General features: G+C 37.2%; 8 protein-coding genes across 16 annotated transcripts in view; 4 read left to right on the top strand and 4 right to left on the bottom strand.

Moving 5' to 3' along the window:
• The window catches only part of mfge8a (milk fat globule EGF and factor V/VIII domain containing a), an 8117-nt gene extending 117 nt beyond the window's left edge, over positions 1 to 8000 (top strand). The window contains exons 1-10 of the mRNA XM_027136899.2: positions 1 to 42; positions 880 to 1005; positions 1094 to 1225; positions 4266 to 4379; positions 4657 to 4838; positions 4966 to 5121; positions 5196 to 5340; positions 5773 to 5975; positions 7226 to 7381; positions 7690 to 8000. The exon at positions 1 to 42 is cut by the window's left edge and continues 117 nt beyond it. Of these exons, the coding sequence (XP_026992700.1) occupies positions 1 to 42; positions 880 to 1005; positions 1094 to 1225; positions 4266 to 4379; positions 4657 to 4838; positions 4966 to 5121; positions 5196 to 5340; positions 5773 to 5975; positions 7226 to 7381; positions 7690 to 7833 (1400 nt within the window). The 3' untranslated portion in view covers positions 7834 to 8000. The remainder of the gene's footprint in view (positions 43 to 879; positions 1006 to 1093; positions 1226 to 4265; positions 4380 to 4656; positions 4839 to 4965; positions 5122 to 5195; positions 5341 to 5772; positions 5976 to 7225; positions 7382 to 7689) is intronic.
• An 822-nt stretch (positions 8001 to 8822) lies between these two features.
• LOC113636668 (hyaluronan and proteoglycan link protein 3) lies at positions 8823 to 13583 on the top strand. Of its 3 annotated transcripts, none has more exons than XM_047807835.1 (5): positions 8823 to 8989; positions 10233 to 10382; positions 10777 to 11145; positions 11358 to 11660; positions 12707 to 13583. In XM_047807835.1, exons 2-5 carry the CDS (start codon positions 10259 to 10261, stop codon positions 12988 to 12990), a joined length of 1080 nt encoding a protein of 359 aa, XP_047663791.1. In that variant the 5' UTR covers positions 8823 to 8989; positions 10233 to 10258; the 3' UTR covers positions 12991 to 13583. The 3 variants fall into 3 exon arrangements, with proteins under 3 accessions (XP_047663791.1, XP_026992704.2, XP_047663822.1); XM_027136903.2 differs by having other exon boundaries at positions 8823 to 9074; XM_047807866.1 differs by lacking the exon at positions 8823 to 8989 and adding an exon at positions 9744 to 9820.
• An 856-nt stretch (positions 13584 to 14439) lies between these two features.
• Positions 14440 to 29552, bottom strand: acana (aggrecan a). Of its 2 annotated transcripts, XM_027136904.2 has the most exons (19): positions 29327 to 29552; positions 25086 to 25171; positions 24497 to 24880; positions 24220 to 24394; positions 23990 to 24117; positions 23614 to 23907; positions 23125 to 23454; positions 22803 to 22977; positions 22544 to 22671; positions 22066 to 22359; positions 21880 to 21978; positions 19957 to 21774; positions 19668 to 19781; positions 18782 to 18895; positions 17154 to 17312; positions 16992 to 17074; positions 16753 to 16897; positions 16469 to 16651; positions 14440 to 15949 (listed from the first exon to the last, which is right to left on the bottom strand). In XM_027136904.2, exons 2-19 carry the CDS (start codon positions 25162 to 25164, stop codon positions 15870 to 15872), a joined length of 4782 nt encoding a protein of 1593 aa, XP_026992705.2. In that variant the 5' UTR covers positions 25165 to 25171; positions 29327 to 29552; the 3' UTR covers positions 14440 to 15869. The 2 variants fall into 2 exon arrangements, with proteins under 2 accessions (XP_026992705.2, XP_047662525.1); XM_047806569.1 differs by lacking the exon at positions 18782 to 18895.
• A 9047-nt stretch (positions 29553 to 38599) lies between these two features.
• traf6 (TNF receptor-associated factor 6) lies at positions 38600 to 45860 on the top strand. 3 transcript variants are annotated; one of them, XM_027136898.2, is made up of 7 exons: positions 38600 to 38756; positions 41065 to 41345; positions 41572 to 41722; positions 41882 to 42040; positions 43738 to 43809; positions 43902 to 43979; positions 44137 to 45860. In XM_027136898.2, exons 2-7 carry the CDS (start codon positions 41065 to 41067, stop codon positions 45010 to 45012), a joined length of 1617 nt encoding a protein of 538 aa, XP_026992699.1. In that variant the 5' UTR covers positions 38600 to 38756; the 3' UTR covers positions 45013 to 45860. The 3 variants fall into 3 exon arrangements, with proteins under 3 accessions (XP_026992699.1, XP_047663567.1, XP_047663585.1); XM_047807611.1 differs by having other exon boundaries at positions 38641 to 38735; XM_047807629.1 differs by lacking the exon at positions 38600 to 38756 and adding an exon at positions 40376 to 40393.
• Positions 45861 to 45907: 47 nt separating this feature from the next.
• LOC113636665 (proline-rich protein 5-like) lies at positions 45908 to 49107 on the bottom strand. The gene is made up of 9 exons (XM_027136901.2): positions 48951 to 49107; positions 47903 to 48035; positions 47714 to 47794; positions 47501 to 47549; positions 47288 to 47345; positions 47118 to 47209; positions 46860 to 47000; positions 46644 to 46743; positions 45908 to 46224 (listed from the first exon to the last, which is right to left on the bottom strand). Exons 2-9 carry the CDS (start codon positions 47998 to 48000, stop codon positions 45908 to 45910), a joined length of 936 nt encoding a protein of 311 aa, XP_026992702.1. The 5' UTR covers positions 48001 to 48035; positions 48951 to 49107.
• A 139-nt stretch (positions 49108 to 49246) lies between these two features.
• trpm5 (transient receptor potential cation channel, subfamily M, member 5) lies at positions 49247 to 71557 on the bottom strand. 3 transcript variants are annotated; one of them, XM_027136878.2, is made up of 26 exons: positions 71483 to 71557; positions 61007 to 61074; positions 60709 to 60859; positions 60009 to 60189; positions 59749 to 59915; positions 59186 to 59363; positions 59005 to 59069; positions 58692 to 58874; positions 58494 to 58593; positions 58212 to 58330; positions 57655 to 57990; positions 56989 to 57132; positions 56199 to 56322; positions 55856 to 56001; positions 55622 to 55734; positions 55405 to 55503; positions 55041 to 55302; positions 52348 to 52466; positions 51941 to 52073; positions 51481 to 51655; positions 51176 to 51344; positions 50669 to 50847; positions 50190 to 50322; positions 50022 to 50094; positions 49840 to 49930; positions 49247 to 49748 (listed from the first exon to the last, which is right to left on the bottom strand). In XM_027136878.2, exons 2-26 carry the CDS (start codon positions 61066 to 61068, stop codon positions 49687 to 49689), a joined length of 3564 nt encoding a protein of 1187 aa, XP_026992679.1. In that variant the 5' UTR covers positions 61069 to 61074; positions 71483 to 71557; the 3' UTR covers positions 49247 to 49686. The 3 variants fall into 3 exon arrangements, with proteins under 3 accessions (XP_026992679.1, XP_026992678.1, XP_026992680.1); XM_027136877.2 differs by lacking the exon at positions 71483 to 71557 and adding an exon at positions 62678 to 63133; XM_027136879.2 differs by lacking the exons at positions 61007 to 61074; positions 71483 to 71557 and having other exon boundaries at positions 60009 to 60194; positions 60709 to 60832.
• cdkn1ca (cyclin-dependent kinase inhibitor 1Ca) lies at positions 65776 to 67559 on the top strand. Its single transcript, XM_027136902.2, has 3 exons — positions 65776 to 66391; positions 66634 to 66793; positions 67016 to 67559. Coding segments are annotated over exons 1-3 (666 nt in total). The 5' UTR covers positions 65776 to 65886; the 3' UTR covers positions 67017 to 67559.
• A 469-nt stretch (positions 71558 to 72026) lies between the features above and the next one.
• Positions 72027 to 107625, bottom strand: kcnq1.1 (potassium voltage-gated channel, KQT-like subfamily, member 1.1). Of its 2 annotated transcripts, XM_047807254.1 has the most exons (18): positions 106765 to 107625; positions 98082 to 98172; positions 92903 to 93029; positions 92680 to 92758; positions 92400 to 92496; positions 92159 to 92299; positions 91969 to 92079; positions 91795 to 91890; positions 91577 to 91693; positions 90632 to 90773; positions 90446 to 90472; positions 90119 to 90172; positions 89578 to 89707; positions 79517 to 79592; positions 77986 to 78080; positions 77669 to 77715; positions 77252 to 77313; positions 72027 to 72881 (listed from the first exon to the last, which is right to left on the bottom strand). In XM_047807254.1, the coding sequence occupies exons 1-18, from the start codon at positions 107049 to 107051 to the stop codon at positions 72687 to 72689; spliced, it is 1974 nt and encodes a 657-aa protein (XP_047663210.1). In that variant the 5' UTR covers positions 107052 to 107625; the 3' UTR covers positions 72027 to 72686. The 2 variants fall into 2 exon arrangements, with proteins under 2 accessions (XP_047663210.1, XP_026992706.1); XM_027136905.2 differs by lacking the exon at positions 90446 to 90472.
• Positions 107626 to 144179: the final 36554 nt, after the last annotated feature.

The raw sequence follows: 144179 nt of genomic DNA, 5'->3' as shown, positions 1-144179 counted from the left end.
TCCTTGCATGTTTTATTATTTGCTTTGTTTCCAGTGTCAGTGGTAAGTCATCAGCTAGTCAGTTTTGGATTGTGTTTTATGTCATGTATGTTATTTTGTTATGCATTTTGTAGTCTAGTTTGTTCTAGTTTTTATTTTCTGTTTTTTTTTTATATTGATTTATTGGCTTATCAGATCATCGCTAAATTAAATGTAGTTTTTAAAGTGATTGAGTGTTTTTACTCCTAATCTTCATTCTGATATGAGTAAATGATGGGATTAACCCAGCCTATATTTGTTTTATATCAGTTCCCATTGTTTGCATATAAATGTACAAAAAAGAAATATATATATATTTCTTTTGCTATATATATGTACATTTTGTGTGTGTGTATAATAATAATAATAATAATAATAATAGTAATAATAATAATAATAATAATAATAATATATTGTGTAAACTGTGTTAAACATCTTATCTCTTTCCTGTATTTTAAACTTGTTATGGCTCAGAAGTTACACTTATCCATCCTAAGCATGTACTGTGTTGTTTTGGGTTTTTTTTATGCATAAAACTCAATCTTGATGATAGCAAAAAACTGAATCCTTTGCGGTATTAAAGCACAAATACAAAATAATAATTAACACACATTTGCCACTTGTGGTTTATGTCAGTGTTTGCAGATACATTAGCCCCATTGGACATGCTGCTCACAGCTTGGAACCCTTTTGTACTGTCCTGGTCTAATTAGCTTGAAAAAACATTCCCCTTCTGGCTGTCTTTTATTTTCCCACAAAACTTAACATTCAGGACCAGCGAATCCCTTCTGAAAACGTGTCAAAAGAGTACTCAGTTCCTGCTTTAACTTGAAAATCAGTTAAATTCTCATGTCTTCCTAGGAGACTACTGTGAGGTGAACTTGTGCCATAATGGCGGGACATGTGTGACTGGCGTAGGAGAGGAAACTTTTGTCTGTATCTGTGCTGAAGGATTTGCAGGAGACACCTGTACTGCCAAAGAGAATGGTAATGGTCACGTCATGTTTATGTGACTATAATCACTGTAGCAGTATATAAATAAAATGTGCAAATATCTACAAATGTGTCTTGTCAGGTCCATGTATCCCTAACCCTTGTAAAAACGATGGCGAGTGCGAGGTGATTGCTAATTCCAGACGGGGAGACGTATTTAATGGCTATGTTTGCAAATGCCAACCTGGCTTTGAGGGCGTCAACTGCCAAATAAGTGAGTATACCATCTTATTATAACAAGCAGGGTGTACTGATGATAGCAGCATTATAGCAACAGCACCATTCAGTGGCACTAATATTTATAATTTATCATGTGCCTTGCATTTGCAAAACCATTTTTATGTAAACTTTACACAGTATGTCAAGACATATGGGCGTTGAAATGCATGTTGCTCAGGTAAAAATGATAACACATAACACTCTATGGCACACAGAACACACACACAAATGTAACAGCTAGCTCTTGCACTAGAACAAGCATTTCCTAGAGTCTGGTACGTTTATAGTCAGTTAACATGGTCAATTAAAGAAACAGACCTTTTTCTAGTAGTCCTCCAGCAAACGTGAGATCTTATTAACTCACAATTTAGTAATTGCTATAAAACATTTAACAAATTTTTCCTTCAGAACTTTATTTCAGTCCTTTGAGTAAATCTTGCTCGAAAAAGCTTATTGTGTTGTAGCGTTCTTTTTTTTTTTGGTGAATGAAAGTGTATAGAAGTTCATCCACATGGCTACATGATGCACGTGTTCATATTAGAGACTTAATTCAAGATTTATCTAACAAATTTCCTGACTCTTTTCCAAACAAGAGCATTTCTGTGGCTTAAATCAGCACAGGATTTTTTTCCAGCATGTGACGTGCAGCTGCTCATCTGGAGCTCCAGTTATTGTAAGACAGACGCACCCAGGATGTAGGATGTAAACTTGTGGTTAGAGAGCACTGTGACTAAGGGCAGTTTTAAATAATAGCTATGATTTTCTGGTCCTAACTTGTCTTGCTCTTTTTTCCCTCCTTTATGTTCACTAAACGAGATTTTAAACACAGATTCATACATATGTCATAGACCTTTTGCAGAAAGTGAAGTACAAAAGACTGAAAATAATTACTCATATCTGTTGTGTAAGCTAAGGGATTGTCTGGAAATGACTCATTTTTATTATAATATCTACAGTATGTAGGTCTGAGTTAATTAATTTTTTTATTTCAGCATGTAAATGTTTAGACATTAATAAAATGGTTACTGACTCTTACAAGCCACAATGTTGCAATGGATCATTCATTGTTCCAAGAATAAGTATAATATTCTATCCATATTTTAATGTTTATTGCTGTTCCCACTACTGGCAATGTATTACACAGGTCAGCTGCTATAGCGTCAGTATAATTCGTCAAGCTCTACTCAACTCTTAAGAGGTTTTATAGTAGAACATCCCAGGCGGGGCTTTTAGCCATCCAGAAGGTTCCAGAACTTGAACATCCAGGACACTCTTTTGAAGCTATTCTTAGTATTTTTAATATTGAAATTTTTTATGTATATCGGTTTCCATTTTCTGACTAGTTTTAGCATTCTTTGAAGCACTTCTCACCCAGATTAAGTGTTTGTGTGTATATGTGTGTGTGTCTCTCTCTCTCTGTGTGTGTGTGTGTGTGTGTGTGTGTGTGTGTGTGTGTGTGTGTGTGTGTGTGTGTGTGTGTGTGTTTGCACATGCGAGAAGGCGATCTGGGCTCGAGGCCGAGATGCTTTCAGGTTGTTTCAATCCTCTTAGGAGTTTTTAGAACAGAACTGGAGCACGAAGGTGGATTAGAGTCTTTTGGTGTTTTGTTTTGGTCTGCAGACTCCTAAGCCTATGATAAATACAGCCTGTTATTATTATTACTTTGGTTATTTCCATCGTATACTGCCACTTAGTGGTGACTTCTGGAAATTACAGAAAAACAACAAAAAAAATGCAACTAGAGCATATTGTAACATTTTAGACTGTGCTAAAATTTAATTCATACATATTTCATAAGCTTCTAAAGAATAATGTATTTTAGCTATCTTAAAAATACAGAATAATGTCAGAAGATCTGTTTTCTTGTCTGGATTTTTGAGTATGAAAATCTAAACAGATAGTGTAGAAATACATCTAATGCTGTCTTAAGATTAAATGAAGATTTTGGTTACTGTCATATTTTCCATAATAGTGTAGCTTGCACTTTAAAATAGACATATTTATTCATTGACAAATAAGTGTCCAGCATAATAAAACTAATCAAAGTAATTCACCACAATAGTATGGCAAAGTAATTTACTTTAGTATTTAATTTTCTCCCATTTTGCTGATCAACTACCTCAAGGCATTTGTGTGTGTGTGTTAGCAAGAACACATGCAAGAACATCTCTTCCTCATAAATCTTCTTAATAAAAATATGAATATATGAATATAATAATGGAGATTATGCTTTTTTAATTTAATTTTAAACATGGACAATTCACTGCTTTAACATTTTAAAATTATACTGCAATTCCAATGACATCTTTCCGATTGTTTAAAATACACCAGAAGGCTTTTTTGTCTATGTAGGGATCTACTGTAGGTATTATAGCTTTTTATAGTTTAGCCTTATCTTGGGCCAGGTAAAGGACAGAATGTTATCCTCTTACTTCCTTTACTCTTAAAGCACACTTTTAATAGGTTTTATCTGGTATCTCTACTCCAATTGTGCCTTCTACATAAGTTGCACTTCCAATGATTGCTCTTGGTTTTATCTGAGGTCATGACCCTGTGTTGTGAATTCCCAGACTATCCTTTTTTCCTCACCACATTCACATTCCTTCAATGGTGCCTGTTTGAAAACAGTCATTAAGTAAATGACTACCGGTTATAAAGAATAAAACGAAAAGCTTTGTGAGCTGAAATTCTCATTACATTCAAGACGCTGGTGAATGTTTGCCTTATGCAAACATCAAGCTCTACAACCCATTGTAAGCTTTCTAGATGTTTTGGGTACAGTAAAGTTTGTCCAACCCACACAGCAGGACACAGAGAGTACACTCTCCCAGGACATCATAAACTCGTTTACAGGAAGATAGAGCACCTGCAAAAGCACACAGTGTTTAGTGCATAGTGTTCTTACTATATAGTCTAAAAATGCAGACAACCACCAATTTCACAACTGTTACAGCGATTCACTGTCCTCAAAATCTTCACCTTACAGTGTTCTGCCTTACAAACTTTTAAACTAAGATGCTGCATATTTATTACAGATGTAAATGACTGTGATAACCAGCCATGTAAGAATGGAGGCGTTTGTCGTGACCTGGACGGAGACTACACGTGCCAGTGCCCTTCTCCCTATGTAGGGAAGCAATGCCATCTAAGTAAGCATAGTAATGATAATAACAAATATCAAATTCCTACCATTAACAAGCATGTTGCTGCACAAAGTTTCTAGAATTTTCTCACACAGTCATCCCTGTTAGATTACTGAACATTAAAAGGTTATTGTTTTAATAAATAAAATGCATTATTATTATTATTATTATTATTATTATTATTATTATTATTATTATTATTATTATTATAGCATTGCTACATAATATATACTTTAAGTCACAGTACAGATTTGGAGCTAATCTTTTTCCATTCCTGTGGCAGGCTGTATCTCTTTGTTAGGAATGGAGGAAGGGGGAATTGTCCAGTCACAGATCTCTGCCTCCTCGGTGGACTTTGGCATTTTGGGATTGCAGCGATGGGGACCTGAACTCGCCCGACTCAACAACCAGGGTTTTGTTAATGCTTGGAGTTCAGACCCCCATGACAGGAACCCTTGGCTTGAGGTTGTTAGAAATATTACTAGGACATCATGTGGTCCTGCATAATAATTTGTGCTGCATACAGTATGTTGATCCAGAAACGTAATGCATTAGATGGGATTTGTTTTCTTAATGCTGACCATTCTTACAGATCAATCTACAAAATAAGATGCGTCTCACTGGCATCATTACACAGGGAGCCAGTCGCATGGGCACAGCTGAGTTCATCAAGTCCTTCAAGTTGGCATACAGTTTTGATGGTAAAATGCCCATTATGTACAGAGCTGCTGGCCAGAGGAAAGACAAGGTGAGTAGCAAAGATAATACATTGCTTATTTCTGTAGATGAGTTTTAATTTATATCTCAATTGCATTCCTGCAGGTGTTTATTGGGAACACCGATAATGATAGCACCAAGACGAACCTATTCGAGCCCCCAATTGTGGCTCAGTACATTCGCATCATCCCTGTGGTGTGCCGCAAAGCATGCACTCTACGCCTGGAGCTTGTTGGCTGTGAACTAAACAGTAATTCAGATTCATGTTTTCTTTGAGCAAATTATAGCAATATACGCCTGTCACTTTTAATAGCATCTAAACATTAAAAACACAATTAAATTTGAGGCTTTTTTTTCTTCATATTATAGCCTTAAAAAAATGTTAGAAATGCACGATGCATAAATCTGGACTTACTTACTTGTTTTCTTTAATATTATATTTATTTCTTTTATTGTCTATTTTCTTTTTGTTTTGTATTTCATAACCTTTGCTAAGTACTTTCTTACGTTATCCATGCTCCTCTTTTCTATTCCCATTTTTATCTCTGTCCATTAGTTCTTACTCCCGGGCTATAGCTGAAATTGATCTTTCCCTTTTATTTGCTCATTCATTAATGTGTTATTCTTTGCATTTGCCAGCATATCTATCATTGTCCCTTCTCTTCCATCTTTCTGTTTACAGTCTACTCCAATGCTGTAGGCTGCTCTGAGTCTCTGGGTATGAAGTCTCGTCTTATCTCAGACAACCAGCTGTCGGCGTCCAGTGCTTTCCGCACCTGGGGCATAGATACGTTTACATGGCTTCCACACTATGCTCGCCTGGACAAGCTTGGCAAAACCAATGCCTGGTCCCCAGCCATCAACAATCGCACTGAGTGGCTGCAGGTGACTTTAAGTTCACATTAAAAAGACATAACAGTTGTACTGCTTTATTGCAAATGTAAAAGCTTTATTCATTTATTTACTGTATTTTTCCAACAATGCTCGATTTTAAACCTTTTAAACTCAACTAGATTAAGCCTTACATTCCTCCCACTCCTTGTCCGCACACTTTCCTTTTAGTTTCACTGTAGTCATTTGAACATTTCAGTGTAGTTATAATGTAGTAATATTCTTTCCATTCAATGAATGAGTGAAAAACCTATTGAGATAAGATGATGTAATGCGAGATGGGTTCCTGTACTAATGAGTACCCCCGCAGGGGAAATTTCAGTTGACGCAACACAAGCAATAGGACAAAATATAAAAAATGGTGTAGTATTATAGATAATAAACAGACATAAAAAAATAATAGAAACAATAAAACAAATCAGTTTGTAAGAACAGACCATGGGGCAGAGTGCTAACACAGCCAAATCCAATATCTGTAGAATGGCAATTAACTGATGAGTGTGTGAGTGTCTGTGTGTGTGTGACAGAGACTGTCAGTGGTGTAAGAGGTACTGGGTACTGTTGCATTGTGGAATCTGATGTCTGATGGTTATTCATTGACCACACTTCATTAATGAACAGTTTTTGGCAGATAGTAAAAATATCCAGCCCAGACTATAAGTAGCTATCAAGTTCCCGCATTATCTAAGCCTATCCATGTAGTTTTACCGTAGTTTTCAGAGTTCATTTTCTCTGCTGCAGTTTCAGTCCAGTCAGTAATCATGTTATCCTAGTCAGGGTCATGATGCATCATAGTGGTGTTTGTCCCAGGAACACTGGGCATCAGGCTGGAATAAACCCTGGTTGGCACAGACAACTGAGCGAAAACACAAGCTCGTAAGATTGTAAGGTGAAAACACTACCTGCTGTGTCACTGTGCTGCCATACATTAGATATATTATATAAAAATATCTATATTTTTTTATTATTGCAGATACATATACAACTGCTATGCTGAATTGAATTGTAAGATCTGTACGTTAAGTTAGTTCACTTGCCTATCCATTATTTTTAGGTGTTATGTGTAGTTGTTGGCTTAAAAGTGTATGTTTTATAGAATTGGTATTGTTTAAAGTGTATTTGTGCACTGTTTATCACAAAATTGTTTAATTCCTTTTTCAGTGGGCATTATTTACAGAGATTATATGATGGGTCCACTGTTGTTTATCAAGGCCTTACTATCTTTCATGTTTTGTCTTCATTAGCTGGACTTGGAGAAGCCTAAAAGAATCACAGGTATCATCACTCAGGGAGCAAAAGACTTTGGCGTTGTGCAGTTTGTGTCTGCTTTTAAGATTGCATACAGTGATGATGGTCAGTCATGGAGCATTGTAAAAGATGCAACCAACAGAGTAGATAAGGTTAGTGAAAGGTTTCTTTGCTTTGTTTAGCCTTTTTTTTAATATTCCACATTTGAAATGTTAAATCTGATTGAGGGGATTTTGATTAATGTTCTGGAACAGCAGCTCTGACAATATTTTAATCACAGCTTTATATTAATTCTAATTCATTTAAATACATTATTTTTCAACAATAAAACTCATACACATGGACTTGTAATGTGGACACTACATGTAATTCATGGCTAAACAGATTAAGCATTTATGGAGTTTTACACGTGTTGGTGTTTCATTTTTTTGTGGTAAAATGATTTCTTTTTCTGCTTCAGATTTTCCAAGGCAACATTGACAACAATACACACAAAAAGAACTTGTTTGAGCCACCTTTCTTTGCCCGATTCGTACGTTTCCTGCCTTGGGAGTGGCATGAACGCATAACTTTAAGGATGGAGTTGCTGGGCTGTGATGCTTAGAAATCATGAAAAGGATCATGGCATGTTTTTCTCTGCACCTGACTGTGTATTTTCATCTTCATAGATATAAGCAATCATGGTGTATTAGTGGTTTGCCTAAGTAATATAGAATAAAGTGTACTGACTGTTTTGTCTGGATGATTTAGAATTAAAAAATCTTGAATTTGTCTTGGTATCATTTTCTAATATGCCTAGATTAATACTTGCCTAGTCCACAGTAATCAGCCTGATGTCCATAGTACAGTTTAAATTATGATTTTGGACAAAGACTGTCTGTAGTCAGGGATTGTGCAATAAGATAACAGAAAGCATAAATACTAACATAAAAAGAATTGCTCTAGACTTTGAAGCAAATCACTAAGTATGTAATTGAAATTGTTGGTAAATATGAACGTGACCCTGTACTAATTTATACTCATACATTTCTACTGTACATGCATTTTTTAGTACAATTTCTAGTCCACATTTTGCTTTGTATATTCCGTACCTACAGTTTCAACAACCAAATTCATACAGTGTAGAAAAGTTTTTTGTTTTTTTTACTTTTTATAAAATGCACTGTATGTTTCTCATTAACTGCCATTCTTAATAAATGATTCAAGGATTGATGCTTGTCTTTGTGCGATTCTATAAATCACTTACAGTACATGGCACAATTAGGAAATTAGTGGTGAAAAGACAGCCTTTATTTTATATAAAGTATGAGTTACTCCAGCTTTGTTCGTTCCATAATCCCCAATTATAGTGTTTCAGTGTCAGATAATTAATCTCGCCTTTTTCAGGCTTCCAAGAATCCCATTTCATTGTTTTCATCACCTCTTTGAAAGATTGTCATACTACAGCTGGCAAATGCTGGAGATTATATCAACATTTACAGCTGAGGCCTTTGCGGTCTAAACTTTATTACACAAATTACAGGCTCCTCCTCAGCTCCCTGCACCCGATCAGCATTCCTACCCTGGAGCAAAGCCTTTCATCTCATCCTGTGAGTGTATACACACCGCCCTCTAAACCCACGTAATGGCTCTCTGTGTGTGAGGACAGATAGGGGGAATCAAGATGTGCTCAGAAACAGACAGCTGACGACACAGCTAAGCCCCTTCTTTTTTCTGCAGTTTCAGATTGGTATCTACCCAGGTGTGTGCAGTCTGCTCTGGTAGGTACTGGTGATGAGATGCAGCTTTTTATGTCTTAAGACCTTGCAGTTTTTGAGTCTTGTAATTACAAAAAGAGAAAAAGAGGTAAGATTCCACTTTATTTGTTTTGTTTGATTGTTGATTGATTTTCTTTCTTTATAATTTTTATTATTTTTTGGTTATTTAGGACCTACACCAGTTACACTATACTGCAATTCTGTAAAACTATTATTATCTTCTTGGAACTCTCACCCTGTTATTAGATTTGTGGACACTTTGTGGCAAGCAAGATGTCTCTCATCTTTCAGTACTGTATGACAGTTGTTTCCTGATGAGCTCATCTGTTATGGTTCAGACTGTACTGATAAATGAGCCATAACAATGAACTCATCATCAGAAAGGAGGGAAAAAAATTGTCAGCAAAATTAAAAGCCTAAAATCCCTAGATTGAGGGAACAAGAAAACAATTCCTCATCAACTGCAACGATATTATTATTATAATAATTTGTTGTGTCTGGGTTAAAGGTTGAAATTAACCCTGCAAGTTTTTCATGAATGATTTTATTTTATGTGTAATATAGTGACAGGGAAATGTTGTAAATCCCCATTATTATTATACATATAAATTATAATTATTAAATTATATATAGATAACAATTTTGTGTCACTGTGTTCTGTCTGTAGTCTGACGTATGTGAATATATTAAAGCCAGAGGACCCTCCTCTAGGAGTGCTTTAAATGACCTTTTGTCCCATGTCTCATCTTTCATTTTAGTGTCATCTTAGCATTAGTAAATCTTTGTTTAAAGCCAGCTACAGGAATTAAGGAAATTTCAATTAAAGACTGCAGCGTGAGTAAACAATCGTGAATCACATGTTATAGATAACTGTGTATATAAATCTGTTACAGCAGTTAAATATTTTAATATGTGTTTTAGTTTAGAATTTTATCGTAAAAGAATGAAGCAATAAATGAGCAATAACATATATATAGCATTTAGTCATGTAATAGCTTAATGAATTATGGAATATTTTATAAATTCACAACTAGTTGCTGTAAAGTTGTCAACTTTTTCCAGTAAGAGACTATGAAGAGCCAGTAAAAATCAAAGCAAAGAGGAGTTTTTTTCTGTTCCTCTGTTTTTATTTTCTTTTTCTTGGCTTTGGTTTGCATGGTATTGTCTATCTGGTTGCCTTGCTGTGATTTCAAAAAGACGGTTCTTTTTTATTGCCTAAATAGTTCTGCTATCATTGTTATTGTAGGAGGATTTCCAAGAAAGCTGATCCAAATGGGAAAATTGCACACTCTACTTGCTTTTACTCTGCAAGTGCTGTACTCTTGCTATGCAGCTCCCAGTGTTTCCAATGGCTTCTTCTACCAAGACATCTTGAACGGAACCGGGAACGGAGAAAGTATGTTTGTGGGATTGCCAGTTGAAAACAGAATTTGTAATAATATTGGTCATTTTACACAATCAGTTATTAAATGTATGATCTTAAAGAAGACTTTTTAAACAAACGTAATAAATAATATAAGTAATATATAATATATATGTGTCTGTATATGTGGCAGCCCTTGGAAGACCTTCACATGGTTACATTAGTTTTATATGTTTTATAATTCTATTTAGAGATTCTATTGTCACTACAAATTTCATGTTATAGACTGAAAGAAATAGCTATTTTGGTCAAATTCAAATTTTAGCCACAATTTAGTGACATCAACATCTAATAGGTTTTCCCAGACTGCTACACATATCTTGTGAGGATGTCCTGTTCAATCTCTAATTATTTTATTTGGGTACAGTTCATTTCAATGGCATAAAGCTTCGAGTTGTGTCTCAGCCGCACTCTGTGTTTGCCGTGAGCGGAAGTAAAGTCACCCTGCCCTGCCGGTACTGGTATGAGCCGCCGTTAATCAGCCCACGAAAGGTGAGGGTCAAATGGTCCTTGTTACCACTCTCTGGGGACCAAGAGTCTGATGTGCTTGTGTCTATTGGTCACCGTCAACGAAGCTTTGGAGTGTTTAAAGATCGAGTGCATCTTCAGAAGGACAATCAAGGAGACATTTCACTCATTATAACCAATGTGAGCCTCAAGGACAGTGGACTGTATCGCTGTGAAGTAATCGATGGGCTGGAGGATGAGAGTGCCACATTGGATTTGGGGCTCAGAGGTGCGAATAAAAGCTTCATCATTAAAAAAAAAACCTTAACACTTAGAAGATTATGTGGCCTATGAAATATGTCCAAGGTTTTCAGTTAAATGAAAGAGATTTTTGATGCATCTAGTAGTAGTAAGTCAAAGACATTTCTCCTATTGTCTAATGTTAGCCTCTGTATATAATCCTGTGGCACGCTGATCATAGATTAGGTCCATCTGTTTCAGGTGTGGTGTTTCCCTACCAGCCTCATCATGGCCGCTACCACCTAACCTTCAAAGAAGCCCAAAAAGCCTGTAATGACCAAGATGCTGCCGTTGCCACATTTGATCAGCTCTTTGCTGCCTGGCAAGGAGGGCTGGACTGGTGTAATGCTGGTTGGCTGGCAGATGGCACAGTGCAATACCCCATTGTCCAGCCCCGACAGCCTTGCGGAGGCCTTGATCTGTCTCCTGGTGTGCGCAGCTATGGAGCCAGGCACAAACATAGAAACCGCTATGATGTGTTCTGCTTTACCTCCACTGTTACAGGCAAGATTAAACTTTACTCATTAGTTTTGTACAGTTGTTATAGTTTTTTTCACTGGAGATTGCTCAATTATTTATAACAACAGAAAATACACACATGAATGGCTACAACAAATTATATAATAACATAATCTGTGCTCGTTTTCAACCTGGAAATTAATTTACTATAAGGCTTCAGTTAGGTATCATATAATACTAAGCTTTAGCTAGCTAGCAAGAAAATTAGCGAACTAGTTAATATTCTAATTATTATATTGCATGATACAGCTTGCTAGAAATCTCGACTACAGGATGATACAACATAATATTAAGTGTAATGTTATCTAGCTTGCTGAATCTGGGTTTTATTTACTGAATACCTAATTGTTTGGCCTAGTATAGCTTGCTAGCAAACTTATCTACCAAAGTCTAATCCTGAAGAGATAACATTATCTAAGCTGCCTATTTGGCTGTACAAAATTAGCACAGAGCTGTGTTGAGCCTGCTGGTTACTGTTGCACATAGGCACTTCTTTTTTCCTTATTTAATATCACAGATAACCAGGGCGCCAATGCTATTTTGACTCTGATGATAAATTCTGGCTTCAGCCACACTCAACACTCTGATAAGAGATACTGACAACAGCCAAAAGCAATAATAGTCTCTCTCAATACAAATCACTCAGTTAATCATGGCTGCATGATATTATATCTACATATTATATACTAATGTTAGCTAGTGCTTGGTATTAATGACATGATGCTTACCTTGCATGTTAGTAAACTTGTTGGACCAAATTTGAGTATCTGCTGTTAAGGAGGTTAGATAAGCTAACTATTTATCTGGGAAGATTACTATAATGCTGTATTTAGTTGTTAGCTTGTAGATAACCATTGGACGCAAAGCTATTTTTAATACTGTGATAATTCTGACACCTCAAAAAAGTAGTAAGTAATTTCTCACAACAATGATCATTTAAAATAACACTTTAAAAGGTTCTGTAAGATATTTATGCAACTATGATAGTCTTAATAAACTTGACATTGGTCTGTTGTTCTGTTCACCTCTAGGACAAGTGTACTACTTGCAGCATCCTCAGAAGCTCAATCTTACCATGGCAGTCCAGGCCTGTATTGAAGACGGTGCTCAAATTGCCAAAGTTGGTCAGCTGTTTGCAGCATGGAAGTTTTTGGAGCTGGATCAATGTGATGCAGGATGGCTAGCAGATGGAAGTCTGCGCTACCCAATCAGCAACCCTCGTCCAAACTGTGGCCCTCAGAAATCAGGGGTCCGTAGCTTTGGCTTTCCTTTGACACACCATAAACATGGTGTATACTGCTATAGATCTAGATAAAGGCTCTTTGAGACTTAGTGCCCGTTAAATGTGAAATAAGAGGTACAACAGCCTCATATCCAACTGCATGTCTGGGCTTTTCTAAGAACTTGGATAAGAATAGATGAAAGGACAAATTTTATTGACAGTTTTATTGACTTTACACATTGTACAAATACAAACCTCCTTCAGATTGATTTGAATAGCTTAAGTCAACAGGAGAAATATTAATTATGTAAATGTATCTAGATCATAATTTCAACGAACAATTATTACAAGAAGTGATTATGGACATTTGGCTCATATTTAGACAAAATTGCCTTTTCAGTTATATTCCATCTGCTAAAACAAATTTTAGCTGTTGAAAGATCAGACATTCTAGTCAATAATCATCTGATGCTAAGGAAACTTTTTTTACACTCTTTATCTAAATCTTTATTTTTGTATCATTCATGAAACATTGAGGAACAATATTTACCATAATAACTACAAGACTAAAAATGTCAAGATACGCTAAGCTAATACAAAGAACAAATTGTTCCCTGAAAATTTTAAATATTTTTACTTTCCAATGTAACAAAAGACAAAGCTGCTTTTGTTTACTGATGCGGTATAATTTAGAGTTAGAGTTAAGAGGCATAATCAGTGTAACAGTTAAGCATTTCCAACGTCATTAGTTTCAGTATTTCTGGCAAGCTCTTATGAATTGCTTATTATTACTTTTTTATTGGAGCTTCGGAAACCTGAAGCACTTCCTGAACAAAAAAGCTGATAATGCGATTATTGTTTTGTAGATATTTATCAGCTATTTTATCATCCTTTCCTTTTATGAACTGCCTATCTAAATTCACAGTCATTTCTAAGAAATAGGAAAGATGTAACTTTTTGTGATTTTAGTATATTATAATCTATACAAATAAAGAAGGTGGTGGTTTATTTTAATGCAAAATATAAACATGCCTGTCAAAATGACCACATAATGCATATTTCTATCAACAGTGTATTTCTGTATAATTAATTACTAAGGAAAACCTGAATGTAGATGATCATATTTCCACTTTTGCTCTGAAACTGAACATGTCCTACCAGTAGGGGTCTCAGTGTGTGAGTCTGCCTTGTGGACATGGAGGAGCTCTAGGTAAGAGAGGAGAAAGGGCCTTGTGCATAAGATTAGCCCTAAAAGAGCTCATTCAGTCAAGGGCCACTATATACTCCACCCTACTACACACACTGCAATGCTTTTACTTTTATAAATTTTGTAACTCCAAGGGTACTTATTGCTCTACGACGCCCAGTTGCATTCTCAGACTTGGCTGATTTTCCATCACCTGTGAACCATGAATAACGTCTCAGCGTAAAAGTCCTAAAACCAGACATGTGATTTTTTTTTTTTTTTTGCTTGTGATTGAAGCTCTGTTTTTTCTCCTCATAGAATTAAATCAAGTGAATTAAATTCTTTCTTTAAAAGTGATCTGTGGAATGTTTTATTTGGAATTTCTCATCTCTTCAGATTGATTTTTAAAAATACATTTATACAAGCAAAACAGGCTGTGTAATATCATCTGTGAATATCTGAAAACATAACAGTCAAATCTGATGGCAACCTCCATCTCTCAGTGTACATTTCTCTTCTTCAGCATGGCTTAGTCTCCGTTCTTTATCTTCTTTTTTTAATAGAAGAATCTGACTCTGATATCAAAGTTTGCATTTGTTTCCTGGAGAACTACTGTGTGTGTTGCACTTATCAGTACAACCTTCAAAATGAGAACAGGGTTAGAGTTTGTAAGGGTTTACCCAGTGCTTAGGGAAGAGAGGGGCACAGCCCCTAAATGATATTAAACAAACCCAAGAACTGGATATTTCATAAGAAAGGCATTCATAAGGCACATGGCATAACTGATAGTAGTTGAAAAGCATTAGAGGAAAATGAGAACATCACTGAGGTCTTATGAGAACTGGGAATAATAGCGATTTATAGAGTGTGTTGCTGGTCTCAAAGAACTGTGCCCTGCACAGCTTACAATCAGACAAAAACTTGGTTTTATATATATATATATATGGCACAAATGATCAATGTTCATGTCCAAAATGACAGTTTGACAGGATCTGGCCATCAAGCACTGCTTTTGGCATTTTTTACTGTGTCATTCAGGCCTAAGGAGATGGGCAAACAACGTCAAATTGCCAGGCATATTATTGTGCGAAATTGATAAATACACTTAATTTCACATTACTGTCATCAGAAATATCAAAAATGACACCTTTGTTGATAAATTGTTTGAAATAAATTAGTTGAATGTAAACCTCTTCTTATTTATGGCTATACATTTTTTAACTCACTATCCATTCTTATAGACTACACATGAAAATAATGCTTCAATAATCTTTTATGTACTATTTTGTGTACAGTAAATGCTATAATTTCTTTGTAACCTGCAACTGCACAACTGTGTCCAAAGCAAAAAATAAACCCCAGGAACCTATTTCATTGTCCCTCTTTGAAGAAAGATTGCACACCGTTCTTAGCTGTTCCCTTTTGCCACAAAATTCCAGACTGTCTGGTTGAATGATCCTCCTCTGGAAGCTTCTTTAAAATTCAGCTGATACTTTGAGACACGCTGATTCAGAAGGTGCAAGTTCAGAGATCCAATTACACTAAGTATGGGAATAAATACTACTTTCATAAATAAAGTGGCTGAGGTGGATGAAAAGAATCACAAAATAGATTACTTCCCTTTCTAATCGAAGCATTACAACTTGTTGGGATTGACACTATATACAGTTTGGAAATGGTATCTTAAAAATGACACTTTTTAATACATAATGCATTCTCAATTCAAGGCCATGAAAAATAAGATTTAAATGATTTTTAAAAAATCTCTTAACTATTTCTTCTCAAGTCATTTGAGGTGCTTCCTCAACAATGTTTTCTTGGCAGATCGACGCCTAATAGATCTCTTCAGTAGTCTTTTTTTGATTTCTAAAAAAAAATGAGATAACAAAAACGATAATGTAAATGAAAAAAATTATCATTCCAACATAATATAAATACTTACAGTATATACATATAATTATCAAGTTAGCCAATCATGTAGCAGCAGCACAGTGCATTAAATCATACATATATACGTAAAGAGCTTCAGTTAATGTTTACATCAAACATCAGAAAGAGGAAATCCAGTCCATCCCGTTGGTGGCTACAAGCTGACAGGGAGTTTACAATTTCCCAAATAATCACAGTTTTACCACTACTGTGAGTGGAAAACAATCTCAATATGCACAACACTTTGAACCTTGATGCAGATGGGCTAAAATGTTTGTTCAATCTTCAACTGCTACATGGCTGAATGGATATTATCATTAATTAGCAGGTTTCTAGTTTAAAGATGTTCCCAATAAAGTAGACAGTGAGCATACAACAGGATGTATGTTACATAATCTAAACATATGGAGCAATAAGGAAAAACTCTTTCCCTACATATGTAAATATATTACTTACGGGGTATGCATTCCACCTGTGGCTTTTGCCAGTGTCCATCTGCCATGCAGCGAACCACTGGTAGATGGCGCTGTCTGAAGCCATCATTGCACTGATATCTGATTATTGAGTTGACCTGATAGCGTTCTTTCTTAGTCCCAAACCATCTGGCATTCTGCAGTTCAGGAGGCTGGCCACATGTGACTTGTGGAAAATGAATTTTAATATCTTTTGAATGACTGAGCAAATGGCAGATTAAACTACAGTAAATATATGGTCTTTTGATTATTTTAATGACTACATACCAGGTCCAGTTTTGCATGTGAATGGTAGATGATAGTTGCAAGGCACGTCATTCCACTGCCCAGATTCGTGCCAGATCATCACCACACAATCCTCGCCAGACATGAAATAGTTATCCGGCTGATTAGGCCTCCAGTTCTCATATTGCTGAAAAGTGTTGTTACCGTTTTAGTGTAATCAAGAATTACTCTATATAAATCTGGGCTGAATAAGCTCAGTAGAATAAGCTGAACACACTTACCATTGGGGTTCCATCTGTCCACTGGAAGTCATTCTGAAAGGTCTTATCATTGAGTCCAATCCACTGGTAATCCTGTGCATGGGCTAAAGAAAAGAAACACTATGTTATAATGGCACTATAAAGTGCATTCTTAAATGATGTCAACTTAAAAACGTCACTCACAGTTAACAAATACTTGTTCCTCTTGGCTGGTGATGCTGACCAGATGAGCTCCAAGGCCTCGACAGTGTTGTTCGGCCTCCTCCCACACTGCTCTCTCAGAGAAGTGCAGGTAACAGTTACCCTGAAACTTAGTCCAGCCCTCCTCACATGTTTCTATGTCTGCAGTGACATACGAGGGGAATCAGGTCACATTTTATTCCAGTGAGTTGAGAACCTGATGCATTAACCTGGTACAACTGGGTTGGACACAAATACTTACATAACATTTCAACTGAGAAGACAAAGGATTATTAGATGGACATGTGGGTTTGTTGGAACATATAATAAATGTAGCATTTCCTACAAATCCTGTATTCATTATGCATCATACTGTAAACGTATTGATAACATACAGCATAAAATTTGCCTAAATTTGCAGCCTGATTCTGCTAATAGCAACTGCAATTATATGAATAACTCTTTTAAAGCATGAACTTTTGATGTCATGATATCATCATACATAATAAATTATAACATCTGTTCATAAAAATAATACACACACCAGTGTTTTAATGGATTAAAACACAGGTTCTTAACTATTTCATTACATTGTCTTATGTGTAAAATAATCCTTATCCTAAAAACTGATATGATATTTATCCCTTGTGGTGAAAGTCTTATAGCATTTGACAGTAAGAACAATATATAAATAAATCTGAATATGACGGTATCAGTATCTTACAGTGACACGTTTAAGGAGCATTACGGTGTTGTTTATACCTTGAAAGGTAGCATATGGTGAATGTAGAATACAAAAAGAGGAACAGCATGATCAAAGTTTAAAAACGTTCTAGTACATTGAATTGTCTATGTGGAAACAGAATAGACACAATTCATTATAATTATAATGATGTCATTATAATTATAATGCATTAGGTAGTGTGATGTCATGAAATCATATACTCATGCTTTGGGCAGTGTTATACATGCTAATGCCAGATATAAGTTATAATGGAAGCAGTCTAACAGCTAATAAATACATTTATAATGCATTATGAGTATACTAGGATAAATAATTATTGAATATTTAGCAGAGGAAGAAAATGTAACTGAAATATCTAACATGAATCAAAGACACACATTAACATAAATGCTGCAAGGGAGTGGTAGTGTGCTTTTTCACAGCTCACACCCTTAGCACAATGTTTATTCACCATTCACTTCTATATGTAGCAAGGAATATATTAGACAAGGAGGCCAAAAAACTACTGGTGTTATTTCCAAAAGGAAAACATTAACAGCACAGGCACATTATTTTTGTTATTACTTATGTGTTATTATTTCCCTACCTGCCTGAGTCACTGAGCGACACTGAGAGACCTTTCCCGAAGGTGCCTTTTTATACTGAACATACTAATGATAAACTTCTTCCTTTACAGCACATTTTCCTTTACTGTTTTCCCCCAACCACTCACCATTTTGCAAAACATGAAATGCTAGTAATATGGCTTACGTAAGCATGGTCCAGCACACTGATTATACCAAAAGTCCAGTCAGTGCTATCAAAACACTTAGACTGTCTTTCATGGAATCAGATTTGGCTGTTTTCCAGAGATTGTTAGTAGAATTAGCTGAAGCCAACCTCATACCGATCTCACAGCGATCCCCTCCATAGCTGGGCAGGCATAAGCATTTGAAAGCATCCTGTACTTCGACACACGTAGCTCCATTGGCACAAGGGTTTGAATGGCACACATCAACCTCTGAAAATAAAGGTTCTGCAGTTAAGACTGGAGACTACAAAGAGACCCATGAGCTGGGTCATGCCTAGATAGAAAACTAGCTCTGATCAAATCAGAAACCATGAACCATGCAACATGCTTATCAAAGCCATTCAAATCAGTCAACCACCAATTAAAATGGTTTGTGAGGAAATTAATATACCCATCATTGTTTGAATGATCTGAATATATTCAGCTATTTCCCTTGTGGTTCAAATGAATGGCCTCAATATATAGTTTGCAAAGTGTTGCATCGTGTCAAGGTCCAGATTCATATAAAGAAGAAGGAAAAGTAGAACCATGTACCAGGAGTTAACAGGCATGTATCAGGATGAAAATAACGTGCTAATTAAGCCATGCATAAGAAAAGGCAGAGTTGAATAAAAACAGCACATGGGATTAATTAATTGAATTGATAACTGGGAAGTCCTGTAAATATATAAGGTAGAATCAGGTACACATGCCAAACAACCTGTGAAATGGATGCCTTTTTGAGGAATACAATCAGGCACAAGCAAATAGACCCGAAGGCACACACTGATAGGGAACAATGACAGAACGAGGGAGGACTGTTCCATTAATGAGAGAAAACGCTACAACAAAAACAGTTAAGGGGAATTAGATCGTTGTGACAAAGATGCACACATCAAATAGAATAGATAGAATATCTCATATCAAATTAAATTAGAGCAAACCACATTATACTGATGAGCAAATTTGACGTTTTTATTACAAATTAAAGCCAGTGACTCACCAACATGGCAATCTTCCACTTTCACCCCAGGTGGGCAGTGACACACACCAACCCCGTCCTGCACAGAACATGCAGCAGCACCACAGGGGTTTGGGTTACATGGGTCCACAGCAGCTAGGATACAGATATAAACATAAGGGAAATATAAACTAAAACTTAAAAATTTAAATGTACAAAACTACAGCAAATCTTTGAGCTTTTCAGATCATGAGTTTAGTATCTTTGGATTCTTATACAATTTTGCTATTATTGCTAATTGACACTAATATTGCTAGTATTGCTAACTTACCATTCACCATGGCTGGGATCTCTATGACAGCCGGGGTCTGAATCAAAAAGGTAGGATTGGTAGTGGTGCCAGATACAGGTGCTGGAGTCACTGAATCAGCAGGATTTGACAACAATTCCTTTAGCCATTCGCTCTTACTAAACAGTCCTGACGGAACTAGAATTGTTGGCTCATCAATTGAAAAAATTGGGTCTTCACTAGCAGATGATGTGACATGGTGATCTTCACTTGAATTATTAGAAAGTTGGTCCCCACTGCTCAGAATTGTTCCATTCTCCCTCCCATTGTGCTCTATTGGTCCTTTTCTAAGCTCCTGGTTTTGATTGGATCTGAAAGAAACTTCCACTAAGCTCTCATCAGCAAGTGATATAATATTCCTACTGGTTGATGCCTCTGATGTGTCTCCAGATGGAACACCAGAGAGTCCAGAAAAGTCACCACTCCCGTCCCCTGATCCATACATTAAAATTCCAGAAGCCTCTTGTTCTGTTATAGATAGGCCTGTGAGATCAGAATCGTGTGATTCAAAAAAGGTGATGGCAGGAAATACTGAACCACTTCCAGTGCTGCTGAAGTCACCACTTCCACTCACACCAGAGCCACTTAAACCAGACCCTTGCTGGTCTCCAGATCCACTGAAATGCATTTGACTTCCACCCAGCTCCTGAGCTGTGAGGGTTGGAACAGTAGACATTTCGACCCACTGGCCTTTCCCCAAGACTATTCCACTGCCACTAAGCCCAGAGACACCACTGTCATCCCCAGAGGAAGTCAAGCCTGATGGAAAACCACTGAATCCAGAGATCTCACTGCTAGAACCAAGGCCTGAAGATATGCCAGAAGGTTCCCCACTTTCTCTGTCTTCCAAGATGTTGAAAAATTCAGATGTAGACCCACTCTCTATTAAACCAAAACAAGAGCCACTTTCTGATCCAGACCCATCGCCACTGAAGAAGCCAGAACCCAGACCTGGAGTGAAAGTGAGAATCTCTGCACTTCCCTCCCCTGCTTCCTGAGGTGTCCATGAAGATGAGGCATCCCCAGAGAATATTGTGCCAGTTCCTGAGAATGTCACACTTATGCTTAAGCCATCACCACTAAGGCCTGAGCCAGACATGTCTCCACTTGGCCCAGATCCTGAAAAGACATCTTCTACACCTGATGACCAACTTTGCAGTCCAGATCCTGAAAGTTCTCCTTTAAAACCCGAAGTCCAACTTGGCACACCAGAACCTGAAAGTTCTGCTGCTAAACCTGAAGAACCACTTGGCAGTCCAGATCCTGAAAGTTCTCCTCCTAAACCTGAAGACCAAATTGGTACATCAGAACCTGAAAGTTCTCCGGCTAAACCTGAAGACCCACTTGGCAGTCCAGATCCGGAAAGTTCTCCTCCTAAACCTGAAGACCAGCTTGGCACACCAGATCCTGAAAGTTCTGCTGCTAAACCTGAAGACCCACTTGGCAGTCCAGATCCTGAAGGTTCTCCTCCTAAACCTGAAGACCAAGTTGGCACACCAGATCCTGAAAGTTCTGCTGCTAAACCTGAAGACCCACTTTGCAGTCCAGATCCGGAAAGTTCTCCTCCTAAACCTGAAGACCAACTTGGCACACCAGATCCTGAAAGTTCTCTGGCTAAACCTGAAGACCCACTAGGCAGTCCCGATCCTGAAATTTCTCCTAAACCTGAAGACCCACTAGGCTGTTCCCCACTTCCACTAACTGATACATCACCAGAATAATTCTTGGACCCAGATGGCAGGTCCGCTGAACCAGAACCAGAGAGGTCCACAGGAATCGGAGGCATAATGGTGGGGTTCACTATAAAAATAATAACAGGGAAATAGAAGATTTAGTATTATTTATTTCCAAATAGCAGAAGCTTAGAGTTTTTTCTAGATTCTACAACCAGAAATGATCTATTACCAGGTATAGAAAGGTCATTTCTTGAGGACAGGTTCACCATTTCCTCTTCAATTAGTGTCAGGTTCGATCCAGTCTCATTAAAATATAATTGGAAATCAACTGTGTAATAAAACAAAATAGGTAATATTTATCTATAAGCTTTGTAACAATAGACAATTCAAAAATTCTAAGTTTAAATGCTAATACCATCCAAGCAGTAAGCATCAAATTTGGAGTGCACATCAGGATATTCAGTCTGGTTGGGAAACTTAAAAACTGTATGGACTCCAGGTTTCCCTCCTCCACACTGAGGCCTGGGGTTATTAATTGGATAGCGGACACTGCGGTCAATGAGCCAGCCAGGACGACACTTATCAAAGCCTTGCTTCCAGGCCACATACAGATCAGCTGTGGAGGCCAAGGAGGCATTCTGGGCCTGGCAATAAGCCGTTGCTTCATCATATGTGAAACCCTCAAATGAACTCACATGAAAGACATTCCCTGGAGGAAAATAATAAGTGTGACTGTTAATTTTGTTAGATTTTTTTTTTGGTTTATATTTTTTATGCTTGAAGTTACTTTCCAGAAAAAACTCAAACAAAAGCTGGTATAGCACTTCTTTCAGTGAAGCAAACCAAATCCTCCCTAAAGCTATTCAAGTACAATGAAGTTTGAACCATCATACCTCTTGGTTTGTCCATGTAGCAGTATGCATCATAGAGCTCATTATCAGGTCGTACACCATAAGACCTCACACCCGGCAAATATTCCAAATCACCAGCACATTTCTCTCGTGCAGATGTGATAGGATACCTTTATTTTGAGCAAGAGAAATAATTTATTCACATCATTACTTTGTTTTCTGTTTCTGTTTAGCTTCATTGTAATACAAATATGTCATAAATTAAAAGCACCATAGTAAGCTAACACCAGAAAAAAATTACCTCACAGTCTGGTCAGTCAGCCAGCCTGCATCACAATGGTGATAACCAGCTTCATAGGCAGCCTGTAACTGCTGAGGACTAGCAATCACTGCACCAATGTCCTGACAGGCTAGCTGAGCCTCACTAAAGGTAAAAGCATAGCGTCTGTGACCTAGTCTGAAGTGGAAGACAACACCTGGATGGAAGAGACAATTAATAAAATGAGATATAGTAGTTTTTCCAAAAATGTAATTGATTATAATATTATTACTCGCTAATGAAATTATAAAGAAATGCCACTACTAGTACACTAGATTATTGGTAAAGTCTTTTTTTTTTTTACCAGTCAGGGATATAACAGGTGCAGTTGCATTTTCATCAGGAATCTCCCCAAGGTCAGGCTGTACAGTCACCACGTTTACAAAGTCGTCAGTGACACTGGGTGGTGAAGACAGAGGCAGCTGTGTGACATTCTGCTCCACATACAGGAAGTCAGAAGTTGTGGTGGGGGGTTTGTGGGTTTCAATCTCCCCAATTAGTTCATTCTCAGTGGAAGTCTGTGTGATAAACACTGGTGGATCAACTGTCACCAAATTCACACTTACTACCTCATTTGATGTAGTCTGTATATCTGGGAAGATGTTGGGGATGGCTGAGCCCTCCTCTTCCTCATCTAAAGAAGACAAAAGCAAAAGCATATTTTATCACTAAATTAAATTGGCTGTGGTTAATCTGACCAATTTCTTATTCACTTCATTGTTAATGGGAAACACATCCATTGAATGTAGTATTATTTGCTATGTTTATTGAAAATGAAACCCAATGTGTTTACCTGTGTAACAGATAGCATCATATCTTGATTCTGGTAGAGGGTAGCCTGTCTGATTAATGAAGCGGTACACAGTGCGCACTCCCAGCAGACCTCCTCCACACTGGGGACGGGCAAAGTTGATAGGATAGCGGACACTACCGTCTGCTAGCCAACCTGCATTACATTCATCCATACCAGCTTTCCAGGCCAGGTAGAGCTGGCCAGTTGTGGCTAATTTAGCACCCAGCTTAGTACATGCAGCCTGAGCTTCAGCAAAGGTGAACTTTGTAGGGCATCTTGTATAGAACACCCTCCCTGTAACATAATATGGTATTAACTTAATATGTGAACAGTCAATTTAAACAACAGAAATTGGCTGCAGTGTGCATTTGTGTACCTGACATCTTCTCAGCAAAGCAATACACATCATAGGTCTCGTTTACATCCCTTACTCCATATGTTCTTACTCCTGGTAATTCATATTTGTCACCATAGCAGGCCTCTCGGGGGTCATGGATAGGATACCTTTCATCAGCAAAAATTTTTTTAACAGTATATACAGAAATGTAGAGGAATGATGAGCAACAAAATACGTGCAACTAATTTTTTTGTTTAGTCTCAACTGACCTTACAGTCTGGTCCGAAAGCCAGCCTGCATCACACTGGTGGTACCCTGAATCATACGCTGCCTGTAGCTGCATTGGTGTGGCAATCACAGCACTATTCTGAATACAAGCTGCTTGTGCCTTCTCAAATGTCAGAGTGTAGCGTGAAGTAATGGCACGGTAATGGAAAACAATGCCTAGACAAAAATATACATTCAAATTTCAGATGTAATTGTTCACACTGGTAATTAACGGTATCACCACCCATGTCACTACAGCCATTGAAAAAACATCATTACCTTGCACCTGGACATTAACAGAATCGAAGCTGTCTACAATTCCATGGATGACTTCACAGCGATACTCTCCAGATTCATTTGAAAGAAGCTGTGTGATTTTAATGGTGGCATCAGTAGTGCTTATGGGGTAACCCACCATTTGAACCCTGTCTATGAAATTCTTATTCACTGACACTATACCCTCAGTGGCCACCAAAATGTCTGTGGTCTTCTCTTGAGTGATAATGCTCCATTTGATACGATGGGACAAAGGGGCTATGGTGGGAGCACCTGGGTCCAGCACTGTGTCATCCGTGAAATAGCAGGGCAGAACCAATGTATCTCCCATTAATGTTTGGATAGAAGAACTAATGGGGATACTAACACTCAGAGTCCTTTCAGGTTCTGGAAAACAAGGCAACAAAACATTAGCAAACTGCAGAGCTATAACACTATACATGCACACACTACTAAAAAAAAGCTTTGCTATAATAACAGTACACATTCAATATTCATTTGTTTGATCGATTACAGAAAGTTAAAAAGGTGAAAGAATCTGTGAGGATTCATGAAAGGATAAGCCTAAAATGCAACACAGACAATTACTCACCTGTATACAAATAGTCTGTTGTGATCCATTTTGCTGAGATTACCCGAAGACAGAAACACAGTAACAGCAGTGATGTCATGGCTCACCTGGAAGTTAGATAAACTATTATGCCAATTTTAACAATATCAGGATATCTACTAGAAATAGAACCAAAATACCTTTTACCTAACTAGGGTTGTGAGTCATTAGAATTTTTATAATGTTGGAATGGTTTCAGTCTCTTAACAGTTACCAGTTTCGATTTCAAAAAAATAGAAGAAAATGGAGGTCAATTTTTTAAGATTAAATATAAACACCTTTGTGTTTGGACATGTGTACAATTGTTAGCATTTCTAAAAGAACTTTACATATATATGTACTGTATGTATGAAAATTATTAACATATCACCCTTTCCTTGGAGAATGAATGATCTTTCAGCTATGATAATAATTTGGACGTTTGTTAGAGGATAGCAGATAAGGCATTTCTCTGGAGCAAGGAGTGTATTTGTGGTTTAACACCTTAGTCATCAAATATAGATTAAACATAACACTGTATACAGTACTGTACAAATTGCCTTTTTATTATTTTTCTCGCGTTCATTTTCAACTTACCTACCAAAACTTACTAAACTACTTTAACATGCCTACCTAAATCTTGGTGACAGTTGATTTGACAACTATAAAGAGATATTGCCCTTTCACATCAAAGGTCATGACTGCTCTGTCACCCCTCCTATTTCGCCCTTGACAGTATTCCCTTCATTGCCACAGACAATGGAAACTCATGACTAGGCAACAGATGTTCTACATATGTGAAAGCACTAGCTAGTGCAGTGTTAGCACTAGTTATTTAGGTGTTAGCACTAGCTAGAAGAAGGATCAGTTGCACAGTGGTTTAGAGCCCACAAAACATAAAACATTCTATTGGTGGTTTATGTCATGCTGACATAAATGTCTTGGCATAGTCGTGGTTTAACCTCCTTTACAACAAATTTATTTTCTGCATTAGTGCATTTGACAGTGTCCTCAGCTTGCTTCAAAAAGTGAAGCCGCACTTTTAACCAATTCGGTTCTTCCATCACCCACTCTCTTACACTACCCTATCAATTCGATATATATATACCAATGTGTTGATGCATGATACACCGATCAGCCATAACATTAAAACCACATGCCTATTTTTATTGTATAGGTCCCCCGATGCCACCAAGACAGCTCTGACCAATTGAGGCATGGACTCCTCAAGACCTCTGAGGGTGTGCTGTGGTATCTAGCAGCAGATACTTTAAGTCCTGTAGGTTGCAAGTTGGGGCCTTCAGTGGTTCATACTTGTTTGTCCAGCACATTTCACACTCCTCCAGTCAACACCCTGCACTGTTTGTCATGTTCTTCCATTCCTGAGCAAGCTTCGCAGTGTTTCAGGGTGCATTATCTTATACTTATACTGTTGCCATGAAGGGGTGTTCTTAGTCTGCAACAATGTTTAGATAGATGATATAGCTCAAAGTAACATCCGCATGATTTTTTTCCCAGTAGGAGATTTCTTAGAACATCACTCTGCCACCACCGGTTTGCCTTCTTCCCATAATGCATCCTGGTGCCATCTCTTACCTTGGATAGCTACACACATGCACTGGGCCATTAACATGATGTAAGGGAATATGTGATTTATTAGACCAGGCCAGGGAGGCACGGTGGCTTAGTGGTTAGCACGTGCCTCGGGGGTTTCCTCCGGGTACTCTGGTTTCCTCCCCTGGTCCAAAGACATGCATGGTAGGTTGATTGGCATCTCTGGAAAATTGTCCGTAGTGTGTGATTGCGTGAGTGAATGACAGTGTGTGTGCCCTGTGATGGGTTGGCACTCCGTCCAGGGTGTATCCTGCCTCAATGCCCAATGACGCCTGAGGCACAGGCTTCCCGTGACCCGAGGTAGTTCGGATAAGCGGTAGAAAATGAGTGAGTGAGTGAGTTGACCAGGACACGTTTTTCCATTGCTCGTTGGTCTAGTTCTAAAGCTTACAAGCCCATTGTAGGCACTTTCAGTGGTTGACACCCACTCGTCTTGCCATTACAATTAGGCCCTTGTCAAAGTTGTTCAGATTCCTGGTCTTGTTCAGTTTTCCTACTTTCAAAAATCAACTCCATAATATATAAAATAAACTCCAACTGCATAATATCCCACTACTTGGATGACATTTATCTGACTTAGTCAATGTTATTCACTTCACATGTAAGTGGTTTTAATGAGAGTTGTAAGAGTACAGATCCTGAGCTGCTGTATGGTACTTTTCTGTGGCCCATCACCAGCATCAGGCAATTTATGACCAGATGCCAGCAATGAATGAATAAAGAAAAAGCCTACTGTTCCTACATTATTCTTCGAATGAGCATTTGGAAAATATGTGACACACAAGGAAAACTTCAGATTTAGGTTTAGTTCAAGTGATGTGTGTCAGTATTGGCCAATATTTAAAAATGTTAGAAGGTTTATGTCCAGTAGTTTTCCCTACACAAAGAATAGTCATAATCATAGAATTCAAGAGTGTCTTCATTGCTGAGAAAGCAAAAAACCAGTTTGATCACATTATTCCTACTCCGCTTTACTCCTGTCTACCTCCCTGCTACTCCTGCCTTACCTCAAACTAAGCAACAACTTAAAATTTATGTTGTTATAGAAATTAATAATAGGATTTCTGTGACTCAACAGGAAGTAATATATTTTTTGTTTTAGTAAAAATATACTCTTTGGCTAGTAGTGTAAAAAAAGCAAAGCAACCTCAGCTGATATGCAGCATATTAAACAATCTGTCATTTTGAAAATACACCAAATGTTTTTTGTGGCACTGTAAAAGAATTCTAGACTATAATTAGAGACTGGGCTTTTGGGAACTGACTGATAAAACGGTATCATTAGCACATTTCTATGGGAAATATTCTTGTAGATAATATATGGCAACATACTTTGTGCCGTGTAAAGCCTTCACTGTATAAGGCATTGTAGTAGAGTAGTTATATTGGAACAACACTTAAAGATGCAAGGAATATTCTGGCACTTGTTTCTATGTATAGCATATTCTTGCAGAAAATAAGGTTACTTTCTCACTCACAGTATGACATGACCTTTCAAATCTCATCACCGTGTAACATTCCGAATGCTTTTCAAAAAGAAAAAGTGTCCTTCAAAGAAGATGAAGATTATTCAGATAGTCGTATGACAGATGGTAATGTTGGTGCAGCTGAAGCATATGAGTATCTGGCTCTTTCAACTCTTTAAAGTCTGAATGTCTCTAAGTGATGGTAGCATGCAGGACCTATAACCTGCCTAATCATTTTGATTGTAAGGGAAATATAGATGTGTAGAAATTGAAATAACATAATTATGTCTCTTATTTCTTCTTTGAATGTGTAATTAATATATGATCAATTCAATACAACACTGTGTGACTTCTGCAAAGAAATTGCCTAATTATGAAAATGAACAAAGCTGCATCATTCTTTTTCTTAAATTCATAAAATTAGTGATTTTTCATTCAGTAAATTGATAAATATGTAAAAGTATGATAAGTAATAAATATAATACATATGATAATTGATAAATAGGTAGAAGTTACATAGTTTATGCAGTTACAGTTATACTTTCTACAGTACACCTGTAAAAAGCTCAAATTTCTTCTTTTTTATCAATCCTGATGGATGTCTTTTAAACTTCATTCTAGTGTTCTTATCATTATCAGCCATATTAATGCCGTTTATGCATATATCTGTAGAAAGTGCATATATCTGTAGAGAGCAAGTGAATAAAAATAATTAAAGAGAATATATCCACTTGTGTGTATATATATATATATATATATATATATATATATATATATATATATATATATATATATATATATATATATATATATATAATTGTAAAATAAATGAAATATATAACATTTTAATTACTTTTAAAAACTTGTTTTCTACACATAAAGTATATCATATTACACTGTGGCATTTAATTCCCAGTGTTACCCAATACCCAAAGTGAAGACAAATGAACACTATAGTGTCATTTTAAGACCGTGAGTCACAGCATATAGTAAATTAACTGCAATATATATTTATATATATATATATTATTGCAGTATAGTATAATAATATAATATATATTGTATATAGTATTGTAGTTAATTTACTATATATAGTATATGCAACCCAGACAGTCCTAAATCTAGAATGTTAAGAAGAAGAAGAAGCTGTAAACTGAAATCTACCTGTTTGTTACGAAGCCTCTCCTGTTGATGCAGCCCCAGAACTATAATCCTCTTTGAATCTCCAGCAGCTTTTTATCTTTCCGCCGGTTCTCGCTGAGCAAACAGACAGCGCTGCGTTTGGAGAGCCGTGTGTCTCCTTAGAGCGCGGAGCAGAAAGAGCCGGCTGAAAGAAGAAACCAGCCAAGTTGTCAGGAGCCTCTAAGGGGAGGGTGCAAAGGCAACTTTACTTTATTTTGGCATAGATTATGTTTTGTATTAAATGATGTAATGGTCCGCGACTAGTGCGCAACGCGCACGCGTGATTGCGCGCATCCATTTATATCCGCGTGACGGCTCTTACGTTTACAACGATGTTTTGCAATTTCTTAATTGACGGTCTATAAATGATCTTATTTACATCGTTTGTGTAATCCTACCAACCTCTGTTAAATTTGGTGCAAGAACTTTAATTAGTTAACATTAACAAACTATTCACATATCATGTGATTCAAATTGTTCACTTTTTAAACTTTTGAAGGTAATTATTAAGTTATTTCTTCTTTTATTAAAATAAAACCAATTAGTACAAGCACATTGTTAATGCTGATTATGGTGTATTAATGTTGAAATAATGTTAACTATTTGTATTTTATATATTGTTTATTAAATGAGCATTGTTGCAATCTCTGGGTAGTCAGAATGACTAATAGATGACTAGAGTATCAAATTTGTTTTTTCTTGGTTGTGTAACAAGTTAATATAGAAGCATTTGACATCGTTGCCTACATTAGAGCAGGGAAACCACTGTAGGAATATAGATATTCTTTTGACAAAAGCAGATTTGCTTGTGCTAAACAAATACATGTGTAAATGGAGACATTAAAAATAAATAAATAAATAGTCATAGCCCTGAATAGAATTAAACATGGCCTTCAGGAGGGGCCTAAACACAGCATTACAGTATTTAATCAGCTTGGGCCATCTGAGCAATTATTCACAAACATTAGACAGAAAAGTACAACTTTAGATGCAATCAAAATGCATGTCATTGTATTTCACGAGGAGTGGAAATGTTGAGGTCCAGTGTCTCATACGTCTAGTCCTGTATCAGGAAATTTATCCAGTTACATTTTAACTGCCCAGAATCTGCCACTTCATTTATAGGCTTGTTGTTAATCACCATATTCTGGCTGCATTTAAAAGAAACAATATAGTGGTTTCTCTCAATAATTTGCTAGGATTCAGAAACATAAAAATAAGACTGTAAGATTACAGCATGACTCTGAAAATCGGTAAACAACGTACAATGTATATACAGCACTATATGTATACAATAATAATGTATGCATATAAGTTTAACACATACACCATAAATGCACAACTCACTAGAATTAAACTGAGTATTTAAATACTGTTTTTATTTTAATATTATAGATTTTGCTGTGAGCAAATATCATATAATAAATATCACAAAACAGAATGGCTCATTCATTGGAATTTTTGTAATCTTATTCTAAATGTTAGCATCTATATCATTCTGAGCCATTTTCCATTTAAATCTATATCAGTACTGTTTTTATTTAAAGTGTTTTGAATGAGGCAGTAGAACCTACAGTGTTACTAAGGGTGTGTCTTCATGACGCCCATACCAAAAGTCTTCCTTGCCTAATGGACACTTCTTTTCCATCACCTCATCAATACATGTCAAGCTCTGGTTGGGGTACTGCAAAATCACAAGTTCCAATTCAAACCCTGGAAAGTTTAAAATGGGAGGGACAGGGTCTCCAATTCTGGCTTGGATCTTGACTGAAAAGTGTAACTGGACTACTTGGAGCAAACTTCAAACGGGTCCCCACTGTGTCGCTGTATGACTGCTTTGTCCAGCCTTTTCTAACTTCAACTGTCTTTCATGGTTAAGCCATGAATTTAAATCCAAAGGAATCTGATCTTTTATATGCTTTTCCCTCATGTTAAATTTGATGCAATTTAAATAGATGGTGGGTTTAAGTCATGCACTAAAGACTAAATTTGTGATTTCCTGAACATTTGTGCCTAAACCACATGCGAAAAACATAATTCCAAGACAATCCTTTTTTGCTGAATGAACAAATACCAGATGCTATCTTGCATCCACCAAGTCCATTTAACAGATTTAAGAGGACAAGTTTTGATAGGGAGAATAAAGATTTATATGTCAAATCCTTTTAAAAAACAGGATTCTTTTTAGTATTATCTGTTATAATACTTCATTATGAAATTGACAACCAAACAGTAGACTTTACCAAGTGATTGACATTGAAGACATGCACGGTTTCAATTTAAACCTCAAGGGACCAGTGGACATTTCAATGTACTCAAGAGCTCTTTTCATTATAAAGGCCAAATTCTTGAAAAGTTCAAGCATCCTCCTCATTGCCAGTCTTGAGGAAGAGAAAGCCCAAACCTCAAAGGAAATACATGAGCTTCTTCACAAATGTGTGCAAGGAGGCTGTGTTCCTTCAGGCAGTTGTCAGTACAAGTACTTTTCTATTATCTCACACACAGGCAACCAAATGTTTGTTGCACTTCCTGAGAGGAACTGTGGATGAGAGGAGGTTAGTGACTAATGTGTAAGCAGTCCTTAACTGTGTGGTCACCCCTTTAAACTTTATCTTACAGGTAGCTATTTGCATTCATCATGAGTTAAACTTAAAACCCACCATGGAATATGAATAAAAAGACTCATTGGTGATAAACTTTTTCAGATTTTCACTACAGCCCTAACCTGCTCATAGCATTTTTTCCACTGAATGCCTCTCACCATCCGGTGATACTGTATTTGGTTTACAGGGTCCTTCTGTTAGTACTTCATGTGGTGTTTTTAGAGAGAGCAGTATATATTTATTTTACTTCCTTATGGAACTGAACAGGGCACTTGTAATTCACGAGTCACTACGGTTCTATGCCGGTCCCAGAGCAGGAGAGAGTGTCTTTTTTTTTCAACACAAGCCCACTGCACGTAGGTGCATTAACCTGTCAAACACAGCAGTACTGTTAGACCTTGTCTAACATTGCGATGCCTTTGGCCCGTTCAAATGGAACAAGAATGGTGCATTATGTGGGTAAAAATGCCAATGAATCCATGCTCTGTTTCAGTTACCTCTGCTGGAATTGCACAAGCTATATATATATATATATATATATATATATATATATATATATATATATATATATATATATATATATATATATATATATATGTGTGTGTGTGTGTGTGTTAAGAAATAAATAAATAATATAGGTGTAAAAGAAAAAAAAACAACATGAGCTAGTAAAATGTGTAACCTAAGGGCCAAGGTATGAAGTGGTGTACAGCACTAATTTAAAATGAAATATTAACAGTATGGCCCCTACATATGTGCATGAAAAGCCAATAAACCAATAATGTCTGTAGTAGTGATGCATAATTTTCAAAAACAATTGTACACTTGTTTGTAATTAATAAACTACAGATGCATGATTGCATGTGTAACTATCAATATAACAATATTACCTATTTTTTGGGGCAATGTAAACATAGATTCCTGAAATTCCTAGAACCAAATCATTCTCTCCCACCACTAACGGTTTTACCCTGCAGAATTACGAGGGTAGTGCGTCATAGGCAAATCTAAAAATGCACGAGATGAATTTCTCCACAGTTCACTCATCCTACAAGAGAGTCAAACCAGTCATGGTACCTGTAAGGGTCTATGTGTTTTCTGAAGTCTGTGAATGTTTGGAGAAGAAGAACACTATATCCTTATGCTAAGGTATAGAGGGGCATTCTTTTCGTCCTGCTTCAACAGCTGATTAAAGACTGTGTCCATTGCAATCAGCATGTTTCACATACTTGTGCGTGTGCTTGCCTACCTGTCACAAGTCACAGTGTTGTACAGAATCTCTGGATACCAACTTTGAAGCTTAATTTTGAATTAATGGCTGGTAGATATTGTGAGCAGATTATAACCTGGCGGTCATTTTAACTACTTAACACATTTGTTACAAAAAAGACTTCAAGTCATTTGAAATTTAGTGTTGTTTTTATTCTGTGTATCAAAACCTAATACACAATTCTCCCCAGTTAATGGTTATTATCCAACTATCCATTTTTATGTTGATTAATTTTCTATAACAGCACCCCTGTGATGACAGTGTTGACTTTAATTCAAATCACACCTCGCTAATGCTCATATGGCTGAATTAGCAAATCTCAACAGCCGTACTGCAAAATTTAGTGGAAAGCCTTCCCAGAAGATTACAGTTACATTTGGAATAAATTGAGATGTTCAACAAGCATATGCGGTTATGCTTTTGGGCTATGTAGCATATTTAGAGATCATATTCTTTTTTCATAACTGAGTAAATAAACATTTTTAAACTTTTTAAATCTTACTGTGAATGATTTTTCTGTCCAAAAATGATATAAAGTTCGGCTGAGGATGAAGCCGTGGATAGGCAGGTATGAAAAGCTCATAGTCTCAATAAAGAAGCCCTACCAAATTTTCCTTAAGGACCATGAGAAGGGGAGAGAAAACAAATTTAGTTAAGTCAACAAGATCAAATTCTACGCTATATATATTTAAAACATGCATAATTACTATAAAAACAGAGCTTTTGAAATGTGGTTTACTAGAAATTGCCCATTAAATAAGGTTTAATATTTTATAATAATAAAGTTCTAATTATAATAAAGAACAAACTATGGTATACAACCATCACAGGGTGTAAGAAATAACTTGGCCTTTGTGGTCATTTTCTGTGATAAACACAGGAAACTTATATTGTTTTAAAGATTACATCATTTTTCTTCCATCACTCCCTAGCATACCTGGCAGCTTGTTCTGCTCAAAGAAGGCTTTAAATCCAGACACAGTTACAGCTGCTGATAAGAATTTTTAAGGCAATACTAAATAAGCAGACTTTTACTATCAGTGTACCTCGAATGCTGGTAAGGTCTAAAAGAATGGACAGATACAGAGGATTTATAATGGTCCTGTTGTACAGACTGACTCAGCGGTATATGTGCAACACCCTTAACCAAATAGAAAACACATGTGAAATGTGGGCTCCTAAGGGCCTGCATACAGAGCTGCTTTTGTACCATAAACCCAGTGGCTGATGGATAACTGTAATAGATTGGCAAAGTTCCTGCTTAGTCTGTTGGTTCTTCTGGCAACATTTTAAATGCTCCTCCACTGCTAGTGTGGATGGACTGATTGGTATATATATTGTTCATCTGTTTCATGCTCTCATCTGTATATTCTTATTGAATACAAGATAAAAGTTTCAATGCCATCAACACAATTGTTATTGTCATCTTGCTAACTAGTCAAGATTTCTCTTCTTATTTGATTTTAGAGCTAAATGTGAAAACAGACCATTATTTATATATTTGGGATGGTGGAATATTTTTCTCCTATTAAATGCTCTTGTATAACTGCACTAGTAATATCCACCTGTGATGTCACCAGGGCAGACAGCTGCTAATTTGTGAAAAATAAAGCAAGGACCAACAAATTAGCATGAATACTGCTAATTTCATTACACTTATTTTATTTTACACATAATTATCTTTCAGGGTGGAGTTTTCCTTTAAGGTGACTGGATATGTGGTATACAAATGATATATTTTCCCATTTTAATTGTTTCATCAGTAGCGCTTATCAGATGTACTGATGAAAGCCCTTTGGTGAATTACAAGAAGAATAATCTTTAAAACGCTCTGTCATTTTGTCGTTCTAACATATCTAATATGTAAATATGGTGTGAAATCGAGCTCTTACCTGTGTTACATGTCAAAAAAAGTTAAAGCAATCTGTGTGGATGACATTAGCTGCATGTGCAGGATTTTTTTAATTTAAAACAGTGACATGGGCTTCGTCAGCATTTATCTGAAGGATTTATAAACTAATCTTACTAAAGCACATAAAGAATGAGAAGCACTGTCTAATAGCCTTGCTGACATGTAAAGAGTCTGTTTACTCTTTGCGAGATATAATATCAGGATTTCTAGCCACAAAATGACACTGGAAGTTCGTTAAAGGAAAAAAGTGGCTGTGTATGTTTATTCGAAAGCATTTATGTATGACCAAGAGGGTGGGCGCCGCATGTTGAGTGCTCAATAAGCAGCCTTGTTAGTGCAAATTGTTGATCTTACTATATATAAAATGCTCTATTCATGAGTGGAATAGAGGCTCACTGTGGCCACACCTATCCAGACTCTGACACTGTGGCCACAGAAGAGGTCCACTGCCATAGCAAGGCTGGAGTATAACAAGCAAAAACAAAGAAGCCTCAAGGGAAAGCTCCAAGAGCTGACATCAGTTACAAACTCTTGGCTCTGATCATGAGCGTACACACAGACTCTATGTTCCACAAGCAGGAAACAGGAATGGTTGTCTATAATGGGCTAAAGTTGTTTCAGTGTGGAAGTGGAGTCATTGTGTGGTGTTATATAACATGTAATTGATGTAGCTTTGGTTATAATTGCTCAGTGATTTTAGATCTTAATGTATGACAGTGTGCATGATTTTTATTGCATTCCATTTTTATATACATATATACAGTGTATATAACATATATACAGTGTATATAACATATATAATATATATAACAAAGACAAAATGTGCACCCAAGTCATTCATTAATGAGCAGCGCATGTATATCATCTGGCAAAAGATAGTTTAGGAAAATTAAATAGATCGACAAAAAGAAAGAACTGAGGATATTGCAAAAAGACAAAAATCATAAAATGATTAAACTATTAATTATCTTATCAAATGATATGTTTGAATACATAGTCTATTCATACTGATTATTAGATATTTACCATTAACAATTATCAATTAATTCATTAAATATGAAACTGGATCATTAAACGTGCACCTCATAAGCTTTTCGTTATAAATGAAAGAAACAGAAAAACGGAAATATGAATTCAAGGTTGGATCTGGCTCTAGTTTTTTTAAGACATAGATGTGTACTGTATGCTGCAACTGTCACGTTCACTATGAACAATATGCACCCTGACCAGGAGAGGGCACAATCGTTCACAGTTTTTTAATTTCTTTCTTTGTTGTCTGCTCCATGGCCATCCTTATTTATGCAGGCTTATTTTGTGTTTCTGTAATTAGTTGTTTGAAAACTGATTAAAACTGTTTAAATTGTGAGATTTTTTCCTTCTTGATGTTGTTTTGTCAAATTTACTGTATATTTGCACTGTTGCTTTTGTTCTCTTCTTTGCGTTTTTTTGTCTAATCATTGTTTTTTCTTCTTCTCTATCTTCTTTTCCTCTGTTTTGTTTGTTTTTGTTGCTTTGTGAGAGTAACATACTCAGGCACAGATGAAAGTCTGACTACTCACCCTAGAGTTAGAAGAACATAGAAGAATCCCAATTTTTGTTTTGCTTGGTTTCTGTATAATCTTCCGAATTATAGTAAAGAAAAAAAAAACCCTAGACATTAGATAAAAATACACAAGAGGTTATAATAGTTTTTTTTTTTTCGTATTCATTTTTTAAAAAGGGAAAAAGCAGTTGAGGGAACAAATGCTTATTTAAGATATAATGTAAATGTTAAGCCATAAAAGTCCCACAAAATTCAAAATAACTCCAAATGATCTCACATCATTTCTCATAGCTGACATCATACAGCCTCTGACACCTATGATCTAAGTGTTCATAAATTTGTATACTGTATAAATATTATGTCAAATGAATAAAAATTTGTATGCACATGCTTATTTAATCAACTTGTGCCAGCCAAATGCGTTAAACGTGGAAGGACTAATGAATCCTAATGAATTTTTTGCATGAATTTTTCCCCCATCATCTTCTTAAATATAGACTACTTGCTTTTTTAACTACAATTTTTCCATTCAGTATAAAAACACTGCACTCTCTGCTTACAGGAGTTTTTTCTGTTAAAAATAGAATTTGTTGTCTTAAAATGTAAGAATTTCATGAGTTTCTGAGACACTCAAATCATCTCATCTGGCAACAACATCCATGTCATCCATCTGGTCTTTAAGCATCCATCCATCCATCCATCCATCCATCCATCCATCCATCCATCCATCTTCTGCCGCTTATCCGGGACCGGGTCACGGGGCAGCAGTCTAAGCAGGGATGCCCAGACTTCCCTCTTCCCAGACACTTCCTCCAGCTCTTCCGGGGGAATACCGAGGCGTTCCCAGGCCAGCCGAGAGACAAAGTCCCTCCAGCGTGTCCTAGGTCTTCCCCGGGCCTCCTCCCGGAACAGATGCCCAAGCCACCTCAGCTGACTCCTCTCGATGTGGAGGAGCAGCGGCTCTACTCTGAGCTCCTCCCGAGTGACCGATCTCCTCACCCTATCTCTAAGGGAGCGCAACTCATTTCGGCCACCTGTATCCGTGATCTTGTCCTTTCAGTCATGATCCAAAGCTCAAGACCATAGGTGAGGGTAGAAACGTAGATCGACTGGTAAATAGAGAGCTTCGCCTTGTTTATATTCAGCATCTCTCATTGTACAAGGAAGTCCTGACAAATAGGTGGTGGAATGAATTTCCCCTAGTTATGTGAACATCTGAGTCATTGGTTTTCAAATGTCAACGAAAGACCTACCCCTTCAAGAAATACTTTAGTTAAAAACTCATTGTGTGTTTTCCATACTGTACCAATCTTCCCAAAAGGGTTTTTTGACCAATGGTACTCTTGAAAATAGCATCTGCCAAATTCCACCAGTAAAAGTAAATGCAGTCAAGTCAAGTTTGAATACTGAGAGATGCTGTGGAAAATGCTGATAATTAAAATGACATATGGTTTTCCACTGTAAACTTATAATATGTATAGGAACACTTGTAAAGCTGTTGTCTTTAGAGCCATATAATCAAAGGGCGTCTGGTAGTGGTTCAGGTGTTGGGCTACCATTTGGAAGGTTGTGAGTTTGATCCCATGTCCACCACACTGACACTGTTGGGCCCCTGAGCAAGGACCTTAATGCTCAATTGCTCAGTTTAATTTAAAAAAATAAATACATAATGTAAGTTGCTCTGGATATAAGGGCGTCTGCCAAATACTGGAAATGTAAAAGTAAGTGTATATTTGATCGACGTGAAGAACCTTTCCACACATTCATACACACAATATTGCCTTCTTAGTTCTGAGTGTTACTGTTTCTGCACTGTAAATTTTATCCTTCCCCTATTATCGTGACATGCTCACCTCATGAGTGTGTTGTGTGAGATCAGTGTAGGGGGATTCCGTGGGGAATAATAACAAGAGGAGGGTGTTCGGTTCGATTAAACGGGATTTTCACGGCAGTGGGGATTTCGGTACTCTGGCAACCCCAAACAATCTCGCGGCACTTGCTCGAGTGACGTTTGGATTCAGGAAGAGGTTGAGTTTCACGAGCTCGGAAGTTGCTTAGCAAATGTTAAGTTAACAGTTCCAAAAGTAAGTAAATTAAATCTTTATTCTTTAAAAAAAATAACAACAGATATCGAATAGCTAACAAAATAGGAATATATTAAATATAACAAATATTAAATAAAAAAATAGATATAGAAAATTTAAAAGTAAGCTAGCTAACAGCTAGCTAAGTTAAGCTAAGTTAGCTAGCGGCACTACATTTAGTCTACTTCAGCCAGCTAGCGTTAGCTTATGTAACTTTAATACTTTATCCTTGTTTTTCTGTCAGTCAGAAATGTTTGCAGAACTTATTAAATGTTAACAGACCTCTGTATCTTTAAACCTTGTGTTATTTTTTTAATAAGAGTTTGAGTTGCTGGATAGAAAATATAAAGCTGTACTAACAAGTGTTTTGAAAGTTTTACCCATTCGGCCCCGCCTAGTTATGCATCTTTGGATCCGTGTAACAATAGGAAGCATCTTGTATGTGTGTGTTTGTTTGTTTGTGTAAATTGTACATTGGCTTTATCTTGTGATGAGGCTGACTATCACATAACATAATAATAACATTTCCCTTTGGTAGTTGTCTGCTTCCATTGGGGTTGCCATGATGCGGTAATATGGGGTTTTCTGTAACGTTATTTTTTCTGAGGAAAGTAGAAAGAACAGGTCGTCTCTTAATCAGTATATGTCCATATAGTACCGTAGCGTAAAACCAAAAAAAAAGCAATTTTCAGTAATTTCTGAAACATGTTTTATGCTTTATGCGTATACAGTGGTGTAAAAAAATGTTGGCTCCCTTCCTGATTTTTTTTTTTTGCATGTTTGTCACACTTGATATTTCAGATCATTAAACAAATGTTAATATTAGTCAAAGATAACACATAAAAAAATGCAGTTTTTATTATTAAGGGAAAAAAAATCCAAACCTACATGGCTGTATGTGAAAACGTGCTTGGGCCACCCTTAGCAGCAAGAACTGCAATCAAATGTTTGCGATAACTTGCAATGAGTCTGTTACAGCGCTGTGGAGGAATTTTGGTCCACTCATCCTTGTAGAATTGTTGTAATTCAGCCACACTGGAGGGTTTTCGAACATGAACTGCCTTTTAAGGTCATGCCACAGCATCTCAATAGGATTCAGGTCAGGACTTTGACTAGGCTACTCCAAAGTGTTCATTTTGTTTTTCTTCAGCCATTCAGAGGTGGGTCATTCAGATGTTTTGGGTCATTGTCCTGCTGCAGAACCCAAGTTTGCTTCAGCTTGTGGTCACGAACAGATGGCTGCACATTGTCCTTCAGGATTTTTTGGTAGACAGCAGAATTCATGGTTCTATTTATCACAGCAAATCTTCCAGCTCGTGAAGCAGCAAAACAGCCCCAGTCCATCACAGTACCACCACCATATTTTACTGTTGGTATGGTGTTCTTTTTCTGAAATGCAGTGTTACTTTTACACCAGATGTAATGGGACACACACTTTCCAAAAGTTCGACTTTAGTCTGGTCAGTCCAAAGAATATTTTTCCGAAAGTCTTAGGGATCATCAAGATGTCGTCTGGCAAACCTGAGATGAGCCATTATGTTCTTTTTGCTCAGTGGTTTTTGTCATGGAACTTTCTGCCCAGTCTCTTTCTTATGGTGGACACTGTGTTTCATGAACACTGATCTTAACTAAAGCAGGTGAGTTCTTAGGATGATGTTGTGGGGTCTTTTGTCACCTCTTGGATGAATTGTCACTGCACTCTTGGGGTAATTTTGGTTGGCCGGCCACTTTTAGGAAGGTTCACCACTGTTCCATGTTTTTGCCATTTGTGTATAATGGCTCTCACTGTGGTTACATGGAGTCCCAAAGCTTTATAAATGACTTTTTATAACCTTTTCCAGACTAATAGATTACTCTCCAGACTATCAATTACTTTCTTTCTCATTTGTTCCTGGATTTCTTTGGATCTCTGCATGATGTGTAGCTTTTGAGGAACGTTTTGTCTACTACACTGTCAGTCGGGTCTTATTTAAGTGATTTCTTGATTGTCAGCACATGTAGCAGTAATCAGGCCCTAGTGTGGCTAGAGAAATTAAACTTAGATGTGATAAACCACAGTTATGTTTTAACAGGGGGCAAACACTTTTTCACACAGGGCCATGTGGGTTTGGATTTTGTTTTCCCTTAATAATAAAAACCTTCATTTAAAAACTGCATGTTGTGTTTACTTGTTATCTTTGACTAATATTTAAATGTGTTGGATGATCTGAAACAGTTAAGTGCAAAAAAATAAAAAAAAATCAGGAAGGGGATAACACTTTTTCACACCAAATATTCGTAATATTCCTCTTCTTGTTCTTCTTCCTAGATGGCATCATGTAGTGACATGCACAAATCCAATCCAGATGAGTATCCATCATCCAGATGTATGGCTGATATGGAGAAGGAGTCGTATCTAAGCCCTACAGATAGCCCATCTACAATTAGTGTCTCATCCAACATCCAGGAACAGCAAGGCTATGATGTTGAATTTGATCCCCCACTGGAGAGCAAGTATGAATGTCCCATCTGCCTGATGGGTCTACGGTCAGCTGTGCAGACACCATGTGGTCATCGCTTCTGTAACAGTTGTATTAAAAAATCCATCAGGTGAGCTGTTTGCCATCTCTTCTTCTGTACATTGAACAGGAAGCTTTAAGCCAACATTTTATATAAGTATATTGTTAGGCTTTGGACAGCAGTGGTGCCAAATTTTGGTATGATTGATGTAAACAAAAACAAAACAACAACCATAATGTACATCTTAAATTTCCATGACAGTTCAAGTTGAACTCGTTAGGCAGAAGATGACTATAACAAGTTATCTTTCTGGTAGGGACACGGGGCAAAAATGTCCAGTTGACAATGAGGTGCTGACAGAGGACCAGCTTTTTCCAGATAACTTTGCCAAGAGGGAAATCCTGTCTCTTACTGTACGCTGCCGCAATGTTGGCTGTAGTGACATAATGGAGCTCAGGCACCTGGAGGTAAGTTTCAGTTATTATGATGAGCATTCTGCCATCTCAGAACTGCTGATGTGTAAATTCCTGACAACACAGAACAATTTGTTTTGTAGAAAAAAACTAATTAAAATAGTATGAATAGTATTTTTTTAATGTTAATTAAGGTGTATATTTCTTCTACAGAATCACTTGAAGCTATGTAAATTTGCTACAGTGCCTTGTCCCCAGTGTCAGAGGCCTGTATGGAAGAATAGTATAGAGGACCATATGAATCAGGACTGTTTACAGCGTCTGATCACATGCCCTGACTGTGCAGAGGGTATCATCTATGCTGACAAACAGGTGAGAAGCTACGTAAAGAACTGTGACTTTAGCAAGGTAAACCATCTCTTTAAGCTTAAATAATGACTGAAGTGTGTGAAAAAGAGCAAAATTGAAACACCTTTAAAGAACTTCCTATAAATTCAGCATTCTCAACCTTTCCCATTAGTTTTGTTTTATTTTCATGGTGAAGATTTGTACTGACCACATGCACATGCTTATGTCTGCCCAGTACTGACAACCAACAGGAATTATGAATTGAAGCCATGTTCTTTTAAAATTCTGAAAGCCATTACAGTGGAAATGTAGCTGGAACTAATGTCTGATTGGTTACAGTGATTTTTACATATGTATGATATTAATAGAGTATAAAGGATTAGGCTAGATGCTAAAAATATCCAGCGACTTGTTGAAACAAGTCTAGCTGCATTGTCTTTCTCAGAATTTTTCAATACGCCATAGGACGAGTTTGAATTCTTGCCTAAAGGCATTATCTTTTATAAGCCCATACTTTCCGTTTGTCTTTACACGTGATTAAGACAAAGAAAGTTAGACTTTAGCCCTATTCGGACGGGACTAGTTTTACAGGGGGCCGTTAGAGAAATTTCAGTTTCACAGACGTACTTTGTCATTTTAATCCCGGTTCAAATATGCCATGTCTGTCTTTTGCTCACACGACCTGTGTAAAAATTCCAGAGCAAATGACCTTTTTCAGCAAAATCGGCGCTCCTCTGAGAAATCTAATCCTGTCTGAATGCGAATGTCTGTGATTGCCGAAAATGATTTTTCCAAAACACGTTTTCCTGTCTGTTTTGGTCAACATGAACTAGCGTATTAACCCTAGCGCACCGGTATTCAAGTTTCTGCTTTCTTCACACCAATAATGGATGTAAATGTGTTTGCTTCTTGTTATGCTTCACACATTCGCAGTAACGTCGTTTCAGATATTCCATGCGGTCTTTGCACTTCACCCAATCGAAGGTATTTTGTATGGATGGACAAACCTCACAAACTTTTTTATAAACTGCTTCCCATACCTTGTGGTTGTGTATACAATTTTCAAACTGAAATTGAAACGTAGGTTCGCTCCAAACAGAAATTAACCCAATGTTTCCTCCCGACTCCAGTGTCGTGCCGCTTTCTTTTTCGCCGCCATTTTACTATTGATCGGTCATATGACCATACGCAATCCACGCATCCTGGACATGTGATCTTATGCAACGCCCACATGTAAAACACAGACACTCCTATCTCCGTAATAAACACAGAGATGTTAGTCCCGTCCGAATCCATACATGAAATGACAGACGTCGGCTGAAAAAATTGTAACTCAAACGTCGTTTGGAAGACTAGTCCTTTCCGAATAGGGCTTTTGTGTATCTCTCTTTGAGCATCAGCATTTATCTGCTTTGACGTTTCTTCTGTACACTCCATTTCAATAAATATATATTGATCTCTTATGGAAACAGTTTGTTCTCATTGTTGTTATGATTATATGAGATGGCAAATAAAATGTTTGGATGCTAATCCTGTAAAATAAATAATTAAATCTCTGGGCAAAATAAATTGATTAATAGTTTCTGAAGGACTCTATTAATGAGTGAAATGCTATGATTCTAAGCAAGGTGTAAGAGAGTTGATTTTATTAGTAGTTGATTTCTCTACGATCAAATGTTGATTTTTGTACATACATTTTAATGTTGTGTTTATGTCTGCAGTTTCATGAGCAGATGTGTCCCTTTGTGAATACAGTGTGTGAGTACTGTGGAATGGATTTAATTCGGGGTCAGGTAAGCAATGCATTTTACACGTGGGCACATTTTCCTCTGCGTTTAATTTAACTCAATGTATTTAATGGACTATAATTATATATTTGTTTTAGTTGTCGTCACACTGTGCCACAGACTGCCTGAAAGCTCCTGTTGCCTGTACGTTCAACATATTTGGCTGTCAAGAAAAGGTAAAGCCATGTCATATACATGACATTTCACATTCTGTTCATTTATTTCACTAATAAATTTAAGTAGTATAGTTACATATTCGAGTCATGACAGGATTTGTAGCTGAAATCATTTTATGTTATTGATAGAATAAATAAGTGACTTCTGTTGTCTTAGATGCCGAGGAACAACCTGGCCCTTCACATGCAGGAGTTTACACAGATGCACATGCGTTTCATGGCTGACTTCCTGAGGAATCAGAGTGTGAATGGCATTCTCCCCGCTCCAAAATGTGGCCCTTCATGTTCACCCCCATCCGAACATGGTGCCAGTTCCAGGGTGGGAGAGCCATGTCAGTGCAGCCAGGACATGCAGCAGTTACGTGAGACTGTTGTGGAACTTGAGGGCCGCCTCGTGCGCCAGGACCACCAGTTACGGGAGCTGAGCATTCGCAATGATACACAGCATACACAGATAACGGAGCTACGCAAGAAGCTGGCATCGCTGGAAGAGAAAATGCACGAGCTGGAAGCTCAGCAGTACCAGGGTGTTTATGTATGGCGATTAGAGGGATTCTCAGCTCACCTGCAACAACAAGAAGCAGGACAACCAGTAGTGCTCCATAGCCCACCATTCTACACAGGAAAGCCAGGGTATAAGCTGTGCCTGCGACTGCACCTTCAGACACCCAGCGCGCCACGTTGCTCTAACTATATCTCATTGTTTGTGCATACTATGCAAGGAGAATTTGACAGCCAGCTACCGTGGCCCCTTCAGGGCAACATCCGATTGTCTGTGCTGGACCAGGCTGAGGGCCAACACCACACTGAGATAATGGAAACCAAACCAGACCTTCAGGCCTTCCAAAGGCCCACTATGCAGCGCAACCCCAAAGGCTTCGGCTATGTCACATTCATGCAGTTGCAGGCATTGCGCCAGCGTGGTTTTGTTAGGGATGATGTGCTGCTAGTGCGCTGTGAGGTCATGCCTCGCTTTGACACAAGCCTTAGAAGAGAGGGCATGCAACCTCGAGGACCTGAACCATCTCTCTGAGCTCATTTTACTCACTTTGTTGTTGCTTTACAAGTTCTCAGAGACACACCCTAATAACACAATGTTTCCTTTTGTTTTAAAGAGACTATTTTTACATTCTATTACATTTATACATTTAAACAGTGCATTGCTTTAGGGTGGCAGACACAATACTCAAATAATGAATTAACAGGGGCATCAGAGATTCGGCCACTGAGAAACCAGAAGTATTAATAGCAGCCCTCGGTTGTGTACTGTGAAAACAAGAACCTGCATTCATTGTTTTTTTTAAATACCATTCCTTTAATAACTGAATAGCTTTTTGGGAAATAATTTTGGGAAAGTCTTTCTAAAGGATGTAGTGGTATGTAGCAAAAATGAATATCTGTAGATACTTTATGCTGAATGCACTGAAGAAAATAAAACAATTAGATAACAACCCCCTCTGTAACTGATAATGAATGTGTTGCCGTTAGTTCATTATCGCACATTCCAATAATAGAAAGAATTGACAAAAAAGACAGACAATTTTGCTTGATAACAACGTAGTGTTTTCTTAGAAGAGCATTATCCAGACCCAGGGTTTAGTGTCCTTGGCTGAACAACAGACCAACGGAGCTATTCAGTCATTAAGAAGCGCACAAGCCACAAGATTAACTATGTCAAGCTATCGCTATTGTGTGTGTGTGTGTGTGTGTCTGTGTGTGTGTGTGTGTGTGAGTGAGGACTAAAGGCATGGCCTAAAATGAATTGTTAATTAATTAATTTTTTGTGATTATATTAAACTTTAGATTGATTAAATATTTGTCTCAGTAACCTACCAATGAATACTTTAATATATGAAAAATAAATTTGTAAGATCCATCTTACTCCTTATTGATCTTTTCCAGAATGGTCAAGATTCTGGGTCAGTATCTCAAAAACTTTTGCTTTCAAATGTGTGACTGACTCGAGAGCGATCCCTCTTATTCTCTTCCCTCACTTCATTAATCGTCAAACATGCCTTTTCTAACCCAGACTGCATCATATTAGTAACAGTGAGAAGCTCCATGTCAGTGATTCCAGATCTGCCATCAGATGAAGAACGACGTCGAAGACTGCTTCCTTTCTCTACATGACCCTCTCCATCCAGCTCCAGTAAAGGAGTCAGAAGAGAGACCTCTGAAATAAACTGTGTGATTTTTATCTCCGGTTGGATGAGGTGTGCACGTTCTTTGATTTTTTCATCGAACCCTGAAAGAGTGAGAAGGAAAGGCACAATAACATGTTAGAAAGGTTTCAAACGAATAAATACTGACTCATGAAGATATGTGACTTTTAAAGGAGGCTCGTTGTTATGTAGGCAATAAGGTTGTGATTTGATTACTTTTTATATTTGACTGCAATGCAGATTACTCTTAATTTCAATAAATATTGTGACTTGGAAATTTGCAGTTAATAGTGGGTCTATCTGCTATCTGACGTGGCATGATGTGGGATTTTTTGTACTATTTTCTTATTTTTATTATATTTCTTATCTCGTTCTTTATACATATGTTTTTCTTAACCATTTAAGAACATAAAACTGGAAATGGTTCCTAGGTTTGAGAATCTTTTGAGAACTGATCATTAATACAGATTATAGATATGAATATATAAGGGACCAGTCTTACTTTTTTGTTTGCAGTTCCACAGATAGGGAGAAACCACCATTTCCAGCATTTTCTCAAGGCGACAGTATTCCATTGATGGGCCTCTAGACTCATGGACTCCCTTGACATAAACAATTGTAAAATGTAGGAACAAGAACACTTGATAAAGCTGTGTGTGTGTGTGTGTGTGTGTGTGTGTGTGTGTGTGTGTGTGTGTGTAGCCTTACCTTACCTTACCTGTAAGATTAGCAGCATCTGTCTGATGGATGTGGGGAGCAGAGAAAGGTTGGTCGGGAGCAGCTCTTCCAGTGGAAGCCTCATCAGGACAAGATCCCTGAAGGCTAGCAGGGCCATCTGCCTAACTGTGAACTCATGACCCTGGGGTTGAGCAAACAATACAGAGATGGGTAGCAGGTAGCAGTAACAATAATTTTAGTGTTATTTTTCTGACTGTTGTGGCCCAATTATGGTGTAATTCATGTGACATTGTTTTACCTGAAGTGGATAAAAAATAGCTTGGAGTGTGGGCAGGATTTCTGAGAAAAATTTAATCCATACATCTGCTAAGAAAAATAGCTGATCTTTTCCTGGAAAGAAAAGTGAAATATTCTCTCATTGATTGTGTAAATATAAGTGATACATCATGTGTTTGTGTTGTTTCTTACCTTCATGTAGTTGAACCTCTTCCAAAATAGACCTAAAACCTTTATTTAGAAGCTGATTCTAAAAAAAAAGAAAAAAAAAATGTTAAAGCTTTGCCTAATATAACACGAACTTATCTAATTGTAACCTCATACAGTATAATCCATGTTTAAATCTATTTAAAATATTTTTTGAAGGTTCTTGTGTACATTTTGGAGCAGATCATGTTTGAATACCTGGAAATACTCTTCAATGAATGACCCCATTTCTGTTTTTAAAAGCCACCTGTCAATCAGAGGGTGAAAAGCATTTTAAATAACCTGCTTTCGGTCTACTCATACATCAACTTTACCAAATATAAAATATTACTTACATCAATATTAATCAAAACGTATTACTTTCTTGCATATTGTTAAATGCTTATGCATGACTTGTTTATATGTGAGTACCTGATGCTCTCATTTAGGGAGTAGAGTTCATTCTTTTGCAGTCCTTCACCTCGAAACACCTTAATGACTGCAGAATAGATACTAAAACAAATTGTGAATGAGGTTTGTACAATTTTTGCTAATTAATAAAAGTCAAAACTGACTTTGTATGTTTAGTGATCCCATTTAGTTTTAGCCTGTGAACTCTACCTGTTCATATCACTGACACTGGATTTAGACTGTGGCTGAGGTAATGCTGGCAGGGTCACATTGCCTGAGCCAGGAACTCGCTGCTGACTTGAGCTCATCTTCGATGCTTTGCTTCAATGCATACGCAAAGGTTCTACACAAAGTTCAAAATAGAAATAACTGAAAATGAAACATACCTACTAAATGTAGAACAGTGACACATTTATCTGGCTTTTTTTTTTAAATCAGGGATAGCTATTTTCACTCACTCACTTTCTACCGCTTTATCCAAACTACTCAGGTCACGGGGAGCCTGTGCCTATCCCAGGCATCGAGGCAGGATACACCCTGGACAGAGTGCCAACCCATCGCAGGGCACACACACACACTACAGACAATTTTCCAGAGATGCCAATCAACCTACCATGCATTTTTTTGGACTGGGGAAGGAAACCGGAGTACCCAGGAGGAAACCCCCGAGGTACGGGGAGAACATGCAAACTCCGCACACACAAGGCGGAGGCGGGAATTGAACCCCGGCCCTGGAGGTGTGCCATCGTGCCCCCACTAGCTATTTTCAGGTGATTGATTTTCAGAGCTTGTGAAAGTGGCCAGGTGGGAAAGCTGCACTTCCTGTGGTGTACTAACTTCCTGTTACCAATACTGTGTAGTGTGCATACATGTGTTTACTGATTAACTAAACACAACACACTACTGAACCCTGAAGGTGTTTCAGATGAGTGACAGGGACATAGAATACATTTCAAGGTGATGTTTCTGAATAGGAGCATATTTCTAATTTATTACAACGGTAAAAGTTAACAAAACTAATTGCTATAAATAATTAAAAAAATATGAACCATCATATTTATGGCTAAGCCCTACTTAACAATCTATTTACAGTTCATTGAGGATTCCATTTTCCAGTTTATTTCATCTTCCTTTTGAAGACATATACAAATATACTTTGCTTCACCTCAAACGTACATATAAGAGCTTTGCTAGCTTATCTACACAACAAAAAAGATTTAAGAAATTCTGACTAAATGATGATCAATAGATTACATACCCAAGTTGTTACTTTACAGGTGAATGTTGTATTCAGTCATTATTCCTTTCTTTCTGGAACAATCTTTGTGTAAAATTTTACATTCAGAGTTGATAGACAGTTTCTTATGACACAGAGAATAATTGTGCCCGTGGTGACTTTCTCCAGCAATGCTTGTGAGCAAACTGCTGAAGTCTATTTTTCTCACTTCCCTAGGTTACTGATTCATTAACTAAGGGATCTCTGTATTGTATTGGCCATTCTGATAATGAGTAATCAGTGCATGAAGGCTTGGATAAACATTGTACGTAAAAAGGTTTCACACAGAATGCAAAAAATTTAATGAAGATAATTCTTGTAAAACATTTACATCATTGTTTAAAAAAGGGAAGCCAGGTAGAGGAAGTGTTAGTTATGGCTGAAAAATTTTAGCCACAGAATTGTTGTACTTCATAAAAATGTCATCAGAATGCAAACACAAGTAGGGAATAAAACTTAAAAATATATATGACTGGTCGTTAGAACATGAATATTTCAAATACAAATTTAACAATTATTCTTCATCAGGTATCAGCAAAATTAGTTTATTTGGTTTTCAATTGATGATGCCGATTCGTAAAAAAAATCCTTAAAAATACAACAGTAAAAATAAATAGGAAAACAAAAACCATAAGGTATTAGCCTTCATTTTGACATTTTAAAAGGGTTGTATTTTATCTCTTGCAAAATCAATTCTGTCATTTGCTTCTGTTCAAGCTTATCCTTCCTTCTCATCTTTCTTTGATGCATTTGCTGCCTCTCCGCTGCTGGATTTAGTGCCTGTGAAACACACAGATGATGTAATGTTAACCTGTAACTAAAGTAAAGGGGTAAGTGGTCTGCATTATTGTTTAGCAAGAGGAAGATCTACGTGGGCTTTTGGGAGCATCTCTGTCACACTTTAGTGTACTTCTTTTGAAGCATTCTGCCATCCAGGACAGCACCTCTCCACAATATTTCACCTGAAGGTCAAAAATAAAACTGTTGGTCAGCATCATCTGGAGGATAGAAGCATCCTTTTTTCATTTGGACATTTGTAGTAATTGATTTTACCTCTGCCTCCATAAATGCCAAACGTTTTTCTTGCTCTTTAAACCGTGCCGCACTCAACAGCAAGCTTTGCACCCTAAAAGGTAAAAGTGATGACATCAGTAAACTTGTAGCCTACTCACACATAGCTCTATATAGTCTAAATGAGAAAAATCCTTGAGGCTAACTCACTTGGAGGATGTGCTCTTCAGTTTCTCCTCGCTGCTTTCCAAGTGACGTTTCTCAAGTTTAGCAAGGTAATTCTCTTTTTGCACAGACTCCCAGATCATCAGCTTCTGATCCAGGCCTGGTGGCAGCTGCCTCTCTGGCCATTAAACACAATATCTCATCAATTCCAGGTAAATTTTTATAGTAAAACAATGGTAGATCATTACTGACTGATATTTTGCAGAGTGACAAGCAGCTCCAGCTCATATACTGATATATGCTCTTAGGTCTTAATTGTTTTGTAGATTTTCCATGTTGGAAGGTGATTATAATGTACCATTATCTACTTAAATATTTGGGTAATATAAAATACCTTAGATAGTATTGTTGTTACTAGGGGATAGAATTGTTCTATATATTTAAGAACTATGTAGGTTGACGGTATCCTGACTATAAAAACATTTGGGGAAGTTTCAAAAGATTTAGTGGTACACATGACCAACCCAAAATCTCAATGTTTTCCTCAGCCTTTCCGAAGATGCTCCACACGAGTTCAGAGATGTGGCTGATAATTATGAAGGGCGGAGCAAGAGCAGGTCGGCTGTGATACTCCACAATCAGATTATACCGCTGAAATTTCCAAAAGATGTCGGCATTCCCCTGCACCAGCTGGAACGTATAGCTGTGACAGAGATACAAGCAGAAATGTGAGGGCTGATGCAGTCTAACAATACATTATTTCACCTTGCGTTTTAAATTAAAGTGTAACTCCTGTTTAGCTGAAGTACATTACTCATTACTTTTAAGGAAAGGGATGTAGCATCCTAGTGGTTAAGGCATTGGACTATTGAGCGGAAGGTCATGAGTTTGAATCCCATGTCCCATTTAACCCTTAACCCTCAATTGTGCAGTTGTGTAAATTATAAATCACTCTGGATAAGGGTGTCTGCTAAATGCTGTAATTCTAGGGAAATGAAACCCAAGTAACTTTCTTTAGAACCCGCTCTAACCTGAACATTGCAATAAGCAGATTGAGCAGAAGTACATTAGTGACCAGTAAATAGATAACCAGCAGCAGGATGACCAGCCAGTTGGCATAGATGTTTGGGCAGGGGGGTAGAGTGCCGGCTATGATCAAATGGAGTTCCATGGTACAGTTATCTTGAGGCATTTTAGCCGCTGTGGATGGAAGTGCAGTAATTAGTATTTGGTTATCTTGCACTTTTTCGCCATCTTGTGGCAATCACGTAGACATAGATGCGCAAGCTATGTCTATCAAATAATGATTTTACGTCGCAACAACTAGATAGCTCACCATCGATCTCCTCTAGGGGAATTTGGCCAAATATGTGCAGGTATGGTCGGTAGAGCACTCTGCGGAACACCCAATCTAGTCGGGGGTCATTTGGATGGAGCAGAGCCTGAGTCGCTACTCCATAAGCAATCAGCCACACGCTCAGGAAGAACAGGAAGAAGAATACATCCTTCATCTGTAAATAATACAAATATGTCCCGAATCAGTAACCAATCCATGTCAAAGAGTGGTGTTACTACTACTGTTTGGTTGAAGAAGAAGAATATATTAGACAGAAATTAGACAAAAGACACAGAATCACAAATATTTATATAATGATAACCAAATAATTATTAAAACAAATTATAAAGGGCACAAAAATTTACTAAACATAATGGCAAAAAAAACTCTTTACACATATACACTACACATTACACCAATATCATCCCTGAGGGTTTCAAAGAATTTATCATGTAGTCACCATTCTTTCCACAATGATGATCTTGGGCCCAAGCTGCTTGTGGATAGCAAATATGTGGATGAGTCTTAAAGTATAAACCATGAAATCCAAAGCCAGGACGGTGCGTCCAGCCTCATATGTTCCCTCTGCCATCCTATACACACACATGATACATTATTGTTTGAAAAAATGTTTGTTTATTTGTAAGACTATTCATTTTTTTAATACAATAGAACAATACAGGTTAGAAATTTAGATTTTTTTAAAAAATAATCATCATGATTACAATAGTATCTGTCTGCCAAGATTCTTTAAACTAATTGATTAAGCAAAATTAGGGTTAAAAGAACAAAAAAAATACAAGTTGTTAAAGACAAGTAACATTTAGTAATGCCTGCTGTCATCTGTGGTTCAATAAAGCACAGTACCTGCAAGACACCCCAATCACGAACAGAGAGATGGCTACCATGTCACACTTGTTCCAGTTATCCTCCACATAGAGCTTAAACTTCTTCAAAATACTGATGTCTTCATCCGAGAAGAAACTCTAGGAAACATGGCAGATTGAATTTAATTTTTCAAGTACATCCATTTTACCATCTTATCCATTTAATTCTACTGTTATAATATTTGTGTTTTGTAACCTTTGTAGTTCATTTTAGTGTACTGACTGTTCAAGGTTTTTAAAACGTCACAAAGGTTTCCATCGTGGAAGGAAACTTTCATATCGTGTTTCATTTAAATGCATGTGACCCACACAAGTTTCAGTAACATTTTATCTACACTTCTCATCCCTCTCACCTTCTTCTCTAACTGCTGATGACTTTGCAACCTTCTTTAAAGAGATTAACAATCTCTGCTAAAAATCACTCCTTATGTATGATCCTGCTCTTAATAATTCTCATCTTTCTGCAATAGAAATCCAAGCTTCTCCTGTCCAGGACTCCCACCACATGTTCATTCAATCCTGTCCCAGCAACAATTCTACAGACTCTCTCAACACCACTAACCTTTATCACTTCAATTGTAAATGGCTCCTTACAGACTGCTTTAAGACAGAGCTATACTCATTTTATAAAAGTCTAGATTAGATAGCATCTCCTGAGCAGTATCACTTCTCTTTTTCTCTTTTGCATTCTTAAATGTGTTGTTTACTATCAGTTGACCTCCTTAATATAGCCAGTCTGGCTACAAAAACCGCATACTTCACAGGAGCTGCCTTTATAACTGTTACATTGAAGCTATCATACAACTTTCAGCAGTCAACCACCAGACAATCCATTCCTATAGGACTTTATGTTAGTGTCCCAACTATGGATTGCTGGAGAGACAGTTCTATCTTCTGATAAGGAGCCCTACATGGCTCAGTGCTTGGTCCCTCTTCGCTGTATATTTAAAAGGTAACATTCTTGCCCTGAATGTACTAAGGCCCTAATGTTTCTGCTCACATATCTGTCTGGCAGGCATCTCATCACCTGAAACTCATCTGTTAACTGACCCAACATAACTGAGCTAGTAAACATCCTGTTTTACATCCTTGGACATACATCCCCACATAATGATCTTATCATTTCTTATCCCTGGAGATATCTTCTTATCAGGTTGTATGTTCATAGCATCATATATCTGGAGAACCAGATATCATTCTCTGCACATTTTGTTATTAATACTTAGTTGCTTGTCCAGTCTATTATCATCTCAAGATTGGACTACTGCATCTTTCTCTGGCAGGTCTTCCTTTGAGAAACTTACAACAAAGCAACAAACCCAGAATGCAGCTGCACTTATGGCAGAGATTGAAAACATTATCTCATTGGATTGTTTCCTAAACTAGCTTCCAGTAGCTGCCCATAATAGATTTAAAACTGTGATGATTGCCTGCAAAGTCAAAAACCGACCAAACACAATGAACTATCTGTAGCGCATTTCCTTCAAGCCACAAGCACAGACTGGCTTCAACTGCTATCCCTTAAGAAGCGAGGAATATGTATTGTATGCATCAAGACTCTACTCTGTATTGGCATTAAAGTTGTAGAATGAGTCATAATTCTTGCCTCTATTAGGGTTTTACTTTGATGGCCTTCTAAAGACTGATGGCTTCCTTTTGATTGATGGGTCCTAGATGATGCCTGTGTTCTAGCATAAGAATGTGATTTAAGTCACTCTGGAATTTGTTTGATTCATTTGGTAAATGAAAGTGAAACTGTATCATAGCATGTTCCAAATGCAGGTCATAATCACTGGAGACTGGACTGGTTAAATATAGAGTTGATGTGGAATTCTTGATGGGCAGGAAAATGCAGTTTTTACTGTGAGGTACAAACTGCAGTTAAGAGGTTGCAGGCTCTTCACAAAGTAAATACTCATTTTAGACTAAATTCCCCAGTAACCTGTAAACACTTACTGAAGTAGTACTCTTAAAGTTGCTAAACCTTTAAAAGTGCAAATCTTGAGACGTTTCTTGAAAACAAGTATGTTTATTGGAACTGTAATAAAATAATCATCTTCATGCCAAGAGGATCTACAGTATATAGAACAGCTTGGTTTCCATTGCATCTACACTATTGGCATACCTATATTAAATATGGGCCAGTCAGTAATCTAGGGGGTTTATAAAAGGCCTGGATGATTTTGAGTGTGCACAGAACCTATCCCATTAAAGCCTGATTCAAGAATTTGTACTGAAAGGTTTTGGAATGTATACTGACAGGGCTGTGCACACATTCAGTTGTTCTTCTTGAATAAGTGAATACTTGGGTCAAAAGCATAAAGGCACCCTGCATCCTCCCCACCCGGTATGAGATGGGGACCTCCATTTCTGGTGGACATGTTCCCACCCACCCATTAAACCCTTTGCTTATTTCACTCAGGAGTAGTCACACAAATGTACTTTGAAAACCACTTTTGACCTATTCATTTGACTGATAAAAGAAAAGTTCGATCTTCAAAGCTGCAAAGTTTGGCTTTTCAATTTTTTTTATATGACTGTGACTACATTTGCAAAGTCACAATTTAAAAAGCACATATGCCCTCTTACCTTGTGTCTGGTGTGTTTAGTTTACAGTTACAAACATGAAAGGCAAGCTCTAAAATGTGAATGAATTCTGTTTTAAATTCACACCTGTCTGAGCTCCTCCAGCACTAGTGTAAAGACCCAGAAATAGAGAATGATCTCAGCTGGAGAGGGGCCTTTTGGAGGTGGAGGCCGGAAGTCCAGAAGTAGCACATAGGTGAAGAGCACTAGGAAAGCAAAGTACATGATGACGTTGCCCAGGAACACAGTGACAGGGGCACTCCAGAAGCGTTTCCATCTACGCAGAATGAACTGGCTCCAGGCTGCCCCGCAACTCTGATCAGCATAATCACCAGCTGCCTCCACATCACTTTAAAACACACAGAAAACAGAGAAGAAACAGACTCTCTATACGTGTATTAAATAATAATTTGGAAATCATTCTAAAGTTTTATTAATAAAAAGGACTAACGCTGGGTCCTCATCAGTTAATAGCAAGGCTTTCTCTGTTTCCAGACTGTCCAGCTCTGCAAACTGCTCTCCTCCAACTCGTTGCTCTAATGCTTCATCGCTGAAAACATACACACATACACTCATTGCGGTTAAATCCCGAGATAATTCAACAATTAGTGATGTTCTGTGCACTAACTGCAGGATATGGAATAGTATTTTTTCTTATGAGGTCCTACCTGAATTTAATCAGATTAGTCCATATTAGAGGTGGTAAGAAGAAGGACACAACCAGTTTAGAGATGGCTGTATCTGTTGTCATAGCTCCCCACCAGATTTTAGTCAGCAATGCCTAATGAAGAGTGATATAGCAGCATTAGTACAAGCCTAGGTAATGTTAGGTATGGCATGGTAGTGTAGCGGGCAGTGTTTTATATATATAATAGGATATACTGTACAATAGGAGCTGTTACCTGAACTCCATCATGAGCAAAAAAGGACTTTGCATCTGCCTCTGTGGCCAAGTTCAGCACAGTGGTTTGGTTCCAGCAGCTGGTCTTTCTCACCAGCAGAGCATATGCTCGATCCTCACTGTTCGAGTAGCACTCACTAAACAAATCTGTAGCCAGCATAAAAGATAAAATAATAGGATTTTAAAAAATAAAACCCATTGCATTTAACTTGTCCAGAGAAGAATCTGTGCAATTACTTTATCAAGTAAGGTATATAGTAATAATGGCAAATTGCTGTTGTATGGGTCCTAGATGTTCTGCATCTGTTCTACATCTGCTACATATTTGCAGCATAAAATCTCACCTAAAGAAAATTGCTCATATTTGGCTTCCTTCATGCTCCGTGCATTCTCGGCCTCTGACTCCAAATGAGTCATCTCCTTAAGGATTTTGCAGCCAGCGAGGGCTGCAGCCACTGCTTCAGGGCCCTGTGACAAACATAGACACAAATTTCAAACATGGGTTTCTAAGCAAAATCTATAGGAACGATAAAATGCGTGCATCATAATTCTTTCCTGAAAGTTTCTGTATTGATCCTATATGTCATATTTAAAATCTTTAGGCTAAAACATGAAAACAATCATAATGTTGAATTATTACTATTACTAATGTTTTTCATAATGCAGGAATGACTAATTGATCACCATGAGGTCTGTTGAAATTCCCACCCCTACAACATACTGTAAATTGGTAACTGTTACTCATCACGTCTATATTAATAAACAGATTGCAATATATATACATATATATATATATATATATATATATATATATATATATATATATATATATATATATATATATATATATATAATAACCTAAATATAGTGTGTGATTTCTATGAAAAGCACAGCATAATATAAAACTATAAAACTCCACCGCGACTGATACTAATATATTTCCAGCTCAGTGGAAAGGCTGCACTGCAACAGGTTGCTGTAATTGCAGTCATAAAGCTGTTAGCAATTACCTACAACCCAATTTGCCTGAGATAAACCACTTCCTTATAAAATGGGCTTTCTAAGGATGACGTGATAGATATGTAAATAGAGTTGGTTCATGAAAATCAGCTCCAAAAGGCTTTGTGACCTCACCAATGCCCAGAAGTAGTTGGCCATTTTTTGTCTGTTTTGCAGGACAGCCCAGAGGAAGAGGTCCCTCAAGGGATGCTCACAAGGCTGGTCCAGGTCGATGAGATCTTTCTGATTGTGAAAGAGCCGACCCTTGCCTACCCTCTCCTGGTGACAAAACAAATAAAACCAAAGCAATTAAAGCACTGACAGGACAGATATAGCAAAGTAGGAAAACAAAAAGACTTACAATTGTCTATAAATCACTATTTGGTTTCTTCTTCTGAATGACTATTAAAAAATAAATACAACCACAAAAGCTTTCCCTTCCAGAGAAAGTTACAAATAGAACTTTAAGCAGCTAACAACCATCAAGTAGAAGTGCATACTCTCTTAGTGATTTTTTTTCTATCTAGCACTGAAGAAACTGAATTAAAGCTCTCTGAAATCTGTCCTTCTGGTGGAAACATCTTGGGAGAAAGTTTAATGGAGAATCATAAATCAGAAAAGTCTTTTACAGAATATGGTTGTCATTGTGCATCTTGTGAAATATCATATAAAGACATAATATGCAAATGAAATCTACTACACCAACGTAAAGAAAACAACCTACTTCCTGTTTTAAAGTACTTCATATTCAGAAATGTTTACAGTATATATGCAACCATAGAGACAGATGTGCTTGCTTACTACTGGAAGTTTCTGGTAGAAACCCTTGCAGGAGTCATGCAGAAAATCCTTAAGGACCTTGGAGACTTCAAGCAGAGTGAATCGAGGCCGTCTATCCCCTACCTCTGTGTGAGCATGTCCAGCTGATCGGGCAGAGAGTAGCACCTGTTTCTCATTGAGTTTCTTCAGTAGAAGTTCATACAGGAGGCTCTTCTCACGCACAGTGCAGTAGAGATCCTGAAGACGGCTGTAAGTCATAAATTCGGCCAGGTTCACCCCATTGTCCACAAACAGGCGAACAAAATCTGGCTTATCACTGACCAAAGCGTCCATCATGACCTCCTCAAGATCTTCTGCCTATATCAGAAAAGAATAACAAATATAATAATAAATAAAAATGAATAGTTCATGCGCCAAAAATAAGCAAACTGAGCTTTTGATAATAATAGATCATGAGTTAGAGATAACAGTTAGAGATAACATAATGCAAGATAATTAGAGAAACTGATGTGCTACAAATTTCTTTGTAACTACATTTTATTTTTAGTGAAACTGATATGAAATCATGAATATCTCACAGTCCATTCTACATCTCCATTGAAAATCTCGCTCTTTGCAATGTCTACTCTGTTCCAGGCCACAGCCAGTTTCAGCTCATCCAGGAAATCCTGTGCCTGCTGACTCTGACTTTTATTGGCTGAGGGAACAGATGACAAAAGCACAGTTAAACAAGTGATCATTGTATTGCATTTTAAAAGTGACAAAAACAATTAAAACTTTATTAAATATTACTGAAGAAAGAAAAGGAATTGACATTTAAGATTTGATGTAGATGGTGATAAAATGCTAGAAACACTAACCTTTCACTAATGCTTTGAGGATAACAGTGTCTAGAGCAGAGGTCTCCTGCTCAGGGTCATGTACCGTCAGCAGGTGGCGATTATCCAAAATTTTCTTAATCTTGTAAAAGAAAACCCACAATTTTGGAAAATTGTTTGGTGAAATGTAATTTTGCAAAAGCAAATACAAAAACTTTTTTTCATGTATATAGCTCCTACCAATTTGATCCAGGATGCCATTGCAGCACTTTGGCAATTGGGAAATGTATCAGTCAGAAGTTCCTGGACAATACCAGTATCCCAACCAGCCTGGTTTATTAATGTAACTAAAATATCTGCTATACCCCCAGAGCCAGCCAGGATCAGCCATGGAGTCGAATTCTGGATTGTCTTGTACATCCTCTACATGTGGAAGTAATAGAGGAAAAAATTTATATGAATGATGCACCAATACTCATTTAAATGCTTACATAAGTGAACCATACATTTAATAGATTTGTGTTTCATTAGAAAATATCATATTATAAGTGACCTGCAATAACTTTGGTTCCCCGTGCACAAGCAGACATAAAACAGGAATTTCAAAGCTTCCAGGCCCTGGGAAATTAAAGATTATGAAAAAAAAAGGATTGAGATTAGTGAGCTGAATATAAAGCTATAGGATAAGATCTCAAATAAGGATCACAGGAAATTAGAGACAAATATGCAAGCACCTCCATGTCCAGTACGTTGTTCAGAGATATGTTTTAGCAGTTTGACACGCATGTTGCTGGTAGCACCAGGCTTCTTCGGATCCTCTTCCACTAGAATGAAATGAGAGTGGTTGCAGTCCAGGGAATACACAGCCCCATGAGGAAGATCCTCTGTGGGGTAAGGAGCTGGCTGATCAGGCTGTAATTTGTAAAAACAAAATTAAGCTTAATGCTACAGGGGCATTTGATAATAGGAACAGAGATCATAGACATGGAGGTCTTTAATAAATTAAAAATCATAATCATTGCCAAATTTTCCTTGACAAACACTTTTGGATGTGCTCTTATGAAAAAATAAACAACTTACAGTTAGTAATAGTCATTTAACTTTACGTTGGGTATTGGGTATTTTGCTATAACTGTACGCCCCCTTGTGTTTATTTCCTTACATAATTGTCAAAAATATTAAATGTTCATAATGACACATTTTCCTACAATTGTAAGATACATATGTATATGTACTGTATGTATAAGTAAGTACAATGAATAAGGATATATTTCCCTATACTACAGGATGTCACAACCTTGGCAGAGAGCAGCATTTCTCTGTTGTGAATCTTGGTCCAGGGAGCAATTCCAATGGCCACCACACGCACCTTTGTAGAAGTACTGGCCAGTGAATGGTCTCTTACTGCCTGGCCCAAATGCTTTGTGATGCCAAACCGCAGGCCGCTGGTCAGGATCCATGCTCCTGGTGAGGGAGACAATCAGAGACAGCCATAAAGGCCAACCATGCATGACATGCCTAATTATTACATCCTTAGTGTTGAATAGGTTTCCTGACCTGTACTCTGTGCAGCTTTCACTAAGCCTTTCCTCACTGTGTCTCTGAGCCAGGGTTTCATCTGGGCCTGTTCATCACCACCCACCAGACCCACCACCAGGTGTGGAGAAGCAAGACCCCACTGCTCAGTCAACAGCTGGTAGATCAACTCTGGCTCTGTGTCACTGCTAACCCTGGCAAACTGGACTGACAAATAGATTGTGTGAGTAATGCACAGGTCTAATAAACATGCAAATTATTATGTGACAAGAAATAGGCAGTAATAAGCTGATTCACTTTGCTTTTTTCAACTTGTAATCAATAATCATGTCATTGTATAATTGTTCACAATAAAAATGTTAAATAATAATTTTAATGACATCCAATGATGCAAAACAGCGGCAGCAGTGTTTTCAAGTATTTAATTATTCTATTTGAAAAATGTTCGTTTTTTACTATGTTCGTTTATACTAGGAGAGTTTTTAGCATTTAGCTTAAAACAAGCAAATGATACATAAAAAATGCCTCCTAATTTTTGTTCTATTTGTAAGTGTACACCAAGTTAAGCAAGTACATTTATATGGATGTGTGGCAGTAATATTCATTGTATAAATAATTGTGGATTTCTGGGTTATGCCAACATTATACCAACACATTATTTGTGTGAAAATGAAATCCTGGAAAATGCTTGTTTTTAATATAGGTATTAGTTCTAGCCTACCTTGCCCCTAGTCTTGTTGGTCCCAGTAAAGTCGATGTCCCCCAAGTGGCCGGCTGTCCAGTGGGTTTTATTCCGCCTGTCTTTAGCTTTATGGCTTGAGGCTTCTTCATTTTCTGTCTCTTCAGAGAAACACTGACAACCCAACACATTTCTGTATATATGGCACACCCACAGACACACATACATTTAAACAGAAATAACCCACAGAAAAATGGAAATTGTATAATTATATAATATTGTCACATAATATATAATAAAACAGGTCATGAACGAAGGAGGCACTTTATCCCACTCTCACCCTTCTTCGTCTGGTTCAAGAACTGGTTCACCACAATTTGCACACTTCTTCCCTGAGGGCATCAACACCTGTGTACACACAGAATAGATAATCAATTTATACAAAAATCATATATACATACTGACATATACTTTCCACTTCATTAGGAAAACACTAAGCATACACTTGCACATTTATGCAGTTGTCCAATCTGCCAATCATGCTGCAGCAGCACAATGTATCAAATCAGGTAGATACGGGTGATTACATGATTACATGATATGATAATGATTACATCAAATAATGTAGAGACTGTTGTGAGGGGAAATCCCAGGAGGTCAACAGTTTCTGAAATACTCAAACCAACCCACCTAGCAAAAAAACATGCGTCATTTTGCTGAAGCTTGTGATCTGTTTCTGTAAAATGTAATGCATTTCTCTGCTGTCTCTTGACTTAATGATTAAATAATATCATGAGCAAGCAGACGTCCAGGTGTTCCTAATAAAGTGAATGGTTAGTTCATAGTATTGTTCAGAAGCCTCTTTATGCAAATAAGGCCCTATTTCCATTTCCATTTCCATTTCCATTCTTTGCACATGCAAACATGCTGAGTTTCTACTGGTGGATTCACAGGTGACTTCAGGAACCTCAAAGTATTTCCCTGCTGAAAGAAAACAAGTCAGAAGAGGAGACTTACAAAAAAAAGCAGTGTCTAGAATTTTGCTCCCTTCAGACAAATCTAAACAGTGAACTGATGAAATTGGTACGAAAATCACTGTATTGAAATAATGGTTTAAATATGCAAATACAAATAAAATACAATGAAATGTCTTTGTGGAGTATTATTCCACTGCGAAGTGAAAGAGAGTCTGAGCAATTATTACTGTACCAGAGAAGGACCAAATATTATTTATTTATTTTTTCCATAAGACATAGTTAGAGAGAATATTTTGCACTTTATGGGGAAAGAGCAACACATTATATTCATAGTATAGCCCACATTGAGATAACATTACACAACTACATAAAAAAACAATGTATTATGCTGTTTACAGCACATTGTGACCAGGTAGGTAAAAAATCTCAAAGCCTGTCTGTTTGTCTTTTCTCGCGCAATGAGTTACGTGAATATGTCATGACACATCTAATCAATACACATTTACACAAAGACAGTTTACAAGTTCAAATGTGAAAGGTAACTCTCAGAAACACCATGTATTATGAAAACTACTACAGGTTTACAAATCGCATGTGTGTTTCCAAGGCAACAAGTGGAAGTCATAATTTGACTAGGGACTATGGCAGGATGTGTGTGTGTGAGATCCTTCATACACGATAAATCATGCAAGAGTAATCATTTGCATCTGAAATCACAGATCATACTTACATTACTCATAATAAATCCCTGCTTTTATGCTTTTCTTAAGAACCGTTGTTAAAATAAACCATATTATTCACAATCTTTGTACACTGCATGTAATGAACACTATTACGTTTAAGATGTGAGATCCAAAAAAATCTGACATGGCTGTTCAAATCCATCTCAGAGAGCTCTGTTTCAAATATATAAACTTAATGTACCAACTGAAATTACAAAATAAGGACCTTATGAAACCTAAAACCTGAAGTGAAAATAAAGTTTACAGTTACTGAATACACATATTATCTAAATAGACAGAAGACCTCCTTACCATAGGAGTGTCCTGAAGCTCAGGCATCTTGCTTTGCCTCTTTGTCTTCGCTTCTGCACCTGCAGTGTTTCAGCTCTTACCTGAACACTGAGCTCTGTACACGTTTCATTCAAACCAGGAAATGAAGTGCAGGTGTGCTGTTACCAAAGATGACCAGCCCCACAGTTTCTGCTGCAGAGCCACACACACTTACCTGTAGGCAGTGCGCAGAACACTTACACCAGCCAGAACTATAATTTTAAGTGTGTCTCAGCATGCACTTTATCATGATCAGAATCACTGTGAATCCAGAATCTATCCAGGATAGACACTGGACTCACACACAATCACCACAAATTTTGTCCACCACAAAAATGTCCACTTTCAGGCATTTTTATGTAAGATGAAAATTCCTATTTTGCTATTACCTGAACTCAAGCTTGAAATGCTTGTTTCTGTAAGTGAACAGCTCCAACAAACAAACAATCAATCAATCAATCAATCAATCAATCAATCAATCAATCAATCAAACAAACAAACAAACAAACCAACAAATAAATAAACGACTGTAATTCGTATAAGTGGCCACAAGAGGCCAGTGCACGATAGAAAACTCGCTTAAATAGAGCAATTGATTAACTGATTTCTAAAAAAAATGTTAGTTAGGCAAATAAGATAGATAGATAGATAGATAGATAGATAGATAGATAGATAGATAGATAGATAGATAGATAGATAGATAGATAGATAGATAGATAGATAGATAGACTGACTATTGGTGTGTCTGAGTGTGAAGGTTAAAATCATAGATGATCAGACGTGTTAATGTCCCACTTGTAACTGACCCATTTTTGATGGTCTTATAATCACAATTTGTAATTTCACGCACTAACAATAAAGGAGAATTCACATTTGATTGCGTTATCTAGAGGTAGTAAATATAGGCCTACATAGCTTACAAGTTTCTTTCTTGATTAGTTCTTTTCTTGCCCGTCACTAGTAAAATCACAGTGTTTCACAGGTTTCAGCCCGATATTCTGTCAGGTTTGTTCCTATTTTACAGCAGTGTGAAAAGCAGGGAATAAAAAAGAATTAAAAAAAAACATCATTTGCATTAAGTCTATTATGTGAATATTATTTCTTCCTATAATAAATGTAGGTTAGAAATACTTTAGAAATAAGAAACATGAATAATCTGTAGAACGTCTCCACTTTCCTTAACTTATCAGCAACTTTGATGAACTAAAAATCAGGTTTGTGTAAGAAATCTTGTTCTCCATATTCATGTATGTTTCTGATTTTCACTTTTAATGTGAGCATGTGAGTTTTAGAGTAACCTGTAGTAGACCCGAACTAATGTTCTTATAGCAATCTTATAATATTCTTAAGGCAAGTAACATTTTTAAGCTGCTCCTTTACAACAAAAGTGGCCTTCTAATGCTGACCAAAGAGGCCAGACAGTATATCAGAATAGTTTGGCTAATAACAGGCTCTATTTTGACTGACTACAGTGCGGCAGGATGCGGTTACAGATGTAGATACTCTAGTGTCCTCCAGAGGTTACGCGAGCATTGTGGTACTCACAGCTTATAGGAACACATAACAAAGTAAGACATGCATAAACATATATAGCAGATTTATTTAAGCTTAGATTATTTATGCTGTCGTTATATGTTTTACTTAATAACATAAAAACATTTTAACCTACGAATAATTTAACCCCCCAAAAAGTAGACTAATACAAATTGTATTATTATTATTATTATTATTATTATTATTATTATTATTATTATTATTATCAAATTATTGTCTCATATTGATATTGCGAAACTGATCTTAATATTTTATTATTATATTAATAAATATGCCTACATTCCACGACTGCTACTTCTTTGGTAATATTTTTTAATAACTAAAAATTATATTTGAATTGTGCTTTCTGTAGTATCTACCTGTAAACATACATATAGCTGCAATATAGTTTAGTTTTCAGTTTTTATTTTTGTTATCGCAAAATAATTAATTATATAATTATTGCATTATAATGTCTGAAAAACAATAAGCGAGTCAAATTAATTATATTGTCTATAACCAGATGCCAATAACACACACACACACACACACACACACACACACACACACACACACACACACACACACACACACACACACACACACACACACCTGCACCTTGGGACTGAGGAAAATACATTTTCGATTCTTTTTTGTGTATATGTTGTACATGTGAAAGAGTTGACAATAAAGAAAAACTTGACTTGACTTGACTTGACTTGACTTGACACACACACACACACACACACACACACACACACACACACACACACACACACACACAAAATCGTATAGTCTCAAATATATAAAAATAACTATACTGCCTCAACCATTACATACCAACAATTAATTCCTTCTGCCCTCCTGATCCATCCTGATGCCCTACATCTGGTTGGAGTTCTGATCATTTCCAAACCACACATTGCTTCTGAGGATGGCCCCACCTTGACAACTTAAAAATACATGATATTAATGTGGATGGTACAATGAACATGGCTTTGGACTTCAGTTCTTCTGGACCTAATTTAAGAATTTCCTCGTTAGATAATTGCATTTGCTTTTTGACCATACACAGTTATAGGAGGGAAATGATTTAGAACCAAATGATCCGAGTTCACCAAGATAAGTATGGGTTCCCTTTGAAATCTCAACATTTCTTCCTCATAATCAGGGCCTCTGGCTTACTCAGTTAGGATACCTTTATCCATAAACTTTTATAAGATTTATAAATGTCTGTAAAACTGCAACTGTGCACATGTCCGTAGTTAAAAGCGCTATACAAATAAAACGTAATTGAATTGAACACATTTTTTTATGCATTTACGATCAATTGTGTCTTTTGTGTCCCTCTTTTTTCATCACGATCCCTTAAACAATGTCCACGACTTTATGGCTTTTGTGTGTATTTACATCAACTCGAATAAACACATGAAAGAAGCATTGTGCGCACTCACTATCCGCTTCTGGCCAATGCTCTACGAGAAGGGTGTGGGGTTTTGTCTCAAAGGGCGGGGCAATGGAGCTGGCCAATCCCTGGCTACTGCTTTGTACACACCGGGCCTTCAAGCACCAACAGTAGAAATATAAACTGACCTGGACAAACGTTCCTCAACAAACGCCGGTACCGTTCCGAGTAAAGCCCCTAACTGTAACGCGTCATGGCTAATGTGGACATACAGAACATGTGGGAGCGACACGCAGCACGGAGGACGTTTCCTCTTCTCGCCCGCACTAAGGTTTGTCGTAATCTCTTCGGACCCGTGGATCACGAAGAGCTGAACTGCGAAATGAAGCGGAGACTGCAGGAAATCTCGGAACGGGACCAAAGCCGCTGGAACTTCAACTTCGAGGAGAACGTGCCGTTGCCTGGACATTACGAGTGGGAGGAAATAGCAGTGAACACCGTTCCATCTTTCTATAAGGAGTCGGTGCGTAACGGGAAAGCGCTTACTGATAACGCGAAAGACACCGAGTCCAGCACGGAGATTGGATGTAAAACTGAAGCACAGAGTTCCGCTGAAGCTCCGAGTCCATCTGCAGAAGTGAATCAGGAAAACCGCTCCGGAGCGCTGAACGCCCGAGATCATGTCACTTCTCTGTGCCGGAGAAGAAAGAAAGCCACTGTGCCAGAAACTCTGAGAAACAGCACTACGCACATTACCGGTAATATACATACACTATGTCGTATTCCAGATATTATTAGGACTTTACTACACTTAGTCCTAATGTGCTAGAAGCAACCTACGTTTATGCGTCATCATTATTACTAATAGCCTAATATTTTCTACAAATTATAAAGTCTACACATTTGTGAAATTATTATTATTATTATTATTATTATTATTATTATTATTATTATTATTATTATTATTATTATTATTTCTAACATCACTCTCTGTCTCTAGACTTCTTCCCCAGGAGAAAGCGTATCTTTGACTCTAAGGCTGCTGAGCGAACACCCCAGTCCGGCACATCCCAGTCCGGCACATCCCAGTCCGGCACATCCCAGTCCGGCACATCCCAGTCCATCCCTGCTGAAGTCACTCCACGCAAAAGAATGAGATGGTAGGTGTTAAAACGAGGAAAGCTCCCTGTTTTTAGTAAATTAGTCCTTAACAGTCTTAACAATTACAAAAAGGTTATTTCAATAAGTCGTGATTTACTGACTATTTGGTCTTGTGGCACATTGTTTCGGTTTGATTAAACATTTTATATAGTCTTAATAAAGATGACAGTATATGCAGTCCGTTCTCTTATTCATCTACTCTTATTTTCTTTTGTTTTTAGATGGTTTGCACTGAGAAATGCAGAAGTCCAGTGTTTTATCTGCTGAGCGGATGAAGGACACAGAAGGAGGATTTCTGAAGACTTTTTGTTTTATTTGTCTCTCTGATCAATGTAGCAATACTGACTCTACCAGAACGGACTTGGTTGCAGTGTTACAACGTCTGAACGGTGCAATTCTATTATTGTTATTATTATTATTATTATTACTGTTATTTTAATTTTATTATTATTATTTCTACTTGACGTTTTCTTTTGGAAATTGATTTTGTAGCCTACATTGTTTCCTGTAGAATTTAGCAACTGAATTTGTGTGTATTTGTGGAAAAATATACTACTAACTTATGTTTTATTTATGATTCATGATAGTGCCACGATTTTATTTACAGCTATTGTTTATTTACTGCAATATTTTATGTTTTATTTAAGTTTGTTGGATGACGTTACGATGCAAATAATGTTTCTGAGCCGCTTCTTTAATATATATGTATATATTAGGTTTGAACAATTGAATGAACACACAAAAAATAAATTATATTTTTGTTTACTCAGTGGTATTGTTTTGTCTGTCTTGGATTAGATTATAATATCTCAATACCTAGAGCAGGGGGAGGTGGGAAGGTTGAAAGAAATGGTCTGCCCTTTGTACTTTTTGGATGTGAACATTTGAGAGTAACAACAACAAAAAAAAGAGAGAGAGAGAGAGACAGAGAGAGAGACAGAGACAGAGAGGGAGAAAGAAAGAAGTTTTAGCCTCTCAGCTGTTCTACCCTGGACAGCTGCTCGGTTATAGGGGGATTTAAAGGCCATTTTCTCTCTCCATAATGAAGGAGGAGGCAGGTGCCCTCTGAGAAACACAACCCCCATCCGCTTTGTCCCAGTGTAAGAGCTTCATTTTCAGCGCCCTCTCAGCTAATGAAACACTTACGGAGAGCCGCGGAACAAAACGGGCTTGTGCAACACACACACACACACACACACACACACACACACACACACACACACACACACACACACACACACACACACACACACACACACACACACACACACAAACACGCCGACCACCTGCCTCCCACTCTATACCTACACACACATGCACGGTAAATAACAAGCATCTCTATTAGAGCGCATGCATGATGGCTACAACAACACAGCTAATTAGAAATGCCTCTTACTAAGAATAGAACGCTCCATAGTTTACAAACAAAACGAAAATAATTTCAAGGAAGTTCAGAATCTAATTTTCCATTCAAATTCACGAATAGTTTATAAGTTTACGAATTGTTTTTGTACTATTGGCATCTGGTTATAGACTATATCATTAATTTGACTCGCTTATTGTTTTTCAGACATTATACATTGCAAGTTTACAAATAGTTTCTATAATAACATTAATTGAACTGGGTAGCATTAACTTTTTTTGTCAATTTGTTTTTTAATATATATATATCGATATATATATATTTAATATATATATATCGATATATATATATATAATATATATATATATATATAGATATATATATATCATTGTTAGAATCTAGACAAATATGATTTTTTTTTAAAATTCCCTTTTAGAAATGACATAACAGGGTAGCTTAATAAAACAAATGTAATTTATGATTAAAAAGATCTCAGATATGTTTAGAAGAATTTTTTAGTCAGCAATTTCAGAAATGTTTGGTTTCCCTTTCCATAACCTCTAAATAAATAAATAAAAGTTTAGTGAGCTATTTCCCAAAAAGGTTTATTTTAAGCTAATCCTGATACACAGAGAGAATTCAATATGATGGTTAGAGATTATCTTTGTGTTTCGTTGCTTTTTTGGAAACTGGCCAAATTTGCAGAGCTTTATATTATATAACAGTTACAATTTCAGTCTTTTTAATAAAATTTAGTTTTAAACGTTTTGCAATAAAAAAATGTAAATCAAGCACATATTTTATACATATATAATAATTCTGATATTTCAGGTCCCATTTACTTGGTATTTATAAGGACTGACGAACGTGTTCTTTTGGATTTTCTTTTAATTTTAGAAACCTCAAAATCAGAGCCAAATTTTACACTAAACGAAATGTAATTCTGAATCACATTTTCTTTCTTTCTTTCTTTCTTTCTTTCTTTCTTTCTTTCTTTCTTTCTTTCTTTCTTTCCCTTTTCTAACAGTATCTATCTATCTATCTATCTATCTATCTATCTATCTATCTATCTATCTATCTATCTATCTATCTATCTATCTATCTATCTATCTATCTATCTATCTATTTATTTATTTTTCACCTTTGCTTTACTATGAAGAACATAACCAGCATAAACATCATAGATAACCTGTATAAGCGAAAAATTCGTTGCTTTTCCGACCGTGATAATTTTTTTTTAATTTTTTGCGGTGAGACGCATTCGGTGGGAGGACCTGGGCGTGTCTCATTTCTCCGACCATCTGGCAGGAAAAAAAGACCGCGGCGGAACAAAAGGAGCGAAAGGCGCGTCAGGCCGAGCGAGTGCCATCGCATTCACCTGCAAATGAGCCTGTGCGCCTTAATGGGAGCCCTATGCGCCCCCAAATCCTCTGTTTGGTTTGGCTTTTCTGCCCTATCTTCAGTCGTGTGCAAGAAAACAGAGATTGGCCCCCCAAGGCTCCCATCAGACTCCAAGGAGGAACGATGGGTCTCTTGTCTAATCTCTCCTCCTTTTGGTCAGATGCACTATTTGGTATCAGCTGAGCTGATGACATTACATTTTCACAAGCAAGAGAGATACAATTGGAAGGATTATTGTCTGCCATTGTGAAATCAAGATATATAAAATATAGTTTTACAGAATTAGTACATCCTACACAAGATGGCAAATCTCTGCCTGAAGATGGGGAATATTTTGTCTTTGAGATTAAAATGTGCAAGTTCCTTTTGTCATTACAGTTGTTGTTGTTGTTGTTGTTGTATTGACATGGTACACTGATTTTGTATGTTATGTTAAATCATCTGCAATAAGATTACATATGCTTCATGTAGTTCAGATGTATCTAAACAATTTATAGTTCTGCCCACCCTGAGGGTTAAACTGGGACCTCATTATTTGATCTTATACAATAAAATCATTATGTCCAGATTGTCAATATGCTGTACCATTACCAGTGGGATTTCTAACCAGATGGATGATTTTCTGAGACTCTTGGGACCCCCAGATTGACTCGCAGAAATCCCAAAGAGCCATAGCCATTCATCCCCTAGCAATCTGCACACACCTTAGTGAAGTCAGGTCTCATATCTGAATCGATTCTATTGTCTAGCTCTTAGTTCATTAAGATTGCTTTTGTGTAAAATGGCTATTTTTGGTGTATATTAGATACAACTTCCATTCATGATTGCTAATGGAAATTGAATTTTATACCAAACATAACATGGTCGGTTAAAACAGGATGTCAGATTGCAGCATTAAATGATCTCATTTGGGAAAGCTAATTTTCTCTTATTATGGAAACCACTTTCCCAGCGCTGTTAACCCTGTTATAACTCTAGCAGGCTGCCAAGTTGCTGCCAAACCATCAAACCATCGATCTTCCATTTACTTCAGCCTCTTTCCATGTCAGGGTGGTTCTTTTTCTCTCCAAATCATTTGGCCCATAAAACTTGCAGAGGCATTGGCAAGCTGTGTCTTTAAGGCTGGATACACCTCTATGGGTTCACTAGCTTGAATTAATAGCATTTGCTTCCCAAGTTTGCTCAGCAGTCTCAGAAAAAGTGGCAGCAGTGGGTCCTTTTAAATGCATGACAAAGGCCCATCATTTATGTGCCGGCATATGGTCCAGACCCCCACAGTAGCAAGGCCTGCCCTCCATGCTGCCTACCCGCTCTGTTGTGTTCTTGCCTTTACTGTTGACACAGTTGTCTTGTTGCAGGGTAGCAAAGTCTAAAGAACAGTCAGCGCTGTGGCCATGCTTGGCTCTTGTCACTCACTCACCTTCTGTGCTCTATTTTTTTTAAGAATTTAAACCCCTCTGTGCTGCGAGTCAGCCGTGCCAGAACTACATGGTCTTTAAACACTTTTGAGTCATTCTGAAAAGGTTATATAAGAGGCTTGAGTCATGCTTGTCTTGTGCTTTTATACACCCAAATATGTATGTATTAGCACCAGATTGAGAAAAACTGATGAGAAGCAACATTATAAAAAATGTCAAATGAGTATTGAAGGAAATAACAAAAAGAAACAGTCGATATTAGTCACCATAAGGAAGTAAGTCATGTGAAGACATTTTCTGATGATACTGCAATGGTCAGTAAAGTGTTGACTTTATGAGTATTAAATCAGCACTTTATAGTTTATGGTGAGATGTGTTTTGTAAAAAAAATTAGAATTAGCAATAATTTGTTATCTAACCAAAGTGTTTATAAAGTGTATTTTAAGAAAAGCAAAAGGTCTAAAGAATGATTAGTTACTAGTTTGTAAAATGTGAAATGTACTTACGCCATCCAACAGAGTTTCCTCAGGACTTGATTAGGTTTGGATAGTTGTTCTTTTGTTGAAAGATTTCTAAATTAGATACTAGTTTCATTAAGGAACAAGATAATTCCCCTTTTTCAAAAATCAGTTTATTGTAAGTACTGTATACGTCAGTTTGTGAGAGTGTTGCACATCTTACTGGCAACACTAGTCTGTAAGATAGGCAATAATATAAAAGAATCAGAGGAATGGCCATGTTCCTTCACAAGAGAGGGTCAGGGGGTGCACATAAAGTCATCTCCATAGTAACAAACCCCTTCACCCAAAAGAGCAAAGGTATCGGACAGAGGTCACAGGTCACTGTGCTGCCCATATGGTCGTGTGCTGCGTAATTCATTGATCTGTCAGGATACACTAAAGGAATTTAAGCGTAGCTGAAAGACTTTTTAGAAAAAGCATTACAACCGTTCCTGAATGCCATAAATGCCTCCACATTACCTTCAAACCAGCAAAAAGATATATGGGTATGGCCCAAAAAAGAGCAGGGAAACCCACGGACACGGCACAGAAACTTTCAAAATGAGACATTACTGAAAAAATAATACAAATTCATAAGTGATGGTTAATATTTATTTTATGAGAACAGAAAAAAGGCATGTATAAAAATCAAAAAAAAAAAAAAAGGGATTTCGCAATGTTGCTTCTGGAATATACCAGTAAATAACACTTGGCTCATTATATGAACAACACTAATACTTGAATGTGAAATAAAATCAGTACAATTATGCATGTATGCATTTGTGAATCAATGTATACATGACTTAATAAATAAACTAGATTTCCAATGTACAGATTGGATCTAATAAATATTTATGCAACCATTTGGATGTGCATAGCTTGCCATAAGCATCCCCATACCTTGCATCAAAACTGATTTCATTTTAATAAGCATAGGAAGAAATTGGATTAATCAAAAATGACCTGACATATTTTTCATTATACAGTAAACACACCAAGCCTAAAAGGTAATCTATGTCATACTGTGTGCATGAGAGATTACATATTTTTAAATTCATCTTACAAGTGACTTTTATGAGTTATGATTGGTCCACCTGAGAAAATCTGATCAAACTTAAGCACATATTCAGTGTTCTTTTGTCTGTGTCTACTCTTCTACAGCTCACCCCACACAAGGCACTTGATTCAGTTGTTTGTTGGCTGCTTCAGCTCAGGAGCTGTCCTCAAGGGTAGATGGACATGGGGTTGAGAACTGGTCATATGTGGGCAGACTAAGGTCGCGTGTTAGCGTGTGGGCCCTTTCACAATGTGCTGCTCTTGCCACACTGCTCACATCACTCTCCCTCTTCAGAAGGAGGTTCATAGAGTCCACAATGAGGTTTAGTGTCTTGTCCATGTGTATGATCTGAAAACAAGAAACTAGAGAGTGTATCATGTACAAAATCAGAAATATACACTAATCTTTAAGAATATAATTATTGAGATACACTATACAAATACAATACAAAATAGCTAAACATGTAAGTTTTTGACAAGCTTTGTCAAATTCTGTAACAAGCACCCATCTAAACAATTTATAGGTTTTAATTAAGGTTATGGTCACACATAGACATTCATTTAACATTTTCACTTCGCAAAAAGGGAAAAATTGGAAAACAGTTTAGTAAAGCGATTTAGTCAATCTCACCTGGATACTGTAGATCTTTACATAAAAAACTACTGCTGCTGCACTCATAAACAACACCCCATGTTGCATCCTAAGACTCATATTTATATTTATTTATTTAATATAATATGATTATATGCTATCATCCTTTCTAAACACTCAGTACGGTTTGACATTATAGTATACAACTGTAAAAGAGTAATGATTTATAATGTCACCCAGAAGCAGTCTGGTTCCTCTTGAGCTTTTTCCTCATGCCAACTCAGGGAGTTTTTCCTTGCCATTGTTACCTCTGGCTTTGCTTACTAAAAATCTAAATATAAATCTACATCCGGATTTCTGTAAAGCCACTTTGTGACCAGGTCTTAGGGCCTATACAAATAAAACAGAATTAAACAGGACATTGTGGTTTCAAGCACATTCATTATGTTTTCTGAATTCTCCTGAAGCCCAGGAAACTGACAACAAATAGATCAAAAATAGTGTCTCTCTCTCTCAAAAATAATCTCTCTCTCACTCCCTTTCTCATTTTTCATGTTACGTTTCTAAACAATCATACAAATTTCTTCCACATTTTAGTTTTCAGGAAAAGTAACAATATTGGTTCTAGTGTTATTTTTGTAATAACATAGCTATCTAATAACTTTGTAGAGAAACCCACAATACTACTATAACCTTCTATAACCATGTATTTGAACAGATGTTTTTTGAACATTTCAGGAACGTTTCAGTCTGTTAATTTTAATATCATAGGGAATTTGTTGTATGACGTTTTCTGTATTAGTTATTTTAATTGGCTTTGTTGACATTCCCAAACTGTTAATACTGCTAGGAATTTAACACAATAAAATCCCTTTATATATCTATCATTTATACCATTCCGTTCCCATTTCACTTGCATATCATCATGTACATCTACTTTTCATATATTGCTTAGGATTGTGAAGGTAAAAACATCCAAAGACTATCGTGCCTTCGTTTCTCCTTAATTAATTTGTCGAGACATGAAGCAGCAATATATTTACATTACATGTTTAGATGCATAAGGATATATACTGCTGAGGGGCTAAGTGTCCATCCATGTTATGTAATCTCTGGAGCGAAGTCCGCCTCCACCCTATTACAAATCACCAGATGCGTGTCTCTGAGCAACAACATAGTTTATATCGAGGTAGCGTTAAGGCACACACTTGCAAACACATTCACAAACACACACAGCCATCCACATGGCATGTGACTTCACATATAAACATGTGCAAGCTCTCCCACGTAGACGCAGATATACAAATATACACCCTTCTAACCATGGTGAGACAAAAACCCAGCTCAAATGGAGTGGAATGAGACTGCTGGATATGATTGCTTACAGCTGAGAGTTGACAGGAACACATCTGCCATTGCAAGGAATTTCACTAGCTGTTTATAATCATACAGTACATATGCAACACCTATGCTAACACTCATATTCACAAGTCATGTATGAAATATATTGATATATGACCTAAAATTATTCTGTATAGTAATTTAGGCAATAATACATGTTTTTGATTCATGATAAGTTCTAGTATAGACCACTTTGTTGAGCTTTGTGAAGAATATCATGATCAAAATGCACATGGGTTTCCAAATTAGCCATGTTGGCATGGCACTACACTCTTCCTGGTCAACCAGAGTGACATGAGTGTATGTGAGCTTGTGTATGTGGCAGCTGACAGTTACTCCTTTGAATGTGTTCAGCTGCCCTTTGAAATAACAGAGATTCAGTCAGAGAAATGTGACGGTTGCTGGTTTCATGTTTCTCAGAGGAAGCACATGCTAGCTTTCAGCTTCCCAGGTTACCATGCGTCTTTTTTAGTTTATTGTGTGAAAATGGATGCAGTTACTATGATCTCCTTTATTGTTCTGTGGTGCATGGTGTGTCTTGTACGATACATATCTGCTGCACCAAACTTTGGACAACAGGTTTAACGCTACAGACATAGATTTAGGGCTAAAAACTTAGAAAAAAAGGCCCTGATACTCATAATGAACAACCTTTCAACATGCTCCATGCTACATGACTTTATATCATAAAGTTAAAAAGTCATAATCTGGTATCAGAAGAGAACTGGTTCTATTTTTGTGTCTGGTTCCTCTCATGTCAACTCAGGCAGTTTTTTTATCTTCCCTTCAGCTTGGTCATTAGGTTTCCGGATCTGTATCTAGATAACTGTAAAGCTGCTTTGTGACAACATTTACAGTTTTACATGCACATTTTATGGTATTGAAATTTGAATTAAATTGTGCCACACCCATACATATAGTATCTATTTGTGGTAATCCGCATCGCTATAAAATTCAAAACATGTCATCCACAGTAATTAAGAAGTGTCACATGAAATACAGTATAGGGGATAATAATCAGAAACAAGGTGCTTTACATTTTTCCATTATTAATTTCCCCTCAAATTGCGGCTCATACTAGAAGCACTAAGCACGCATTTACAGATCAAAGTGTGAATCATACAAAAGAACAAACGTCAAAAAGTAGTTTGTTCAGTGACAGAAGGTTTTGTGTTCACAGGTTTGAATGAAAGAGCCCTTAAATGTCAAGCGGAGTTCTTCTGTTATTGTTATTGTGGAAGGGACACAGCATAATTACAGCTTTTAAACAATTGTTTAAAAAAAAATTAGGAAACGCAGGTTGTGCTGCTTATCCGACTTCCTGTTAGTGACTGTGTTCCTATGTGTAAGCTTCCTAAGCTTATGTCTATACAAGAAGAGTTATAAGGCTAAACCTAATGATTTCATAACAGTAACAATGAATTGTTGATGAAATGTTTTAGTGCTCACATTCAATATCCAAACTAATCATCACTGGAGATTTCAAAGATTTCACCATATTATACATAATTTTCTATAGTTATGCAATATGAGTGTGATATCTTGTGTAATATGTCTTTGACACACATACTGTAATGCCTGGTATCACAGTGGGTGGCAGAGCAGAATACAGCGAGCAAGTCAGAGGAATGCCTCAGGCGCCTGTTTGCCTAAAATGCTCCAGCTATTTGTTCCTGTTTATGTCACACACTGTCTGCTTCCTGTTTACCAATGTACTATGGAAAGAAGAGCAGTAGATTGTGGGGCGGGTCATCCTGTCATCACTGGCTCCAAGGTAACAAAAAATAGTCATTGTGGACAAAAAATTGTGCAAACACATCTGGTCTGTCACTGCAGCTTCTGTCATACTGAGAGCAAATCAGTCATTACATTGCTAATCCAGTGTGCTCGGAATACAGAACTCCCCATTGTACTCAGTGCTAAATGAAAATGGAATTTTTTTTCATTACTTGAGTTCAGAAACATGGCTGATATCTTAGTAATACTTTTTTAATCACTTTAGGCATTTAGACAGTCGGAAGGATAAAAAAGATAACTACATTGCTGTACAGAGTAAAGAGACACAGAGTGGGAGTGCAGTTCAGACAGAAGGATGGTGGTGGTGGTGGTGGGGATGTCAAGTGTGTGTTTTCCCCAGAGTTCATGTCTGGGATAAAAAAAAAGTGTTTGTAAAGGGATTTAGGGCCAGAGTGGCAAATGAACAGGAGCATAGTGAGTGTTTGTAAAGCTCCTGAGTCCCTGGCTGTCAGTCAAGTCAGTTAAGAGGTTACATACACACACACACAAAGACACACACACACACACACACACACACACACACACACACACACACACACACACACACACACACACACACACACACACACAAATGCATGTTTGTCCAAGTATTTTTGTGAGGATTTTCCAGTGACATTTCACTGTCTTAAAACAGACAATTAATACTACTCCGGTACCATAATCTAATCCTAACCGTAACCTGAGTAAACAGTTCTATCAACAACAACAACAACAACAACAACAACAACAACAACAACAACAAAACTATAGTGTCAACTGTTATGGGTTTTTTATGGGTGTCAACTGTTATTAAGTATTTGAAGTGTGAGTCACTTCAGAATGAAAATGACTTTTCCACCATGTTTTCCCAGAGGCACAAAAACGGAATTAATATGACCATTGACACAAAATTTAGGATCCTAATCTGAAAACAAAAATGCTATGCTTACCTTGTCTTCCATCCTTTTGAGTCTGGAGCCAATTGTATTTGTGCCTCTATCTCTAGCTCTCTCTGAAATGAAATAATCATAATTTAATAATAATTTTATTATTAAAAGAAAGGGGTACTAATTTATGTCTTTTTGTCTTCTTGGTTCTAAATGTTACTGGGTTTTTTTCTACTTCCAGACAAGCGAAATTAATTACTAATTATTTCTTGCTAAAATTTATAGGACTCCAACAACAACAAATTTGATAACTATTTCCACTATTCTAACTATTCTTTTTGAACTATCAAAAATATTGTGTTCAATTAATTTTAATATAATGTTATATTTTGCATTAATTCTGGAGTCTATTTGTGTTATACAGAATGTTTTAGTCCTTTCCAGTATAAACAAAGAAAGAGTTTGTACTGCAAACTTTACCTGAGCTTGTCTGGAACAAGGACAGTTTTCCCAAGCTCTGATCCAGTCTATGGAAGGCAGATAAAGCAGATTAATTAGAGTGATTGATATATATATATATATATATATATATATATATATATATATATATATATATATATATATATATATATATATATATATATATATGTTGCTCTAATTGTCCATCCAGAAGTAATATGCTTCAAATTTGAATAAAAATGGCTTAACATTATAATGTAGTACACTTCCTCCAGAGTTCTTAGGTCTGGAGCATTTATTTGACAGAAACTTGAAAGAAGTTGGCAGCAGTATCCCACCTCCTCTGCAGCTCCTTGATGCGCACCATGAGGTTGACATGGCCTTGAGAATACTGCTCGATTACATCTCTGACATCATATGGTTTACGTGCTTGCTGCAAGCACACAAAACCTGTCAGGGGTGTGTTTCTACTTGTCCTTCCTTATATTATAAGTTCAAGATAAGAAAACCCTTGTATTACAAAAATAAATGGTGTTTAGGTAGCAAAGCTAAACATAAGAGTATAAATATAAAACTAAGCACATGAGAAAATGACTAAATCACTGCGTAATTATGAATGTTATATAAACTTTCATCACCTCACAATTATTCTGCTGTAGATCAAAGAGCACAAAGACATCTATGCTTTGGGTTTTGCTTTGAAGAAAAGCCACCCACATGAGCCGACACCAAACGTTCATATTGATCAAGCACTAAAGCACTGATTCTTTGCTTTTGAACCTGATTAGACCTGCACTCTGACACCCTGTGCTGTTTGACTTTATTTGATGACTCCAAGGAACATGTGGAGAATGTGGGAAGTCACATGTTTGTTATGAGGCATCAGTTGGTTAAGCAAAAAAAAAAAAATGCAAACATTAACACGTCTCTGGCAAAAGAACTCCCAAGTCAGACAGGATTAAATCTGCTCAGAGAAGTGCAAACATTAATCATGAGTTCAGACACTAAAAGTGGCTGCCAATGTCTGACACAGGGTCATGATTATGCTTTTGGTGTCACAAGAGTATGTGAGAGGTGGAGGGGAGGTGGAGCGAGGGGATTTCAGAGAAGTGTAAGTGTGGTAAACCAAAAGCAAATTAAAGGACACTGAGAGGGAAGAAAAACAAAGATTGAAAGTGCAACAGAAAAAAGGGACCTGTCATTGAGTGTCTAATGGAAAAGGGGAAAGAGTGTGTGGGATGCAAATTTGACATCAACATAAATGTGTGTGCAGTTGGATGTAATATGCTAGAAAGAAACTAGAACTTGTATGACCTGAAAATTAAAGTATTTTGTTTGTTTGGCCTTCAGACTTTAAAGAACTCAAAACTTTTCACTGCACAACATTGAAAAATACCTTTTGTTAAAAAAAAGTATAAAAAAAACACTCATATAGAGTTTTTCTATATTCTAATATTCCTATATGCTGACTGGTACAAGACTCACTTTACATATAAATTCACTTTTATTAAAAGACTGGAAAAAGACTTTAGCTGCCTTTCTGCCATCAAGCCAAAAACACAAAACATGGGAAAAATTGGAAAAGCAGTTTTCTGCTGCCATGGATAAAGACATTTTAGGATGAGGCCAGCTCTTCAACAGGCACCGAGAGAGACATTAAACCCCAATTACATTGGAACTCCTCGTGGAGGCACAATTACAGTTCTTAACTACTCACATTATGGTGATAAGCAATCTGACCTTAACACTGAAATCCTACAGCCAAGAACTCAGCACGAGATATAAAGTTACCTGTCTGCAGCATATGGTACATAGATATTTCTACACAGAATTTACAGACAGGTAAAAATAAAATCTAGGCAGTCTTACCTGGAACCTTTTTTTGGCCACAAAATAGCGCATTCTCTGGATCACTTTAATAGCTGCCCGGTGGGTTTCTCGCAATCTGTGTATTAATGGGTGATCATAAGGATGAAGAACAGAAAGGGAGAAATGATACATCACAGTTAGAGATAAGAATGTAGGATTAAATTAGATTCCTTAAAGCTTTAGTGTGTCTGAGTACATAAAAAGGACAGTATGAACAAAAAAAACCCTGTTTCATTTATTCTCATGCTTTGGGGGGGTATTTGAAATCATGCCAGACTAATGCATGGTTTGGGTCCTTTACAACTTCCAGAGAAGGCGAGGAAGACAATAAGGCTGTAAAGCGCCACCGGCATCATGAAGATAATAGTTCCAAAGCACCGAATGCACTCTTGACACAAGCCATGCTATACCATTTGCAAAACAATCCTCTCTGGCTTGGGAAAGGCCCTCAGGTGCACCTTGGAGGAATTAATACAGAGGCCTTTAATGCTGATGAGCTCAGGTAATGACTCAGGCAGGGGTTGTGACCAGGACATGGACCAAACACAATTCTGATACTGTCAGCCTTGGAGAATTTTGAAAGGGTTGGGTGTGAATGAAAGTGTGTGGCTGGTGTGAGAATTGCTCCCTGTAGATGACCTGCATATAGATACCCTGTATAAAGGGATAGATGACCTCCTTGTACAACCTGTATAAAGAAGGGTTTTTCTTTTAGAAATTTGAAAATTGTATCTTTATCTTGATAGGGCATGTATAAACGTGTATGTTGTGCTCTACATGTATCTGTGTTGTCTTGCTTGCAGGTGCACAATAAATATTAAAACAAATCTCCAACTGAAGGCAAGAGTATCAAGCAGGTTGTGTATTGTAGAACATTAATGAGTTAATGTACATAGCTGCCTGAGGGTATTTAGTTCCTCAGCACAGGGAAATGGAGCATTAGATAAGCCTGACTCCAGGCAATGGCAAATAAATGGCTGGGGCCAGTTCAGGTTATGATCTAGCATCATTCTTGGCTACTAGATATAGCTTAGTAAAATTCAAATATATATATTTGCATTTTACTAAATAAGTAGAATGCAATTTACACTTCTAGACAAAATAATGTATGTACAAGCATTCTAAAATTAGTAGTCTCAACAGAAAAAAAAACTTTGCTACCTTGAATAGCTAAGTTTGGATAACAAGCTGTCCTAGAGTGCAGCACAATTATTCCAAACAGCACCCTTGGCCCATTTTTCACATTCCATTCTTGGACAAGACATGCATTACATAACTGTCTTTGGGTTATTGAGTCTTCATTCTGAGTCACAAAGACGCCGAATGACAGTGGCTAACACGAAAACAATACAAAGCATGCCATCACTGTGGGATACAGCTCTGCCACTGACAGCCTTATGATGACCTTGCCATCTCTACAGATGACAACCACAAGATCATTATGCTCTGGAATCAGACGCTTGTCATTCCAGTAGATTGGCAAATGGCGCTGAGAGTATTTATGTGCGTGGGAGAGTGAGAGAGAGTGAGAGAGATCGGGGGGAAGAAGAACATGGGAACCAACCCATCTGTCTAGGGGACAGCACCACTTCCTTTCCCCATCCCTGGCTACCAGCATAGCAACGCTAGTCTCATGACCCCATCAGGGTCACCATCTGCCTTTGGTGCTGGCACAAAGCCTGGCTAATGGCAGACACTGGCAAGAATCTACGCAAAAAGGAGGAGAAAGAGATCTCCTGGAACTGATAAAACAAGTAAGAGACAATCAGCAATGTTAGTTTCTCTTCAAGAGGCTGATATCAGTAGCAGACAGATGTGAAAAAACCACAGAGTGCCTGCACTAGCAAAAGAGAAATCAAAGGTACCTTTTTTTTTCAGGATATTGCTACAGGTATTGCATGAAACTGCATCCAAATGTGCTGAAACCTAAATGAACACGAAGGAGAAGCCACTAAGATTTGTTTTTCAGAAAAAAAAAGAGCATCATTTCCAAGCTGTCACGCTATCTCCCAATGTCGTTTGCAAGTCACGACATGTGTGCTTGATCGCCTGATTGCGTAGATGCTAACGGATGTTGTGCTTGTGTCAATGACAGACCAAATAAAGATCAAAGAGGTGCAGCGTGGGACAGGAAATAGTCACACCATTACTGAGATCAACACCCAACTCTGAACAGCCTGCCCACCTGCATCACATGTACAGGATGTGTTCAACACGGCAAGGCACTGCCTGCGTAAACACTGTTCTTGGTGTCGGGTAGGTTTTTCAGTGCAGAAAGAACAAACCAAAAAAATTATTCAGGCTCTGAAATTGGCATTGAATTTCTGACTGAAGCTGTAACTGAGGCAAACAATCACAACACTTTAGAGTGGCACCATTAACAAGGAAACGAAAGAAGTAAACACGTTGGCAGGGACAAACAGGGATTTTCTGCATGACTTGCTCAGACTGAGTGATAATGTCACACAACCACAAGCATCTGCTGACTCTGAGTTTACTCTAAAAGAATGTAACAAAGTAATATTTTTAATGTTTAATATTTGTTTTCTCCGGTATTTTCTTTAAGTGTTATTCATGTGAATTTTTTCTCAGAGCTAATCGGACTGTTATCAGGACCAGATAAACAGGAAGGAAAGCAATCAGGTTCAGGAGTTACTTGTTAATCTTATCATCAAGATAAAGATAGAGACATTAAGCCTGCAGCAGCAATCAGTACATGCACACACACATCTACAGGGCCTGAGCACACAAAAACGAACAAACACACAGCTGTGCGGTTATAAAACTACGAAGAGGGCGTAAGACAACACAGAGATGTGAACGAATGGGTTTACACAAACATGGAGTACAACTGAATAAATAGATGCCACTTTCTTTGATCTCCTCTCTCTACACAACAAAAACCAACACAGTGCTGACTGTAAAGCGTTACTGACAAACAATTTCACCATTGGTTAAAAACTGTAAAATACACTCTGCTGTGCTCAGCAAAAAAACAACAAACAAACTGCATAAATAAGCCAGAATTGAGAAATAAAAGTGTCCTGAAAATGCTTTGTGCCCCAGGATAGATATCACGTGACATGGGTCTGTTACTATAGCACCACCCTTTCTAACACACACATACACACGCCGCCCCTCCCCCGTCCTTAGCCGTGTCAGAGTGCACTCTTGTCCTCGTTGCTCTGAGTCAAAAGTTGAAGTGCTTTTGTGTGGCTGTGTTGCGCCGCAGGCTTTGGGAGCGCAGTGCTGGGGCACTAAAAGGCTGGAGGCTCTAAGAATAGCCCCCCTGCAGCAGGAGGGGAACAGCACAGCGATTAGCCCAAGTCTGGAAGGATACAGAATGGGCGGGGGTCTGGGCTTCTGTTCAATAAAACATGTTAGCCCAAACATTGGCCCACTCGTCTGCTCTCAGCTCAAATGCCTCCATGACGTTTCTATAAGTGTCCAGCACAAGATAAGCACATGCGCGCCTCAGGCAGCCTGATAATCATTGACCAGATGCCGGATCCTGGATGATCACAGGTCGTGAGTAGGTCCGGCATACCTAAGGACATCGCATGAACACACACATATATATACACACACAGACACACACACAGACATAAACACACGCCCATCGAACAAGGGGTCCCCATGGCTTTAGTCAAGCAAAGATTTCTTTCATCCTGATCATCAAAGGGTATTATATATCCAGTATTAAATATCCTTTAAGGTTGAGCCGGAGCACCACAGTGCTGGATTACACCATGACTAAACAGCCAAACCTGCTTCTCCATGCTCCCAAGCCTAACGACAAACTGACATTTACCACATCTTCATATATGACATGAAACAACTACAATTTCATTGCATGACAACAATAACTACATATCATTGTATGACATATTCCAAAGCCTGTGCATATATCATAATGAAACTGTCTATTTATTTATTTATTTATTTATTTATTTATTTATTTACTTACTTACTTACTTACTTACTTACTTACTTACTTACTTATTTACTCACATACTATCAAGTTCTCTTTAAAGCATTTTATGAACATTTTATGATCTGAGATGTCTTTCAGCAACACATCGTTCCACGACAGTATGCTGCATTTAGTAATGAAAATTATAGCTCTTTTCAGTAACTCAGCTGCTGCGACTGACTAAAGCTTGTAAATTTCTATTTACCAATGAAACCCAAAGAAAACGCCCCCTCAACATGGAATTCTAGCTCATTAAGTCAGAAAGCTCACTGCTCAGCAGGTGACATAGCAACAGAGCTACACACACAGTGCATTTGGATCTATAGATTCAATACAATCTTAGTCTGATTAACACAATAATATTATGTCATGTTTCTTATGAAAGTTGTCGAAATAAAATAAAAACGTCAGTGTGCTACATATTTTCATTAGCAAATACCATAAGCATTCAAATAGTATTGTTCCTACTATTGTGACTGCACTTCAAATTTGAAGGGAAGGGTTTCTGTTTTCTTTTATCCTGATTACTGCTGCTCTTATCAATACAATACACTACAATACACACTATAACAAGCAGAAGTTAAATCAGACCATGCTGTTGTAGTCAAACTCACACTGTCACATTCTCAACAGAAGCAACTCTAGAGCAATATAATGAGCAGATTTTTGATAAGATTCAGTGGATTTGCTTCAACCATGGTTGTGCTGTGTGATTACCTGCAAGAAAAAGCTACAAGATTGAATTTTCGGTGTTACAAATAAAATGTTTATATATTTATTTGTATAACTTACCTGTGTAAAAAAAATACTGCATGGCTGCCACCAAATAATTAACTAGTACTGTTTGATCAACAAAATGGTAGTCTCTGACTTTTTTACTGGACAGTATTAGGATCCACATTCAACCAAAATCCTAGATTAATCTTAATTACAGTTTCATTTGTATATCACAAAATTAGAGTGAAATAAAAGCAACAGATTAAATTATTTTTAAATGCATTTTAGATTTGAATAAAATTAGCAGGAACTTTGACCATTCCCAGTAATAATAAAGTTATGCAATATTTTACAAAGTTGTCTGACTGCATACAAGAGAATACTCTCGAATTACATGCAATGGTGGATCCTGCTATCTATCTCAATCTGTATCTGTCTCTTCTGTCAGCCCCCTCCTCCCTCTATCTCCCTCTCGCTGTTTCTCCTCAGTCTCTTGTTAGCCCTGACACACTGTAACGAAACGCAATTACTGTTAAAGAGGAAAGAAAGGGTGGCCGTGACGGCCCTGATAAAGAGACTTGTGCTGGCAAGCCGCGCTGAAGAGGCATTAGTGAGCCAACGATCCTGTCCTATTCATCACGCCTTGCACACTCCTGTGCAGTTTTACACACAAACACACTCGGGCACACACACACCCAGCAGTCTAGACAGTGTAGCATATTATGTCCAGACAGTACCGTACATTAGGTCAGCTCTAATAAGGGACTCCAGGAAGGCCATTATTTCTGCCATATTTCTAATATGGCATATTTTAAATATTATTACCATAGATTAAGAAATTCTAATATTATGATTCTAAACACAAAAGGTCAACCCATTTATTATAACTTTTTTAATGATGCGATAATTTTAGAGATCATTATTCACCACTACTGATATTCTAAATATGGCTTTTGGATTTATTATAATTCTACTACAAATTGACTGGTCAACTGTTTTGCATAGAGGTTTTAAAATGACTCCATCCACCATAATATGTATTTACAAAAAGTGTAAGTGAAAGTGTAACATTTAAACAATTGAATAAATGTTCATGTGAAAATAGCTGTAAAATCTTGTTGATGTGAAAATAGTTGTACAGCATATGAAATGTTTCAACGCTTCATTTTTTGATTCTGTAGGTAAAAAGATCTGAACTAAAAATCTCTAATGACTTTAATGAATACAAATAATGGCACATGCTTGACTAATGTGTGCAATAGATGTGTGTAATAGGTGAAAATGACATATTATATTTTATTAGCATATATATGTATATTCTAATCAAATTTTCGCCTGCTGAAATAGTATGAAATAGGCAGTAAAACCAAATATTATGATACTCTTAAATAATCCATGAGCTGTACACTACAGTACACTACAGTAACACTAACTTTTATGTTGAAAATGTAAAAAAAAAGTTGCACAGCACAAGTCTCACCAAGCCCAAAGGTGATTGTTTCTTACGATAAGAGTGTTTCTAACAAAGCTGCCATTGCAGTCCTAGGCCAGAAGCCCAGTACGACTAGAGCTGCTTGTCAATCAGGCCATTGTTGGAGTGTGTAGAGCTGCAGACAATGGCTCTTTGTCTCAGGGCTAGAGTGGACGACCGGGCCCTGCCTCAGCCACAAGAAACCCTTCTCTGTTTGCTGAGAATAAATCAATCTTTTGAGCCTTTGGTAAAGCACACACCCCAGTGCCACAAGGCAAGAGGAGCCGATCTGAGCAGGAGCAGACAGCCACTCATGCTTTCACCCACTCACTCACTCATGCACCTGCTTCTGCTGCCATTACATCTCTTTTCACCTTCCTTATGCCATCAGCTACAAACCTGATTTGTCTAACATATCAGACATAACAGAGCACTGCAAAGGGAATGTCAGGTGAAGGCAAACACGCAGGTGTCTCAAAAGTATCAACATCTAAAACTGATGGCTATTGTCTTATTATTGTCTTAAATACAGAAATATAAATATATATATTTATAAATATATCAAAATTTATTAGAGGTATGGGCTAACAAAATACCTCTATGTGTAAGTATGTGTACTTACACACAACACTGCACAAACACACACACACACACACACACACACACACACACACACACACACACACACACACAAACACACACACACAAACACACACACACAAGAGTCGCAGAGGCGTAGCTATGGCATTGTTCTCTCCCCACCCCCAGTGCAGGCAAGCTGCTTCAGCTGCAGACACGGGGACGAGGGCTTAGGGCCTCTCTGTCCTCTTAAGTTAACAGGCCAAGGTCAAAGGTCATCAATGGAGAAAGATTATGAGTAACATGCTCAGAGAGGAAAGCAGTAGAGTGCATACGGATAGTGTATATAAACAAAAAATAATATTAATGAAAAAAAATAATTTGCATGCTCCTTTCAGCCACTTTGAGTGACCTGCTGCTCCAGAGCACACAAACAAATAAATAATGCGCTCACACCCACAGTGAGAGAGAAGGAATAAAAGAAAGAGGGAGGAAGAGAGAGAAAAGGAGTAAAAGAAAAGGAGAGAGACAGCTGTTTCCATTGCATCTCAGTGTGAGATGAGTGAAAGCTCATTAAACTTCAAAGATCAAACAGAAGCAGGCAGTGACAAGAAAGCTTTTGTGTAGGAGATGTAATATGTGTGCTTAAGAAGGAGATGTAAAACAAAAATCAAATGTCAATCTGAGTGAGAAAAAAATCAATACCTACATTCAGAGATAAATATTTATGTCAAAACATAGTCATATTCAGATAATAACATACAAATCTATAAAAAACAATCTTGAGACAATGACAATGTAATTAGTTTATCAATTTATATGAACAGTGTTAAGTTTGTCCTCACATTCATTATTTTTGGTTGGAGGTCAGGCGTAAGCTCTCCTTGATCCTAATTCTCCAGCTGCCTCACAGTAGCATTTAATATTTCTTTATGACCAGTGCTTACTCATCTATAGTATTACATATATTAAGATTCAGCAGGTCTAAAACACAAACCATTTAAGGATACTGTACAACATATTGAGAACTAATCCCTCTTTACTCTGTGTAAAAATTATAGAACAATATGCTAATTATCCTCAACATGGTCACAGCATGCTTTTCAACACCATTGTTCTCATATTTATATATGTGAATTTATATTATTACATTTGCATTATTATAAAGAGAGTTTTTCTCATTGAGAAGGAAAGTGTTGTCAAATGATGATCATAATAATAATACTAAGAATTTTAAATTCATATGAGATTAGTCATATATTTAGAAATATTTCACTAATATTACCAAGATATTATTGCTTAAGGTTAGTGTTAAAGTGTTGGACTACTGAACAAAAGTTGTGAGTTTAAATCCAAAGTGGTCACTGCTGGGCCCCTGAGCAAGGCCCTTAACCATAAAATACTCAGTTGCATTAAAAAATTATATAAAAATGTATTTCGCTCTGGATAAGGGTGTCTGCCAAATGCTATAAAATATAATGTAAAATATGTTCCTAATGCTAAAAATAACTCAAAACCATCTTTTCCACTGATGTCTCCAAGCGCTGCAATGATCACTGAACCATACAAAAGCAAGATTACATAATCTTTATATTTCTGATGATTCATGTCCCCCTCGCTCTGACATTACAGAGCAATTTCATTCTTTCCAAGTCACTGAAATTTGGCTTAGTCATTCAGACTTGAACAGAACAAAAGCCACTGGCAGCTGGCATGTTGTATATTTGATTTCCACCACCATGGAGTTAAAAGAAAAATCTCCACTGCCCTCTAGTGGATCACACCTACTGCCAGAAAAAACAACGATGAGTCAAAAGAGGCCGCATTCCTACACCTCATTTGCATTGATTCAAGCGTCAGAGTCAGCAAGTGCAGTAGCTCCTGACGTCACGTGCCTTAAACAGACTGAGACGCTCTGTTCATGAAGCCGCCTTAATGTCTGTAGGAGAAAGGCCATACACAGTCTCTGAGAAATGCAAACAGCAAGAAGAGTGTGGACTCCTACCGTTCCACATGCTACATGGCTAATGGGGCGCAGACGTCCAGCTAATAGCCCACTCACATGCAATCCACACCCATGGGAACCGCATGGCTCCAGGCACCTGAAATCTGGCCATTTTCCAGAAGTTTAACCCCTAAATAAGATTGAAAGAGAAGTGATGGGGCTCTCAGGAGGAATGAAGCTCATTAGGTGTGAAAGCTATAATTGCTTTACAGATCTTAGCAAAGTTTCAGGAGATTAGCAGACTTCAGAGGGACTGATGCTAACTACAGATAATCAGGTATTAAGTGATAAAGCTAGCTACTGTATGCTCTGTGCTGGCTGATTTAGTGCCACGGCAGCCAAAGCCAGCCAACAATAAAGTGTCTGAAATGTTTGGTTGAAATTATAGTGTAGAACTTTGATGGTCATCTATAAGACATGGGTAGTATAGACCACTTGTGGATGCAAACTTGTACTGCATTTTTCATTTCTATTCATGTCAAAAGTCCTTCCATTGTTAAAATGAACTAGCTAATAAAATGTGATTACAGCCAAGATAAATTGATATTTTCCTGCTAGCCACTAAGACCAACTACATTACTGACCTTAATTAACTAAACACTCATTCAGATAACACTGTCCAATGTATAATTATAAGCATGCGTAATATACATTACAAGTAATGTAGAGTTAGATTTTTTCCTTGTTGACAATGTAAGGCATTCTGTTTTTGTTTGCTTTCAACGTCTATTTTCCATCCATTTTTGTCTTTTATTTCCAAGAGTTTCTGCTTCATTAGCACGCTAGTCAGCCAACTCCTTGCTAACGGTTTGCCATATTGGTGAGGAGCTACAAATACTGATTAATTATTGTTTGTAGACCATTGTTTATCTACATTTATAACTTTCTTAATTGACAATAATTTCTTCTAAGTAAAGGCTCAGACAGCTCCCTATACTATTAGCTGTCGAATTGACCTGACATTATGTTTTATTTTAACATTTTTTTAAACATTTTTTATTTGTAATACTGCAATAATTCATGCTTAAAGGCTTTAATAATTGTTCTGTGTTTCCAACTGCATACTAGCATACTATGTTGTAATTCAGTACCCCAGGTATGCCATTACTTAAATACATGTAGTATTAAATATTCCTTAAATGTGGAACACTATTTAGGTCTTCTGAACAATACCGATTATCAATGTCCCAAACCCAATTCTTATTTTCAAAGAAGCACTTAGGGATCATCAGTCACATTTGCCACATGCTGATTCCTTTCTCTGTGATGACATAGGCACTGTGGTGCTTTTCAGTATCATGTGTGATGATACTTACTCGGACACATGAGAGACAGGAAGGAGAAAGATGTCTCTCTCTGGTTCCATTTCCAGGTCATCTGCAAAACTGTTGATCCTCTGCAATGGAGGACGTGGTTGAACCTCCAAAAACTCTGAGCTTTGCTGTACTACAGAGGCACACACAATTACTCTCACTCACAGTTTGGGGTTTTAAGGAAGATCATAATCATGGTCTGACATATAGGTCTCTGTAAACTGATGAAAGAAACCTGGAAGATCTGTATATAATACAAACATCACATATAAGTCCTTCCAATAAGGACTTTTTTTTTTTTTTTGGAAAGCACTTTATATACTTTTTTATTGGAAAGTACTTTATTTCACTATATTGTTATAAGCAACTGATATAAAATCCTATTTCTGTTTAAAAAAATTCACAAACATTTACAGTCCAAAAAATAGCACACAAAAGGTGGAAATTGTCATGACTAAGTATTTCCTCCCTCTCCCTGTATGAACTGTTATTTCGGTGCTCTTTAGGTTGGAGAAATCAGGCCTAATAGCTAAGATCAGATTACCTGGAGGAGGGGAGAACTGGAAGGAGGTTATAGAGGTCCAGGACTGCTGTTGTTCTACAAAGGGGAGGGAGTAATACACATTATTTCTTCTTACCTAACCTCTTCACCACATCAGTGCACAGCATTTACCCCAGATGCAAATTTCAAGAACTTCAAATCCTGTGGCAAAGTCATGCTGCCAAGTGAACAAAAAATATTTAAAAAGGGGGTGTGTTCAAGCAATGTCAATGCACATATAGAAGAAAGTCCCACACACACCCTGACAAGATTTTGTGATGTGGTACTAACAGCAAAGACATGCAGCAGCAGACACTAACAGCAGCTCACCAAATCTTCTCTGAGCAACAGCTTTTACTGTGAGCAGAGAACATAGAAAGAAAAGTAAGGCAGATAATCACTGTTATAATTGAATGATTCAAGTGGCAAGTATAGTGAAAACTAGGAAAACAATCAAATCAGGAGCTTGAGCTGATTCGTGTAAAAATTGACTGTCCATAAAGATATTGATACTACCGGAAGTTTCAGTACTGTACACTGTATCCTGACTTTGGTCTTGGCCATCATCAAACACAGAATCAAAGGTGATTGTAGGAATTGTAGGAGAGTTTGGACCATTGTCTTTGTCAATGGACTTCATCTTTCTTCTCATTTTCACCTAATCAAGTAAAAGAGATTTGTAAATATGGGCAGTAGTACACTAGATATACAGAGACATGACTAAGAAATCACTTTCTCAAAATTTGGAGTGTTACAATTACAGTGGATCCCCCACCAATTTTCTCCCTAACCTGGCCTTGCCATATCCCACCCACCAACCAGCTCTCCCCTATCATATGACGGCTATTAACCTGGGGGGATGTGGATTAAAATTTGCTTCCTCCGATACATGTTAAATTTTATTTTTTTGAACTGCTGTTCGTGTTGTATCGCAAGGCAGCGTGACATTTTTGGAGGAAAGCTACATACGTTGAATTATAACCACAATTAAGGTAATTTCCATGATGTAACATCATAAAATGTGGAAAGGTTCACATGCTTATATGATATGATGGTTATATGGTTATATGATTAACACTGACAATGGCTTAAATCCATTCAAAACAGTAATAAATACTGTTGAGCTGAGTTTAAAATCTTTGTTTAATTACAAAGCATGCATTGCATGGGACACTCTTTCTTTACAGAGGACTGGAAAATGAAGTCCTGTTCTACTCAGTACTTACCATGGATGTTCCAATGACCCAACTCAGATTTTTTTTTTACTGATAACAGGCATGTGGTTAAAAATGTAGTCATGAGGTCCTGTACATCTTCAAAATATATTTAAAACCTGAATTGTAATATTGGTTTATATTTTTGTGCTTGCTTTTATCAAATTAAAACCTGACCTCATTTTGACGCAAACTAACCCAAGTGTTAGGCGTAAAACAGCAAGGTAAAAATAATCTTCCTACGTACAGTTTTTTTAACCTTAGGACCGAATGCTGTGTGACTCGATGACGCATGCTTCTTTCTCACAAACATCTTATAGGTGGAAGAGTCTGGGTTTTCTACTGCAAAGCATCTCCAAGATGTCTAAAACCAAGGTAAATGAAAGAAAGATGAAAGATAAAATTCACACGTTTAAACAAATGAAAACCTTAGACAAAGATGTGTCAGACATGTCTCAATCTGACCTGTATAAGACAGGCAGCAGCAGGAATTTGCCTGTTGAAGTGCTTCTGTCTCTGTTTCTGCTGGACTTTCAGGGCAAAGCCTGAACCCAGAATGCCCTGCAAAGCATGCATGGCTATATTATGTTAATTTGGTTTAGGAATAAGAAATATGTTGTTGTGGATTCTGTGACTTACAGCAGGCAAAGCAAAGAAGGACATAGCAAAGACGGCAAAACAGGAGCCAATAGTTTTCCCTATCCAAGTCTGTGGCACTTTATCCCCATATCCAATGGTGGTCACAGTCACCTAAGCATGAAAGGAAAAAATACATGATGGTTTTGGAAAAGATTTGTTAACACAGCTTTAGGCTATGAAAGATGCCTACCACTCCCCACCACAGTGCATCAGCATAGCTGGAAAATTCAGTTATTCCACTGCTGTCCACTGCGTCCTTTTCTGCCAGGTACACAAAGTACGAGCAGAAGATCAGACCCAAGAATCCAATATAGAGTGTTGTGATCAGTTCCTGAGAGACATTCATTACAAAGAAATACTTTACAAGCTGTGTATTGACTCACAGAATATGTGATAATATGTGCAAAATGGAATGAAAAAGATTTTCCTACTTGGCGATGGATGAAGACCACAGATCCCAGCAACCTCCAAGTTCCTCCCTGTCGATCCACATGCAGCATTCGTAGGATCTGCAAAAAGCGAATGCCTCTGTACAAAAATATGAATAACAGCATATGATCAGTAAAGAAAAAAATAAAATTTTATAGATATAGATTTTATACATATATATATATATATATATATATATATATATATATATATATATATATATGTATATATATATATATATGTTATTGTAATCCTGTTTAGAAAAAACTACATCCTTATTACCTGACAGCAGAAGTAGCAAAGACCTGCCCATTAGAGCCTACTGAAAGAACAATGACCGAGGCCACTACCACAATTAAGTCTGTTGGAAAAATAGAGAAAAACTAGATTGAAATGTAATCAGTGGCAGCAAAACAGTCATTAAAATGACATAATTATGCAGGCACTTGGAAAATGCCTGTGGGTTGAAAATACTAGACAATGAACTCAGTGAATGTGCTCTCACCGATGATAGAGATGGGCTTTCTTGCGAAACGGAGCCTCCCCAGAATACCCACATATTTACTCCGGCATCCTGCAGACCACAGCCTCACCACATACTCCACTCCGAAAAATACCACCAACACTATTTCCTAGTAAGAAGAGAGGCATTCACATTTCTAGCCTGCTTAGACAATGGTGGGTTTGATGATTTTGACAATGGGGATTGTTTTGATTATTCAGTTAACTAGACTGAAATTATGGTAAGGTGTGTTTATTCAATTCAGTAACCACAGCCGCCTGCTGCATATTAAGGTAGACAATCTGGTTTCATTTAGTGGAAAAGTTGAAGAAGAGTTGATTCGCAAGCAGTATTACATTCACGTATATTTAAAACAAAGGTACTTTTAGGACAACAGCCTATACTAAGTATACTAGCAAACAGCTTTATTCTAAAATAAACAACCCTTATTAAAAAACATGTTATTGAAACTGCTATTACTGAAATTTACTATGCAATCATGGAAGAATGTTCTCTATATTCTTTTAGTGTGATATACATCCAATAAGACAATCATTTGGCAGCAACACAATGCATGAAATCATGCAGATACAGGTCAGGGGTTTCACCCAATGTTCACATCAAATATCAGAATGGGGAAAATGTGACCTCAGTAGATGTTGGTGTCAAATGAGCTGGTTTATGCATTTCAGAAACTGCTGATCTCCTGGGATTTTCATGCAAAACAGTCTGCAGAGTGAGCAGCAATTTTGTGGCCAGAAATGCCCTGCTGATGATAGAGTTCTGAGAATGACCAGACTGGTTTGTATGGTAAGTTAAGTATGGTAAGAAATGTACTATTATAGCTCAAATAACCACTCTGTACACCCGTGGTGAGCAGAAAAACATCTTAAAAAGCACAACCTTGAGGCAGATGGGCTACAACAGCAGAAGACCACATTTGGTCCCACTCCCCTCTGCCAGGGACAGGAAGCTGAGGCTACAGCGGGCACAGGCTCACCTAAATTGGACAGCTGAAGATTGGAAAAATGTCACCTGGTTTGATGAATCTTTATTCCTGCTGTGACATGCAGATGGTATGGTCAGAATTTGGTGCCAACAGCATGAATCCATAGACCCAATCTCCTTGTGTTAACAGTACAGGCTGGTGGTGGTGTAATGGAGTTTTTTTGGCACACAATGAGCCCCTCAAGAATCAATTGAATGCCACCGCCTATCTCAGTATTGTTGCAGAACATACTGAATTTAATAGAGTCTTACTAATGCTGAGGAAAAGTTGACAGGCGTCATGTGGCAATACACAAAGCCAGTTCATGGTCACGGCCAATAACAGCAGTCTCACTATTTAACTAATGCAAACAAAGGGAGGCACAGAGTGCGCCTGGTGACGGAATCAGACAAGTATGAGTTATGAGGCTGGCCATGACGCCCTCTGTTTCACAAGCAGTCTGGAGAACTGGGAACAGACTGGACAAGCGGCCTGGGAAAAGGAACACAACTACAGTCGCTGGGCAGCTTGTCCAAATTGCCCATTAGATTGGAGTAGAACAACAGGATCAGTCTGGCAGGAGGTGAGGGGTCAAACAGGGCTGATGGGGCAAAGAAGGTGACAGCGAGGCTAATAGGACTAGAGACGAAGGCATGAGGAAGGGTCTCCTAGCAGGACAGCAAAGGGATTTAACCTGAAATGTCTCTCTTGTCTCTCAGGGTGACTCTTTTAAAGAATTTAGTTTAGAACATTTATTTATTTGACTGGAGTTTTTGAGTTATTTGAAGGCTGAACTGATTGTGATACATGTGCTGCACAACAACTTTCAGACAATTAACCAGCAACCAGATAATTAAACAGTGACTTACATTTAATTTTCAATATTTGTGAATATTGGAAATTGCCATTTAATTATAAGCTTTCATTTCTGTTTACTTATGAACATTTCTGGAGCTCTGCTATTTTTCGTTACACCTATTGTCTGTTAAAAGAACCAACAAGGTAAAACTTTAGTTCAGCATAATTGCAATTGTGAATCATTATCTCTCACAAAACACAAACATCCAACAAATATCAAACAATTTACTGGACTGCACTCACACTGTGGTGAGAAGCACAAGCTCACCCTGTTTGTCCCAGTGACTTAGCCCACTGAGTTTCTAATTAAGTCTAGGCTAGTGACCACACTGACCAGCTGTCACCTAAAAGGTCCGGGTGGAGGGCCAATGGGCACCACAGGGGCCATGAGAGCAGCTCACAGGAAGAAGAAGGAAATGAAGGACCAGATGCAGGGCCTCTTTCTTTGTTACCATGGCAGTAGGATTTCCCATCCAAAATGTAGCTGGAATGTTGTCGGCAAAGGTCAATGAAGTAAAGTGGCTAGGCTGGTAAGGGCTAGCTGACTTTTTTAATACACATCATGCAAGGTTACACTACGTATTCGTGAACACATCTTAACGGCACTGTCTAGAATATCTGAGGTCATTTTGAATGATTGACATGACAGTGTAAGAAAAACAAAAACCGGAATTATGAAGACACAGATTTTTTTTCTTTAGAAAAAACAACAGTATAAAAATGGAAATAAAGTTTCAGGGACTGCAATAAGTAAGATATTTGATATATAGTATTAATCTTGATATAGATCTTATCAACAAAAGAAAAAGGCAGACCTGCATGACTGACCTTCATGATCCTTTGCACTCAGTGTTCGTGACACATGAAAGCGCACACAGTAAATTAGATCTGTAGAATTTTATGTAAACCTCCAAAAAAATGATATAAAAAACACAATTGCACATTTTTATATATTAACCAAATTTCCTATAAAATTTATTGAGTATAATGTAGTTGGATAATGCAAGCTGTCACTGCAAAGAGTCCCTTGTGTTTCCAGAGTATACAAAGAAAAATCATGTGCCAAATGAGGGGGAGGGTGAAGGCTCTTATCAGTGAGGTGAAAGATGTCATGGAGGTCATTCCACACACCCTTTGCAACTCTTGAGTGTTACTCAAAACCTCTGGGGGATAGGAAGTGTTTTCACCTCCTAGTAGTTAATGCCCCTTAGTCATGTAAACAACAACTGTTTGTACCTGATTGCTGTTTTGTTCAGGGCAGAATCTGTCAGGATAATGTTTAGTTTTTCTTATTCACTTTGATGACAAACAAGGTCAACTGTAATTGTGCCCTTTGGCAAATAGGTAAAACAGTACCATAGATATAGATGAGATGAGTGAAGTAAAGCAGTGTGTGCTCATTATGTATTCGTGGCTGTTCTTTTATCACTATCAAGCCTGAAGGTTTTACAGTTTTATAGCCGTGCTTTAAAGGGGGCTCAGCAATTTCAGTGAGAACCAGAAAGCCATTTGTGTTCTTTCTGATTATCTGCAAGGTGTAAGTCTGCAGCAGGCACTGTTCTCTGTGTGGAGTCCATCACCTCGTAACAGAAGTGCTGCGGTTAAATCACCCGAAAACAGAGCATGATGAGGTCTCGTTGCACCTCGTTAGCATAAAGACTGGGCTTGATGACATCTATCTGATTTCTTTGTGAGGCAGAAATAGTTTACACGTGTAAGTTCACGGCACTGTGGAACGTGTAAAAACCCACCACCTATTAGACTGCCCTGTGTGAGTTTCTACACTTCATGGCTTCCTGACAGATGAGCTTCCCTTTTGTGGTGTAATGTTGGTCACCTTGGTGGACAGACCAATGACACAGGTGGCATGTTATGCATTACAAATGTGCAGTAGCATTCCTATCAAGAGAACAATGTTGTACTAAGCTGGATTCACAGTTCAGATGATTTGCATTTGAAGCTCGATCTACTGACACTTACAGATAGTGATAAGAAGTGAAGAAGTGTTAGGGAGTCGTTGCCATGTTCTGCTAATTAATATGAAATATTAGATCACTCACTGAGTAAAAAGATCTGTAGCAGATATACAGCTACAATATATAAAGTGATTCTGATATTTGTGCAGGCAGACTCAATGTAGAAAGGCATCAAAATACATGATTTCTGCCTTTGTTCAGCCCAACAGCTGTGAGGCGAATACACAGGCCTGTGCTCATTAAAATGGGGAGAGCTGGGGGTTGGGAGTAGAAAGGAGGGGTTAGGCATGGCAGGTCTACTTCCTGTGAGAAATATCCACGTCCATGTCATGATGTGCCTCCATTTATACTTAATAACAAATGTCAAATCAATCAATCAATAATGCTAAAAACTTGGAACATCTGTCACAACACCAGAGAATGGTCTGATCCCCGTGGCTCCTTCCCTGCATCAAGGCCAGGGCATTAACTTGTAACATTCAGCGTCGCCTGTAAAAAATCATCGCATAGCTTTAATCCTCTCTATCCAGTGGATTGGCTAACCTCTGACCTCTAGTGAATAGTCATCAGACTAAAATCTAAAACTTTAGATTTTCCCTACCAGCCCGGCCTGTTTGATTCTTTGCATCCTTCCTTTGTCCCTGTCCTTTGTCTGGTAATTATATTAAGCATAGCTCACTATAAAAAACAAAGGATATGCTGTTCGTAGGAGGAAGCCGGTAGCTTGAACACATGGCAGAGAGTCAATGGAGCATACAAGCAATCAAGTGTTGTATTGATTATCTTTGTTTCTGATATCTTGTTGCACCCCCCCCCCCAAAAAACAACAACAAAAACAACAAAAAAACAAAAACAAAACAGTGCTGTTCTTACAGCGTGAACCGTAATTAAGCAAAATTACTTTAATTGATCAGATATAAATCTTGAAAAAGTTAATTAAGCAGACCAGGCAATCAATTGAATCACATAAAATCAAAGTTGGAACCAGCCAATATCTTGTGTTCTTACACACACTTATTTTGATGACCGTCTGAACGATTTGCAGATAGGATAATTTCACTTTATAGTACTGGATGCAATAAAACAGTGTTGACTTTGTCATTTGTTATGCTTTCATTTAAAGTAGTTATTGCTACAAGGCACCATGGGCCTGTATTTACTGCTCTGTCGTCTTCACGCCATAAACCCAGTGAATTTGTCAATTGTAGTGCCATATCGCCCCCTGCTGGAAAGAAATGCTTCAAAACTTTCATAAAACAATGACATTGCACCACTTTTTATATAGAACACATAATGTAGATGAGGCCTTGTTGTGGTTAGCATTTTTTAAATGCCAATAAAATAATTTTTAAAAACTCACCACCCAGAAAAGTGTATCTTGGGCCAGCCCCTGATACTGGTCAATAGTGGACAGCACGCTCAGGATCAGGCAAGATAGAACAATCAAAAACCTGCAAAAGGAACAAGACATAAAACACTCATCTCTTTACCAAGCACAACAAAACATTATGGAAAAATAAATAAATCATTTATTAAAATCAAGCAATTAATTATAAATAGTAAAAAAAAAATCTAAATCAATAGATACTAAAGTCTTCACTATTTTGGAAAACCTGAAGCACCCTCTGCTGGTAAAACTTTTTATCGCATTAATCGTAATTCATCTTGGGGAAACCACATCATCCTATTCTGGATGCATCCTGAGGGAAAATGTACTGACATTTGGTAATATTTTAGTGCGCGACACTTCTTAATGTGTCCGCTAGGTGGCAATATCGTGTCAGAGTAACAATATCAGCGCCCACAAGCAGCTCCTGGAACACTGGCTTAGCATTTTAGCTCTAGATGGTCACAACCTCACAGAAATAAGAATACAGAAATAAGAAAAAAAAAAGCCTTTCGAGTGTCTACTGCTATGTGGTTGACAAATTTTGCTGACACAATTTAGAATGACATTTTAGTAATGTTTCAGTGCTCCTCAATAATTTGTCATACCATTTGACATTTCCAGAATATAACAGACACCATTATCCAGAGTGACTTACATTATCTAATGTGTATACACCTGAGGATTAAGGGCATTGCTCAGGGGCCAGCAGGGGTAGCATGGTGGACCTGGGATCGAACTCATAGCCTTCCAATTGGTAGACCAACACCTTAACCACTACGCTACCACATGCCCACGGTAGGACTAGCAGCGCCCCTTGAATCCATATCCTGGCACAGAGGACTTAAGCTTTTAAAAACCTCACAGAAATTAGAAAATACACAAACAGGTTTGAAAGAGGTTTTGTGCACTCAGGAGTTTATTTTAAGTGGTAGTTAAATTATCAATGATCAAATGTTACAAGCAAGGAAGCTAGTTTGTTTTAGCCAATTGGCACACAGTGAAAATGACACATTACTTTTATTACATATTATTTTTATTATAACCTGGCTTATTAGATGATGGGTTCTGAGACTTCTGTGTTTTCTTGATAGGGTGAGGAGGTGGACAGAGTAGAGCTACTGATCTTTTGTATGAATGGAAGTTAGATTAGTTGTTTGGTCAACATGCAGGGATGTATGGGTGAAGACCTCAAAGCTCTTGTCTTAATGTCCATGTACTATTTGGAGCTCCACAAACAACAAAGGTGAAATGCAGTATATATAATTTTAATTTAAATCCATTTTATGTTCTTATCGTAAATACGTCTTAATGAATTGATTCCTAACGTCCCCTTTAGTTTCTTTGATGCTGGACATGCCACCTGTCAATGTTTACTACTCTGTAGATCAGTGGTTGAGTTGGGAATCAAATTAAAAAAAATCTCCAAAATTCTAGTTTAAAGGAATTGGCACCTCACAGGAGGAGCTTGAGCTTATTTTACTCTCTGAAGAGTTATTATGCCTAACGCATGTTTTTTTTATTTCCAACCTAGTAGGATGGTTACCTATGCTCAGTTTCTTTTGTATGCGTGCATGTTGCCCTGCTAAAAGCTGGCATCCAATCCAAGGTGTGTTCCTGCTCCATGCCGTGTTTCGCAAATAGAAAGGACAAAGCTGTTCATGAAGATAAATTATTGGTTTAATGAACTGCGTCGTAACTCTGATCATTAGCCAACTTTCCATACACTTTTTGTGCTGTTATCCACAAAGTGAAAATGCACAAAATAAAATCTCCTGAGTGTTGCCATCCACCCAGACTTTAACAGATAAAATAGAGAACTTATATAGGAACTACATATGTGGCCCATGTGTCCTCAAATCTTTGCAAAATAGAAAGAGGAGTGAGAAAATCTATTGAAATTGTCAAGCTTATTGTCATTTTATTTCACAAATAATTAAATCATACAAAATATCAGATGATGTCAGGATGGAGCACTTGCTTGTCTAACAGGGTTCCAAAGCAGGACATAAAAGCTTAATGTAGCTTCATGTACAACAACGAGAAAAAAAAATGTATAAAAAATTTAAAGTAGAAAAACTTTTTCACAATACTGTAAATTTCTGTGAAAATTCACAGACAGCTTAGCAATGTCAAGGACAGTCCTCTAGCCCAGGTCTTTACCTGACGTCAGACTCTCTGCTAACAAGATCTCAGATATAAAAGTTTGCTGGGGAAAAAGTCTAATAGTTGTACTGTGCATTATGTAAAACAGCAAACAACAACAGGAACAAAAATATAAAGTTACCTTCTGCTTAAAGTTAATTCTTAGAGTTCACAGAACACAATGCTAACATTACCGATTGCCCTAATTAGTTAAATGTTTTAATGAGCCACCTTGGGATCATCTGAAATGCTTCTACTTTACATTAATAAGACTTTAATCTGTTTGATCTTGTGCTTGTGTGTGTGTGTGTGTGTGTGTGTGTGTGTGTGTGTGTGTGTGTGTGTGTGTGTGTGTGTGTGTGTGTGTGTGTGTGTGTGTGTTTTTAAAGTGTCAATAACCAATTTTGGTGTTTATCTACCAAGTGTAAAGTCCAGGTGAGCTTAAACACAGGGTTGGAGGTTAAACACATCCCTGGGTTGCTCTCCTACAAGGTCAACTGCATGCCTGAATAGCTGGACCAACAAAAACTGCTTCAAGCCCTCTCAATGCAAGATAAAACTGTTTTCCTTATTGAGAGATAAGCGAGTTTTACCTTGAGCAGCGCTACCGTTTTTCTCTACAATAATTCAATGAAGAACTGCAGTATATTAAAAGACAGGATATTAGAATGAATCAGATAACTAGCCATTATATAACAGAATGAACTATGGGTTTAGAGAACATGAAATTAATAATGTTACTTATATTACTACAATATATATATATACACACAGTTGTGCTCAAATGTCGGCATACCTTGGGAGAATTTGCAAGATGTATACCATCTTTTAAAGAAAACACGAGCGAGAAAGCAAAATAAATGTATTTTACTTCTTATAGGACTCAAGTAGCATCAGCGATGGCAATCTTTTGTAATAATTGTGCTTGAGGTCCTTAATTCTCTAAGGTGGTATAGCTGCCCATTCTTCTTGGCAAAATGCCTCCAGTTTCTGTAAATTTCTTTTGGTATTGCACAAACTGCACGAGAGATCTCCCCAAAGAGGTCAGGAGACTATGTTGGCCTCTTCAGAAACTTAAACTTTTTCTTCTGTAGCCATTGGAGAGCCAACCTTGCCTCTTGCTTTGTGTCATGGTCATTTCAGAACATGCCTAGACAAGAGCATCCCATGCGCTGCTTTTTTGCTGTAAAATGCAAATGGTCTGCTAGTATTTTCTGATAACATGCTTCATTCAACTTGCCATCAACTTCCCTATGCCACTGGAGCTCAAACAGCCCCAGGAGATCCACCACCATGCTTTACAGTGGGGATGGTGTACTTTTCACCATCACTTTTTTGACTCCTCACCAAACAGCGTTTATGGTTGTGACAAAAAATTTCATTTTAAAATTTCAACACTCCAAATGACTCGGTTCCAGAAGCTGTAAGTCTTGTCTAGTTACTGTCTGGTGTACTGGCCTTTTTGTGTAATGGGCGCAGTAACAGCTTTCTCCTGGAAACTTGACCATGTAGGTCATTTGGGTTCAAGTACCTCCTTATTGTGCTACTTAAAACAACATCACTTTTTCTCTGGAACAACCTGTAATTTTTGTAAGATGTTCTCTGTGTCCCGAACAATTCTTCTCACAGTAGTGGATGAAATCTTTCTTGGTCTACATGACCGTGGCTTAGTATCTACAGAACCACTTATTTTCCACCTCTTTATCAGCGTTTGAACAGTATTGACTTGCAAGTGTTGAGGTATATTTTTATATCCTTTTCCTGCTTTATAAAGTTCTACCTTATTACTCAGGTCCATTGGCAGTTCTTTTGTCTTCCCCATGGTGCACTATCCAGCCAAGTCAATGCATCACCTCATGAGCTGAAAAACTAACTGACTATTTATGCACAGACACTAATTACAATTACAATGAGTCACAGATGTGAAAACTTCCCTTTATTAGCCATTTAAACCTCTGTGTGTCAATTTGTGTGTTTATAATGTGGACAAACATTCAAAGATATGTAAACTTTTGATCAGGGTTATTTAGGCAATTTCAGTTATCATTAGGTTTTGAAAAGGAGTCAACTCTGATAATTAATTACTTCAGGTGACCCCTATCATTAAATAAAAAAAATTTTTTTTTGCATTATCAGTCATATTTTCCAAATAAATGGCAATGTTTAACAATTTCTTTCAGGGTATGCAAACGTTTGAGCACAACTGTTTTTTATTTTAATGTAGATTGATTCAGTTTAATTTGTTTGGAGGGATGGATCAAGGTTAACTATGAAATAATTGTGAGTTAATTGTTCTAGACAGCAAACCTGCAATTGAATAGTAGCTCCAGAATGGCTGTATTTATCCCACACTTTTTGTTTTCAATCAACATCAGAGAGACGTTTTGTACAGCATGTCAGCCAACATGTAAACGCCTCATTCATGCATTTAAAAGAAATTACCAACCAGCAAAACACAACCAAAGAGCACACAGCATGCAGCACAGCTGCTGTTATGACAAAGGAAGGCCAGCTGTTAGCTGTCAGCGCTGACAGAGGGAGGGGCCAGAGACGTAAGGAAACAGTCTATTGGGAAATGGCTGTCTGTCAGAAGTTTCATCTTCATCAGTCATTATTGTAATCATTTTTACCAGGTACTTGTGCTTTTATGGCCTTCAGTAGAGCTATTCAATACCCAAACAACCTGCAGCCCTCTTACCTTGTATTTCTAAAGAAACTACAAAACAGCTCGCAGATACAATGTTTTATATGAATAATACATCTGTATTTCTGTGAAACCAGCAGAGCTCAGCAAAAAGCGCTCATGCTAAATGGTACTCAAAATAAAGTAGGTCTAACGAGTGACTAACAAGGTTTTGAAATAAATGTAATGTCACAGTGCTATGCATTACTTGATACCAGTCATTGCAATGCTTATAGTAAATATATGTTATATGCCAAACAGTCAATAATTAAATGATATTCACTACGCCTGATGTATGTTGCAAGCATCCATCTCAAACACTGCAGGGAAGTGTTTCTGAAGGGCTTGGGTTCGTCCTCTTGGTCAAAATATTACAAAATCACATTGACACTGTCATATCACTGATTTGTCAATATGTGGTTTTTCTAAGGGTTGCTCCTTAGGTCTCTAAACAGATATCTGTGTCTTAGATCGCTAAACATGTAATTTTTAACAAGATACAGTACATTTCCAGAGCAAAAGAACAAAACCCTAAGGTTCTAAATATGTTGACTTTTTTTGTCTTTTTGTGCTGTCCTAATTCCTGGCACTAACAGAGCCTCTCAAATAGCATTACTATTATTTTCTCTTCAAGAGTAAATGAGAGGTCTTGTCTTTTACCCCAGGTGATTATACACCAGCTTTACAGTCACCCTGGTGGTACTTGTGGGAAGGAAAGTAAATCTGTTATCACCATGTCACCAAGGTCAGTAGACATTTTTCTTTCTTTCGGTTGATACCCACATGGGTTTCCTCTAGCATCCTCCCACCTCAAAAACGCTGGTAGAGTGGAATGGTTATGATAAATTGTTCCTTTGTGTGAATGAGTGTATGCATTAGACCATTTCCCCACTCACACCTTAATCCAAGCTTCAGATCCACTGCGAATCCGATAAAGAGATTACTGTAGATGAATGAATGAAAAACAGGCCAACTTACTAAATTCGGGTAAGAGCTCTGAGTCAGCTGTTGTACATGACTGACGACTGTGGAGCTGCTGAGGGTTAAGGGCCTTGCTGAAAGATTAAACAGTGACATTCTGGCAGCAGAGGGATTTGAATTACAATCTTTACCACTGACTTATCACCTACACAGAATTACAAAAAAGGGCTTTTATCTGGCTAATGATACGGACTCCTACCATTCAACTAATGATGTTCTATTCATAAATTATACATATATATATATGAATATACATTAAATTATATATGTATAATTGTGTTATTGTGTTTAGCTTGTCTGTTCGGTATCTTGCCTTCCGGCTCTCACACATGGCAATAGCATGCATTCCACTCTGTCCTCTATCACTCAGTCTTAAACAGGTGATCATAAACAATGTGCTAGAAACCTAATCCACATGTACACATCAGCACATGCATAATCAGGCATGCACTAGGATGCAGATGCACACACAAAGACATGCATACACACACTGACTGGTCATGCTTTAATCATAAGTACAGTTCATCCTCTACACCAGTGTCTTTGCTGCAGTTCGAGCAAAGACAAGAAGGTACACATCTCTGATTGCTTTGCTTGCCTGCCTTCTATTCATACACTATCATGCAAGAGAAAAGGTTACAATTTAGCCTTCCAGACTTTGTCATGTGACAGCAAATTGAATGAACAATGTTAAGAAAAGGTTTAACATCACACTTTCTTATGTGATAGTCTTCTTACTGGTCCGTATGAACTGGTTTAATACAACCAGTTGGCATTGACCGATGGCATGACCAACTTTCTTTCCTTACATTTTCTCCTCTTTGCTTCCTATTTTTTCCTGCAAATGCACGTGTAGGTTTTGACATTTTAGGAACAAAGGTTACCAAATTGTAGCAGGATGTGTGAGACTTATTCAGTCTGCATACATGTCATAGGCTGAATATCAATTGGAAATAGAGAGCACCTATATATGGTATAAAGTTAGTACTTCTTATTGCATTATACTTCGTAAAGATTTTTAGCATTTGTGAATACAGAGAGATTGTAATACCTTACTTGGTTTGTCTGGCTGGCTCAACATAGATGAAACCTACACTTTAAACGCAATCTTGTAAAAGCCCATGTGCTCACTGGACATGTTATCTATGCAGCCTAGCACACAGAAGGTACACTAACACTCCCAAAATCCCCCTCTATCACAACCCAGCAGTAGTAGGTCATGAGGGCAGCTCCAGAGAGCCACCATGCTGCTGCCAAGTTTAGCAGCCCATTATCACCTCCTCTCCTGCTAAGGATAGAGAACATGACAGGCAGCTGGTGCCTTCATTCTGCACATTCCTCTCACACTGTCTTCAGCTGATCCTGAAAACAAGACTTCTCACACCGTGAGTGAAATCTTCACACTCAGGAATGTCACCTGATAGTAAACACTCACGTCATGGACCGACTGCTGGAGTGTTGTGCTTCATATTAATATTATTAATTCCCTCCCATTCATTTTGATCTTGATTTCTGCAGGTCACAAAGACACCGGACAATTTTCCAGAGATGCCAATCAGCCTACCATGCATGTCTTTGGACCGGGAATTGAACCCCGACCCTGGAGGTGTTAGGCAAACGTGCTAACCACTAAGCCACCGTGCCCCCCTAAGTGTGAAACAATGATGATATATTAGTATTGCAATACATTCTTACATCATAAATTGTCATTATTGTCAGTGTGCATTATTTAGTGTACCCTATTCTGCTGGGATTCTGAACACCTACCAAGTAAAGTAGTTCTATATAATTGCGTCAGGGAAATGTGGCAGTTTCAGAAAATTCACTGTTGCAATTTTAGAACCGTCACTTTTTACAGTCCTAGAACACTCACCAAATGTACCGGTTCTAGAACGGTCACAATCTGTCGTGGCTCTGAAACACTCTCCAGTTGTTGGTGTTTTAGAAAAGTCACCAAATCTAGCTGTTATAGAACACTCATAAACTGTTGCAATTCTAGAATACTCACCAACTATCACATGTCTAGAAAACGTAACAAATTTAGCTGTCTAGAACACCTACCAACTGTTGCAGTTCTGAAATGCACACCACATGGTAGCAGTTCTAAAACAATCACAATCACAGTTCCATAAAACTTAACAAATGCATCCATTCTAAAACACTCACCAACAGTGCTAGAAATCTCACCATCTGTTGCAGCTCTAAAACATTCACTCACCACATGTAGCAGTTCTAAACCACTTATCACATGTAGCAGTTCTAGACCACTCATCACATGTAGCAGTTCTATACCACTCACCACATGTAACATTTCTAGACCACTCACCACATGTAACATTTCTAGACCACTCACCACATGTAACATTTCTAGACCACTCACCAAATGTAACATTTCTAGACCACTCACCACATGTAACATTTCTAGACCACTCACCACATGTAACATTTCTAGACCTCTCACCACATGTAACATTTCTAGACCACTCACCAAATGTAACATTTCTAGACCACTCACCACATGTAACATTTCTAGACCACTCACCACATGTAACATTTCTAGACCATTCACCACATGTAGCAGTTCTAGACCCTCTCACCACATGTAGCAGTTCTAGACCTCTCACCACATGTAGCAGCTCTAAAACACCAGTTGTAGTAGTTCTAAGTTCTCATCCATTTGATTTTGTTTTACTTGCACTTCTTTAACAGGTTACTTTTTGAATGTACATTTTGTTTTACAGGCTCAGATTCAGAGGAACGCCTTAATATTATATGGTATATTTTGAGAATATGTTTAAATATTATATGTTTTCAGGCATTTTTTTTATTCTCAGCGCTAGTACTCACACTGTAAAGTGATATACAAAGCATTTCCATCCCGACGGTCTTTCTAGAAAGTTGTACACCTGTCCTTGAACGTAAGCCTGGGTAAGGACGGGTCGCGTAGTGCTGTACACGGACATCCGGTGTCCGTAGCCGTACATGTGAGAGGCTCTGCGCTGAGGGATCGCCGGCGGCGCGGTAATGTCCAGCTGTGCGCTCTGCTCCCGTGCGTCCGGCGCGTTCGGCCTCTCTGACATCTCCAACGCTGGAGCCGAAGACTCTCCGACGCGCCAGGAGTCGGACACGTTCATGTTGTCTGGCGGCGAAAAGAGACCAACATGAGAGGAAAAAAAGAACGCAGAGCAATTTTCACTTGCCGGCAGAGTTTTTTTTTGTGATGTCACATAAATGTAGTTAGTCAATTGACCCAATCTCTTTCCAAAATATCACCAGCTTGATTTGACCTACATTCGCCAAATTTGCATATATATTCTCACTTTTGTTGTTAGTAATTTAAGAACGAACGCTATTACATGATGTTAGGAGACTTAAAGAACAACGCAGATCTCATGCCGGACAAACAGAGCTACTGCTCTGTAACCCAGTCTAAATCTCAACCCGCTTCCTATTGGAGTTTTAGTGCATCTACGTCGGACCCTGTAGCCAAACCCTGTGCAGTGCGCTTATAAAGAAACTCATTTGGAATTCAGCCTCATTCATTTCCGATGAGTGACGCGAGATTAGACAAAATCCGACAGGTAGTCAAACTAACTGTTCTTATCAGGGCTGTGTAACGAAACTATTATTTGGCTCATGCAGATAAATAGACATATAGACTGTACTTATGAACTCTCTTAGCTAAACATTGTCACATATGTCATGCGTATTTGCTAAACTCAAAGTTCATATATGCGGCCTTTTTGGCATGCAATGCCTTTTTTTCACCCTAGAAACCTATAACATAAACGACTCATTAATGTGCTGATAAAATCAGTTAGTATTTTATGCCATAGGGGCAACTTGTTTGTACACCTGCACAGGTTGCAGCAGCGCTTTGCATAAAATGCTTGCAGATACAGGTCAAGGGCTTCACTTAATGTTCACATCAACCAAACATCAACCTGGGGAAGAAATGTATCTTAGTGACTTTTCACTATGTTGTGGCTGAATAATACACACAGGCTATATACGTTTATACAGAAATTGCATGAAAAAAAAAAAACTCATAAAAAACATTCAGTAAGGAGAAGTTCTGCAAGCATACCTTGTTGATGAGAGAGGTCAGAGGAGAAAGGCAAGACTGACTTCAGCTGACAGGAAAACTTCTGTAAACTCCAATAACCACTCTTTACAACTGTAAAACCTGCCAGCCAAGGGCAGGAATCTGAGGCTACAATCAGAGCAGACTGCATCGAACACAGCGGAACAAAGGCGTGTCAAAAACAGCTTAAAAAAATACAGACTTCATGCTGGAAAACCTAAGTCTATTTTACAGGATCACTTGCCTTGCCACACCACAATCATTGGTTATAAGTTGCTGCTGGATAAAGCTAATACTTGATTTGTGACACAACACATTTCTGAATGTTAAATGGTCTGTTACAGTCTTATGCATGTTAGGAGATAGTAAATATTTTTTTTATAAATGGTAATACAATATACTTTATGTAGTACCATAATGTAGTGTGCAGTGCTACTGGATTATGTGTTAAACCATTGTACTTAATTACAATTTCTCTGAGTGTATACATGTTATATAGATGATTGACAATAAAAACAAACGTGACTTGAGTATAATTTTTAGTTCATTGTTTAAAGTTGCAAAAGCATTTTAAACTTTTAAAGATGCAGAAACATTTTCTGTTGATGGTTTTAAAGAAAGCATTCCCAGTTACATTTCCATTGATTTAACTTTCACATTCATTGCACATGCCCTCCCCTGTGCCAAGGGGTGAAAGTGTAAAACCTCTTGCTCATGACCTTGAATTCATACTGGATCATCCTTGAGAATTAAGGGAAGCATTGATTCACTCAGCAGTGAGTTTTTATTGAAGTCATGTAGCACCAAAGTGGTGACAGATACTGTTGACAGGCAGATATTGAGAAAGATGTATACTGAGATCATCAGCACTGAGGCTGCTCAGGAAATCTTACCTACACAGTACTATAGTAAGGCAGTCTTAATTAAACTAGTGAAGGTCAAATAGCATTAAAGGTTCCCTGATGTAATCAAAGCCCAGACGTTTTTCCTTTATATGGAAAAAAGATTGGCTAGTTCTTTGCAATGAACTGATTGGTATGCAAGATTTTTACCATAAGAGATGATGATTTTTTTTACCATGATAACGGTCTTCTATGCAAGCTGTGTAGGTGCATGTGTGCATATACAAGGCTATGTATAAAACCGTGCTTGAGAAAGAGAGAGAGAGAGAGAGAGAGAGAGAGAGAGAGAGAGAGAGAGAGAGAGAGAGAGAGTGTGTTTGTGTGTGTGTGTGTGTGTGAGGGTGACTGTGTGTGCGTGCAAATAAGGGGTGCATATATCTTGCCTAAAAGAAAGATGGATGGAGATTTCAGGATTCCTTAGGGTTCCATTCAGCTGTCAAAGAGTGCAGTACAAATGGGGTAAGAAAATAACCAGCAAAGTTGAATGTCTGGCCAAATTTTTCAACGCAAATGTTTATTTAATAGAATACCTGCAAGGCTTATTGTTTATATTAACCCAACATCTCGTTTAACTCAACACAGTATGGCCAGTTTTCACTTTTGTAGAGTATGTAGGCTATACCATGGCATAGCTGACAAAGGGAACAAAAGCTACATGGCTCAATGCAGGTCATATGAAGTATCTCGTGGGTAAATAGTGTTCACTATTCATTTTAGACTGGTTGCTATATATAACATTGCACAGCAGAGTGCAGTATTACGACATTTAGCCTTGACCTCTATCTCCTCTGTCACTTACATTTATTGTATTATTACTAGAAAAAGTGTATCTTTAATATCTTATGATACCCTACTATGATATTAGAGCAGTTATTATTATAATAGCTATTAATGGTTTTCATGACATAGTGTTTATTAAAAATGCAATATGACTTAAAAAAAGTAATGTTAGATTTAAATATTTATATTGTTACAGAGAATCTACTACATGTTTTATAATACTCTATGAAGGCCTAAAGGAGTTAATGTGTGCTAGAATATCTTATTTTACCTGAAATGATCCGGTTATATTTATAAAATATACTATATTCTTAACTGTAAAGATGTTCTTTTCCACATCATAGATTCTTGGAGCCACATTTACAAAATGGGTAATTCAGTTGTGAATAATTGTTTTGATGATCTCAATATTTCTCTTATTTCATCCCATAAACAGATGTATTCTTTAACTTTCATTTTGCTTTTTATTTCCAAGTATTTTCACCACTTTCCATCATTTAAAATTCAAGGGGGAGTTTAAAATTCAAGGGGGAGTGATCCAAGTTGTTCCCAACAGTTAATGTGATCTCAACAGAGACTGTAATCTTTAATTACACCCATCTGCCACCACTCTGAGATTCTAGTATTTCAACAAGCCTTGTAATTGAGGTAAAATTGGATATTGAATGAAAATCCGATAATATTTATATGCAAAATTACAAATAGGCTCAGTGAAAGGGAAAAATGTCTCAGCTCAATTGCATGGCTTGTCTGGTGATGTAAAGAAATGGCATCTTGTATAATCTAATAAAAATTGTATCAACCCTTACAAATAGAGTGCATGCAGGGTCTAACACTCTTCCAATGCATGAAAATGAACATTTATATCTTAGTATTAAAAGGTTTTTTGTCATTTAATCAAATAGCATCTCAAACTGAGTATAAACTTAATGAGCTATTATTAGGTTCTGTCAATTTCAGAGTGCTTTATAGCCATGGCACATCTATCTATCTATCTATCTATCTATCTATCTATCTATCTATCTATCTATCTATCTATCTATCTATCTATCTATCTATCTATATATATATATATATATATATATATATATATATATATATATATATACCTACATACATATACATACCATATATTTCAAAGTGCAGATTTCAAGCTATGCCAATACGAAAGAATAAGGAGGCAGAGGTGTCTCTGTGTAATCACAGTCGCATCTTCTCGCTTATAGAAGCCACCAGGCAATTTTTGATGCAGTATTCTGAGGCAAAAATAATGAAACACAGAACACAAAGAAAAACATGTTTTAAATGGACTAGATGGGTGTAGTATAAAACACATTAAATTAAATTGTTTTTACAATGTGTGAAGTTTTTGATTGTTTGAAACAAAAGGTTCGATTTTACAGATACATCCATTAAAAATATCATTTTCAAAGCTACCTGAAGCTTCCAAATGTCAGTACCATCACCATGTTATAATATGAATAAGTTCTTAAAGGAGCAGTTTGCAACTTTTAAAGCCCTCTGCTGTCTACAAGCTAAATTGAAAGTGAAAATGCTGACAAGTGTTCCATTTCCCGCAAACTGACAACAACCTCTCTGATCTTTTAAGGAAAAGGGGCATGTTCTAGGCGAGGATGGAACTAATTTCATGACCAGAAAACAAAACAAAACAAAACAGATCATTAATGGCATTATTCATTCATTCATTCATTCATTCATTCATTCATTTTCTACTGCTTATCCGAACTACCTCGGGTCACGGGGAGCCTATGACTATCTCAGGCGTCATCGGGCATCAAGGCAGGATACACCCTGGACAGAGTGCAATTTTCCAGAGATACCAATCAACCTACCATGCATGACTTTGGACCGGGGGAGGAAACCGGAGTACCCAGAGGAAACCCCCGAGGCACAGGGAGAACATGCAAACTCCACACATACAAGGCGGAGGCAGGAATCGAACCCCGACCCTGGAGGTGTGAGGCGAACATGCTAACCACTAAGTTAATGGTATTATTACCAATTTCTATTATTATTATTATTATTATTATTATTATTATTATTATTATTATTATTATTATTATTATTATTATTATTGCTGTTTGACATTGTATTACTGTTACTTCTCTTGTATAGAAAACTGTACTGCAGAGCGAAAAACAGTCTGATATCTGATTTGTATAATTACCAAACACAATTATATTGATAAATGGAGAAATCTATAGAGGCTTACATCCGAGTTACACCAGAAGATTTGATTTGTTATCTATTGCTTAGTAAATTGATTTAATTAAAGAGCAACCAGGTTGAAAGCCAAAGCTGCATGTGTATGAGCCCTGGTAAAAAGAGGAAAAAATAGCACTTTCAAAATGCATTATTATTTTTTATATTCTGCATTTGTAGCACTATTGACATAGACCCCCTTGAACTGTAGATGTGGATGATCATAGACTTTCACCAACTGAAATCATTCAAAAAGGCACAACCTTATAATCCAAAAGTCATGATGTAGTCCACTATTAGACATGAGTGGACAATACAATGCTTCATGCTGAGCATTTATATTAGAGGGTTATTGGTAAAATCAGACTATTAGAAACAATCTCTCTGGAAGACAGTGTGTGTGAAGCTGCTTCTTTTATAGTTACCTTGTAGTAGGGTCCAAAATTCAATCCATGGGTAACTTATTTTTCAGTAGCTTAATCATTGTGGCCAGTTAAGTAACTGTGATGACCTGAGGGCAGAACAGCTGTCTGCAAAAGTGGCCTTGTTGGAAACAATGCTGTCTAGACCTGTGGAAGAGAAATGGCAAGTACTATAAAGCTCTAAGCACTCTCTGCTGCTTAACCTGTGTGGGTCTTTTTGTTCTTTCTGTATTTCCAAGGCTTTTATTGGTTTGTGGTCTGAGTTATTAAAAAGCCTTCACCAAAGTATTACAGTGTACCCACTATCCTGCAACCACCTTGTGAGCTTGTGCGCCTCGTGTGCGCAGCTTTTGCATGTATTCTCCAGGTACTCTGGTTTCCTCCAATGTAGACTCCAGGCCTGTTTTGTGTGCGTGTGTATAGACAATTTTGAGGCTGTGTAGGTATGAAAACATTCATATACTGACTAGATTAACTGTGTACCAGGAATGTGTCAGGTACCATTTTTATAGGCATGTTCATTTCTAGGCTAAAGGATGAGGTGTAGAAACAGTGACAAAAACTGAACTAAATAGAACATAGTGTCCTCACATTTAAATGAGCTATGATGCACAAAACAATAAAAAATAAAGACACTTTCTCCAGTAATGTCTTTTCGTGCACAAAGACATAGCTGAAATGTTAGCCAATGACTTTCTTACTTTCTGTCGAGGACACAAACATGAAATGCTCCACCAAAGACATTATCATGACAGGATAAAGTCATCCCTCCTAGGGATTCAAGTAATCACTTATTTTCCATAGAACTCACATCTGTCGTCCCTCAACATGATAAACAGGGAAAGGTCAACACCCGTAAAGGCCGCTACAGGCTATCAAAATATGAGAATTAATCAGTAATGCTGCATACATAAGGGGATAACAGTAATTACTACTAAACTAGGGAAAACAACAACATTGACCTTGGAGCAGTAATTTCAAGTTGGAATTTTGGTAGCACTCTAATAGTTGTGATTTTTTACTGACCATTCCTGAAAACTAGGATTCATGAACATGCTATGCATCCAAGGAAATCATATTCTATTAAAAATGATGAAGAGACATGCTACTGTGAACAGTTAATTCCAACAGCAAAAACTAGATAACACAGCAACTGTCTATCAACCATGTGTTGAAAATGGTAAATATGTTCAAATCAGTCAAATAATGGAAAGTATCACATTTTTTTAAATTCTCCCACATGATGTGAATGCGTCATTAGAGAATACATGATCATACTGAGGATGTCAGAATCATTTGTTTGGTACATTACTAAGAAGCGTACAAAAAACTGTTTATCATTTAAGCAAAGATGCGTCAAAGACTCCCACAAAGAGAGAAAGACACGATTCTTCTCCATCACCACAGATGGTTTACAATAAGAAATAAACCACTTTGTAAGCCTCAGGAAAAGGCCAAGCTAGAATTTCTTAGAAAAACTAATAAGAGGCCTGTAGGGATCTGGGCATATAAGTTGAAGATTAACCTGTGCATGTCTACAGCAAAGGACAGCTAGGTATAAAAAATGGGCATGATTTCTTCCAACATAACTTTAAATACTCTCAAATTAAAGCTGACATTCAAAACCAATTTGCTGGATCACAAAAAAAAAATAAAAAATCCATATCATATTATTTACATATTGCATGATATGTTTACTCTGATGCTCTCTACAAACTGTCTGGGTGTCCTTCTGGCATTTGGCTGGATGTTAATTCTAATGTCTTAAAAAGACAGCGTCTGTTCTGAAAGCTCTCGGTTTACTATGATTCAGAACTGCACAGTCAGAAAAGGTGAAAACTGTAGCCAGCCTTTGAATGCTGAGTTACACTGGTTTTTCTGACACCCTGAGGTGTTAATCCCTGAGTTTATTCCTCTGCTTGGGTCTCTGTGTGTTTGTGTGTGCATTTGTGTGTCTGGGCATGTGTGAATATTATTCACTGCATGAGGCTTGGATAATGTGAACTGCAATGATGCCCTCTGAGGAAAGTAAGGGATATTTTTAACCCTGGCACTGAAGCGCCTTTTGAAATGAAGAGGGTTCTTTCTCTGGAGTACCTTTGTTTGACTTTGTGGGTTTCTAAGAATTTTTTTGTCCATGTCTGTGTTTGAGGGAATTCAATGGCTTTTCTGTCTTTTAGATACCAGAAAGCATTGATATTCAATACATTTCATGTCGAGAGTGTCAGTAGAAAGAAGGGGGGAAGCCTGCCCCCAAGGCAGTTCATAAACGTGTATAAAACCTTGAACAACCAGCAAATGAAAGGAGTGGAGTTCAACACTGTCTAAGAATACTAATGTGTTTCATGCTTTTTTTAACACCTGGAATAAATTAGAAAGAAATAGCTCTTCAGTGAGCCCCCACTTTGCTCTCTCCTCATGGACTGTAAGTGGTTTCACCTCTCCTCACCTCTCTTAGATTGTAGAAGCAATATACATTCAGACTAATGGCTTATAAATTGTGTTTCGCTATCTGGCCACAATGTTACATAAAAGTACTTGGAAAGATGGTACAGAGAGAATACATAAAATACTGTATTGTATGGGAATCTTATTTAACTTTTAGCAGTGGTAGCATATTTAGACTGTAAGGGTCGTACTGCTTTCACAGACATTTTTTGCTAGCCCTTCTTTGTGTATTAAAATAATTATAACCTAACAGTTATTTGTAGAGGTCATCAAGATTTGTCAGATCACAAAGCTCATGCAATGGTCACATCAACCATATTTGTTTAAAAACGAATGTTTCTCTCATACAACAGGATTATGAATGTCAAAAACTCAACAGTAAATTGTATATTTTACTAGTCTAACTCATTATCTGAAACTTTGAGATTATCCTAAGCTCAATCCAATTGGCACAACCTTATCACGTCATATACCTCTGAAAGACATCTTTCCTGATGTCATTTTGTCACACATTATTTCACATTAAGTTTAAACCCATTTTTTCCAAATCAGTGTTTTCTATATTCAGAATAAAAAACCTCTTGCAGCCTCACCAGGTCCATTTTTATCCCTAGTTAAAAGGAATTTCCACAAAATACTGAAAAAGTAATCCAAAATATTACTTTAGGATTTACATTAGATTCTATACTAGAAAGTGGTATACTTTGTTTTCTAACAATGCCTGGTATTTCACTGATTAAACAAGAAAAATCAATTGCAAATGCAACTCCTTTTCTGAGAATGTCTTCAAAATGAACAAAAGTTTTCACTCTAACAAAGGAAGACTTGATTTTTGCTTTTATTTTGCAACATCTAACCTTAACCGCACAACTGTCATTTGAAATATGATTTTATCCCAACACTTATACAGATTTTTTTACGCAAAATCCAATCCAGACATCTCCCTGAGCATTTTTTGGTTAACTGACTTGACTTCCTCTTTGCAGTTCTGAGATTGGACTCAAAACCAGTTTTTAAGATGTAAGACATCGATACTTTTCTGACTTTTAAGCCCAAAACCTTAGATGTGTCCAGTCCAGCATAAACCTACTTTAAACATCAGGAAATAGGACTGTAACATTTCTCAGGGATTCCATCAAAGAGGTTTCTGTGGGATTCTAATCTTAGACTGTACATCTGGGATGGTGGCACTTACAATTTTGTTAGCATGGTGTGAAATTGTCATTCTGTGCACCACATAAGCATACACAGGAATATAGCATTACTATGAACACACTGGGCACAATTTCTCTCCCAAGTGCTATGAAATGGAAATTGAGTTTTCCACCGAGTTGTGACATACTCAACACTTGCTGCCGTGAGGGACGGAAGGGCTTGTTAGTCACTCTCTCTCTCTCTCTCTCTCTCTCTCTCTCTCTCTCTCTCTCTCTCTCTCTCTCTCTCTCTCTATCTCTTTCACATTTTTTTGAGATGCTTTTATTCCACGCTGCTAAGCAAATGGTATCAGCAGATGAACTGCATGGACTCCGGAGTGACTCTGGTGAATATGCCAGTCACACACAGATCAAAGAGTGGATAGGCTGCCTTCACAAAAAGCAATGGTCTCATTGGCCTTTACATTAGCAGGAAGGTAAGAAGTGGCTGAAGAAAACCAGCACAAGCAATTCTGATAGTGAGCGACCATTTATAGTATGAGCAGAATGACAGATTCAGGTTATAGGATGAGCAAGAATATGTTAAACATTTAGGTAGTGGATGGGGTCATACTCAGAAGATAAATTATTTGCATAACAAGATGATAACAAATTTCAGAGGTGGTTTTTCTTATAATGTGAACATTAATATTAATGTAACGAATATTTTACACTTGCAAATAATTAATGATTCTCATTTGTTCATCTAATGTATCCACTTTATCCTGGCCAGGATTGTGTTGGTTCTGGAACGTATTCCATGAACACTGGGACACCAGGGCCACACACTCATTTAGTAACCTGAGCTCAGGACCTAAGAATGAACTTTAGAGCCATGTAGCTGCAATTCTACCTGCTCAAACACCATTATTTGTAATCAATAATAATCAAAATTATTTAATTCTTAGCACTGTCAATTAGGAATACTTCCATGAGTACCTGGTGTAACATCTGGTGAGAGTATTTTCTAGCATGTAACTTCATTTTGAAAGATATATTTAAGAGAAGCAATCTAATTTATGTAGATCTATGTCAAGCCTTTATTCCATACAATCTCCTTTTTACATTTTAGTCCATTACAATGCTGATATTAATAATACTATTAGTAAAGTATGTAAGATACAGCCATTATGTATCTCATAACTTAGTACTGGTCTAAATTTAGTCGATATTACCTATCGATTTCCAACGAAGCTAAATATAGCCAAATCATGGTATTGTGTAATGATGCTTTTGTAAATTTTAATACAGATGATTTTCTGATATATAACTTGATATACAATTTGTAAACAACCTTGCTTTTTCAGGTCTCATACATAGATGTGAGAAAATCTCTAGAATTCTGGTTAAATTAGTGTTCATAAGTGGAATAGAATACCTTGCATTAGACTATCTTGTTTAAATATTCATAGAAATTAAAGATTTAGCAATTGTGTCATTCAACACCTCTAATTGAATGCAATAGTATTATCTTCGGATCGCACACTAACCATGATGAAAAGCAGAAAAGCCGACTAATGCTAATGAGTCAAAACGCTTGTTCAGCGCAGCCTTGTACATTTTAAACCAGAAAGCCAACGTGAGGCTCCTCGTGAATGCAGAATGAGCTTTGGCACCTTTGCATTTCTTTGATAAAAAGTATCTGTCAGCATGAAGAAATCCCCTTGGAGAGCAGGTGGTATTAAAGGAACAGGGGTTTGTTATTGCACTACTTATGAAACTGGATGACACTTATTCCACTAAAACCTTCAACAGAGAGCAAAATGTGGGGCAGGAAGTTTAAGATTAAAGACAACAAAGGGCACATTGTTTAGGAAATCATCACATAATAAATCCAGCTGTCCAGGCTCTCGGGAATGATCTGTTGTGACGTAGGAGGAAGAGGAGCAAATAAACTTGTCACCAGCGTGAAGTAAACAGAACCAGGGTCACAGCTATGTGAGTAGACAGGTAAAGAATCCTATTTGTGGTAGGGTAATTATCGCTGTCGAAGCTGATATGACATTGTCATGTCCTGGGAAAAAATTCTTAGCACTCACCTTTGCATCATATCCGTGTCTTTCTGAATAGGCTCCACTTGTCGAGTGGCGTGAAATGATATAGGTTTTTGGAGCCAGGCACCTGCATGAACTAAAATAATGTGGCCAGACAGACAGGAGGAGGCAAGATGAGGGAAAGACAATTCTTTTTGCTCAGAGCTATGTGGGAGGCTTAATGTGGCTTGAAATTTAAATTCTACTTTTAGAGGTAGTGGCACCCACAGCCTTCACCTGTAAACCCATGAAATTGAAAGAAAGTGCAGTGCTGTAGGTCAGGGTCAAAATGTGGAGTTGGTTTAATCATACTAAAGAAAGGAATATATTTGAGGATGTTTCAAGGTTACCATGTAACTATTGGGCTTTGCATTTCAAATAGATATCCATTCCCATTAGCATTCTGCATCTTTTTCCATGTCATGGCTGTATCAAAGGGAGAAATGCATTAAGAAGAAAAATTTCTCTGTGACCTTTCTTTCCACTGACATTCCTCTGAAGGCAGATGTCCATTTGTCATCCCTGCCCACAGAGCAACATGAGTGCTGAACACGTACTCTCTCTCTTCTTACTCTCCTGATGCAGGACAGCCATCTTTCTGTAACTTTCACTTCACTACTAACACACACTTATGCTCCTATTAACCCACATGCTCTGTTCACCCCAGAGAAATGCATGTCCCATGGCAGCTCTTTTCATTTTTTGACAAAGCAGTTGTAAAAAAAATATTTGGAGAAAGTATAAAAAACTCTGTAATCATAAACATAGAACCACATCACCCTTCCACTTAGTTATTATCAATATAAAGTTTATTTAGTTAACAGATCTCCAAGAGCCTTCACATACTGTAAATAACCATGATGGCTGTGTGTGCACAAGTGGGAATGTGTCAACAACTGAAACTTCAGATTGTTTAAGAAAACCATTTCACCATCTTGCTCTGCAATATCTGTATAAAATTAAGATAGAAAAAAAGGAATTGTGAGCCTCCTTTTTTCTATCTTAATTTTATACTTAATTTTTAGATGCAAGTGTGTTTCTTCGTTAAAAATATTCCATCCTGTAAAATTAAGGTCCATATCAGGGACCAAAACATACAGTAGGATGGGTAATTAAGGTAGAATCCACATCATAAAGAATAAGAGATAGAATTTAGAAATGATCAAAATAGGCAAAAAGGCATGAAGGGGAAGGTGAAGGCCTTACTTTCATTATGTATACATTTTACATTTACTCATTTGGCTGATGCTTTAATCCAAAGTGACTTGAGACAGACCATGAGACAGAATGCAGTGTGACAGCTTGGTAGTGCTGGGATTTGAAGTCACATACACAGCCTTCTATACATTAGCTCAAAGCCTTGAGCAATGAGCCACCTCTGCCTCATGCTGATCCGTTGCGCATGTTTGATTTTTTTGGATGACAGAATCATCGATGGTTAGAAAGCCAAGACAGCATAATTAGCTTTGCACTCCGGGTGGAAAGGATTATTTTGTTTTTTTCTACCTCTTATACTTAACCTGACAGTGGAGCATATGTATTATAAAACATTGCAAAGACACACAGGAAAGACAGAAGTATAAACAGTATGTGACAAGATTAATTATAAGGGACAGGCGAAAATATCGACTGGAGGAATGTTAGTGACAGAGCTGGAGCTGCAACAACACAGAAAACAAGCTAAAACAAAAAATTAACAGATGGCTGTGAAATGAGAAACTGAGCTAAGTTCCATGTTGGGAAATATATTAAAATGATATTAAACTTGAATAATATTATCATTTAAAAAGGCTCATTTCAATTCAAAAGCGAACAGGAAGGTTAAACGCTGCTCTTAGATCAGCATCTATATCATGATAGTGGAAAAACATCTGGCTCACATCCCTCTTGGCTCAGATAACCCAGTGGTGGCATCTGTTGTGGTGGAAACAGCAGTGTGAACGCTCCCTTCTTGGACAGAGAACTCTCATTTACTGACACCATGAGACGGCCATGCCTCACAGCACTGCCAGCCATGCTAGCCCCTGTCCTGCCTCTTACAATCTTTCTCATCTCCGCCACGCCAAGATCTCAGTGGAGGCCATGTCAGTTGTGATGCACTGCTCAACTTCTTTGCTCCAGGAAACAGTGGTAAGGCCAGACAGCTGAAGCAAGGCCTTCAAAATGGCGAGCACAAACAAGGGCCCCTCAAGATGGGCAGTGGTAATTATGTTTGTCATGTCTTGGCACATGGTTTTAAACTTTGAAAAGAGAGGGATGTGTCCGCCGTCTGACCCCTGACAAACAGGGTTTTTGTTTTAGTGAAATGTAATCAGAGAGGACAGCTGTTTTCCCAAGCCCTAGAGTTTATGTTTTCCATGTGGAGCAGGAAAGATGCACTACATGAAGTGGATTTGCAAAGTCTGTGAGATATTTATTTCAGTTACAAATAAAGCACACAAATAAGCAGCCATTTCCTCCAGATATACAGTATGTATAAATAATTATAATAAATAATTTTAAAATATTTCAAACTGAGCTAGACATTCTTTGGGAGTGAGGCAACACTTCTACTCCAGGATCTTTCAAAGCTAGTGTGCCTCATGAAATAATGTAAAACTCCATAGTATAAAAGACAATAACATATGGTCTGATGAAGTAGGACACGTGTTTAAACTCAACTAAAGAGTGTTCATTGTTCTTATAAGAGCAAATAAAATTTGTTGTCATGTTTCGAAGTGGAGCTTGACACACATGTAGGACAACATCAGTGATGGTAGATCTATAAAAAAAAAACAATAAAGCAGGCACAGTTTTGGAAATAGAGAATCAAAGCTCAGCAAAGTTTCATAACAATAGATAATATTTTTTTCAGACAAGAATCTGTATAAAACACAGGTGAACATGTTAGGGAACCAGTAACAAGACAGAGATACAACAAATAAAAACACATGATAGTTTCCCACATTTGAAATAGTTACGCATACAGTATGGCATTGTAAAACCGGGGAAACAGAATCCTGGTTTATCGTATTTCACATATCACACTGCTCAAGTTTTATCTGGGGTTAATAATCAATCCTTGCTATTCATTCACATTTCCACTGTCAACAACTTTGATTGGATAAATACAACAATCTAGAGCTTTAAATAACAGCTTGTCTCTCGCTTTCTCATCAGTGAAGGAGAAAAAAAAGGACAGTTCTGCCATTCTGCAACTCTTGTTATCTTTACCATCTTTCTTATCTTTAATTGGCCCTTTAAAAGTTTGTCGTGTAGTTGACCAGGCACTCATTTATCAAGCTTCCACTAATTTTCCAGTCTCACATATTTCCCACTCTGTACAGTGTGCTGGATGTTCAGTGTTTTGCTGCCTGACACTGCTGAGACACTTTGTTAAGTGTTCCTACATCCTGATTTTGAATGATATGAGGCACAATATTCAATTTGTGATCTGTTGCTAAGCATCTAGTAATATTTCAACACCACATTATGGCACACTTTTCATGTATTGTTGCCAACCCTGTTTCATAACCCTAGCTAAAAAGTGATACTAACCCCACTTCTAAATTACAGTCCTCTCCTGGGGTCAAGAATGATAAGCGCAGTTTAAAAATCTGTATATATAGAAACTCATAAGCACTGAGAGGGTAAATTCGTGGCCATGTTAGTGTATCTTCAGTACCAGTTAATTGATATGGAACTGCATGGGTAATGCACCACATAATCTAACAATAAAAGCTTATGCATTAAGTAAAATGTCTAATCGTTTATATAGTGCAGTGTTGTGTACAGAGATGTTCGTTTAGCTTTAATGAAAGGCGTGTTATAGTTGTGAGTCCTTGTAACTGAAAACCAAAGAAAACTTTTCAGGACATTTATTCAGTACAAAACACAGAGTAATGGTAATGCATGCTTGTTTCCTTTCAAAATGAGAAACTTTTAGTACATTTACTTTTTATTTTGCTGATACAGCACAACTGTACTGTACTATTCACCATTTCTCAGTTTTAAAAATATACCATGGAAAATAAAATAAAAAAAATTGATTCTTTTTATCATCCCTGTAGTGGCATTGTCTAAGGAGTAAATCTACTATTGATTACCTCAGCATTTTTATCTACATTCGTGCACTTATTTTTCTTCTCTTTCTTCTGTAGTATCTGTTTATTTACTCACAAAACCAAAGGCTCTTTCTTTGTGACTCTTCTTCTTATTCTCTGAAGATGGAGAGAATATGTGCTGCATGAAAAGACTCAACCACCCACTAAAACACCCACCCAACACCAAAAGCGTAACCTTGTCACGACAGATAGGCTCCTTTTGCATGCCAAGTCCTCACCTCCTCTTTACTTCATCATTGCCATCTGGAAAGTGTAGCCTCCCATGCAGCCTCAGAGCTGCACTCCATGCATACTGGTGTGATCCTGTTATAACACTGATCGTCTCTGACCATCTCTTTCACTAACCTTTTGGATGATTCATCAGTGAACTACTGCAGATCCATGTATGCCAAAAGGTTCTCATACTTCAAAGTCGAAGGAATTCACGAGCCAACTTTTTATTTATCTATTTGTTTATTTATTTGTCTTTTTTTTTTTTTTTTTGAAGAGTTATAAATGAGGAAGGTTAGTGCTGGGGCAGATTGAGCAGATTTAGCTTTTCTTACAACGTCTGCTCTATGCAGTCTGATGAAATTGCTCCTGTTAGGATCCCGGAGTGTTTATATCTGAGGTATCTGGTCTAGAATGTTTGAAAAGCATTCAGGACGTTCCTGAATATTGAAGACTTGAACACACTGTTTCCTCTCAGTTTACAAACTGTTATGAAGAAATTGCACAAATTAAACTCAACTTGGTACCACAAGTAACCACTTAACTTTACAGCACCTTTCGTCATTATCTCATCTAGTATTGACAATCGAGCACATCTGTTATCTTTGTTGTCAGTTTACTTCCCACCACGTTATCTAATGATTACTTTAATGACTTTGTTACTTTTATATGTATTAATGATGCTGTCTTTTTTTTTAGTCAATACACTTTTTCCCCCTCCTTAGATTTCAGTACTTTTCAACCTTTTTGCTCAGAGGAGACAGTCTGGTTTTTGCTGTGAACAAGGAAGAACATTTTGTAAAATGTACTACATTCTTCCTTTATAGCACACAGAAATATTAACACACATATAGATAGAAGCCTGTTTTATAAACCACATAATACAAACTAAGTAGTATACGTTAATAGTAATGACACCAATGATATCATGACACACTGCCTATTAGGGTAGTATGCAGTTTGAGATGCTGTGCAAGTATTCACAACCTCACAATTTCTCAGTATTACAGAAGTGTTATGTGAATAAAATAGCTTCATTCGGAACATCAGTGTGACTGTCAGTTCCTGCATACCAAATGAAACTGTAAAACCTTTCTTGTCATTTAGCTTACGTCAGGCATTTAGCTCTTAATGTAATTGCCTGATCAAGCAGCAGTGTCCATACATCACTGACCTGCCAAAGTCTTACTGTGCTCAGTCAGTCTAACTGTACATAACACTTACTTTAAAGAAAAAATAGTTACCCAGTAGTTAGTTAGTGAGATAAAATATAAGCGCTAGTTGAAGGGAAAAGGGTTGCAACACTGTAATGTCACAAAACACTGAGTTCCATGACTCAGTTAGAAGGTTTACAGAGTAAATATACAGGTACAATGCCTATTAAACCTCTTATACTTTTTTTTTATCATCTAATTTGTATATTTTGTTCTCAAGTCTGTCATGACCCATTAGTGCTGGCACGCTCGCTAAAACCCACACCAAAGAACGACATGACACTTCAGGTGAGAAGAAAGCTCACCTTACTCAACGCCTCAGCATACTTCATGCAGAGACTACGTTTGACTGGCTTTCATGCAAAACCTGATGCAATTCTGGAGCAAACAGACATCATGCAGAGGCTTCACTCACCGTGACACACACACACATGGCAGCTGGGCAAACTTTGTGGACGAACATACTACGTGACAAAGCCAGTGTCTGGGGCATTAATACATCATGTACAGTTTGAAACTAGAGAGAGGGGCTAAGGTGCAACGGTGGTTCATGCATCTTCACCCAATTATGCATCTTTATAACACTTCATCTTTTATAAATTACATATTAAAAATAATGCATATAGAATTAGCCAATATATTCCAACCATGAATATATTGGCTAATTCTATATGCCTTATTAAAAATAATATATTTGGAATATAGTTCCAACTATATAGTATATAGTTGGAATATAAAATATGAAGAAACACAGATCCTATTTGTACTCACCGAAACACGCTCCACATTATGGGAAAAATGATAATGCAATATTCACCTACATACTTAATACATATGCTTTGTCTGATTTAAAACTAATCCATATACACACGCATCCTGGAACATTAAATTCTATTCAAAGCACACACCAACTTCAAATGCATGGCCTAATTTCAGAAAATCTAATGCACCCATTGCACCCATTTATTATTCAGCATTAATCAAAGCTAAGCAGAGCGGGAATGGTAGTTCGCATGTGTTTGTAAGTGCGTGAATGTGTGTGCGAGAGTGCGAAAGTGAGAGAAAGAGACAGGCAGCAATGAAGGGAGCAAATGAATTTAAATGAATTTAAGTGTCATGACCATATTAAAAGGGAATTCAGTGAATCACATGGACATGTGTCTGGTGCATTAGTCAGCCATCAGTAAAAATCATACAAATCCATTAAAAAGAAAAGATTAATTCAGAGTGTTGCAGCACATCCATGCGGGGTATTTGAAATGACCTTTAGATAAATCTTCTTGGTAGAAGAAAGCCTCTCATGATAGAAGCAGAGGAGAACTGGGCAGGAGGAGGTGATATGTGTGCATGTTGATTAGCTGTCATTACTTCACAGTGCCTGGAATCTTAACATCTGGAAGCTTTCACCAAGATGTGCGTGCGTAATGGCAAAGCAGAATGACAGGCACTATAAAACTGGGGCAAGAGGAGTAGAAGCAAGCCAGCGCACAATGTTTCTAAATCACAGTGGGAGAAAAAAGTGGGATTGAATCCTAAATAGTGATAGAGGATACTTCCAGAAGAATCAGCTAATAGAGTTGTGTGAATTTGTGTATGTGTAGAAAGCAGGCTGAGAAGGGCAAATAGGCATCGTTGTTTTTTTTAATGAGGGGTGGCGAGGAATGGCAGATGGTTAATTCGCTTAACTCATTTAAACCCACTGGCAACTGCCATCATCACAGTTTACAATTCTTTTTATATTCAATTAAAATGTTATGCAGATTTTTAGGAGTTTCACACAAGAAAGAATAATATAAAATTTGAAATAAAATATCTGCACAGCACTGTTGAAATGGCAAGTTTTTGTCATGTAAATAAATAAAAATAAATTCAACCAGAACTTTTCCCATGTTTTATGTGATATAACAAGCAACAGAACAGAGCCATTACCTTTGCAATAACCTGGTTGCATAACTGTATACACCTTTTAACTAGCTCTTTGTTAAAGCACATTTTTCTTGTAATACAGCAGTCAGTGTTTTGAAATAAGTGTTTCCTAACTTCATCAAGAACATCAATTTGGCATTTTTATTCAACTCCTCCTTGTAAAAATGCTCCAGATCTATCCAGATGCAATGGGACCACCAGTGTACAGTTCTCTTTAAGTTATTTCACAGCTTTTAAATAAGACATAGATCTGGGCTCTGACTCCAAAGTGTTGATCCTCTTCTGAAGCTATTCCTTTGTTGACTTCTGCTTTGAAACATCATATAGATGTTTCATTCTACAGTCACTGTGATCAGTATCACAAGTGAACAAATTTGATGTCTTATTTGAATGCACTGCTTTGGAAAGTAGCTGCTGCTAATATTACATGACAGAAAGTTTTGTTTTATATCTGTATAATGATTCATTTATCACTTTAGGAGATATGACTGATAATGTAACCCATTCATCCAATTGTATTAAAGGCGATATTATGTTTTTGATTGGCAACGAAATTACAACGTTACATTGCTATTTTTAAGGTGAGATTTTATAAAAAAAAAAAATGCAAAGGTGGTATGTCACATTTACCAATTGTGTAAATGTTTATTTACATATTTACATAAACATTCATCATCTGTAACAGTTAGTTCTGGTCCACTAATTTGATTGGTCGAGTGGTGCTCTCTGCCAGTCTCTGCCAAGGCTGCCAGTTCGAAACAGTCATTATTATAATATTAGCAAAATTTGTTACAAGAAGCAACTTTAACAGTGAGTGTACAAATCAACTCGAACTAGATAATGAGCTAGTTCATGAAGTGCTATAAAGTGAGTGTGGCTTCTTCAGGATCTATTTCTGCTAACAAGAGCAGTTAAATAAGTGTGAAATACATGAGTGATACATCCAACCTTTTTATTCATTTTATTTACATTGGCTGTTGTAGAACATCCATAAGAAAAAGTTAGCATATGTTATCACCTACAGTAAGTCATAGCATATATATATATATATATGTATATATATATATATATATATATATATATATATATATATATATATATATATATATATATATATAAATGGTTCCCTCATCAGCCATCAGCCCCCTTTCTCTACTACTACAGCAGGGCTGTCAAGTGTCAAGCATTGAGAGTGACAGTCACGCATTTGGGTCTTTTGTCATGCTCTCCCGTCACACATTGTATTTCTCACGCAGAAAAACTTACTATTTATCATGTTTTTAATAAGCCGCAGGGCCCAACATGTATCTGTCCGCACCGCTGTCTCTATGGAACCGGGTAGGAATCAAGCGTGTCTCCCCTGGAGTTCTTAGTCGAGCCTGACACTTATCAGCCAATCAAAAAAAAAAGAGGCTACACAATAGCCAATCAGAAAATAGCACTATTGTATATGGGTAAGATTTAACACAACAACCAATGAAAAAAAAAACATTCATTAGAAAGGGTATTTTTGATGGTCGGATTGAACAAAACCTCAACACGAAACAGCTTGTCTCTGGATGGGACATTGTCCTCAATCATGTCACTAAAAATGGCTGGGCTTGAGCCGAACTGTTTTAAATGAGAGCAACATTACAAATGATAAAGGGGTACAAAAAGGCAAAACACTTACACCACCACAATAAACACTTACACCACCACAATAAACACCACCAGTCATAATCTCTCTCTCTCTCTCTCTCTCTCTCTCTCTCTCTCTCTCTCTCTCTCTCTCTCTCTCTCTCCAGAAGTTATTGGAGACTCCTTCTTTAGAACAATGCTAAATGTAAGCGTATGAACCCTAAATATGTTTTTATGGAGCACCTTCCTTTCAAGCCGCTTGTTTAAACTATTGAAAGGATAATAAATGAGAATGGGCACATTGAGCTAACAAATAAATTTATTATATATGGCATAAGCCTTCGATTTGGGTTCATAATCCACTTCATCATAGAAACATATTCAAGTGCACTCTTGACAATTGTAATTGAGGTCGCTCATTTACAAGCTACTGTATCTACCTGTCAGCATCTAAGTTGTTTCCTTAAAAATGCACATATGTTTACTGGAAGTGTATTAATGTACATAAAATCACAGGAAAAATTGGCCACAATTGGGTTTCACACACTTTTCATAATATGAAGGTGGCTTGAACTTGTCACTTCGGAGGCAGCCCACAGACAGAAGTAGGGAAAAAAAATCAATATTTGCTCTCAGCCTACAAATATTTTCATCTCAGCTATCTGTTTTTTCTTCTTTTTTACAAAAGAAAAGAAAAGGTTTCCATAAACAATTAGGTCTGTCACCACTGTGTGAGAGAATGTCTCATGAAATCGTTATTGTGGAAATATTTAGTGAGAAACTGGATGTCAAAAACACAAGTCATAGATGCATGAATTTCACAAATTGGGTGTACAAAGGTGATTTAAATAACTGCCTCCTCAACCTTTGATAAAAATTCCAGTGGCACCCCTTTGGCAAGCTGACTGAAGATTTTCTGTGGCACTTGGGCTCTTTAATCAGGATGTCTATGGGGTTTTGGGGCACTGCATCACAGATATTGGTTTGTATACTGTATGTAATGAGGTTATTTGTTATGCAATGAAGTGTCTCACTTTTTCAGGAGCTTATCTTGTGACAGCCAGCACATTTAAGCAGCCTCATAATGGGAATAGAGCAAAGACAGCAGCTGTCACCAGCATGACTGCTCAGAAATAGAGTGAAAACTGTGTTCTTTGGAGAAGTCGGTTATGCTTCTATGTTTTATGATGTTGTGAGACTGTCTGAAATAACATGATAAAACTTGAGCTGTCTCGCTCCTCTCTGGAAAAAGAACGGTGACCTTTTATTAATTTGCTTCTGCATTTTAGATTTCTTTAAAAAAGAGAATGTACCTGTGCTGACAAAGGACCCATTTTCCTCATGCATCACCTTTGTTGTAGTAATTGTTTGCTTGAAGGCTGATTGGAGACAACGCCTTCAATGAGTCCTAGGGCTAGCAGTGAGATGACCAGTTTTGTTCCGTTTTAAGCAATCAAGTAGAGGAATAAAAACAACAGCAGAAAGGTTAATGTATTCCACTTTCTTTTAGTGTGCAAATGAGTACATTTTTGAAGAGATAAAAATGGTACAACCGTGTTTCTTTGATTAAATCTTAGTGCACAAGAACATGCTTTATATAGAAAAAAGGTATCTTGTCCTGCTCAGATGAAACTCCTGGAATTAATGCACAGCTATAACCTATAACAAATACTCACAAATCTATTTTGTATTGATTTTTGGTTTCTGCTCCCACTCAGCTGACATTTTATCAGCTACACCTACTATATTGTTCACTTTTGAGGTAACCAGTTGATCACTGTATGCAATCTGTTGCTACAAACTATTTCTGATTTGATGTCTGCCACATCCATTGGTTAAAATCGCCTTCACTATTGTCATCATTGTGGTGATGGGCTATTCTCAGCATGGGAAATATGGTGTAGCTGTGACATGCTATGATAAGCTAGTATTGCCGGTTATTGTGTGTGTTTGTGTCACTACAATACTAGATGTACTGAGAATAGACTGCCACCCAAGTAAATTCTAGTCAGTGGTGGTCTATGTCAAGGGATTCGCAAACATCTTGCAGCCACAGGCTTCGTTAACTGGACAAAAAAAAACAACAACAACACTTTGGGGCTTTTCACACTGTGCTTACCCCTGGGTTAAACCCTGTCATTTTAAACCCTGCTTTTAACACAGGGGAGGAACAGTTCACACTTGTAATTTTAATATTTTCTTTCCTAATTATTTCAGAATGTTACAGCTAGATGCTTAGCAACAGACATTTGATCAGATATTGATCAGCGAATGCCAGTCAAAGAAATTCCCATGTGTTGTGTAAACAGTAGCTACAACGTTTGAGGAAAAATTTTAAATAATTTAAATGGTGACAGAAAATGTGTGAATTGATGTGAATCATGTGAATGTGTGAACTGACGTGTTATTTTTACACTTTGATATAGATTTTTAAAAAGGATTTACATGGCATTTTTCTCACCGATATGAAAGCGAGAGACAAGTTGTTATTTAGGAATGTAGAAACATTCATCAGGTTATGAATCTCCAAGATTAATGGTTAAGTAAAAGATAGGTAAAGTATGAGCAGTAGGAAAAATGTGAATTAAGATAACCTTGGAGTATAGTTGCCCATGTTTACAATGTTATATCTTTTACTATTCTTTCCCCTCATATAGCATCTACCCTCTCAACAAGATATTGAGACAGCTTGACAGTGAGAATTATATACAGTACTATTATATACAGTACAAAGTGACTTACTGAACTTCATGCGTTATGTACATTATTTAATTCTATGTAAAATGATAACCTTGTGGCATATTCCCATTATATAAACTGTACTTCACAGATACATGCGAGTATAAAACTGTGAACTCTATGAAAGATATGAGCCCAGTTAGGCTGTCAAAATGGGTGGCATGGTGATGCAGCATGTACCACTGCCGCCTTACAGATCCAGGGTCCCTCGTTTGTTCCTGAGCCCTGGTTGCATGTCAAGTTTCTGTGCCTGTCAAAACATGGCAGTAGCTGCCCCTAGGTGTAAAAGAATGTATGCATGCATGGTGCCCTGCAATACCATCCATGGGGTATTCCCTAGAATTTTTATGAGATAGGTGCTGGAGCCACTGTGAGCCTGACCAGGGTAAAGATGATTTTGACAGTGAATAATTAAATGAATAAGGCTGTTAGGATTTTTCTCTTAGAATAGGATAACAATTCAATTTGTTTGTATATTTACTTTTAACAATTCCCATTGTCTCAAAGCAGCTTTACACAAGTATGGAAACAGAAGAGAGAGAAAAAAAGACATAAATATATAATAATAAATAGAAAAAATAAGGATAAAAGTTAATAAATTAATATATACAATTAAGTTTAAAATTAATTTAAAAAATGTTAACTTAAAAGGAAAACTCCATGAGATGATATGAGGAAGAAACCTTGCGAGGAACCAGGCTCAGAAGGGAACCCATCCTCATTTGGGTGACACTGGACAGTAAATAATGTAAATGTAAATAATGTCCTTTCTACAACAGTTTATAATAGTGCAACCGAGAGCTCCCGAAGAACTAATGTCTCATCGTAAACTCTGAGTCTACCATAAGACCAGACCATACAGCTGACTGACACACCATTGGATTAAAGAAGGCATGACAGTCTCCGGGCAGCTCCATCTACAACAATCCCATGAGACACTGGCTGACCATGCAGATCAATCCCTGGCAGGGTGACCACCAGGCGACGAGACTCCAACCAGGTGTAGAACATCAGGATAACATGGAACTAAATAAAATGGTATTTTAATTCATCATTCTTGAATGGTGTCCCAAATAATGTGTGTTCCTTACTTTGTCCCAGAGTTCTTAGTATAGGCCTTAGATCCACACAAACATGACGAGGATAACTAGAGTATAGTAGAGAGTACTTTATTAATCCTTAATGGGAATGTTGGTGTCACAGCAACACAAAAGTAACAGTGAGAACTAGGACTTTACCCAAGAGCAACACAAAAATTTACTAAAGAATTTACAGAATAAACTCACAATTTTCACATACCAGTTAGACAGAATGAATAATTTACATACTGAAACTGTCTGTGTAGAGATTAATTGTATGAGAAACTGTATGTTAGATATGTATGATGAGTGTGGTGGTGTGAAAAAATGTACAGTGGTCATAGTTAAGACATAAATAAAGTGGTAATGAGTGTGTAAGAATGTGCAGTGAAAAAAACAACAACTGTGTTTCACCAGGATCACTGACCACATTTTAACCAAATACAAAGTATTTGTTTAATTTCCATTTATTAATGTGTGTGTGTGTGTGTGTGTGTGTGTGTGTGTGTGTGTGTGTGTGTGTGTGTGTGTGTGTGTGTGTGTGTGTGTGTGTGTGTGTGTGTGTGTGAGAGAGAGAGAGAGAGAGATGTTGACTGGTGGTGTTTATTGTGGTGGTGTAAGTGTTTATTGTGGTGGTGTAAGTGTTTATTGTGGTGGTGTAAGTGTTTTGCCTTTTTGTACTCCTTTATCATTTGTAATGTTGCTCTCATTTAAAACAGTTCGGCTCAAGCCCAGCCAGTTTTAGTGTCATGATTGAGGACAATGTCCCATCCAGAGACAAGCTGTTTCGTGTTGAGGTTTTGTTCAAACCGACCATCAAAAATACCCTTTCTAATGAATGTTTTTTTTTTCCATTGGTTGTTGTGTTAAATCTTACCCATAAACAATAGTGCTATTTTCTGATTGGCTATTGTGTAGCCTCTTTTTTTTGATTGGCTGATAAGTGTCAGGCTCGACTAAGAACTCCAGGGAAGACACGCTTGATTCCTACCCGGTTCCATAGAGACAGCGGTGCGGACAAAACCATTTTGGGCCCTGCGGCTTATTAAATATATGATAAATAGTAAGTTTTTCTGCGTGACGGGAGAGCGTGACAAAAGACACAAATGCGTGACTGTCACTCTCAATGCGTGACACTTGACAGCCCTGCTGTGTAGTACTTGGGTATCAAAATCAGTAGGCATAGTTTCCCATCCTCTGTGTTGACTCATCGTAGAGACAGATAGCAGTGGGCAAGAATGACTTCCTGTAACAAGGTTACTGAAAATGACTGAATGAAATTGAATAAAACTGAATGCTGAACTAGATCTAATGCAGCCATTTCTACTTTGAGTCTACCTATTTGTTGGTGTTTACTAAATTAGGAACCTTCAGTGATTTTGTCATTAAATTTTCTTTACTAACCAAAAGCAATATAAAGAAATTAATTAGTTTTCTCTGCAATTTGCTGCCTGTATGGCATTGTGTTGCCTTAAAGCAACAAGCATATTTGGGGTTAAATAAGATAATAAATTATCAGCTGTAGAGTGCTAACAAATGTATTTGGATTTTCCTAAAACAGAAATAGCAAAAATGAGCATATTTACCAAATCAATGGTAGGCCTTTCCCTTTCCTTTTTTGTTTTTGTTTATCAGTTAATATAAAAAATTCAGTCATCTATGTGATATGCCCTACCATTCAAGCATGACAGTGCAAGCGGTTTGTGTGAGCACTCCTTGTTTTTCTCAGCTAAAATCCTAACCCTTCAGCAGTAAATCTTCTGGGTAACTGCAACAATTTAGGCTGATGCAAACAGCCAGTGCAGGATTTAGAAAGCAAACATATTGAAATGTGTGTTCGGGTCATTACCACACAGCTGCTTTGAAACAATTTCCTGAGCCACAAAAAGGACAAAGCATTGTGTTCATTTGATCTTTAACCAAAACTAAAAAATATGGCTTTTCTCCCCATAAAAATGTAGTTAAATTAATTAGCAGGAATTGCTAGAAGGGACACGGTATGTTAAAACCCACAGCAAATAGACAGGCTCAGATCTGTCCCTGCTATGATCCATATGCATCACTCTGCAAATATTTCTTGAGATGCTAAGCAAATATTTAGCTAAAAGGCATGAATGAATATGACTTGCTTCTTGATTACACAATAATCGCAAATAACACCGATTTCTCAGTACGAATATGAATTCGCTAGAAGCGGCTGAGGATAATCATATTAGCAGGGTGACCTTTAGCGATCGACATGCTCTGGCTCTGGATGACCTTTAACTAAACATATGGTCTGGTGGTGAATAACGGTAGAGAATTATGAAGTGAAAGAGACGTGAGCTCTGTAGCCCCACAGGTGGCCTGTGTGAGCATTCAATTTGCTACTTGGGAAATTTTCAAGTGTTCTAGGGTTTTTTGTTAGTATCTCTGCATTTTAAAAATGGTGGAGACAAACCTTTCCCTTATTACCATAAAATAGTGAATAAGTAAATAATTAAAATGATTACCAATGTAAATATTAATCTATTTGTGTTTTGAGTCGTTCAAACATTTTTATTTTATTTTTTTTTACTTAAAGCAAGCACAATAGCAAAAAACAATAGAAACACAACAGCAATTCAATTGTTGTTAGTTATTTTGCCTATATTGTTTTAAGGTAATATTGAACTAACTGTGACAGTTTTCTAACAGTTTTCCTGTACTGCACTGTACTACAAATGGATTTTCAACATAATGTTTTCTTTATTCATTTATACTGTATGAATAGTGAAGAGATGAATGGAAAAATGCTTGAAATCCAAAAACAAATGTCTAAAAGTAGGTTTAACTAATAAACCCATAACTCACACAAAATTGTATATTAACGAAAATTATATACAGTATTTCACAGTTTATTAATAATATCTTGCTTGATAATATTTATTTTCCAAGCGTTGTGAACTGATGATTAAGGTCATTACTTAATTGGTTCAATGCAGGCTTTTTGTTGCCAACTGCTGTTAAATATATTCACCTGACATGATAATTTGAGATAACGCTGGTTTCTAAAATATGTACCGCCTCCTGCATTCACTTTCCCACATGTCAAGTCAAGAGGTTTCACACCAATTACATATTCGTCACAGTTTTGAAATGCAGGAAAGGTGTGTTATAATATGAAGATCACGTGTGTGTGTGTGTGTGTGTGTGTGTGTGTGTGTGTGTGTGTGTGTGTGTGTGTGTGTGTGTGTGTGTGTGTGTGTGTGTGTGTATGTGTAAGAGAGCTGGGATTTCTGGGCTAGGATCGGTGCGGCGCAGCTGGCAGGCATTTTCCAGGTCGAAAAGGTTGTGAATCACTTGATTACTAACAGCTGAAGGCCACATGGGAGTAGTTGAATTAATTCACATTGGTCTTCTTTCCCAGCACATTGAAATACTGTTTCAGCATGTTTATAAGTTGACAATGTCTCTGCAGACCTGCTTAGCATCGAGACACTCGGATATGAGTAAGCAGTAAATGTGTTTTCTCTTTGGTTGGCATCATAATAACGTATTATATATAAACTCTGTGGAGCAGCGGGCAGTGGAAAACAATAATCAAACGACTAAGTAATGCTAAATGAGTTTAGAGTCAAAGCTAGTGTAACATTCCTCTAATACAAAAAGATGAGCTGTTTAAGTGTGCTGGTAAATCAGAGGTTCAAGCTCTTTACTATTCTACAAAATGTCCCTTGACTTCCACAGTGCCACTGTTGTGCCCTTACACAAAGCCCAGCAACCATCAATTTCTCATCTATATTCCGGCATTAGATGCAGCCCGACATGTAAATTGTTCTAGATAAAAGCGTCTGCTGCATGAATAAATCTAAATATAATGAAGAAAAGATGAAATACTTTGTTTTACTGCATTGGAAAAGCCCTATGCAATGTGCATAAGTAGCAGTTTATCATGAATTTAGTTTGAATTCAACTGTCTAAGAGATTTCAGGAAAATTCACAGAAGAATATGTAATAAGAAACTTTTACCTTTTTTTGTTACATGAGTATTTTAAGAAATGTAAAAATCGAAATAAATTAAACCTGAAAGCCAGTGCTGTGATAGGAAAATAATCAACAATGAGGATGTATGATATGTTGTGAAAACACATCCAACACTATTAAGTCTCTTAGATGTATTGTACTGTCTATGCAACTGACACATATTCCTATGCACATACACATCGTATGCACATACTACCTGCCTTATTGTTGCACATATACCTACATATTTATCTGCACTTGTTCGCCACTGTATCTATCTTTATCAGCTTATTCAATGACACTTACATTATTGTGACATATTCAAGCCAACAACTAAATTTTTTTAAACTAGAGATCATACATTCTAAACTTTCTAAAACCTTACTATTGACCCTGGAGACCCTTTTTGTCTCACAAAACAATTCATGATATCAGAAATTACACTTGTTTTATTCCATGCATGTGGAGCATCTGCCATACAAGCCCTTGTGCCCTAAGTTGTTGCTATAGAAACAATAACATTTCAGAATATGAACACATTAATAGAAACCTGTGATATGCAGTAAGCACTACTGGCAGATCTGCTAGTATATAAAATTAATCAAATATAAGTTTATGAATTAACAGCAGTGCCACATTATAAAATTACATAATAGTCACAGAAAGACAAGAATACATATCACTACCTCAACATGTATTACAATATCTATTTAAGAGATATGTTTTTATTGATGTGCCAAATTTTCCATGTTAGGCCTTAAAGATTTATATGAATGAGGTTGAAATGACAAACGAGCAAAAATATAATGACAGTTTAATTTTCATGGATTTTCCTTTGTCCATCAAACCCCCTACATTTTCTTTACACACAATAAAGCATGACACACATTTAGGTCAATATTACTGATTAAGGTCACAACCACTGATCTTGGCTCTCAGAATGTGGGATCTTGCACAATTGCCTGTAAACAAACGTGATTCTGATCAAACAAAACGAACATGACAGATGACAGTTCAGCCCAGCTGACATTGGTTATTGGTCTTTTATGCATGACATCAAGATTTTCACACTAGAGAGTCAGCATCGCCTTTCAAACACATTACAGGATGTTGAGTTGTGCTTTCATTCATCTTCTACCGCTTATCCGAACTTCACACACACAAGGTGGAGGCGGGAATCGAACCCCCGATGCTGGAGGTGTGAGGCGACCGTGCTAACCAATAAGCCACCGTGCCCTGAGTTATGCTGAACATGTTAAATATTTATGGCACCCATGACTTCACTATGATTAGATAAGTTAACTATGAGTTTGCATTGGACAGTGCACAAACCACACCACACAACACCACACAGTTATCTGGGAAGGTAATTGTTTAACACCTGCCTAAATTTGGGTTAACTTCTGAACCAGCTTTAAAACTGGGCGAAAACTGGTGTCAGATCAAGTGTGAAACAATTTCTACATATTTAAAGCCAATATTTGTATCCATTAGGGCATTTTTATGCAACAATCACTTGCTTTGAAAGAGTGAAAAGTGATCAAATCTGAAAGCCAAAAGTGATCAAATCTGAAAGCCGTAACTGAAAGATTATAATAGGTTTTGCCACTGCTACAGTATGTGCTTCAACTCATTGTACTGATTCTGTATGTCTTCAGCTCACAGCAGAGGCCAATTTGTCTGGCAATTATTACTCAGCATCACTGCTTCTCAATTATTAGGATTAGGAGTTGGTGAGAGAGATGGTCAGTGCATCGCTGGTCATGAATGATCCAACATTGTTTGAGTCACGCAAAGGCTCTGTCATAAACAACAAATTGAGGAGGCACACAGGATCACATCATGCTATGTTGTGTTGTGGGCGATGCCTACATTATGGGACTGGCTTTTAGTGGAGAGACTCTGTTGTGCCTCTCTTCAGATGAAGTGCTGCCGGCTTTTCACAGTGAACATAATAAATAGCTCTACTTGATCCCACAATACTGGGTCACTTATAATAATTCTCTCGCTCACTATAAGCGCCTCTACGCTGCCTTTTTATATGAGCAGCATCTGGGTAATGGGAGGGTAATTTACTCACATTATGCTCTGCTTATTCAAGGTTGTGTTTATTGCATTGTAGTTTTATTAACATTTTATCATATTTTTATGATAAGCTATAATGGAGTAGACTAATTTCAGTGAGGTTCATCAGGAATGCAACTTTGGTGCATTTTCATTAGAGGAAAGAACTCTTTCTTGTGGATGCATAAGATATGAGTTGATTCGGCATGGCAGAGTCGACGCTTTAGCCTTTGCCTCTGATCATGTTAAGGCATATCACAGTGTTGAGGGTGTGAGAAATGGAAAACGCTACAAAGGAAAGAAGACATATTCAGTATTTTCCTTTCAAGGGTACTGAAAATCAATGACGGTGGTGGCCCGTTTGAGACATTAAAATGTTTTATAATGTAATTTTACATTTTGAGGTGATCGAAGTCCTGTGCTCAATGTTAAATGCTATATATTTTTTTTTATATAGTAATTTAGCCTTCAATTGTAGTTCAATGTACTATTTTATGCAATGGGTAGTATTTACATGTCCCTGGTTTCATCCTAACTTGTATCTGGAGTTTTGCAGGTTGTTCTTTTTCTGGCATTGGTTTCTTTGGTTTTGAACCACCTAACAAAACCATGTAGTTGGTTATGCTCCTAAGCTTCTCTGAGCTTTGACTCCAGGGTATATTCCCGTTTCATTCTTACAGTTTCCCAGAGAGCACTGACAAGAATGAAGTGGTTACTGAATTTGAAATTTCCTTTACCTCCTTTTTTATACAAGACAGTCTTGCAGTTATCTTTAGTTAATTGGTATAAATTTAGCATTGCAGCCACACCTATGAATCATGATTTAATTATGATTATCAATTATAATATCAACAGTTGTTTTCATTTTGTAATTAGTAGCGTCATAAAAAACAGTGAAGTACACCAATAAATCACACAATGTATATTTTATTATTATTATTATTATTATTATTATTATTATTATTATTATTATTATTATTATTATTATTATTATTTAACAGTATGATCTAAGTAACTAAACCATGCATGATTCTATATTACATCTATCAATTAAATCAAGTCATCTGTAATTTTGATGAAAAAGGCTGAAATAAAACACAATGATAGCATAGACTGATCAGCCATAACATTAAATCTGCTGACAGGTGAAGTGAATAATTTCTTACAGTTGCACCTGTCAAGAAGTGGGATATATTAGGCAGCAGGTAAACCGTCAGTTCATAATGTTGATGTGTTGAAAGGATATGAGTGACTTTGACAAGGAAAAACTATGATAGCTAGATGACTTCTCATCAGAACTTCTCCAAAACGGCAGGTCTTGTGGCGTGTTCATGGTATGCATTGGTTAGTGTCTACCAAAAGTGGTCCAAGGAAGGACAACTTGTGAAGCAGCAACATGGTCATGGGAGCTTAAGGCTCATTCATGCACATGGAGAATGAAGGCTTATTTGGTCTGAACCCTTAGAAGAGCTCCTGTATCACTGATTGCTAAAAAGTCAATGCTGGCTATGATAGAAAGGTGTCAGAATACAAAGTGCATCACAGCTTACTCCTTGGTCGCAATGCACTTGCTGAACCAATGTCTACCACCAAAAGTGCCTTCAGTGGGCATGTGAGCATCAGCAAGGAGCGAGATTAGGCAGATGAAGTGGATGGGAAATTTTAAACACATTGTTTCTGTTTACAAACACCTTGCTTTACAGCAGAGTGTATGCAGGTTCATGGTCCACAGTGCAAGATCCAGTGCTAGGTGCACCAATATTCAGAAGAATAGAGATGCACATTTGAATTCTGGGTATTTTTGGGTCCCCCTTGTAAAGTCAAGCTACAGATTTACATATGGAAATTTATGATTGTTAAATCTAACCTTGAAACCATAAATACAATACAGCTAGTGATGTTTTGGTTTACTGTTTTTTTTATGTTCCATGACTATCTTCCTGCAAATTCGTGTTGATATCTAGTTTTACAAATATGCATGTCTAAGGATAAGTAGCTAAGTGTGATTTCCACACAACATGAATTTCTTTGATCAAGGCTTTGATCAAGTTGTTGGATAGTCATAGAGAAATAGACATAAGACACATGCCTAATCAATTCAGCTTGTAATCAGATACCAGCTGTCAAAATGTCTGTGAGGCCCCATGTCTGCAGAATGAAATTTATTACTTTGCTTGTGGTTGAGATGCTCAAAACAAGAGAAATATCTGTAGAAAATGCCAAAGTAGTGTTATATATGTGTTTATCCAAGTTATGCATATATTATAGCTGAGTAAATTACTGCATGCAGGTATATAAGATCTTACAGACCGAATATAGAACAGTAGTTATCTTCACAGTATGACTTTTGTGGCTATGGTAATGCTCTACAACTGTACACTCAACCCCACAGAGAAAAGAAAAATACAAGCTTGTCTTAATTTCACATTTTCCATGTTCATTGCTTTCTTGCCAAAACTCCAGGCTATTTATCACATGGCTGCCATGCTGTTGTATGTTCCAAACACTCAGTGTGATGACTGGCTCTGTTTGGAATAACTTTGTGTGACAGCACGTCTCCACACTAAGCCTCAAATGGATAAATAGGCGCTGCCTTTCCAATTATAAAAATGTCTTAAAAATTCCTAAATGTGTCTAATCTCGAACTGCAAAGCTGTCAGTTCAGTTTCACATGTTGTCTGTGTTTTATGAATATTTATGACTCAGGATTTCAGTTGCTGTGGAGTGTAATATTATTTATTAGGATGTTAAGTGCACTTTCTTTTTATGTGACATGTTTTGTATGCCGCAATTTATTATCCACTAGTGTAAAGTTTTCTAATTGTACTCTGCAGTAATCTGAAGAAACTGTACTTTATGGCATGAGATTTTAGAAAACAGGAGAAGTCTGAATGTGAATCTATCTTTGAGTGTTTATAATATGTACAGTATGAGTGTACTCTGTGGCAGAAAGTGACAGTAGATATACGTGGTTTCAAGGGGGAGAAGACTTTAAACTGAGATATACACAGTATGGGCTACTGAGCTTTTCAACAACATGAAATAAAACCTACCTGCTTTGTCACTCACAGTGTATTCCTTGTGCAAACTACTGAATAATGTAGGATATTTCTAAAAAAAAAAATAATGCAAAACTAAAATATAATCCCATTGTCTCCTATGACAGTATGAGATAAGGGTGAATGGCAATACAGTCCATTTAAGGAGTATAGTTTTACAGTTGATAGACATCGACAGGATCCTTATTCCCTGTGTGTGTGTGTGTGTGTGTGTGTGTGTGTGTGTGTGTGTGTGTGTGTGTGTGTGTGTGTGTGTGTGTGTGTGTGTGTGTGTGTGTGTGTGTGTGTGTGTGTGTGTGTGTGTGTGTGTTTTCAACATTGTGTTACACATTATGGTTCCATGACTCTTATTCTAAATGCTTCCTTTATCCTAACATCGATTATGTTTTGTGTTCCAATTTTAGCAGTTCAGCCTGTGTAAAAAAAACAATCAATACCATTTTTCTATGCTAGTAGTTTTTGTAACAATTGGACTGCCACCAATATTTTCACAAAAGAGACACGTTTTTTTAACCTGGCTGCAAGTTGCGACAGAATATTGCACTGAGTTATACAGAGATCTTGAGCATTAAGATATTGAAACCAAAACGCAAAGATAATGTAACAATATCAAGTGAAAATCTGTTATCTCATTTATTATCTGACTGCAGCAGACGTAAAAGGTCTATACTTGGCCAGAACGCCTCTGGTTGTTGAAGCAATTGTGCACATTATATTATTTGATTAATTTAGAAAATGGAATTTATGTTAATTACTTTTTACACAGTGAGATGGGTATTTTTACTGCTGCATTATTTTCTGTTCCTTTATCACTTGAGCTGAATTAGATATTCTGAAAATGTCTTGAGTGAAAAATGCAAATCTACAGTTTAGTAATAATGTTCAGATGATTCAACATCAATTACAGACTTGAGACAAAATGAGAAAGTGGTAACACTTTGCTATTATTGAGATATTTGGATCACTGCCTCCCAAAATGTGATCTGAACTTTTTTGGTTTAAAAGGCAATATAGCATTTCTATATAATATAACCTGTAATACAATCTTAACCTAAACCTGTGTGCTTATCATATGGTATAAATGTTTACAGCATGTGACTCTAATTAGTCTGTTGTTATAGCTTGTTATTCTATAGTAACATTCACGGTCACTTATTTATTAACATAATTCACACACGTGTTATTTTCATCATTTGTAAAGAGCATATTTTGTTTGTTACACTCTGGCCAAAAGTACTGTATGTGGACACCTGACTATCACACCCATATGTCCCCCTATATTTGTTGCTCTGAAGTTGGAAGCACAAAATTGTGTAGAATATCTACGTATGCTGTGGTATTACAATTTTCTTGCAGTGGATCTAAGTGGTCCAAACCTGTTCCAGTATGACAATGCCTCTGTGCACAAAGCGAGATTCATGAAGACACATTTTGCCGAGGATGGAGTGGAAGAATTCGGGCGTTGTGCACAGAGCACTGACTTCATCCCCACAGAAAATCTTTGGGTTGAACTGGAACACAGACAGCACTCCAAGCCTCTTCGGCTGACTTCAATGCCTGACCTCACTAATGCTCTTATAACTGATTGGGAAAATCCCCACAGCCATGCTCCAAAGAGTGCAGGCATTTTGACAGCAAAGGGATCTAAATCTAGACCAAGAATCACACGTGTGTGATGGTCAGCTGTCAACAGAGTTAGATAGATAGATAGATAGATAGATAGATAGATAGATAGATAGATAGATAGATAGATAGATAGATAGATAGATAGATAGATAGATAGATAGATAGATAGATAGATAGATAGATAGATAGATAGATAATCTAGATAGTCCATTTTGTTATGGTATGTACTAACTTGATCAAAACCTGTGAGGAAATCAGATTAGCAGAGTTTTAGACAGCATTAGGTAGCCTGTTTGACTGCTTCCTAACATAATCTTTAAAGCAAGCCTGGAATAAACTTTTACAGTTAATCAAAATATTTTCAGGGGCATTTTGGTGAGATACATTTCTTTTCTACAGTATATGAACTGTGGAAAAATAACGTTGGGCATTTTGTTGTCAGTTTTGACTGTTTTCCAGAATTCAGCCATCACAACACCTTTAGAAATATTTTTATACACCTTTATATAGTTTAGAAAAACATATAATTCATAGTGTTGCAGAATGCAAACCAGGCATGCAGCTGTGATGATGAAGGTTATAGTTATTACTCTTCCACCCATTAATGGATCTCTGGCACTCACAACCTTCCAGTCACTAGCACTGAGCTAACACTGTTGTACTAAATGCAGAATAAAACATTGCATGTGCGTAATATATATAAAACAAACCTTCATTTTAAAGAATCCACTTGATATTCTCAGATTCATATTGTAAACAGAGGTGTACAGTATGTACCTATATAACAAAGCAAATTTACCAAGGTATTGGCAGTCTGAATGCTTGCAGACATCGATTACCAAATAGCTCAATGGTACATTTATATTTATACACTATATTTCAAGGGGAAATCATTACAAGAGATCATTGTAATCTCCAGTCATCAGCGATGCTCTAATTCTCTTGACAATTCATATCCCAGCCTTGAGATGGCAATCTGTTCCCTGATCATACTTCCATTCTCCTCTTAGCCTGAATGTAAACAAGCTCTGCACACTTGGGTAACTTGCGAGCACACACACTCACACACATTCCTTTTACTTGAAAGATGTGAAAGATTTATGCCGCTGTCAGTATATGATGGAATGCAGGAGTGACACATTTCAGAGCTCCTCTCCAGAGTCTACACCTTAGTTACTCTACTAAATGTGGCAAAAGTCTACATTACGCTACGTTAATATCCAGCATTCGGGTTTCTTAAAAAATGTATGTAGGCCAATAAACTCAGTGCTCTATTTCCTACTGAATATCTAGGGAACCAAGTGTCTAGCATGATACGTAACCTGCAAGCAACATTACGCAATTATTACACTTATAGAAATAAGCATTCTACAATACAGTATTATGAGAATATTTTGTGTAATGGCACATACAGTATTTTTATTATAACCCATAATATTTTATACTAACCCTAATAAATAGTTATTTTAAGATATTACGTTGTTAATTCTGCTTAATATCTCATTACTTTGTCTTTGCCCACTGCTCCGGGTGTGTGTTCACAGTGTGTGTGTTCACTGCTGTGTGTGTGCACTTTGGATGGGTCAAAATGCAGAGAACGAATTCTGAGTATGGTTCACCATACTTAGCCGTATGTCACGTCACTTTCACTTTCTTAACGCCACATTTAACAATATTTCATCTATCATGAGACTATCTAGAGTCATTTCTATTAGTTCCTTAATGGTAATTAATATTCTTTATCAACATTATCTTAAGAGTGGTCCAGAGTCTGGCATTCATGCCTCACAGCTTCTGGGACAGTGAGGTGTTCACCGTGTTTTGCCCGTGTTCATGTGGGTTTCCTCTGGGTGCCCTTGTTTTCTCCACTGTCCTGAAAGCACACAGATATCGACTGACCCTAGATGTGAATGAATAGATGAATTTGTTCTAATGTGTTCTTTGTAATAAGTTATCACTCTAAAGTGGAATATAAATTGAGCTATTAAGAGTCTACCGGGGTTGACAAGCTAAGAACCCTTAGTGAATTGAAACTTCTTCGGATCCACCGTTAATCATAGATGACTCATGATGACAATTTTGACTTTCCTAAATGAATTAAACATAATCGACTGAGATATTGAAAGACTGTGCTCATTATACTGTATCTAATCGATTTTTTTTCAGCTCTGGTATACTTAATCACAACCTCCATATATATTTTTTAAATGTCCGACCAATCAAAGGTTCCTGATATGTTTTTAATTTTCTTCACTTACATTTTCCGGCTGCAGTCTTGGGGAAGGTTTGCATTTTAAAAATGATGAAGTTATTCCAGCAGGACATTTTGTGTCTTGGGTTTAACAGATGTTTAACCTGACATTTCAGTTCCAACATCCTCTTCCAAATTGCCTGACAATCTCTTTCCAGTTTTCTTGACATATATACATTTTCAGTGCTAACTCAACCCTCAGTATTTCTTCAGACTAAGTCTGCATACCAAGAATAACTATTGAATACATTTATCTATATTTTCTAGGGTTAATGCATTTTTTTGTTTGCCATCATGATACT

Source organism: Tachysurus fulvidraco, chromosome 1, assembly GCF_022655615.1.
Source record: "Tachysurus fulvidraco isolate hzauxx_2018 chromosome 1, HZAU_PFXX_2.0, whole genome shotgun sequence".
NCBI lineage: Eukaryota > Metazoa > Chordata > Actinopteri > Siluriformes > Bagridae > Tachysurus > Tachysurus fulvidraco.
The sequence above is the reverse complement of the archived record's forward strand: the minus strand, read 5'-3'. Positions and strand labels throughout refer to the sequence as shown.

Bases quoted from the DNA above. Each gene is read 5' to 3' on its own strand.
- acana (XM_027136904.2), bottom strand. From the start codon at position 25,164: ATGACATCACTGCTGTTACTGTGTTTCTGTCTTCGGGTAATCTCAGCA. The intron at 24,118-24,219 runs GTCAGTTGAGAC...TGCTGATGAAAG, and splicing joins CTTTCGGACCAGACTGTAAG to GTATCCTATCCATGACCCCC. The intron at 23,908-23,989 runs GTACACAAATGC...ATTATGTTACAG, and splicing joins CTTTGCTGAGAAGATGTCAG to GGAGGGTGTTCTATACAAGA.
- cdkn1ca (XM_027136902.2), top strand. From the start codon at position 65,887: ATGGCTAATGTGGACATACAGAACATGTGGGAGCGACACGCAGCACGG. The intron at 66,392-66,633 runs GTAATATACATA...CTCTGTCTCTAG, and splicing joins CAGCACTACGCACATTACCG to ACTTCTTCCCCAGGAGAAAG.
- traf6 (XM_027136898.2), top strand. From the start codon at position 41,065: ATGGCATCATGTAGTGACATGCACAAATCCAATCCAGATGAGTATCCA. The intron at 42,041-43,737 runs GTGAGAAGCTAC...TTATGTCTGCAG, and splicing joins TCATCTATGCTGACAAACAG to TTTCATGAGCAGATGTGTCC. The intron at 43,810-43,901 runs GTAAGCAATGCA...TATTTGTTTTAG, and splicing joins TGGATTTAATTCGGGGTCAG to TTGTCGTCACACTGTGCCAC.
- kcnq1.1 (XM_047807254.1), bottom strand. From the start codon at position 107,051: ATGAACGTGTCCGACTCCTGGCGCGTCGGAGAGTCTTCGGCTCCAGCG. The intron at 92,759-92,902 runs GTGAGAGCACAT...TTTTTCCAACAG, and splicing joins AAAGCCCATCTCTATCATCG to ACTTAATTGTGGTAGTGGCC. The intron at 90,473-90,631 runs GTAGTATCAATA...CTCTGCTCACAG, and splicing joins GTACAGTACTGAAACTTCCG to TAAAAGCTGTTGCTCAGAGA.
- trpm5 (XM_027136877.2), bottom strand. From the start codon at position 62,704: ATGCCTGAGCTTCAGGACACTCCTATG. The intron at 55,303-55,404 runs GTTAGTCCTTTT...TGTGTTTTAAAG, and splicing joins TTAACTGATGAGGACCCAGC to TGATGTGGAGGCAGCTGGTG. The intron at 52,074-52,347 runs GTACTGTGCTTT...GTGTGTGTATAG, and splicing joins GTGATTGGGGTGTCTTGCAG to GATGGCAGAGGGAACATATG.
- LOC113636665 (XM_027136901.2), bottom strand. From the start codon at position 48,000: ATGAGCTCAAGTCAGCAGCGAGTTCCTGGCTCAGGCAATGTGACCCTG. The intron at 47,001-47,117 runs GTAAAACAATGT...GCTCAACCCCAG, and splicing joins CTATTTTTTATCCACTTCAG to GGTCATGAGTTCACAGTTAG. The intron at 46,225-46,643 runs GTAAGACTGGTC...TCACTCTTTCAG, and splicing joins GTGGAACTGCAAACAAAAAA to GGTTCGATGAAAAAATCAAA.
- LOC113636668 (XM_047807835.1), top strand. From the start codon at position 10,259: ATGGGAAAATTGCACACTCTACTTGCTTTTACTCTGCAAGTGCTGTAC. The intron at 11,146-11,357 runs GTGCGAATAAAA...CATCTGTTTCAG, and splicing joins ATTGGATTTGGGGCTCAGAG to GTGTGGTGTTTCCCTACCAG. The intron at 11,661-12,706 runs GCAAGATTAAAC...GTTCACCTCTAG, and splicing joins CTTTACCTCCACTGTTACAG to GACAAGTGTACTACTTGCAG.